The 144179-nt window shown below is 41.5% G+C and overlaps 1 protein-coding gene and 1 long non-coding RNA gene across 3 annotated transcripts; one reads left to right on the top strand and one right to left on the bottom strand.

Annotated features, from left to right (window-relative positions):
* The first annotated feature begins 27258 nt into the window (after positions 1–27258).
* Positions 27259–92691, top strand: flrt2 (fibronectin leucine rich transmembrane protein 2). 2 transcript variants are annotated; one of them, XM_033648389.2, is made up of 2 exons: positions 27259–27831; positions 84457–92691. In XM_033648389.2, exon 2 carries the CDS (start codon positions 84892–84894, stop codon positions 86872–86874), a length of 1983 nt encoding a protein of 660 aa, XP_033504280.1. In that variant the 5' UTR covers positions 27259–27831; positions 84457–84891; the 3' UTR covers positions 86875–92691. The 2 variants fall into 2 exon arrangements, with proteins under 2 accessions (XP_033504280.1, XP_033504279.1); XM_033648388.2 differs by lacking the exon at positions 27259–27831 and adding an exon at positions 81758–82348.
* Positions 42837–46549, bottom strand: LOC144466467 (uncharacterized). Its single transcript, XR_013493087.1, has 3 exons — positions 46295–46549; positions 43110–43218; positions 42837–42984 (listed from the first exon to the last, which is right to left on the bottom strand). It is a non-coding gene; the product is annotated as an uncharacterized LOC144466467 (long non-coding RNA).
* Positions 92692–144179: the final 51488 nt, after the last annotated feature.

Below are 144179 nucleotides of genomic sequence, written 5' to 3'. Positions count from 1 at the left end.
ACAACAACCACTTGGTTGTAGTTAGAAAATATCATTTTTTGGCTGAGAATACCCAGTTTGGGGGCACAATCCTCATTGGAAAAGCAGTGATGTCTCTGTTAAAAAAAAAGCCTTTTGTTGCACTATCCCCACTGGAAAAAGAGCCAAGAGTTGCTAAAACACACCTAAAATTGGGGGCTTAAAAGCTGCAGGAAATACAGCTATAAGTCACTAAAAATCCCCCATATCTAAGGCCAAATATGCGTCTAGAAATAGAGGCTAGGCTAATTGAAAACATGTGAAAATGTTTGTGGGCTTAAATGCTGCAGGAAACAGCGACCGGTCCCTAAAAACTGGGATTATAAACCCAGGTACCACAGTGACAGGCCCCTAAAAATCACACACTTTTGGGGATTAAAAGCCCAGGAAAGACAGTGACAAGTCACTTAAGTTTTGTGGGCTAAAAAGCAGTGATAAAAGGAGGCATGGGTTGCTAGAAAACACCATGTTTGGGGGCTAAAATGCTGCAGAACCAAAGGCAACAGGTCCCTAAAAATCAACCACATTTGGAGGCGAAAAAGGCTCAGGAAACATAGCAACTAGTCCCTAAAAAAACACCAATATTTGGGGGCTAAAAGCGGCAAGAAAAAGAGGCACAGGTTGCTAAAAAACACTGATGTTTGGGGGCTATAAATGCTGCAGGAACCACAGCGACACGCCCCTAAAAATCACACACATTTGTTAGGATCCAGATTTTGGGACACAGTCCCCACTTGAAAAGCAGCAATGTTATGGTAAAAAAGAATTGCTTTTCATGGCACTATCCTGGCAGCTACAAGTCGCAAAGAAACATCCATGTTTGGGGGCTAAAAAGCTGCAGGAAACACAGCGACCAATCCCTAAAAATCACCCACATTTGGGGGCTAAAAGCGTCTAGAAAAAGAGCAACAGGTTGTTAAAAAACACCCACATTCAGAAGCTAAAAAGCTGCAGGAAACACAGCGACTGGTCCCTAAAAAAATCACCTGGTTTTGTTTTTTGTTGGTCTCAAACAGTGGTCTGTAGCTTGGCAGGGGTCTTGTCTCGGTGACACAGCATCCACTGTCCCCACCACCTCCTGATGACAGCTCATATGCTACATCATTTCAGAAACATTGATATGATACATATGGCATTACACACATCTTATCTTCTTTACACTGACTTCCTGTCAAGATCAGGATTCATTTTAAGGCTCTTGTTTCACATATAGAAACGTGATCTGCACTTCCTGTTTGTGCCTTTAAAAAGCAGCTGAAGACTCACTTATTTAAACTTATTTAAACTCTGTGTTTTTAAGGTTGTTGCTTGTGCTAATTTAGTTTCACTGTTTTTAATGGTCTTATTTATTCATTCCTGTAAAGCACATTGCAGCCTTGCACTGTGAGAGATGTTTTATTAGATAAACATAATTACTTCAGTGCACTAATCCCTCAAGATGACAGAAGTAAATTATGTGCATTTAAATAATTTAACGAATAAACATATCCAGAACACCTAATAGTTTGCAGAAGGTGAAGCATTACATAACAACTGTCTTGTCATCTTTTAAAACCTGCTGATGATTCTTTCACTAAATGCTATCAGTGGGTTGTCTCTGCAGTTTCATTGAAACATTTGCTTTTTCAGCAAAACAAAGTTTTTGGTATTGTTCTCAATTTGTGTAAAATGAAAAAAAATAAACTGCAAGGTTATCACTTTTAAAAAGTCGTACAAAGATTCCCAGAAGTGTTTTCAAAGTAGTGTTAGAAAAGAGATCCAAATCAATACATTTGCATAATTGTGTTTACGATGTAAAAAAATGTACAATAATTGCTGCTTTCACAGGAGCACACGCACCCGGACCATGTAATTTACTCCTGCGTCTGCATGTGTGTGTGTGTTTATGTGTGTGTGTGTGTGTGTGTGTGTGGCAGATCAGAGGTTTGTAAATTGTTTATGCGAGTACAAAAGTGCAAAATGCTCGACACAACTTGGGACGGCGCGATTCAGTGAGTCAGTGAAGCGTGATAATAATGGCAGAAAATCAGCCAGAAGAAATGATGGGAAAGATAAAACAAGGGGCTTGAAAAGAAAAGCAAAAAGGAGCTAAAGGAGCGGCTGCAGAGCGCCTAATGCAGCCCTGCAATAAACAAAGTTACAGATCAGCTTGGCTTCATTTCATATTTCTGGAACCGCAAAAGCTGATTTCCTGTTTATCTAGATGTGAAGATAGGGGAGATTTAAGGCGTAATTTGAGTCCATATTTCATCCCACTTTAACAAGAGGTTTCTTCCTGACACACACGCACGCTCACACACACACACACACACGGTCATATGACTCATTAGTGTGTCATACTGGGTTAGGGGTTATGCTGTGTGAGCACTGAGTGTGCGAGCCAGCGTCTGTCAGCGTGTGGTGTATGGGTGGATGTTTGTCCGCATTTTTAACACTGACGTTCAAGGTTTATTGCGAGAGCATGTAGACAGAAAAACCTGCAGGGCACTCTCTCATAGTTCCCCTGATGAGCTTTGCTGTGAGTAAGATGGAGGAGAGTGATGGGAACAAAGGGGGAGAAGTTGTCAGGAGTCAAACTGAAAGGAAGTACACTGACGGTAGAAAACAAGCACTGTATTTGAAAGTATCCAGAAGAAATACTAATCAGAGCAGACGTGAACCTGTTGAAAAAGGTCAAGGCAGTGATAACAAAACACACCACTGCAGCACAGATCCTTGTCATCAATGGGGGGGTTCAATGACCAGTGGATTAGCAGAGAAAACAGACTTTATTCATCAGTCAGAGCGGCTGTACACAGCGCAACATCACTGTGTTGTTAGCCACCCACGCTGATACTTGTCCTTGCTGCCAAATCAAAAGCTTATATTAAATATCTTTAAAGTAAAACTCACAAATTACTGCCTCAAGCTTGTCTTCCTCTACACAGAAAGCTACTGAAATGATCCCAAGAACTTTCACCCATTTTCCTTGGCTGTTTTCCAGACTCACAGGATGTTGTGTCGGACATGTTCTACAGGCATAAATCCTACACATGAACCTCATTAATTAGCACTGTGCGAGGAGGTTAATATTTTTTTTAAATTGCATCCTCGGAGTTGGTGAAAGAATAATCTGCCAAGGCAAAGTCAGAGTTAATTACAGTGCGGAGGACCTCACAGAGCGGCTTTTGTTGTGTGACAGAGGTTTACGTAATCAGTCAGAAATGCAAAAGGTGAGCTTCCCTCAGGCTGAAGTCTGTGACAGCTTCAACTCTCACTGCTATCAAAATACATCGGCTTTTCCTGAGTGTGGGCCAACGGCTAAACACAAGGTGAAGTCACCCAGACTCCTGCGTGAAACATTATACAATAGCCAATAAATTTTAAACCTAAGCCTTGGCCTTAAAACCTTAAAGCATAAATGTAAAACGACCTCACTTGTCAGGAAACACCCTTTTAGCACTGGCGGGATGGAGTGGGTGGGTGGGAAGGGGTTGTTGAAGTCAATCAAATGGACTTGCCAAGGATTAGGTCTTTCCAAGGAGGACTACTTAGTGTTCATTAATAAGCGGGTCAGCCAGCGTAAAGCTGTGTGTGTTATACTGGTGTCCAGTTAGATTAATTCAGTCGTACCCAACCTTATTGGTCTGACGTATGTACCCCATCATCACTATCAGAGGGGCTCTCCTGCTCTCTGAGCACCACCCATCATGTTACAAATGTTTTTAAGGTGGATCAATTAACACTACTCAGGGAAACTTTTTTTTTTATACAATTGACCTATGGCTAAGTCCCACCCTCAAACGCGATGAGCCAATCACAGTGTGTATAGCCATTCCCATACACTCGGACATTCTCTGCCTGGACGTCCATTGAAATGCATTACAGAAAGTCAGTTTTGTTCGGTTTTATGAGCTTTTTCTGAGATTTGAAGTTTAAAAATGGTCAAACGGTGTGCATGGGGTACATGCAACTCTGACACAAGGTATCCTGAGAGGCTGGGCGACCAGGTGTATTTTTACACTTTAAACCACATCTCAACCGAGAAAAGTGTCTCCTTTGGATAAAGTTGTGTGGTAACGTTAGACCACAACATCAACTCAACGTGAATAAGATTAACAATGATGTCTACATCTGTTCTAAGGTAAGTCAACATTGTGTTTGAGGCAACATATTGTCACTTTGCTGGAAAGAAATATAAAGTTATCTTTAACATCTCTAGCTAACGTTAGCTAAAGTTAGCCTAACGTTAGCTCCTAGCTGCGTTGTTCATCATGTCACCTTGTTTGCTGGGAGTTCATTAGCCTATTTTGTTCTAGTTTTGTACTTTGGTGATCGTACATCATTGTTAGCTGTTGTCCAAAGGGCTCTAGTTAAGCTAACGTTAACTTCTGGAGCTTAGCTTCATTAACTTATCTGTAATGGCAGAGATAACAAAGGTTGGCAAACGTTATGCTGAATGATTCAGTGTAAATACTGTAGCACTAAACTAACGGAGAGACACTCTTGGTAAAGATGGTAAAAAGGCCGTTATCCTTTTCTCATATTCTGAGCCAAAAACCTTAACTTCAGTGGCACTTTAACTTGTTGTCTTTGATGGTGACGGCAACGAGATGCGGTTCACAAGCGTACACTGTGACCTGTAAATTTTGGCTTGTAATTTAAGCTTTTCATCGACCTTCTCAACAATAAAATGATGAATATATCCCTCCAATGCGTAGTTTAGGCCCTTTTGGTTACTTCTCAGTGACATCTGTTCGTTATGTCCCCAAAAATCATCAATTGCCTCCTGCGAAATGCAGTGTACTGTGACACCTGCCATAGCGCCGGTCACTGAATGTTGATAGTTTGTCCGAGTGAGTGGAGGGGGGCGTGGCTTAGCCATAGGTCAATTGAATTGTCAGTGTTTAGGTGGGTTTGGTTTATCAAGTAATTTTACCTCATTATTGTAACCATTTATCCATTAATTTTAGCTTATTGTTTTAACAGTTTATCCATTTTAGCAAAAAAAAAAAAAAAAAAAATTAAAAAAAGTTTCAATTACATTTACGTAATTATTTTTTTCTATGGTTATCCCTTACTATTAGCCAATTATTTCAACTCCTTTATGTTTAGCTACTGTAACCCATATTTAATGAGGTAAGTCTCATTGAGATCAACTATCTCTTTTACAAGGGAGTCCAAGCCAAGACAGCGGCACACAAAAAGTTAACAGCCAAACAACAAATTAAAAAACATAAAATATACACAGTAACTTAGAAATACTATAACACCTACACACAATGACAAGACCCAACCGACTCATTCATCCTTGTACTTTAAAATCAGGCAGAGACCAATTCATGTAGTTTCAAATCTTCAAACCTAGCTAACTATTTTAACTATTTATCCATCGTTTTTTATGTATTTCAGTTGTTTATCTATTACTTTTAGTCATTTTAACAGCTCATCCATTATCTTAAGCTAACTGTTTCAACAGTTTACTTTTGCCAAACTATCTACTGTTTATCCATCCTTTAAACTTTCAACTATTATCTATTACTTTTAGCTGTTGCATAAGTGTATCCATTACTATTGGCCAACTATTACTATAAGCTGTTTCAACCGTTTTATAAATTCAAGTGCAAGTCCTGTTTATGCTACAACACTTTAAGCCAGCAAGTTTAACCATTTATCCATTACTGTTAGCTAACTATTTACAGTTTACCCATTATTATTTCACTGAAAAATTTAAAAGTTTATCCATTACTGCTAGCTAACAATTTTAACTGCTATTCCATACCTTAGAGCTAGATGTTTCAACTGTTATCTATTACTTTTAGCTAACTGTTTTAAAAGAGTATCCACTAGCCTACTACTGGCCTATCTATTACTGTTAGCTAACTATTTACAGTTTATCCATTATTATTTTACTGAAATATTTTAAACGTTTATCCATTACTGCTAGCTAACAATTTTAACCGCTAATCCATACCTTTGAGCTAGATGTTTCAACTGTTATCCATTACTTTTAGCTAACTGTTTTAAAAGAGTATCCACTAGCCTACTACAAGCCTATTACTGTTAGCCAACTATTTTTTACAATTTATCAGTTACTGTTAGCTAACTATATTAACTGTTCATCCATTCCATTGAGCTCGATGTTTCAACTCTTATCTATTAGCTAACTGCTTTAAATGTGTATCCACTACTACTAGCTAACTATTTCGACCATTTATCCATTGTTTTAAGCTAACTGTTTCAACTGTTTAAATTAATTTTAGCTAACTATTTTAACTGTTTATTAATTTCTTTGAGCTCGACGTTTTAACTGTTATCTGTTACTTGTTGTAAAAGTGTATTCACTTCTACTCGCTAAGCATATGAATCATTACTATAAGCTGTTTCAGCTGTTTATCTATTACCTTTAGCTATTGTAATCATTTACCCAGTACTTTTTGCTCACTATTTCAACAGTTTATTCATTACTTTTAGCAATAACTTCTCACTTGCTAACTAGTTTTCATATAATCTCTTTGGCAACACATAACTTTGAGGTGTAACTACTCAGCCTTCTGCAGCAGGTAGCTCAGTGGTTATTATGGTAATAAATATACTAAAGGTCAGCATATCAGCAATTTATTATCCTATTAGGATGGTTATTTTCTCCTAAATACAAATATGTGGATATATCTCTTAATCAAATGATCAATTCATTTTTTTTAAATTCATTGAGCTGCCTCACAGTCTTTCCACGTACTGTACATCCTGGCAGCTGCAGAAGTACCTGTATCCCTGGTTGGGAATCACTAATCTATCCACCAACTGAGTAAACTGTATCCGACTCGTTGCCTCGCCCTCTGGGAGGATCGGCCAACAGCAAACGACATCAAATCGCTTCTTGCCGCATGTTCCATGAACTTGACACCACTGATTGGTTTATTAGACACAGCCGTCTCTTAAGACTCTAATATGGGAGTGGTGCAGTGGTACACCGCCACAGGGCAGCGTTCACTGTGTGAACAGCAACAATAAATCAGCTGCCCGCTCTTTATCTCTGCACTGCCACTGCAGTTAACAGGATTGGAGAGTGACAAATTCCATGTAGCATAATTACATCAATCTGATTACAAATTATGCTAATCCTATTACAAAAGAGTGGTAATTGAGTAAAATGGAGATACTTTGCGACAGTCATTTGACACATTTGAAGAGGTAAAGGCGCGTGGATTATGATGTTTTATGGACGCAAATATTGACAAGACTGTTATAGTTTGCACAGGACATTTTTCCATTCAAAATGCCAAAATAACATCAGTATAACACCCCTGAGCTGGAATAAGCCAGTAATGGTGGTGATGTTTCAGCAGGTAGTGGCGATGAATTTCATTGTGAGAGTGACCTTGCCCCGTTTCAGCCCAGCAGCTGCTCAGTCTGTCAGGCTTTTCTCCGTGTGCCACAACAGCAGCTGAGGAGCCATTTTGGGGCCTGATGCATTCAACAGCTGGTGGTGCCAAACCCAGGGTGGGCGTAGGAGGAGAGAAACCGGGGGGGGGGGGGGAGCGCGAGGTCGCCTGTCTATCGAGCCATGGAAACATGGGACACAGAGCATATCGGACGACAGGCACGCAGCCAAATGGCAAAACAATGTTTGCAGGAGGAGCAGGAACAGCACTTCAGCGGCTCTGCTCTTCACAGTGCTGACCTAAAATCACATTTAAGCTGCAGCTATAAGCATCCCATCACTCAAACTACTGTGTAATGTATGCCATGAGAACACCGCATGTAACTCGCCCGTGTGCTGCATGTTTTAGGAACGAGACGCTGACGCTGGCTACGGTCCACAGCCCTGTGCACTCAGGGCCAGGTATGCGTGTGTGCGTGCGGACACAAGAAGACAATGCAGCGCTTGTAGGCTTCACTTTACAACAGTGTGAAAAAAGAAAAAGTGGATGGTGTCCCATTTTTCTTACAATCCCAGGATGTGTTTACATAAAACCAACCTTAGCGGTGTCAGGTAATGGAAAACTCTCTGCCGGTTTCACTGTTTACAGACACTAGAGGATATGAGAGAGGGAATCGTTTAGCGAATGACCTTTGTCTTGAAATATCTCAAACCTCTAGCTGCACCTCATTGCAACCCGCTCACTCTGTAATGACGATACTCATCCACAGCCAGATGTTCTCTTTCCCCTGCTCTTTTCCCGGTGCTGTTTTGAGTGCTGCGGTGTGCACAGAGCGTTGGTTTGGTTAAAATGAAGCGCGCCACATGAATGTGGAGTTTACTGTAAAGTTGTTTTTCTCACATGTAAATCATCCCGCGTCTCTGAACTGACACTCGGGGAAGGATTTCACTCTGCCTTTATGTTTCGTTCAATCACACAACCTGCTGTGTGCATTTCAGAGTCCCTCCCTCCTTACACATTACCCGCTCTGTGTACTCTCTGTGCTGTGTGTGTTAAGGAGAGTCTGCAGAGATGACAAGACAGCTGAACAAATGAAGAAAGAGATAAACATTTGGACAGGACACACCAGGTGGATGGCGAGTCGTATCCAGACGGCAGCATGACGAATCAGACTGTGAGGCATTGATAAGACTTTGATGCATTTCTCATCTGTCTCAGTCCACGCAGTTGGGAATTCAGAGGAAAATTCATAGTTGATCAGACGAATTTTGAAGTGCTTTTATTTTGATAGGACTTTTTCTCAACAATCAAATGTCAAAGCATGACATGATTTTATCACAAACCTTTTTCTGTGTCATTATCTCGACCCTCACACCTCAGATAGCGCACAAGTAACATGTGCACCAGGTATTCACAATGCACAGTCATATTCAGTGCATACACATGTAGATCCAGGCATATACACTTCCACACAATCTGATTATCTGTCCTGTTGTTTTCATCTTAAATCTGTTGTCTCGTTTTCTTTTATTCAAACCTAAATTAAAAAAGCTTCATCAGCGACAGATGGTGCGAATTAGCTTCTGCTCCGTGCTTCACATAAACATCTGTTGCATTATTTATTCTTACATGGTATGTAAAAATCTGTTACACATGCCCTGATAAAACAAACAAACAAAATGATTAGATCATTTTTAACAACCATACTTGCCAAAGGAAATTGGTGCATGACAAAATAGCTGCATTGAAGTGCATCAGGGCCAGAAACATGAGCGGTCAGATGATCAGAAAGGTAAAGAAGCCGTTTAGTTTGCCTTAAAACTTCAGTTGAAAGCCTTAACTAAAATAAAGTTGAGATTCTCTGTCCAGTTCAGTGTTGCCAGGTGGGAAATGTAGGATTATCATGCCAGAGATTCAAAATTATCATATTTTGAGGGAAGTTATTGTACACCCGTTATAACCAGCCATCTGGAAAAATTAGGCTGGCTTTCCCACTCTTTCCTATATGTTTGTGGGCGATGCTGCTTACTTTTACCCCACTCCAAAGCTGTCCTCTTTGCCTCTCGTCCCTCATCACTGTCCCCTTCAGCGGCACTCATTTTCCTTGCTTCTGTTTTTCCTCTTCTTCTTCTTCTGTTTTGAATCTCATTTTCACTCGACTTCCTGACGGGTCCTAGCGTCTCGTGGGGAGGGCACAGCTGACCATTAAGCCACCCGTGCTCGTTGTTCTGAGACAAATGTCACCCGTATCTCTCGCTAAGCAAAGCGTGATTGGCTGGAAACATGTCACATGGGAACAGATGCCTTCAGGGTTCACGAAAAAACTCCGGCATACTGATTACAACCACACATTCACGAAAATGGTCAAATTATCGTACATTTGGCCTTTTTTGGGATTATTGATCGTACATCGTACAGAGGGCCATTTATCGTACAAATACAATAATTATCGTACACCTGGCAAGCTGGTCCAGCTGCTTTTTTTCCAATATTGTAGATAAGCAAACCACAGTATACCTTGAAACTAGTATGCCGTTGCAAACCTAGAGCTCCCTACATAGTGAGCAGAGAGTAGTGAATGAGTGAATGATTTCAGATAGAGTCATGGCACTCTCCGTAGACGAGGACCTGCCTAGATTATGGCTTATTCTAAGGTAATGAAATTACAATGATTCTATACACCAATGTAAATGGACTGCACGTACAGTACAGGCCAAAAGTTTGGACACACCTTCTCATTCAATGCGTTTTCTTTATTTTCATGACTATTTACATTGTAGATTCTCACTGAAGGCATCAGAACTATGAATGAACACATGTGGAGTTATGTACTTAACAAAAAAAGGTGAAATAACTGAAAACATGTTTTATATTCTAGTTTCTTCAAAATAGCCACCCTTTGCTCTGATTACTGCTTTGCACACTCTTGGCATTCTCTCCATGAGCTTCAAGAGGTAGTCACCTGAAATGGTTTTCCAACAGTCTTGAAGGAGTTCCCAGAGGTGTTTAGCACTTGTTGGCCCCTTTGCCTTCACTCTGCGGTCCAGCTCACCCCAAACCATCTGGATTGGGTTCAGGTCCGGTGACTGTGGAGGCCAGGTCATCTGCCGCAGCACTCCATCACTCTCCTTCTTGGTCAAATAGCCCTTACACAGCCTGGAGGTGTGTTTGGGGTCATTGTCCTGTTGAAAAATAAATGATCGCCCAACTAAATGCAAACCGGATGGGATGGCATGTCGCTGCAGGATGCTGTGGTAGCCATGCTGGTTCAGTGTGCCTTCAATTTTGAATAAATCCCCAACAGTGTCACCAGCAAAACACCCCCACACCATCACACCTCCTCCTCCATGCTTCACAGTGGGAACCAGGCATGTGGAATCCATCCGTTCACCTTTTCTGCGTCTCACAAAGACACGGCGGTTGGAACCAAAGATCTCAAATTTGGACTCATCAGACCAAAGCACAGATTTCCACTGGTCTAATGTCCATTCCTTGTGTTTCTTGGCCCAGACAAATCTCTTCTGCTTGTTGCCTCTCCTTAGCAGTGGTTTCCTAGCAGCTATTTGACCATGAAGGCCTGATTGGCGCAGTCTCCTCTTAACAGTTGTTCTAGAGATGGGTCTGCTGCTAGAACTCTGTGTGGCATTCATCTGGTCTCTGATCTGAGCTGCTGTTAACTTGCGATTTCTGAGGCTGGTGACTCGGATGAACTTATCCTCAGAAGCAGAGGTGACTCTTGGTCTTCCTTTCCTGGGTCGGTCCTCATGTGTGCCAGTTTCGTTGTAGCGCTTGATGGTTTTTGCGACTCCACTTGGGGACACATTTAAAGTTTTTGCAATTTTCCGGACTGACTGACCTTCGTTTCTTAAAGTAATGATGGCCACTCATTTTTCTTTAGTTAGCTGATTGGTTCTTGCCATAATATGAATTTTAACAGTTGTCCAATAGGGCTGTCGGCTGTGTATTAACCTGACTTCTGCACAACACAACTGATGGTCCCAACCCCATTGATAAAGCAAGAAATTCCACTAATTAACCCTGATAAGGCACACCTGTGAAGTGGAAACCATTTCAGGTGACTACCTCTTGAAGCTCATGGAGAGAATGCCAAGAGTGTGCAAAGCAGTAATCAGAGCAAAGGGTGGCTATTTTGAAGAAACTAGAATATAAAACATGTTTTCAGTTATTTCACCTTTTTTTGTTAAGTACATAACTCCACATGTGTTCATTCATAGTTCTGATGCCTTCAGTGAGAATCTACAATGTAAATAGTCATGAAAATAAAGAAAACGCATTGAATGAGAAGGTGTGTCCAAACTTTTGGCCTGTACTGTATATAGCGTCTTCCGACCACTCAAAGCGCTTTGACACCACATTCATCCATTCACACACACACACAGTCACACACTGGTGGCTGAGGTAACCGTACACGGTGCCACCTGCTACTCAGTAACCATTCATGCTCAGACACTGATGGAACAGCCATCAAGAGCAATTTGGGGTTCAGTATCTTGCCCAAGGAAACTTCGATATGCGGACTGGAGGAGCCGGGGATCGAACGATGACCCACTCTGCCTGCCTTGAAAACATACTTATTAATTTATATTCCATTTCTGCCAAAATATCCCCCCAAACCCTGCACACTGGAACTTTTGATTTTATCACCCTCTGCTAGCATAACTAAAAATTAAGGAAACAGGATTGTATGAAATGTTCTTTACATATTTATATAAAATAAAATCATGAATCTGCCTGAGACCTGGGCTCATCCTTGCTCAGTATATAAAGTTTCCTCTCATCAGATAAATTCACCAAACACCTCCAAATATAATCTACAAACACATCTACAAATATAAAACCAAATTTGTAATTAGCATACGAGAGGCAAACATGAGGCCGACATGTAAAATACAATTTCTTAATTCCCTGCACAATGAGTAATATTCACACATACATTATGATATACACCGAGTATGTTTCATTACAGCCCCGTTTCAAATGTAGCCTGAATTAAAAGGTAAGCCAGTAGATAAGGAGAAATAATAAGTGCAGTAGAAGCCAGTGTGAGTGAAGGTCTGCTCCACATCTCTACAATCAGTAACAGCGGCTTTTAAAGCAAATTCAGTGTGTGTACATGGTGTGTATTTTTACCCCTCAAAGCAATCACTGAGTCATAAATGCTAAAAGAAGTATTTTTCTAAATCTTCAGCTTGAACAGAATCCTCTCTGTTTTCTTCATTTGGACTGATAACACAGTGAAGGCTCAGGTTTTCCGATGGTTCACTGCGATTAGCCTGCAACACTGCCGCCATACCCTTATTTGACTCACCACACACACCTCCTCTGGAGCACCCAAGGTGTGCCAATGAATATTTCAGCAAGTCAAAATGGATATTACTCCTGAGTCAGACGTGTTGGCAGAGGCTGCAGTGCTACAGGTGGGGCATTAGTGCCAGGCATGCTCCGAGCACAGGGGTAATGTATCGAGACATTACGGGCTCGGGTCACTTGCGTTTCTTTTTCTCTCCTGATAAGAGAAGGTCGCATGTGGAAGATTTAGTTGCAGTTAAAAAGCACTTCAGAGGGATTATAGCAGCTTCTGCTCAGCCACAACAAGCACCTTTGACACCATCATTCTGTTTCATGCATTTGTTTGCTAAAGATTCCAATGAGCAGAGGTGTGGGCTCAAGTCACACATTTGATGACTTGAGACTTGACTTGGGAAAATCAAAAAACAAGACTTGGATTTTAACACCAAAGACTCATGTCTTCACTCAGAATTGAGTCTTTTGACTTGAAAATACTTGACATCCCCCTCCAAGACCAAAAAGTGTGCCATGAATCAATTAATTTCCCGAATCAACTTATGTTAATGCGTTTCATTCCCAGCAAGTCGACATTTAATTCTCCACATCCACTTTGTTTGAACCAATCTGACAGCATTCAATCAAGCTGCAGGAGAGAAACATGAACTAGCGTGATACTACTGAACACCACTTGGAAAAAATAATACCAAAGATAATTCCATTACATACAAAAAATACATAAGGAATTGCACTCTGCAAAACGTGTGGGTCAAAAAAATACAGACGACGCACAGCTTCCAACTTCTTTTAACAGTCCAGGCTAATATTAGCAGAGTTAGTGAGCTGATACTTAGTTAACGTTAGCTTAACACTTCAGTAACTACTTAACAAACTTGTTTTAATAAATAAATGCAAATTTTTAAAAAGGCATTCATGATTTTTGTAAACTAAACATTGGCATTTATTTTATTGAAGAGCGCATTATGACTTGTTTTTAACTTGACACTGTAAGTGTAAGACTTGGGACTTGACAGTCTTGACTTGTCTTGACTTGACTTGCGTACCATGAATACATCCTTAACGTACAGTTACATAATTTACATAAAGTTCTGGAGGTTAGGTTTAGGCAACGAACGTTACTGTGGTGAGGATTAAGGAAACAAACATGGTGAGGACGAACCTTAAAATGACGCAGAGTTCACTCAGAGTTCACACAGATCTGAACACATGACTCCTGGGGAAAGTCCCGGGCAAAAGTCTTCTTTTGAAAGATCTGAACTTTAGTGACTGATTCGCACCGCGATAGCTAATCAGCATTGAGATCCACATGTGTACTGTATGACACAAGATATTCACTCATATGAAGCAAGTCAACACAAAATATTCTGGTCGACAAATTCGCGCAAGTAACGTGATGCGAGAATTTGCATCGCGTTTGGTGTGAACACAACATAAGTATAAAGTAGCATGAAATGGAAATACTTGAGTACAAGTACTTCAGAATTCTCTAAATTTCAATGATTGCAGTTGCAAAGTGTTGTGTTTCTACTCAATATTTATTACTAACAACTACTTATGTATTCAACATCACAATTCATAATTTATCTGGAAATAAAAAATAATAATAACATAGTGCATACAAAAGCATCAAAATACAGCTTGTTCATAAAATAAAAATAAAATCTGCCCTTCAGGGGTCTGGACTACGCCTCCGAAAATAGAGCTCTTTTTGGCCTCGTGCCACTGAACAACTGTCTTGAAATGAACGTGGCCCTGCCTTCAATGCTGTATTCAGATCCCTTTATACATTCACCCATTCATCCACCTGCTTAGGTATGATCAGATACAGTGAGCACACCAACACTGACTTAAAGCTCGACTGCAGGTTAGTCCGATTGTTGCTCCAGCTGCTCATGTGTCATCCAGAAGGTTTCAGGCAATAGAGTGCTCACATGGCTCATGAAAAGATAAGCTCCTCTTTCAGTTCTTGTATTCCAGCTGAGACCTCTCTTTCACAATTATAAATCTGAGCACAGGAATTGCCTTTAACCAGTCACTGTACAAATACTTGTACGTAAACCACGCATGAAAGAGCTTAGTTCTTCCCCCAGCAGAATTTAATGAAAGAGGAAACGTGACACTGTGCTTTTATATAAACCCCTGAAATCAATGCAGGCTTAACAAGTGATAACAGTGGACTTGGTAAACTGTGTAGCCAGGATGTGCAAAGCACAGCGGCCGTTATTTGGACATGAGAGACACATTATCCCTGGCTGCCAGCTCTGAATTTGCAAGAGGCACTCTGACTGCAGCTACAAAGGGCCTACGAACAATACATCTTATCATCGGGTATCCATCTCCTTTCATGTCTCTCCCCAGGGACCAAACCAGTATCATAAGTAATATGCCATGCATCAACTGTGGTTCTGCCAATTTATTTTCCATAAGACTGTGTCAGTCAGCCTCAAAAGTAATAAGCCAGTGCCGCTGGTAAAGACATTTGCAAAGTAAATAAGGCCTCCTTTCTGACACCGCAGATGTGTGCCTATGACTGCTGTCGCCATGGTATCGCCTGTCAGCATCATTGTCACCGGCGTCGTCATGGCAGTGTAGGCTGATGTTAATCTTTTCTGCGTGTGTGACAGTTTGTGGTCGGGCAGAGTGGGAGCTCCAGCCAGGGTGTGGTAAACGTGTCAGTCAGCTACTGTTCAGGCAAAGGACCAGGATGAAGTCAGAAGACAGAGCACAGACAATCAAAGACAGCAGTCGGAGAAAAACTTTGATTTACAGACCTTTGGATTGGTTATTTTCCTGTTTCGCTGTACTTTCTCATTTTTAGGCTTGCTAGCGACGTGACTTGGATTGCCAGTGGCGGTTGGTTGCTTGGCTCACCACTTTGGTCTAAACTGTCCATCATAAACATAATTTTGTACAGACATTCATGGTCCCCAGAGGTTATAATCATAATGACTTTGGTGATCTCTAACAATTTTTCGTGCACCACCAGCAGGTCAACATTTTCAGTTATCCAGTAAATTATCTCAGCATCTACAGGATGGACTGAAACCAAACTTTTCACAGACGTTCATGTTCCCCAGAGGTTCAGTCTTAATGACTTTGGTGAATTTCTTCTAGCACCACCAGCAGGTCAGGATTTCCAGTTAGCCAGTAAAATATCTCAACAAGACGGATTGAAACAAATCTTTTCAGACATTTATGGTTCCCAGCAGCACCATCAGGTTAACATTTGTATTTTTAGAGAAATATCTCATCGACTGTTGGATGGATCGCCATGAAATGTGCTACAGACATTCACATTCCCCTCAGGATGAAATTTTTCCTTTCATGATCCCTCAAAGTTCCCATGAAGTCAAAATAGATGTTTGGGCTTTTTTTTATATCTCATATTTCTTGCACTGATCATCACCAGTATGCCAGTATCTGACCCAGCAGTGGCAGGAAAGTAACGTTGTAGTGTTTAAGAGCATTCAGGGCTGTGTACTAATTTTTCATCCAGTAAATTGCTTTCTTGAAGTGTTATGTCCCTCCCCCATGACTTCTGCAAGTTATTGATCAGTGCTTAGGATGCAAATGTATTTTCCCAGGAAGATGAAGTCATGACCCGCTAAAAAAGGTGAGATTCTATGTGCAGTTATTATTTTATTTTTTTTTCCAATATGGAGCAAGCAGCAGTGCTCTTGCAGCATAAGCAAGAGCAGCCATTACAGTCCCTGTCAGACACAGTCGACGGTCAGTTTAAAACAAGCATATTAATAGGAAAACGATTAAACTCGCACCATAGCAGGCTACATACCCATCAGGCAGCATTTGGTTGCTCAGGAGGAAGAGGAGGGAGCGAATGGCGCTCCTTCTGCTAGCAGCTATTACCTAATGCAAAGCACTCATGTTGTGACTACATGCTTCATGCTAAAATTACAGCGCAAGAACCAGGTCGACCTACCAACAGAGATCCATGACGGAGTCACTCCTAAAGGAGGGGTGGGCGCCAGCAGGACAATCTACAAAGCTATAAATCACCAATGTAAGCCACAGAATGAAACAAAAGATGAACTACAGCACAAACAATGCAGAAACCACTTTCATACCTGTGACAGTTGTGGATGTTTGGCGAACCAGCAGTGTGGCTTGCATTCGGCCTCAGACAGAGAACGCTTAAATGACAACTACCTGCCTTTATAGTGCCAACACATGCTGATTGGCTAGAAATCACAGAGTAATTCAGACAGCAAAGCACAACAGAAATACAATACATTTCTGTTCTGCTACAAATATTATAGATAAGCAAATGTACAGTATGATAACCGTCAACTTTCATATCATGGAATACTTTAAAACTGGTATACACAAACTGTGATTATATAGTAATCTGCATAAGACACAAAATAAGTAAAAAAAAAAAAAAAAAGAATAGTAATCATCCAGTTAAAGTGTGCAGTTTGACCCAGACAGATGTGATCACTATAGGAGGTCTCCACTGTATCTACAATAGCGAAGTCATTCCTATCAGCCTCAGCTGTACTTATCACTCATAGCAAATGTTTGCATGCTAACAAGCCGAACTAAGATGGTGAACACGGTTATCATTACACCATCCTACAACCTCCACTGGCTCCTGGTTAAACACAGGATACAAGACTCTCCTCATCACCTACAAGGCCTTTAACAGTCTAGCTCCTCCATCAGCACTCCCCCTCCTGTTGTCTCTGCTCTGCTGATGCCAGCCTCCTTCAAATATCCAGGACCAAGCGCCGAATCTGGGGTGACAGGACGTTTTCAGTCACTACTTCCTCTCTGTGGAATTCACCTCCACACCACTTAAAAATGCCCCCATATTGTCAGTATTCAAAAAGACTCTCATTACCCACCTCTTCAGACTTGCCAACTCTAGCTAAACCCCCCGCCCCCGTTGAGTCTATTCTATTTTATTCTCTATTGTCTTCCATAAAGAATAACTTTTTAAAGGCTGTCACAATAACATGTTAACTTCGATGAATAAAAGAATTAACGCTGATTAATCCCCTTCCGTGGTGCCCTTTGTCTCGGTGCATCAAGGTCACAGTGTCTTTGTCACATGATGGAGGCAGACGAGACGACGCTGTTCGGCCCTGTGAATGGAACATTTACATTTAAAAAACACCCAGATGGAACTGTTGATAGGAGCAGCGTTCTCTGCAGGTTCCGCAGTGAGAAATTTTCATACCATTGGAGAACTTCAAGTCTGCTTTAACATACAACAACTTGGTGCTCCTGGACACATCTTCAGTGATGTAACCTGGGGTCATTGGGTGTTTCGGGTCTTTCAACAATCAGACACCCTCTCCCAGGAGACCCAGCCGGGGTTGATCAAGCCCCGATTTGTGTATAGGTAGCTCTACCCCACCCATGGCTCTCCTCTCCTGATCCACAGCCACCTTGATGCCACCTCTGCTGCATCGGTGGCCAACTTAATGGCTCTTCTCCTACTGGCCCCTGTGATGCCCAGCATCTTGTAGACCCTACAGAGGGACTGGCCCACGAACCCTCTGCATCCCACCTCGATGGGCTCACACCTTGCTTGCCACCCATTGCTTCGGCATTCCTCCACCAGCTCTGTGTACTTGGCCCTCTTCCTCTCATTGGCCTCCTCGATGCTGGCCTTAACGATGTTGTGGCGACAGTTTCTGGGAACTTCAGCTGCCTCCCCAGATCAACTTTCAGCTTCCAGTCTTGTGCCATTGCTAACAGGCCAGGGGAGGTGGTCCGGGCAGCTGCTGTAGCGAAAGTGATGGTGTTTTTCACTGAGCGAAGGCGCTTACAGTAGCTGATACCACTGCAGATGGTATCCGCTGTGGCCTGAAATATCACCTCAACGCAAAGCATTTAGCAGCAAACCTGGAGGTCCGAGCTTGCACAGCATCTGATGCTAACGCTAGCAGCCAGCCTCACCAAGCCGCACTCAATCAGGCATTTAAATGCAAACTGCATCAGTCTACCTGTGACCGACTAACAAACTCCCTTACAAAATGGACAGCAGACCAGTTTGGGTGGTAGAGGACAGGGGACAATTGTGTCCAAAATCCAGCAGCTTTACTTCAGGTTTATTCATCTTTTAATCACTTTACAGCTCTAGTTTTTTTTATCCTACCTTATATAAAGCCTCTTTGAAAACTCCAAAAAGCACAATAAAAGTGATGTATTTTTATTATTATTATCCTGCTCACCATCATGTTAGCATGCCTGATGTTAGCATTCAGTTCAGCCTCACAGAGCTGTTAGCATGGCTATAGCTTCTCAGTCCACATAGTGTAACAAGACAAGAGTCCCTTGTAAAGCGTTGTTAGTGGTCAGTAGGTGTTCTGTAGGAGCAGTGTTAGTGTATGAAAGCCATTTGTCTTTTCTCCACCTTTCACTCTGGTCTGTTTCTGTCTCTGGAGTGTGGGACACATCTGGGACTGGACAGATCTGGACTGGTGTGAGAGTCTGTGTGTATTGGACAAGGGGTACCCACTGTAGTGTCGACTGGGTGCTGGAGAGAATCATGACTGTTTTCTTTTTCAGTAGCGTGCCCTGCAGGTTTACATTGTAGCCGTGCCATATGCTCTACCTAGGAAATGGGCTTTATTAATACGTTTAAGAGCACGTCAGGCTCTGGTGACTTATGGGCTATGTAAGCCAATGTGAAGGTGCATTGTCGGCAACTTTTCACAAATAAAGACGGGGTAAAATGGGGGGGAAAGGATGGAAAGAAAAACATTCTCCAAGGGCCTCAGAGGAGCAGGGGACCGGCTGGTTTCAGGCCTGTCACGGGGGAGAGGGCTGTTTTAGCTGAGCCTGTGTTCCAGGTGTTGCTTTTTAATTGGCAATTCCGCGAGCAATAAAGCATTTCACTTACTTTCGCTTGTAAAGTGCTTTCATTCCATCTCCAAATGATGTAATTACCCCGCCGTCCCAGGCGAGAGGGCGGCAGGAGAGGAGAGGCGCTGGCTCTCCGTGCAGCTCGCTCTCTCAGCAAGAAGCCTGCTGAAGGGTTTCCTGGAGTGTGTTTTCATTTAGGAATCCAAACACCATAAAGTGAGCCAGTCGTTTGCACAATAAACGTACACTTTAATTTCATTTCAAGCTCCCCCCTCGCTCTGTGTGTGTCTGATATTTATGAAAACAAAAAAATATATATGGGTCTCTTTGATGTATGAAGGGCAGCGGGGACGTTTGTTCTTTGTTCCTGGACGCAGATGGCGATTTGTCCAACAGTAACCCTTTTCACACAGACATTCAGCAGACGGCTGCAGGAGATCATTGTTTGCATGATCCTGTTTAAATAGGTCTAAAAGAAATACCATAATGTCTAGAACATTATTCTTTTAGCAGCAGACAGCTAAGGCTTCTGTCTTCCATGTCATCACGTCATTAACTTATGTACCTTACTGTGCATGTAGTGCAAACATAGCATTTCGCGATGCTGACAAGTAAGCTTGCCAATCAGCTGGAATATTCTTGGCTAACAAAGAGTAACGATATCATTTTTCAGTTGCAAATACATGCGATTAACACATTTCCCTCATTTTTTTTGGAGGGGGATAATTTGTTTATGTCGACAACAACACAGCAATGATGGTTCTGTATAAAGATAAACAATTCTATTTAGGATCAACATGGCAATGATGGTCCAAGATCAACCTTGAAGAACTATGCAGGATGAAGATGATGATGATGATGGCCCTGGATCAACAAACAAATTATCCGATATATATATATATATATATTATTATATATATATATATATATATATATATATATATATATATTTTTTTTTTTTTTTTTTTTTATTTTTTTTATTTTTTTTTTTTTTTTTGAATGGGCTTTGAAAAGGGAGGGAAAATGTGTCCAACGCAGGTCTTTGCAACTTTAAAAATTAGTGAACAATGTTCCAGCCTATTGATAAGCTTACTTGTTAGCATAGCCTTCCTAGGTAGCAAGCTAACTGACTTGTTTGATCGCAATGTTGGTCCAGGAACGTAATGTGGGATGTTGATCCAGGAGCATGTCCCACTGGGCAAAATCACATTGTGCCTTTACATTTAGATCTAAAATATAAGCTGTAATGGCTGGAGCAGTTCAGGCTTCTGTCTTCTTTGTCATCCCGTCATTACCTTACATTACTTTACCTTAAGTGTGGTTCAAACGTAGTATTTCGTAATTAGGTGCAAACATAGTATTTTGTATTTTACCATAATTACTCCAGAATTCCCTCAGGAATTTCTCTGTAATGGCCACAGGAGATAGTTGTTTGCATAATCTTGTATATATCAATCTAAAATAAAAACCATTATAGCAAACATGAAAACTTGCAACAGAGCCAGAGGAATGAATTATGAATCTATCAAAGTGCCTTTACACTCTGCTCATAAAAATGAGCATATCTCAAAAACTAGATAATATAAATTGATTCAATAACTTATGGAATGTTAAGGAATATTTTCTTTATGTTTCTGCATTTAAAAATCTTTTTGGATCAAATGTGTTTGTGTGTATTTAGTAGAATCTAATGAAAAACATGTCTGATTTTTTTTTTTTAATGGCACAATTTCAGTACTTTTATCCATATTCATGGTTTATTGACTAATGTGACCTGTTAGCTGAGGTTGTGCAGATTTTCAAGATATGAAGCATTTGAAGATACTCCAAGAAATGACATCACAATAAGCAAAAACACCAGCGTAGGCACAGGCAGATTTCTAAGCAGAGTTCAGAGGGTTGCTGCAGGAGCATATTTCTGTCCTCCTCACAGTTTGACATCGACTTCCTAGGAAGAATAATGGTTTTATACATTCCTGCTTTCATCTGTGCTGCCACACGTTGCTTGTTCACAACTTCACCAGTGCCAACGCAAATAAAACTTAACTGCTCTTCACCCTTGTAGAGGTCTTTTTTCTTTCAGCGCAGGACGAGAGGTTTACAATTACAAATATGTTAATGAAGTCAGCTAACCCGCAGAGTGATGTTATCATTTGAAATTTTATGGGAAGAGGGGATTTTAGAAAACGTGTTTTCCTGTTTACGTAGTGTGGAATTCCCTCTGAGACACAAAAAGGTCAAAACCAAAGCCAAGTGTCTGTCGGCCGAGCGTGTGGAGACGTGTAACACTAACCTGAAGTCATTTGACTAAAACGGATCTCCTGCTCCACCTGAGGATTGTGAACCCTCGAGAACAAGTTCAGCCTGTCAGCTTGTGGCTCTGAAACATAAACTCCATCTGATCAACAGCGCCCACTGATAGGTGAATTCCACCGGAGCTGTGTGACTAAATAACTCGGCGTGGATGAAACAACACAGAGAAAAGAGTTAAAGGGAAAACATTCTTTTCACATAAAGTCTACCTGGCAACGTTTTTGCATATCAGACCTCCCCAGTGCCTGTCAGTATTCCAGCAGTGGCAACATTGCCAAGAAACACAAAAACAAGCTGTTCGCTATCACTGCTGTTCCCATGGGAACAGGCCCGCAGAGGGTGTGCCCGCTCCGACACTCATCTGCAAGCCTAGTACTCCCCAGCATGCAACACAAAACAGCCTCCGCCACCCCCAGCCTCTTTCTCCGAGAGCCGGGCCCTCGCACGGAACCCTGCTATCAGTGTAAGCGATTAGCTGGCCCCGCTTGTGAAAAGTGCCACAAGGGGAAAAAGGTTCAAGATTCCTGAGATGTTGGGCCTGCAGTGCTCATTCGCACACTTCCTCTCCTTAATAAAGACCACACATTCCCAGCGGCTGGAGCAGTGCTGGGCCGATGGAGCTGCAGTTCAAAGCTAGCCGGAGCTGCAGAAGAGACGGGAGAGAAGTAAACAGCGACTGGCTAAACAATAAACAAATAAATGCCATGCCGCTTCAATCAGCCACAGTTATTGTAGTGAAGCCGCAGCATGAAAGAGAGAAAGTCATTTTAGGATGATCTTTACTTTGATCTCTGCTGGTTTTTCTTTTTTGTAATTGGCTTTTTGTCAAGTTAGCCATCAGCAGGAATTAGCACCCCTCCTCACACCTCTGCTGCTCCACCACAGGTGGCACAAACACCATATAATTAGAGTGTACCTGCAGTGGTTTTGCATCGCTTTATGGAGGCGCATGCAAATGTACCACAAAACAGGTGCTGGAGGCAGGCTACGCATTTACATATCAAGCTGCAGTTTTGAATGTATCTATACAGTCAAATGATCACATGCAGAAACTGTAAGCTGAAAGTGTTTCTGTTGCTGCTCTCACAAGATGGATTAAAGACACAAAATGTGGGATATCTAATCCTAAGGGACTGTTCTTTATTTATTACAGTAGGAAGATGGCTGCTGTGTGCATGGTCCTCCCTTCACCATTAATAACCTTTTTTTTAAAACTATAAACACTAAATGTAGGTGTTGTTGCCTGTGCAAAGAGCAAACAGCACCAACACAAACAGCTAATGTCTTAAAGTCTGGGTGAAGCAAAATCAGTGATTACTTTCTATGCACATTATATATGTCAGAAATTACAAAAGACACTGAATTGTGGCGTTAGACCTCTAAACTGATTTTCATAATTTCTGTGTCCAGGATTTTCAGGCGTGGCTAAAAGCCTGCACGCTAAGCCATGAAGCCATCCTTAACATAACTTCTCCCATACTAAATAAATATGATGTCAATACAAACATCAACTCAGGGTGTTTTTGGAAATGACCACTACTAGTGCAGGAGTGCATTCTGGCACAAACTGGCCTAATCGTAATTTTAGAGTGCTGTTAGCATGTACCGATCAGTTATCCAGAACATTGCACTCTCAGAGTAGTGGAGCGCAGATCAGAGGAAATTTGTGATTAGCTAAAACATTTGTTAATTCATGTAGAAGTGATTTTGAACAACAGCACAGCGTAAAGCATCAGATTAGATTTACGAATGCACCCTTACAGCGCAGCATGTAGCATCAGTGTCGTTTCATTCAGTGCCATTGTGTGAGTGACTTCGCTGCGTCTGACGAGCTTTCTGAGCTCTTTCAGCCTATTAATACATAAATAAACGTCTCTAATAATTGCCACAAAACTTTCGCTCTATCAGCCAGCACTTCGTTCTTCTTCTCGGAGGTCATGTATGTTGCTGTGCTACAGGCTTAGCTCCCATGGAGAGTCTGTGGCTTTGCATTGGCTCGATCTTAGTTTCAGCTCCTTCAGGAGACACACCGCAACGTCTCAGAGCACAGAATACTGTTTTTTTTCACAATTTTGAAAGCTACTTTTATACACATGGTAAATTTTTAATCATTTAAATTTGGCTGGGTGGTTAATAACACATTTTCTGTGGTGTGACAAACTCTTCACGCTTATTAATTTTTTTGTTTACCTGGACTTTAAGCAAAATGCAAATCTTCCTTACAAGTTGCAACATCATCACACAAGCTGTGTAAACAAGATTTAAGTGCATGACAGCCATCAGCCCTCACATCACATGAATGCATGTGCTTCACAATATCAGTTACTCGGCATGGCGGACGTTAGTAGATTTTAAGAACGTACCCTTTGATGTTTGAAAGTTTATTGTTAAAAAGTTGAAAACAAAATTCGGAGTCGGTTTTTCACGGCTATCATGCATCTAGGGGCTCAGAACTCAATGTTTTTCATGATCTTGTTTGTGCAAATGGTTTATTTTTGGCACAATCTTCAATGAGATGTAAAATTTAGTTATTTTTAAGAGGGAAGCCTTGATTGTGCGTAATGTGTTAATTGGCATGCCCCCTCTGTTTTGCACCACCCCCTCCCACCTCATAAATAATGAACAGTCCCTAACTATAAAAATGACATACATGTTGTGTAAAGTGTCAGTACAGTAACCTTATAACAATATGGAGCTCTGCACAAAAACACATGGCCTTAAACAGCTGAATGAAAATAGACCCTTCAAAGCATTAGTGTTCATTAGAAGTACATTTTACTGAAGAAATATTCCAAATGAGACCTTGTTGTGTTTAACAGATACATGCCCTGCAATAAATTCTACTTTCATGAAGGTTATGAGCGTCATGAGGTTTGAGAGATGGGTTGATTCAACTTCATTTTGCCGGCTGTAGTTTTTGGTGCTGTTGAATTGTGTTGCATTTTATTTTTTGTACTGTTTTTATATTGGAAACATCTCTCTCTCTCTCTCTCTCTCTCTCTCTCTCTCTCTCTCTCTCTCTCTCTCTCTCTCTCTCTCTCTCAGTGTAACACACTTCAAACATTCTGCAGAGACACCAGGCTTTTCTTTTATTTAGTTTAACAAGGCAGCAGATGCTACCTGCTCAGCCCGCTAACTAGGTAGTTTGGCTTGTGTTCAACTGAGGAGCCAGTGTTAATGGAAGCAGCTAGCCAGTAATTGAGAGTCACCCTGGCAGTGTCGTGATGCTAAAACTGTGTGAGGAGAGAAAAGCAAGCTGTATCACACAGTCTGGTTGCTGAAGCAGAGAAAGCTAACAGGAGCTAGCTAACAGGAGCTAACTAACAGCAGCAAGCTAACAGAAGCTAACTAACAGTGGCTAACTAACAGAAGCTCACTAACAGGAGCTAGCTAACAGAGGCTAACTAACAGAAGCTCACTAACAGGAGCTAACTAACAGCTAACTGGCGCTTGTGCTCTGCATGGATTAGTGACAACTGCACTGTTGTGAAAAGTAACATCATGAAATAACGAGATTTTGAAAAAGAAATTAAATAAACACTTTAGGGGCACTTGGACAGCAAAAACAACAAACAACAAAACTTTTTTTAAAAATAAAGTTTAATAAATGCAATGCATGTTTCCAAAGCTGATGAGTATTTGTTTTAAATAATTGTTGAAATCCATCCATAATGGGGCAGCCCTAATGTCTGCACTCCCTCAATTGTACGCCCTAATGAACGGCATTGTTTTGTCAGCTGCCCTTTTTAAAAAATCTGGGTCAAGTGAGTAAATAATTACAGACACTATTGACGGTAGCTTGGCTATTTAAAAACGCTGGGTTTCTGCAGGATGTCTTGTGTTGCCTGGCCACCAGGAAATTTGCCGGACATTGAAGCCAATTTGACAAAGTGGCCACACTGTGTATCTACAAGTGCCGACTTAAATAGGGAAAGAAAATAGATTTATTTGAACATCACAAACCCCACAAAATCATGTGTTTCACTATCAGGATTAGACCCATTTGGTCCAGTAACATTTTGAAAGTCCAGAAGAGCCCCATGATTAAATAATTGTTTTCCTATTCAAGTTAGCGGAGCGCTAAACTGGAAGTTAGCTGAAGAGTCTCTCGTGCACTTGCTATGTGGGCCCAATGATGCAGAAGATCCAGATGAGCTGACACCCAGAAAGTCCACTTTTTTTTTGCTTAATGCGCCACTGAGCAACCTTTGTAGGATGAGCAGGGCCCCGCCTCCAACACTTTGCCATTCTCTCTATGCATTTGTGTCGTGACTGTTCTAGTGATGTATTCTTTCTGACTAATCATACCCCTTTTCCACCAAATTAGTTCAGTTTCTTCAACCGGTTGTGTTCAGGGACCACGTTTCCAAGAGTTTTGAGCAATGCCATTGTAATCAAGGATGTGTCATCAATGGGGGGCATTGTACAATGGACAATCAAAATAAACAGTGGTAGCAAAATGGCAGATCACACTGATTACTGGTGAAATTTTGTTCTTTTATTACAGATATTTGTTTTTATCCAAAAGCAAGCATAGACCAATGATTAATGAGACCTCTGCACTCTATTTTTTTCCAATGACTTCTTGCTTTACGTCTCAATTGTTGCCTTCTCCATCCTTTCTTTCCACTCTTTAGAGTATGACACGTCCATTGATGTCGTCATGGTTCGCTCTTGTTTGGTTCCAGCTGGGAACCAACTTTACAGGTTACAAACCAAGTTATTTTTGGTTGAAATACTCCAAATGATTCGAAATTATGTGTGGGAGCCAGAACAGAGGAGTATCAGATGTTGCAGAGTTTTAACTTCTGATATCAGTTCAGCTCGCTCGAGTGGGGTTGAGCAGAGCCGCAGTCGAAGTGCAGCATTCCTTTTAGTAAAACCATATTTATTTCTTTTTAAAGTTTTTCTGTTTCATCTAATTATTTACATTTCAGTTTTATCATGATTATAAAATAATTTGCACTAAATGTGTGCTATGCAAATAAAAGCAGTGTATTCCTGTGATGTGGGTCGCCCTCTTTAGTTAGTATGAATGTGTTTTTGCTGTATAATTCATATCTCTGACCCAAGTCTGCTGAAATGTGAAAACACCACAAAAGAGGAAAAAAAATCTTTTCTCCCTGAGGAAAACACCCCGCTCTCTAAGTGAGCAATAAATCTGGCACTTAGAAGAGGTTGTCTCTCAGTGTGTGTGTGTGTGTGTCTTTGAGTGTGTAAATGTATTCAGTGTCCTCAAGTCCACAGCCTTCAGAGCTGTCAGATGTAGCCTGGCCCCGCAACATCCGTAACCCATGACCCCTGTAACTCCTGTTTTGTTCTCGGCACTCCAGGCCCCTCAGATATCCCTCCACTGGAACTCCCCCAGATGACAGACTCCGTTCCTCTACACTACCCCAGTAGCCTTTGACCTCCGCGGCACCTCTGCCTCTCTGCGCCGCTGCCCTCGCATTCCAGTAAAGGCACTGAAACCTGAGCCTGCGGTGAGCTCATCGCTGGGCCATGGAATCAAGAGTTAAATGATACCAAAAAACAGAGAGAGGAGAGAAAACGGAGAGAGAGAAGGGGGAGAGGCAGCAGTCGGTGCAGGACAGGTCTGGAACTGGTTCTCTGTGTGTGTGTGCTCGCCTGCGCTACTCTCCTCAGGGGTTAAGTTACAGCAGCAGAGAAAGCGAGGAGGAAGAGGAAGAAGAAACTGCTGGCGTCTTTGAATTCTCTCAGCTTTTGTCTGTCTCGTTTTCCTCCTCACGCTGCCTCTGAGCGGCCTGACAGACTGGTGCCTGCAGTTTCCTCTTGACACACTCTAGCGAGCCCGCTGCCCTCCATCCGCGCTTTCAAGTTAACGAGCCCCGTCGGTCTCGTCCTCGTGTCTGGGAGCTGGATGTGAGTGTAATGTGGCGAGGTCGTGCTCTCCACTCTCTCCGTGTCTCTGCTTTACTCTGACCCTTCCTTGACCACCAAGCGTCCAAACACGGTAAGTGTCGCCTCTTTAAATTGTCTGCCAAGATGTGAGTGTTCCCCTTGTGTGTCTGAGGAAAAGTGGAAGAAAAAAAAAACTTCAGGAAAAATCTTTTCCAAAGCTGCAGCCCAAATGTCACATCTCCAAATCATTGTGATTCATGTCTCATATTGTGATGAGTACCATTAAGATGCTTAATCACTGCAAACATAATTAAACCAATCAGTGTCTCTCTCAAGCTGAGTTTGGAGGACGACTGCGGTACGCCAAGAAAAAAAGGAGCTTTTTAGCCGAGAGCATCTCCAGCTGAAAGCACAGATCAACTTTTAAAAGTTTTAAGAGTGCCATTAGATAAACCTTTTATCCATGCATTATTCATAGCCACCATGTTTCTTTCTAGTTCACTGCCTGTTGTTCGCCGTGTCTCTCTCTGACCTTGTGCACTTGTCTTGTCAACCTTTGGGGTGACAAATCCCTCTGAAGCAAAGTTTTAAGCAGGGTGAGGATTTTAATGGGTGGCCTACAGGAGACGCTAAATAAAAGGTTGAGTACACATTATTTAAAAAGGAAAAAAAGAGGTGCATTCACACTCTCTCGGGAGTTGTTCTAAAAAATTCGAGGGCCAGTTTATGCTCTGAAATCTGCCACCTGCTCTTTCTTTTCCAGCAGACATCAATTTAAAATAATTGTGAGCGTTTTCCAGCAATAACTTTAAAAATGTCTGAGGTGAAACAGTAACAATTATCTCTAACATCTTCTGCAATAGTCTCATTATTTAAATGGGTATGAAGTGCTCTGTTGCTCCTCGCAGGTAAACACACCATGCTTCTGGGGAAATAATGACAACTCTATGATCAAAAGCTTTAAAAAATACCAATATAAAAAAAAACACAGCCAGGAAACGCTGCCCCGAATACACTCAATTTACAAAGCTGTTTTATTCACAGGTTTTACTTAACACGCACGCCAAGTCCCAGACCAGACTGCCAATGGACGTGATTAATGAGTAAACTCACAGAGAATAACAGCACATACCTCTCCAGCATCTACATATAACCTCTAGCATTTAATTACCTTAATAAATTCCTAATTACTCAGTATTTTCTGAAACTTTTAGCTGATATTTTTTCAGATACCTGCAAAGAACATTATTACAAAATTGTATGTGTTCCAGAATATGAAGTTGTATATTTTGTCCATGCAAAAGAATGGAAGTCAAGGGTCAGAACTACTGTGCAATAAATAATATACACCAACGTTAAAGTTTATCCTCTAGTTTTAGCTAATTAATTAAACTGTTTACCTTTTAATTAAAAGTAATTATTATAACTTTATCCATGTGACTAGTTAATAAACATGTTTACCTTCTCTTACCTAACTGTTTAAACCATTTATCCAGTACGTCAATCTATTTTAACTTCTCTTTTAGGCAGTCTCTACAGGAACATATGACTTTAATACATTACAGTTCATCAAAGATGTGGACTCGAGTCACAAATTTGATGACTTTAGACTCAAATTGAAAAAAAGACTTGCAACTTGACTTGGACTTTCACACCAATGACCCCTGACTTCACTCAGACTGAAACCTTTGACTTGTAAATACTTCCTACCTTCCCCCAAGCCCAAAGATTAAAGAGTATGTTATTTAAAAAATGTGCCACAAATCTTCTCTTAATTTCCTGAATCAACTCGCGTCAAAGTAAATCTTTGTATTTCCTTTAGACATAAAACACAGGAACAGCACGTAAGATCATCTTAAAGGAAGAATACAGAAAATGTCTTAGAAATATGCAAAAGGAAAGTTGAAGACATTTTTTCCAGTACGAGATGAGTTTGAAACAACAAGGCAGAACACACACACACACAAAATTCATTCTGTTGTGGTAGGAAAACGGAATCAGTTGGCAGACGGCTATTTTCTGGTCTTTTTGAAGGTCATAAAAACAAAAATATGACATAAACACGTTTGCTTTATTTACCTGCACTCTGAAACATCTGAAAGTCACTAACTTTTTTTGGTGAGGATGACAGTTTCATAGCATTGAAAGTAAAAAAGTGGCCTGTGGACTAAATGTTTTATAAAACTGGGTTAAAGAGAGATATTGTAAATGTGTTACCTCTCGTTAACAGACAAATGAATCAGCTACATTTTGATTTGACATTTAAAAGTGTGTGATGAGTGATGGCAACTGGCTGACACCATTTCATCACCAAGTTGAGACAAATGTGAGCAGGGTTGGATGACACATGGACAAACCAACTGTAACAGTAACAGTTGTAAATGAAACAGTATTTTGAGAGATTGAAATATTTTTGAAAGATTAAAAACAATGTTTATATTGTTATTTTTTAAGTGTTATTTTGACTAGTCAAAGGCAAAAGTAGCTGATAGATTGCTTAAAATGCTGTTTGGTTTTAAATAATAGGCAGATATTCTCTTAAATGTTCATTTTTTCTGTTTCTTGTTTGAATTAAATGTTCAAATGGTTTTGATTGGTTGATTCATTGTAATATTTTAACATTGTGCCATCCAACTCTGTGATGAGGCTGGTTGGCACAAATGCACAACAAGACTTTACTTACGAGTCACCTAATTTCAGAAAACATTTTTGTGTGTCAAAACATTTTTATTTTTAGCTGAGAACTTAGCCTTTCAATTACTGCTGGATAAAGTATTCGAATATACATAATGACAGAGAAATACGGCAGAAAGTAAAAAGTGTGCCAACCAACCCCGGTCTCCCCTCCCATGTTATGCCTGTTGGGTCTATTGTGTCTTTGTAAACAGGCTTGCACTTTCACAGGAAATGTACAGTTTCTGCTTGTTACATGCGTACATACATACTTTTTCAAAATAAATGTCGATAAAACACCTCATATGTACATTCAACAAAAGCACATGGTTAGCTTTAGAAAAAAACATCATGGTTTGGCTCAGCATTCATACGGGAAGCGAACAATGGCCTGTAAAAAACTCACCCCGACTATCTGTGTTTCATATTGCTGTGACCAACCCAGTCTCACTCCAAAGTCATCAAAATCCGGCGCTTGGTCTGAGACTTCTGACATCAGAAACCGACGAAAAAAGCTGTCCTTTCATGTCGGCATGATACACAGACAGTCAGAGTTATTGTTTTTAAAGGCACCCAATGGCATCAGGGGAAACGTGGCGGGACAACAACAAAAGATAAGGCAGTGGAAGTCTGAGTAGGATAGGTGGGAGGGGTGGTGGATGGGTCCAACAACCACCGACTTTCACCCAGGAGGCGGGTGTTTGCTTCCTGTATGAATGTAAAGCCAAAACCTGTTCTTTTTTCTTCAACAATCACGTGCATTTGTTGTTGAAGGAAAAAACGTCAATATGCAGTGTTGTGCTGACGCAGTGCTTTTATTTTGAAAGAGACTGTATGCAAACTGTACATTTTCTGTGAAAAAGTGTATTTTGAAAACCGACAATGCATGCAACAGGCTGAAGTTGACACGGCGTCCCAATATTGGCTCCATGGTTACGGCCCTGCATTGCTCCATATCAGATCCTTTGCTCACATTCCTGCCTTCAAAGTGTTACTTAAGAGAAAGTATGATAAAGTAAACAAAATCTGTTTTATATCACTGTAAACTCTTGAGACATCTGGAGACATCACAGTTGGCTCTGGAACATTGTGCTGGACATGTTTCACTTTTCTCAGATGCTTCATAGGTCAAGTGATTATTTGATTAATTATTTTGATTAAAATGACTGTCAGATTAATCAACGAAGAAAAAGTTGTTGGTTGTAATTCTAATATCTCACACCATATCACATGTTGCATTTAGCAGCCCTAACTTCCAAATAAATGTAATTTAGTGCAAATATCCTTGTTCAATGCAGTTTGGGGTAGAAGTGTAAATTATGAGCCAAACTGAGGTGACATTTCCAAAATCCTTCAAAGTTGCTGCAAATTCCATGCATCACCATTCATGCATCAATCCTGAAAAATATGCCACTAATGTGTCAGCGAGGGCGACAGCTCAACACACACCTTTTTGGGAGCGTGGGGATTCGAGTGCTGAAAGTGAGCTCTTTCACCTATAATTGCTTTAGGGGACAGGCAGGTAGTCAGAAACGGTTTTATATGGAAGTACATGAAGGAACATATTTGACAGCTGGAATGTGTTTCTGCACGGCATGGGGGAAGAAAGAGGCACAGACTTGAGCCTCTGTTTCAATCTGTCCGTTTTAAGACATAATAGCGAGAAGTAAAACCCTTATTTTGACAATGAGAATGACTCACTTTGTCCCAATGTATTAAAACTAAATTACAGCATGATGAAGTGGAATATGATAGGCATAACAAAGTGATATTTCTGTTAAATTTGTGTCTTTTAATTAACAGAGCTTACTTATTATCTGGAATTGATCAGTGCCCGGCAGGATATTGACTCAAACCTCCAACAAGCCCCAAACCTACAGTACTATAGAGTCAGCTGATCGCAGCAGCCAAAAGAAGGCATGAATCAGACGTTGTCTGACGCTGGACATGGCCCGAGGGCAGATCTGCAGCGAGGGAGCTGAAGGAGACGGCTAAAAAGAGAGCGTGAAGAGAGCACTGAGAGAGATCCGAGGGCGAGGAGGGGGAGACGCAGAGGGAGTAGACTGGTTCTCCGGCCAAGTGGGAGATCCAGTACAAGGAGAAGCTTGTTCTTACGATACCTCTGCGTTCTCGGGACTTGTAGCAGGAGGACGCAGCCTCTCCTGGATGGAAGAAAAATAGAGCCAAATACCAGAGGATAATGTGATTACAGGCAAATAGGAGAATGAAGGTTAATTGGAGTTAAGTGTCTATAAAAAACGACCCTCTATATATACATCTGCACGTCAACCTCCATTCTGCCAATGGGGCTGAATTCTTACTGCTTCCTTTTAAATAAACACAGTTCAGAAGGAATGTCGCGAGTGTGTTTTCGGAGGATAATACCTGGACATTTGGAGTCCAATCATTATCAGATTATAGTCAGGGGCTTAGACATAATTAGAATAACATGAAGACCGATGTAAAAAACATGAAGCTGCCACAGTGACCTCACTACCACACGTCTGGAGGTCGAATCCAACGCCACCTGTGATGAATCCAAGCAACGGCTATTTTCATCAAACACTCATAATCTCCCAGTCGTGACCATTGGCACCCTGTTTATGTGCGACCTGTCATTCAGAGAGACAGACGACGCTCACTGAGGTAATGCTCGGAGTACAACCTTGACCTCTAACAGCTGAACACGGGAGGAAAAATTACTTACTTTGTTGTACTTCAGCTTCCAGGAAGCCCTTTTTTTTCTATGGCAAACATTGGCATTCATGATGCTGTGGTGAGAGTGTCTCAACATCAGAGGTGACAAATGTTTTTGTTAAATGAATGTCTCCACATTTACCAGCAGCACCTGGATTGTTCTTTACAGAGCAGGATAAAAGGAAAATCACAGCTCTGATTGCTGCAGTAACAACGCTCCGCAATTCAGAACACTTAGACACAAAGACGCTCCATAAACATTCAAAACAGCCATTTAAATCTGACTCGCCTGCCAAGAAATCAGGGCTGGTTATGACTGACAATGTGGGAACACTCATTTGATTGGTACAATATTTCTGTGGGTGGGCACTAATTTCTTTTTTATATAATATCACTTCAATTCAAATGGAAATGCAGGAGCTGCAATCACGTGCCCACATGTATCCCCCCCTCACCCTTGCCATGCCCTCATTTAGACAATTGGCATGAAGACAAACATGAACACACACTTGATCTCCATGCCACATTATAAGCTCCTGGGGCAACCTAGTCTCACTCCGAAGTCATCGAAATCCGGCGACACTGACGGAAAAAGCCATACTTTCAAATTGGCATGACATACAGCTGGTAGCCGTTATTTCTTAACAGCACTGAGCAGCGTAAAGGGAAAAGTGGCAGGACAACAATGCAAGTTAAGGTGGCAGAAGACCGAGTAGGGTGGGCAGGAGGGGTGGTGGATGGGACCAACAACCACCAATGTTCACCCGGAGGGCTGGTGTTCGCTTCCCATAAGATTGTAAAGCCAAAGCCTGTTCTTTTGTCCTAAACCCAACCATGTGCCTGTGTTGGCAAAATATAACTATGTACATTTGGGGAAAGGGGAAAAAAATAAAAATACGTCAATTCACAGTGTTTTACCGAAGATCTGGTACAGATAATGTGCTTTTTACAAGTACGAGTATCATCTGGATACAATATTTGTACTCTTGATGACGGAACTTATGGTTTGGTCCCACAAACTTCAACTTTAAACTCCGCCCACACCAAGTCCAGATACAGATAATGGTGTACTCTCATCCTTATGTCAAAGGGAGGGGACATTTTTGTGCATTGACTGATGTGTGAGCGACACAGCTGCTTGACTTACTTGACTAAAGCCCTTTGCTAATCTTGGGAGTGTAGGCCATTGACGAATGTTCTCCATTTCACTCGGCTGTTGGCTGTTCGCTGTAGATTCCCTCAGCTGAGTACACTCCTAGACATTTCTGTCTGGACACCTCCAGTGGTCAAACACATCATATATCATATCAACACATTACTATGTATTGTACAGGGACCTTGGGTTTCTTGAAAGGCGCTATATAAATTAAAGTTATTATTATATCAGACTTCATAGGATGTCCAGGGGTACGACACTTTTTTAAATACGTCAAAAAAAAAAAAAAAAAGTCTCACACAAAAAGGAAACTTTTTTTTTTGACTTTAAAGAAAAACTTTAAAAATAATCATCATAATTTGAAAAGTCTGTAATATTTTGCATCACCTTGATGATAAAATGTAAATACTTGATGCCTTTTAGTGAAGTGCAGCTCTGTGAATGATTGAGGGGGCTGACTCCAGTTTTACGGCCTGCGAGTAGGACCGTTCTTGTTTGCTTTGGAACCTTCTGAAAGCAGCCAAAAAAGCAAAGGCGAATGCCAGCGGGAGCGGCTGCCAGCAGGCGTACAGCACACAACACAGAGCCCTGCTCCTTGATTTTCTGCTCCAACCACACTGAACTTTGAGGAGGCTTCATGCTGCTGACGTAGTTTGGACCCCGCCGCCCCTCACCTCCACCCTCATCTCCCCCCTTTATCTTAGATTTTATGTTCACACCTCATAAAAACTCAATTTGTCTCTAAAGTCTGATCTTCAGGGTGGAACTCCTTTGTGTCATTTACAAGCGATGTTGCATTTTGTGGTCAGGCGTCGTAAACCTATCAGGATTAGTTTTGGGGGTAATGACACCGTTGCACGTACTGTGACTCATAGAGCATTTTTCCACAATGACACCGAAGAATGGAGATGTATGCTCTCATGTTTAACAGTGGCATGCAGCACGCAACAACAGAGATGAGGAAGGTTAATATGTGCAGCCATGTTTCATGTAGCATCAGAAAGCATCTTCACAAGTACTGTACTGCAGGTACATGTATTTGACTTGAATACTTCTGAGTATTTTCGGGTATTTTCTACTTGTAGTCCACCACATTTCAGAGGGGAATGTGCTTTTTAATCAACTACATTGATGTGACAGATAAAAGGTGCTTCTCAGATTAAGATCCAGACATTTTCAGCTTGTAACCGCTCAGAAAACAGCAACGTCTCGCAGCTTCTCATCATTTTTCAGATGTTCATGAGTTATTTCAACAAAGAATGACTGATTCTTGAACTGTGTAAAATGGTTTATTTAAATAACTGTTCAGAGAGAGAAAAAATTGAATGAAATTAATACATGTGTGTGTTGGTGCTGTGTTCTAGTGCAGCCCATTAATGATCTCACAACCCTTCCAAGGAATCTTGTGATCCTTGGACTTTCAACCTGGACCCTATTTTCCCATGTTTTTGTCTTAAGTGAATAATGGGAACAACGATTTTGAAATTGGTCCAATATTCAGATCCGATACTCATCGTGGTGATAGCGTATGGTCAGCTTCGTCCACTAAAGAGCACAAATGAGCTCAGTGGAGAATTGGAGAGATGTTAAAGGCTGCACTCTGTGTTGCTGTGCATGAAGGCTTCACAAGTAAAAACACCTGTGTTGGCAACTGACGTAAAACAAAGGATCAGATTGGCTCAACAAAGCTGATCCTGATCAGTTAAAAAATGGTTTTATCATCCGCGATACTGATCTTTGACATCAGATCGGGACATTTATTTTTTTCACTGGTTACACGTGTTGGTCTGTCGGTTAGTTTTGGTAGTCTTCAGTTTACTGCATGGCACACCGCAGAGGTCTGGTGGGAGTTAAGGTTAGCTAGCAACACAGCTCATTTGGTGACTGCTGCTGGTAAACATTGTGCCCACCTTTGGTCTTCCCCCCCAGTTGTCTGAGAAACATCACCCTGCAGAGCCAGAGAGCGGCCATGTTAGACATGCATATGTGCAATAGCAGACCCTCGGTTTTATGTTGTACGGAGGGCGATTGCTAATTTCGTATTTTTTATCATTTTTGTAAAAATAACGTTAGCGATTCCCTTGCAAAGACAATTGATTGTTTAAAGCAGAAGTAGGAAAACTCTTCTACTAGCTAGTGCTCTAGCTCGCTTGCTAACACGTCTGCTTATCAGCTCCTTAATCAACGATCATTCCAGAATATAGCAGCTTTCACCACTGTTCATTTTAGGAGGACTACCGCAAGAAAACGTGTTCTTTTTCCAGATTATCAAATGGACAATGGATCAGAAATACTAGCTGAAAAGTGTTATTTCCAATTTACAATGTTTTAAGTAAGATGACGCATTGTCCTTTAATTGTCTGATCATTTAAACAAAGAACAGGCTTTCTTGCGGTGGTCCTTTTAAAATGAGCAGTGGTTGAAGTTGCTATATTCTATTACGATCAGGGAGATGTTACACAGACGCTAGCTAGTTGTAATGTTGATGACTCCCATTTCTGTGAAGTGATTGGCTGAATTAGAAACTGAAGTTTTTGACTGACGGGATGTTAGCCTCTGATTAGCCACGTCTGTAACGGTGGCTCTCCCGCTCTGCAGGTGGATGACATTGGGTCGCCCCTGTGAGTCCAAAATAAAAGCACTGCTTCAGTACAGCACTGCAAATTGATGTTTCTTTCCTTCAATAACAAAAGCATGCGGTTGGGTTTAGGAAAAAAGAACAGGATTTAAAATTTATAATCCTACATGAAGCGAAACATCGGCCTCCTGGGTAAAAGTCAGTGTTTATTGGACCTATCCACCACCCGTCCCACCCACCCTACTCGGACTTTCAGCGTCTTACGTTTTGTTGTTGTCCTGCAGAGTTTCCTCCTGATGCCACCAGACACCGTTACAGAGTAACGCCCACTGGCTGCGTATCATGCCGACGTGAATAGGATAGCTTTTTTGTCGGTGTCTGACACCAGAAGTCACTGACTAAGCGCCGGTTTCCATCGACTTTGGAATGAGACAGGGTTGCACCACCTCTAAATGGATAGCGCTTTGAAATACAGTGCTAAAGCTCACTGAGTCAATGGAGCACCGGACTAACAGGAGAGGCCTCTTGTGCTTCGGTTAGTTACCAGTTAAAGGGGGGTCGGGCCATTGGAGGTGAAATGAACCTAAATCACCAATCAATCAGTTTTAATCTAATGATGTCATCTAAAAATGATGTACCACATTACACTTTACCTGTCACAGGGGACACTTTTGTGCAGACGAGTGTTTTTTGATACTTTAGGTACTTTTTACTGCATTTTTACTTACTGTCAGAAGGATTTTGAATTATGTACTTCTAATGGAGCGGTTTGACTTTGCTGTACTGGCACTTTTATTTCAGATTTACAGTAAGTGCTGTTTCCCCTGCTGTGCGTCAGTCTCACAGCCAGATGTGATGTCACCATCATGTGTTCTGTGTTATGTTCTGAGAGTGACGTAAAGGACAATCTGAAATCTGATTTGAGCGGCTCGGCTAAGTCGTTTAAAATTTGATTTGAGTCAGATTTCCAACCACCTACGGAATGACTTCTACGTGTTTCTTGCCATCCACACTCGATAGAAGCAATCTGATTCCAATCTGGATACGCCAGAGATCAGATTTAGGCTGCCGGTCCGAACATAACCACTTTGTCTCTCTCTCCTCCTTTTTTTTATTTTTATCTTGCCTGTGTATCTGTCCTCAACCCTTCTCCTCACTCACTCCGTCCCTCACCAGCCACTGTGATATCATCCTTAAGTTTTGTTGTTGCAATACCCAAAACCATGACTGGCGATGAATCAAAGGTCTCGTCAACACAAAACAGCAGCTTCACTTCCAAACTAAACACAGCGTAGACATTATGCAACTCCCTGGACTTCCTGTTATTGCTCACCTTAAAGTTTTCCTTTATTAAACTTTCTCACAGCCTGATATCATGAAATGAAATAATCCTTTCATATGGGAACAAATGTAATCATTCGGTTTATGCTGATTCATGCTCAATAAAACATGCTAATCCAGGCTGAGGCGCCGCTGTCCGTCCTGTTGTCAGTCACACCGGCTGGTCTGAATATCTGTGTGCATGTTCTCTTTGCATTCGTCTCTGTGTAGGTCCCCTTCACCTGTCTACATAAATTGGGTTTTCCCCACCCATGTGTCGCCTCCTTCGACTTGTTTATAGTATGCCTCTCTTGTACGGATGATCTTCTCTTCTGGCACTCAACACCATTATTTTCCTATTTTGCATGTCGCTTGCTGAGTTAGCTCACGCTGTCAGCTGCCTGCTGAGTGATCCATTCGCCTCTATCTCAAAAGCTTCTCAGTAATTGCTGGGTAATTGTTTGTCCAGCAATGCGGCGTGTGAAAGCCTGGTCTCTCATTATGTCTGTTGAATTTTGTTGAAACATCACAGCGTCAAAAAAAAAAAAAGAGATCTCTGCCTCGTGGCAAGATTCTGTCACATGTTTCCAAACCTAATTATTCAAATCACCTGGACTGTATTGAGACAGAGAGGAATAATCTCTCCCAGGTGGCACACAGTTTTCACTTTACTCTAAGAAAAATAAGCTTTCTTGACTTATAACAGCCTCTGGCAAACATCCAGCTCGGCCACATTCCACTTTCACATGACCTTCTCACATACCCGGCCTGCAGCGAGAGCCGCACCGTACGTCCACGACCACACCTCCCTTTGACTGGCCTAGATAATTCAAGTCCTGCTTATCTTTGCTTCTTCTTCAGCCTCCTCCTCCTCCTCAGTGTTTACAAGTTTGACTCAACTCCAGATATGCAATTGGCTTGTAAATTTCATTTATGTGTATTTACAGTTTTGTTTTACAAGGACAGATACAGCCCCGCTCAAACGCTGGAAGCCTTTGAAATTTATCACAGTGTCGCGGTCGTGTCAGATGTTTTTCAGTCTGTCTGCAGCCAAAACAACCAGCTGAATAAAAGTTGGCATCACTGCAAACCACGCATACGTTACACTTGTTAATTAATGTGCAAAACTTAACATTTAAACAAGGCTGTGGATGACGTGTGGTTAGGTTTAGGCACAAACACCACTTGGTTATGGTGAGAAAAAGTCTTGTTTTGGCCTAAAATACATGTTTTTTCCCTGCATCCTTAGCACACTTATTCTGGCTGCATCCTAATTTGTCCACTTATTGGAGTTTTATCTTCGAAACCCTATCAGATATTTTGAAAATGAAATGATCGTTTGACAGCTATTTTTGGCAAAACAGGAGAGGAAAATCAGGATCTAAACACAAAATAACGAAATTTGTCACTTTATTCGCACAGATATGAATCCTTATCCACTGAGCTGGACTTTAAGGAAGTGATGCAAGGAAGTGATGCAACATCTCAAACTTGAGAAACTAAGATTCTCATTAAATGGCTCTTCTGATAAATTAATGAGAATCTGGAATCCACTCATGGAATATATAAACGCTAGACTATGAACCCCCACTGTATTGATAACTCCACGTGAAGTAGGTCTTATTGTCTTACATTTTCTTGTAGTCGGTAGTTGGGTAGGCCCTGTTTGGCCCTTTATTTTGTTCACTGCCTGTCCCATTTTTGTTGCCCTATCCTGGGTGGAAACACACTGATGTCTTGGTAAATAAAACGTCTTGTAGTGGTACTAATATCTCTGTATAACCTCTTCTCATGGCATTATCCCAGTGGGAAGCACAGTGATGTCTTGGTAGAAATATTCACTTTTTGTCGCCATACCCTGGCAGGAAATTCACTGATGTATTGGTAAAAATAAAATACAGTTTTTTGTTGCCCTATCCTGGGTAGAAACAGTGACCAGTTGCTAAGGAACATTAACATTTGGTGGCTGAAAGAATGCTGGAAATGCAGTAAAAACAATCGCTTTATGTGGCATTATCCCAGCTGGAAGCACAGTGATAAAAATAACCACTTTCTGTCGCCCTTATCCCGACAGAAAATGCACTGATGTACTGGTAAAAATCAACTAGTGTTTGTGACACTATCCTGGGTGGAAACTGCTATAAGTTTCTAAAACACACCCACATTTGGTGGCTGAAAAGCAGCTGGAAACTCAGCAATGACTCAGCAGTTTTTTTGTTTGTTGGTATAAACAGTGGTCTACAGCTTGGCAGGTGTCTCACCTGGGTGACATACCATCCCCTCCACCTCCTGATGACAAAGACAGCTCATATTCTGCGGCACTATAGAAATGTGGATATGCTAAGTATGAGACATGCAAATATAACGTTTGTATAAATTTACAATGCCAACAGTTTCCTCTGCTGACTGAGCTGCTGCAGCAGGGTTTAACATATATAGATGTTATGTTCAGATGGGTTTAATGTCAGGAATTAGTTGACTGGTGGATTGTTTAATTGATTAGTTGCCTAAAATATAAGCCTAATTTTTAGGGAATGCATTGTTTTTATTTTCTTGCTGGGAGTTTGACACCACTCTCATGTCTGACTGTTAAATATGAAGCTACAGCCAGCAGCTGGTTAGCTTAGCTTAGCATGAATAAATACTGGGAACAGGGGGAAATAGATCACAATGTCGTCACAATATCTGCCAACCACCAATTCTTACACTTGTGAACACATTGTATCTTGTTTGTTTGTTTGTTCTCTGCAAAAACAAAATGTGGTTTTGCAGAGGATTACATACAAACTGTTGATGTTTTGTTTCGATTTAGGTTCGGATGAAACAAAGGGGACATAATGTCTGAATTCTGGAGCTGTAGTGGTGTTGGTAGGCTGATTTTGTGTTTGGGCAGAGCCACATTAACCGTCTCCCACCTGTTTCCAGTCTCTCTGCTGAGATGAGCTAATCGGCTGCTGGATGTAGCTTCATAAAGCTGGTGTCCATCTTTTCATCGAAATCTCTGCAACAAAGCAAATGAGCAACCTTCCCAAGATTTCAAAATGAAAATCAAAATAGATGTTTAAGGTTATTTTTATCACCAATGTATTGCACTGATTGTCACACATGTATATACTATCTCTAAATGCATTACATTAACGCACATCTTTAGGACGATATGTCATAACAATGTATATTTCACATTCTTTGTATACTTTGTGTTGTGAACATCTGTTTATTCCTCTGCACATTAACCTCTCAAAACTGCACAGCATTTTTATTCACATGTATAAATTCATATTTCAGTATTTTCTTATGATAGTATTTGTATGTGACAATAAAAATCATTTGTGTATAATAATAGTAGAAGTATCACTAATAAAAATAGCAGTAGTAGTATTAGGCATCAGGCCGACCACAGCAGCAGCTCAACCACGATCCAGGCGCAACCATTTTCTGAGGGAACCTTCAAGACAGGTGCTCCCGGGGGAGAAATCGAATTAACATGCATTCATGGGACATGAATGTTTGCAAATGGAGAGAGAGAAGGAGAGAGGAGCTCAGTGTATCATAGGAAGTCCCCTGATAGACTAGGCCCATATTAAACTAACTAGGGGCTGGTTCAAAGCAAGCCTGAGCCAGCCCTAACTATAAGCTGTCGAGTTAACATGCATTAATGGGACATGAATGTTTGCAAATGGAGAGAGAGAAGGAGAGAGGAGCTCAGTGTATCATAGGAGGTCCCCTGATAGACTAGACCCATATTAAATTAACTAGGGGCCGGTTAAAAGCAAGCCTGAGCCGGCCCTAACTATAAGCTTTATCAAAGCGGAAAGTCTAAAGTGTCGTCTTAAATGTGGAGAGAGTGTCTGCCTCCCGGACCGAAGATGAAGATTGTTCCACATAAGAGGAGCCCGATAGCTGAAGCATCTGGCTCCTGATCTACTTTAGGAAACTCTAGGAACTAGGGATGCACAACAATATGGGCACGTCATTGGTATCGGCCAATATGGCTTTAAAATCGGCCAACATGTTTTTTCTTATTTTGCACAATGAATGAATACTACACACTTTGAAAAGTATTGTATTTCATGTCTCCATCTGCTGGTGGGCCGTCACGATAAATGCATGCATGTATAATACGATGTTAATTCCACTACAGAAGAGACTTGAGGATCACTAAAATGGGGAATGGGAAAAAAAGTGGATATATCTGCATCGGTTATTGGCCAAATAAGTTGTTATTTACCGGCGTATCAGATATTGGCAAATAATCCAATATTGCGCATCCCGACCAATAAACCACCGGTACCCTGCATTCATCAAGCAATAACATGAAACATTTACTGATTTCAGCTCCTCAAATATGAGGATTTGCAGCTTTTCTCTCGTCTCTATATTTGTAAATTAAATATTCGACATTGTCACCTTTTTCTCTAGACTTAATATTTTATAGATGAACTAATTTAGCCGACACATCATAAGTACATTGCTACATAATGATCTTGAAAATGATCCTTAACTGCAGCAGCAGCCCTCCGTCTGATCTCAAGTTCCTGGACCGAGTTTTTATTTACTATCTGAATAACAGAGGAGAGCTGTGAAGCTCGCTTCTAAAACAGGAAATGGAATTGGCTTTTGCAAATGTTGGTGTGTGTGTGTGTGCGTGTGTGTGTGTGTTTGCATTAAGGAGTCAGAGAGACAGAGCCATGCCGCACTTTAATATCCCCAATAACGTTGGAGAGACGGGGCATCTGTTTGAGAATCCCACATCAAACGAGACGGCATGTCAGCGGAGGGTTATGCATATATTTCCCTTGTTCTTCCCAGCCGACAGGAACAGGCAGGCGTACAGGAGAGAGCTGATGAGTGGAAGGAGAGACTGTTTTGATCAAGACTCGAAAGTGAGGACAGTAAAATCTAAACAGAGAGAATACTTGAGTAAATGCATAGATACAGTCGAAACAACCACTCGCAAATCAATTACCTTATCCAGGTTTGGGGTTGTGTCCTTGTTCTGTGGTGCTGCAGGAGGGGATGTTGTTTTCCTGAGAGGGCATCTGGAGGAGATTAGGGTCCAACCTGACACTGCAGCCCTGGTGAAACATGACTCAGGGATGAATGGGGGCTTTTAGACCAGTGTCTGTCTTCCCACACGTTGTTCTGCTATTCTTTATTTGTCCGTCACCCAATAAAACACGCACGGCGTTATCTGATACCCACATGCTTGCCGAGCAAACAAGCTTCTGCCAATCTCTTTCTGCTCCCCCACTTTTTTTAAAACAAAACAAGCCTTTAATGCAGCTTTTAACGTAAAGTGTTTTTTTTAATCATGTAAGAAAGCAAAGCCTCGGAAAAAAACGATGTCACCGGCGATGTTATTAATTTCAAATCAGCTGTCCGCGCAGACTATACATCACTGCAAGAGAATGTCATTTGTAAGGTCAGCAAATGTCTGTTTTTTCTCTCACACCCGAGCGCAGAACAGAGAGCGTGAGGGAATGTAACAGAATAACACGAGTTTCAACCCAGCTGAGACCAAATTACCTGCAAAGAGAAGTCCATATTCAGAGCCCTTGTTTTGATACAGTCTACATTGCTGCGGGTTGGACTCTTATTAGATTCGGCCTGCGTTTCCACTTGTGGCTCAGACGAGGCCCTTCGACGGCCTTTATCCAGTTACGTCTGGGCCCCGGCGCTCCCGGGAGCTCACATTTGCTCCTCCGATATGGACTAATGCATGTCACCGTTGCCACCTGCAGTTAGAACAAACAGAGCTGACCGCCACTCAGCTGGGCGACAGAGAAAGGAGGGAGCATCGGGCTGTGATACTGCATTGACTAACCCAGGTCACCCAGCTAAAGCATACATATTTCAAACAGTGTAAAGACTTCCTGTGGCTGTTTTATGCTGCAGTTAGACGTCCATATCTCTGTGAAAGCTGTTTTGTTGCCTCCATAATTGCCAGACTAGATGCTGCTGCTGTCATCAGTTGTATTTTTACTTTTTATCATGAGAAAATCTGCAAGCCGAGGTAGTGACATGTTAATGTAGAGACATATCTGCTGCTCTGTGTTGTCTGTGGCCCTAAGAATGTGTGTGTGTGTGTGTGTGTGTGTGTGTGTGTGTGTGTGTGTGTGTGTGTGTGTGATCGAGAGCGAGAGTGAGAGAGTTGTTGCTGTTTTGCATCTTGTCTTTTCCTGGTTGTTTTGCCTTTTTGTGCCGTTGTCACGAGTCTCTTTGTCTCTCTCCACCTGTTTACTTTCTCTCAGTGGTCATTTTGAGTCTATTTGTAGTTGCTTTGCACCCTTTTTGTTGTCGTTGTGAATGTTTTTGTTGCCGTATCTCCTTATAGTCGTTTGGTGTCTCTGTGGTCTTTTTGTGTCTCTTTGTAGTTGCTGTGTGCATCTTTCTGGTTGTTTTGCCCTTTTGAGTCTCTCCACAGTTGTTTTGTGTCTCTTTGTAGTCGCTCTGTGTGTCTTTTGTAGTTGATTTGAATCTCTTTGCAGTCATTCTGTGTCTATTTGTAGTCATTTTGTGTCTCTTTGTAGTCCCTGTTTGTGGTCGTTTTATCCATCTTTGAAGTCATTTTCAGTCTTTTTTAAGTTGCTTTGTGTCTCTTTGTAGTCACTGTGTGTCTTTTTGTAGCTGCTTTGAATGTCGCTGTGGTTATGTTGTGTCTCTTTTGGGTTGTTTTGTGTCTCTTTGTTGTCTTTTTGCATCTCTTTGTTGTCATTTAATGCTTCTATGTAGTCATTTGGAATCTCTTTGTTGTTGCTTTGCGTCTATTTGTGTAGTTTTGCAGCTGTTTTAAACCTGTTTGTAGTAGTTTATTGTCTCTTTGTAGTTGCTGTGTGCGTCTTTCTGGTTGTTTTGCCCTTTTTGTTTTCATAGTGAGTCTCCTTGCAGCTGTTTTGCATCTCTTTGTAGTTGAGTTGTAGTTGAGTCTCTCCAGAGTTGTTTTGTGTCTCTTTGTAGTCACTCTGTGTGTCTTTTGTAGTTGATTTGAGTCTCTCTGTGGTCATTTCTTGTCTATTTGAAATCATTTTGTGTCTCTTTGTGGTTGTTTCATCCATCTTTGTAGTCAGTTTTTTTAAGTTGCTTTGTGTCTCTTTGTAGTCACTGTGTGTCTTTTGTAGTTGCTTTGAATGTAGCTGTGGTCATGTTGTGTCCCTTTTGGGTTGTTTTGCATCTCTTTGTTGTCTTTTTGCATCTCTCTGTAGTCGTTTAATGCTTCTGTGTAGTCATTTGGAATCTCTTTGTAGTTGCTTTGCATCTCTTTGTGTAGTTTTGCAGCTGTTTTAAACCTGTTTGTAGTAGTTTTGTGTCTCTGCAGTTGCTTCAAATATCTTTGCAGTTATTTTGAGTCTCTTTGTAGTTCTTTGATGTCCTTGTCATTTTTGTGTATCTTGGCAGTCGTTGTGAGTCTATTTGCAGCTGTTTTGCATCTCTTTGTAGTATTTCATGTCTCTGTGGTCTTTTTGTGTATCTTTGCAGTCATTCCGAGTCTCTTGCTAGTTGGTAACATGTTACGTTGAATGACAGTGTGCAGGTGAAGGCCAGGGGGCCCCTGACAGTTTGGGCCCCTGGGCCTGTGCCCGCTAGACCCTTTAAGTAATCCATCTTTGGCTATACTGACAAACCCGGGTCACATAGCTTAAGGATATACATATTTCAAACACTGTAAATACTTCCTGTGGCTGTTTTATGCTGCAGTTAGACGTCCATATCTCTGTGAAAGCTGTTTTGTTGCCTCCATAATTGCCAGACACTATGCTGCTGCTGTCGTCAAATAGTGTTTTACCTTTTATTGTGAGAAAATCTGCAAGCCGAGGTAGTGACACGTTAACGTGGAGACATTTCTGCTGCTTTGCCTGCTCAGCCTTGCAAACATGAAGCTGTGGCCCTGAGGATGTGTGTGTGTGTGAACGAGACACAGAGATATTCAGGAATCTCACATTGTTTCCATTTCTTCAACCAGTCAAAAGTAAGACTATGCGTTGCCGTTCTCTGTGAGAGCGTGCCACTGTCCCCGCATGGGTTTCAATTTCAACCCCCTCAGCACATCAGCGACGCAATTGCTTCCTACTGCAATTTATTACAGGCAAATTGAAAGATTCCAAGGTGTGAGTCAGTTTGTGTTGGCTGTGAACGAGCAGGCTGGTTACTTACACTGCTTCTCTTTACTCCGGCTCGTCCCCAATCTGGGTTTGTGAGAGCTGTAGTTATTGTAACCAAGTCCTCAGGAAAGAGAAAGAGAGAGACAGAGAGAAAAAAGGAACGGCTGCTTTTCCAAAGCAAAGAGGGAGGATGGCAGTGGTCCCATTAGTTGACCCCCAGGCGAGCTCTCTGGAGGCATATAGGCTTACCAGCGTCAAAGCATAAGAATATGCACTGGGCAGCATCAAAGTGCAGCGCCGGGGTAGCCGATAGCTTGTGGTGACATTGTGCTGTGGGACAGAGCACTCTCTGCCATCATTACCGCGGATCCCTCACATCGTCTATTTATAATCAATTTTCCATTCTCCCATATGGTGTCGAGGAAAGAAAGAGACGAGGGACAAAGAGAGGCTGAACAGGGAGCTGGTGGAGCACTGCTAACACGGCGGAGAAATTATACAACAGGGACTGTTCACATAAATGGACCCAGACGTGTGAAAGTAACGGTGGTTTAGTGAGGCCATTTCTTTAAAACCAGAGCTCAGGCGAGGAATAAAAACATTCAATTCCTACTGGGTCGTACTTCACGACGGTCCCCTTTTAAATTAGCCAATAAACTGTTTAAAGCCACATCATTATTCGCGACAAAATGGCCTCATTTACAGAAACATCAGCAGTGAGTGAGTATTGTTGTGCTGTTTCCATCCTCTCTACATTTATTATCGGGGGCTCTTTACACTCTGAGTTTACACATTTTTTTCTTGCGTATTGAAAATGCACTCATGAGTGGAATTTGTTTTGATTTGGTTAAATGTCAAAGGAAGTAAACTGTCAAGGGAAGAACGCCGCCGAGACATGTTTGTATGCCCAGATGAGAAACTGAAATGTAGCTGTGTGGGAGTGCGTGTGTATTCACTCCCTTCCTGAGAGCATTCTTGATGGAGGTGATGAACCCACGTTGCAGTGACATTCTGTCTCTAAGTGTGTGTGCGTGTGTGTGTGTGTGTGTGTGTGTGTGTGTTTCTGAGTGCCTGTGGTGTTATGCTTTGTCTTTGACACACTGATATGTTAAAGAAGTGGAGTTCAGCTGGGGCTCGTGACTGTGACAGGGAAATATGACCAAACATGGAGACAATAGGGGTCAAGTGCTCTCCTTTCCCCCCTCGCGCTGCATCCTAATACCTAACTCTCATTCAGGGACACATGGATGAGGTCAGTGGCCTCGCGGTACCACTTTACACCCACATCCCCCGCGGCGACAGTAATAAGTCTGGAAGTGTAACCAGTTTGAGAATTGATGCGGGCGAAAAGGAAACGAATGGTGGGACTGACCTTTTTGTTAATCTCCCTCATTTTGCTGCTGCTTCAGGTCGACACCATCACACATACAGTCCTGAGTGGCATTACTGTGCCCTGCGAGCCTCACAGCGTTTCATTAATGATAAAGTAATGATCTGTGACATTTGCTGGTAATTTGCTCCTCTGTTTTGAGCAGCATGGAGCTTGTGCTGTTTTCTCTGATGTAAACACGGTGCGACAAGAAGGCAAAGTTCTGCTACACGAGCAGTGATGCATCCATTACAGTTACACTTACAACTGTCCCCCTGTAAACAGCAGCAGGAAGGAGCTGAAGTCACCTGGTCAAACAAACACAGCAAAAAACAATGGTTGAGGAATCAGTGATGAAACATTTCAGTGGTATTTTAAGCAATAATGCAAACATTTGCGGGTTCCAGCTACTCACAAATTGAGATCTGCTGCTTTTCTTTGTCTTTCATTAATGTGGAATTACTATTTATATGTTTCGGGCTGGTTGGACGTAACAAGCCATCTGAAGATGCTAGTTTTGGCTCTGGAAAATTGTGCTGGATATTTTTTGCTATTTTCTGACATTTTATAGACTATAGATTGCAGGACTTTGAATAGCTGAAGATAACGAAACATAATGTATTCACTTGAGAAAAAGAGTTCTGCTCATTACTTCTTAATTAACAAATTAATATCTTGTTAATTCAGAAAATGAGAATTTGAGAGGTTTTTATCTCATTAATTAGGAAAACTTAAAAAAACAAGTAAAATTTTCTGGTAATTCTAGGATAATAATCTCGTTAATTCAGAAACATGAGAACTGCAGGTTATTTTCATGTTTATTTAGAAAAACAAGAGCAGAATTTTTCATCCATGAAAATGTATTCCTATTTCTGAGATAATAATCTTGTTAACTCAGAAAAATGTGAATTTAAGAGGCTATCCGCGTGTTAATTTGGAAAAAGAAGAGGGGCATTTTTTCCATCTATGAAAACTTTTCTAAGATGATAATCTCATTGATTTAGAAAAATCTGGAATAACGAGGTTATTATCTCATTAATTCAGTAAAAACGAGAATTTGCGAGGTTATTATCTTGTTAACTTAGAAAAACTAAAGCCGAACTTTTTCATCCATGAAAACTCTTCTTATAATTCTGGGATAATAATGTCAAAATGAGATTAACGAGATTGTTAACTCATTAATTTAGAAAATACAAGAATTTACAAGAATATTATTTGTTAATTTAGAAAAACAAGAGCAGCATTTCTTGTCTATGAGAACTTACTGTTATTTCTGAGATAATCAAATTGTTAATGAGGTCGTTATCTTGTAAGTTTAAAAAAACTAACATCCATGAAAACTTTTCTCATAATTCTGCGATAATACTCTCGTTGATTCAGAATAACGAGATTAGTGAGATAGTCTCGTTAAATCAGAAAAAAAAAACATAATTTGTCTTCCATGAAAACTTTTGAGAATTCTGAGATATTTATCTTGTTAATTCATAAATATGGGGCAATTTCTTTTCTGAAGAAAATGTACATGTACTTGATGATGAAAATGTGCAAATCAATTGTTTAAAATAGACAACATAGTAAAAAAAAGTTGACGTCAAAAATCCAGACAGAAGTTGAAATGGCCGTTACAGTCTTAGTAAAACTGCTGAAAGGATTTAAAGACTCAAGTTTGGAAAAGAGATAAAAACCATCGAAGTATTTGTGATATATTGAGCTGATAGTTTCAGTTAGAGTGTAAGTCCTGAAATAAATTAATATCAGTGTAAGTGTATTAACAACTCAAACAAACAAGAAAACCTTCAAAAGTCAGGGACAGAAAAGACGTGTAGTATTGGACACGTTTGATTGACAAGTGATCTCAGGGGTATCGCAGGGTAAAAACAGAAGCTCGTCTTCAAAGCCATTACGAAAATAAAAACCACAACAAATATAAGGATTTAAAAAAAAACAAAAAAAACCTCAATCAAAACCCTTCAAACGTCTCAGTGACAGGCAGCGTCATCGACTCAAAACCACAGTCCGTCATTTAAAGCTGAGCATTACCTTGATAGCCGTTACTGCTGGAAGTTTGGAGCCCAAACTTAAATTACACTTGAAAAACAATGTGCAAATTGAATCACTAAATTGCCAGCGAGGAGCAGAAGTTTTCAAAGAATAGATGGGTTTGTAATGAAGAAAGTTGCAGCAAAGAGGGAAAACAAAACAAGAGCTTTCTAAAAAGAGTAGAATTTATTCAGGTTATAAAGAGAGAACACAGCGGCACGACATCGGCCTTGTTTTACTGAAAAACAATTAGAAAGCTTCGAGGTGACTTCATACCGCAGGACAGCTTCACCACTAATTACTCACTTATAGAGGATCATTAATATTTTTGACACCGCACTTATTATTCATGGATTAAATTTGCATTAACAAGGTAAAAAGTTGGCGGATTGAAAGGATTTTTTCCTTTGAGTCTGTCCCTCAGACATCACAGGCTTCGGTTCAAAATGCTCCAATAATGATGATCATCAGCAGTAATTTTTAGACCAACTTGTTTTTTACATTATAATTTTGATTCATTCAGAAATTCTGAGTGACTTTTCAGAGAGGAGGAAAAAAAGCATGAAATAAGCATGGACTCCATCTGCTAACACTCGTCGTGGCCGGGCTTCCTGGACTCGGAGGCCCCCCCACACTCTGCCTATACTCTAGAATTATGTGACTGGTTGATGAGTAGTTGTGTCGAGTTGGAAGGTCCTTGGCAAGAGGCCTTGGGCACCACTGGAAGACTATCAGAGTGCAGAGTCATTAGAAATCCCTCATTCTCACTGCGCTGTGTAAACGGCCCACCGGCCTCCATCTGAACGGGCCCCGAGGAAGGATCACCTCCGTCGGGCTGAAATTGGATCGTGCACAGAGGAGGGGAGCTGTGGGAGCTGAGCGAGGGGAGAGAAAAAAGTTATGTGTTCCTATTTATTGACTCGGCTGCAGAGATCACTAAACTGTTTCAAGGGAGAATAAAGTTTAGGGAGTTTTTCCCATAAGCACTGCGGGCATTTGGGGAGTGACAAGTTGCCTTCATAAAAGCCTTAAATGACTATGGAGAAGAGAAGTCCATTGGAAATGTACTTAAACCCGCATCAGGTCGACTACTTTATTTTGTTTGTTTTTTTTGCCTTACATAGTGGTATTTAATCCCAACACAGCATGTCCCTGAACACAACTGTAATGGAGCCAAACTGTTGGAATAATGTGTTTTTAAGTGTATTTTTAAAAAAACATGACCCTAAAAAAACAAGACGGGGCACCACCTGCAGCATCTGCAGAACAAATTCAACTTCATATCAGAGCCGAAGAAAATGCTCTCAGAACTTGGAAAAATTCAGCGTGCTACATTCACATTAATAGTTTAAATAGTTTGGGAAATAAAAGTTGAAATATAACATATTTTACTGATATTATATTGAACATGAATACATGAGCTCAACTGCAGCAGTTGAGTCCTAGTCTCTATATACAGACTCTACATTCAGTGAATGTAGAGTCTGTAGGCAAACCCCGGAGATCTTGCCTCCGGAAGAAGAGCGGAAGAGCCCTGGTTTCCGGTTGTAGGCTGTTTGTAGTCCGCATGATATTGACCAATCAGGTTTGAGCCGGCTGCAGTTGTTGCCAGGTTAGACGGTCCGTGCGGTGAACTAACGAGGCAGAACATAATTGGCGTCACTGCAAACTCTGAATCCATCGCAATGGTTCAGCATATTTACTTATATATAAATGGAAGTCGGAAACGGAAATTCGCCTCCTCTGCCCAAATCAAACTGGAATGCCAAAAAATCGGGGGTCTGCCCCCAGAGGCTGTATCGCCGTTTGCCGGAAGTCAGACGCCAAATACAGCCGATGGGTTCTAAGAATGCTTGAGCCCTGAATATGTGCTCTCTAGGGCTGTCGCACATAATCTTCAACTAATCGATTAGTCGTGGAAAAAAAAATCACGTTATTTTTACTTCTGCGGTGGTGTGTCTGTGTCACTCTGCAGTTACACCTCCAAAACACTTGTTGGCGGTGGAGGACTGTGTTAAGTGCTGTAAAGTTTAGCTCAAATCAAACTTTATTATATATAATTGATTCAAAACACACATTAAACACACATTAAACATGGCTTAATAGAGAAAATTTCAAACACAAATACGCAAACTGGCTTCACTATAAATCGCAGCATTCACAGACAAACACTTGTCTTTATCTGGACACATTTCCCCCACAAATACAACATGCTAACGTTATTAGCACAAGTCTACGGCATTTTACATTGTATAAATTAGCTTAGCAGCTAGTGGACTTTTCCTCTACTCATATGAAGCCAGGGACAACAGCAACATTTAACAAAGGTAACGTTACAAAATTCAGCTCCATTACAACTCACAACATTCACCAACAAAACAACTGTCTTGTAGCAGCTGTTACCACATCGTGATGGCATCTTGTTTGACACTGTTAAACACGGCTGGCAAAGAAAGTAGTGTTTTCACCTGGATGACTTTCCCACATAGATAAAACACTGTACTTTTGATTCCTACTTATTTTTACGCTCCTCCATAACTGAAAACAGCTGCATTGCCCGAGGCCAGGGAGTGTGGACCACTTCTGCGAACAATCCATTTAATTTCTCTGCTTTTATTTACTGTGACTGAAAGATAAATGTGGACACTGATACAACAAACATCTTTTGTCTAGAGTGTCCAGGGGCCAACAGAGGCACCACTGTAGGTCGGAGTAAAACCCAGGATTTCAGTTCCACCTCCCAGAAACTAGGCTCCTTTTCAAAAACGGATATTCTGGAAATGAATGTCTAATTTAATCCACCATTTACAGTAACACATGTATTGTGTCCTTACGTGACTTTAAAATACCACAATTACTGCATTTACAATCATCAAACCCGAGTCCAGGCTGCAACAACAGAACTGGAACTGGAACATGCAGACGTTGCGTGTAATTGCCTCCCACTTTCGTTTTCTTCACCAGAAGTACTGAAACTACATGTGTCGTAAAAGTGCTCAGTGCTGGCAGAAGTGAAAATAGTCCTCATTAAACACAATAATGAGCTGTGTGATTAAGTCACGAGGAGAAAAACAATGCACGTGTTGTTTAAAAATGATGGCGTGCGTTAGTGGAGGCTGCCGTACGTTTGCTTTATGTTCTGCAGGCTGTTTCTAATGGATGTCTGAAAACAATAGGATCTCGAGACTTCCGGGATTGGAGGTAAAAAGCGGCAGCAGAACAGACAGCGAAAGCTTCTGACTGTGGCAAACATATGGTAGAGCTTTCCGACTTTTCCAGCAATAATAGCATGTTGGAATAGAAAACTATTAACACCTTGCCTCCACACAGACCTATGCTCTTTGTTCAGTTACATGACATAGAGGGTGAGTAATGCAGCACTTGGCCTCGGTACTACTTGAGAGCTGGTGCTGTATTTTACACATGCTGTATATAAGTGTTTGTGCTGGATGTGTGCAGCAGTCCGAGCTCAAAAAGAAAAAAAAAAAAACAGGGCTTTATGTTGGCACGAGTGAAGGAGGCTAATTGCAGTGCGAGAGGAAGTGTGAGAGGTCTGAAGAGGAGAAGGCAAGAGAAAAAGGCAGAAAGAGAAGATAGAGAGAGGCAAGAAGCTAATGCTGTTTGTAATTAAATCCTGTCAAAAAGCCTTTTCATTCAGGTAGGCCGTGTTGAGAGATTAGCAGGGCAGTGGAAGGCTGTGCATTGCACTGTTTGCTCTGCTTCACTCTTGTAGTTTGGCAGGAGCAGCAGCCAAGGAGGTGCAAAGCTCCCCACTCCTCCCGCTTTTGCTCCTATCAACCGTTACAATCAGTGATCTCACCTTCTGTTTTTATAGCCTCTTTTCCTTTCTCCTGCATTTGCCTCTCTCGTAAATACGCAGGTATACACCGTGCACCCTCCTCTGGGATCTGCTGTATATAAAAATAACCATCAGTGTCCATCTTGTACAACAAGACTGAAGCCAATCATGTTCGGATCTTTCATGTAATCAGCAAGAGACTTTTGTTGCCTGACTTTAGCCTTTGAGGTAGCACCTCCTCTGAGGCAATGTACATACTAGGGTTGTCAGTTTCTGTTAATTTTGCTTTCGATAGCCCGGCAACCATTAACCAGTGACTGACCGGTTCATTTTAAGGAAAAATGAAAAACAAGAGGCTTGTCCTTTCAGTCTGGAGCTCTACCAACACATTTCAAAGCACTATGGGAGCGTTCTTTACTTATGAATGTGGTGCAGAAAAGGGGGAGGCATATCAAATAATTCTTTTAAGCACTGGGAAAGGACTTATGTTTTTATTTTGGCTTGGGAGAGGGGCACATGAATTTAAATGGTTGTTTTTTGCATTGTTTTACCGCAATTTTATTAAATTATGATGGAAACATCAAAATTCGAATTAAAATCCCCTGATTCGCACAAACTAAAATACGCTCACTCGAGATTTGGTTGATTCGAAAAAATGTTGATTCGCAAAACGGGGGATGGAAATAGTTTTGAATTAAGTCTGACGTAGCGTACCTCACTCCATGGTGATATCCACACTTCGGGTCGGGAAGGCAGTAATGCATTTACAAGCTGGTTGCCAACCGCCAGAAAACGTAGAAGAAGAAGAATGCGAGACTTGTTTTGTTTCCGGTTCTGCGGAAAACTCGTGTAAATTCGTTGTTTTCACCAAAGTCCGTACATTTAATGGAAACACACAGAATTTGTATTTCTTTTAATGCGCATTTCCCAATGATTCAAATCACTTTTGGATGGAAACATAGCTACTGCTGAGCTAGCGGTGCCTCTAGCTAGCTTCCACTGACCCAACTGGTGCACAGTGCATTGCATCCAAGGCTAGCTAACCAGTTGAAAATGATGGATGGACAGTGGGCACTAGGTTTCTGTATGTTGACTCTGCTAGCCGGCTGTCTGTCTCCCACCAGATCAGGGTGGTGCACAGTGCAGTAAACTGAAGTGTAACACAGTTAACCTGTTGCAGTGTATGTAGTTGTCTCACAACCCGTGAGCTTTGTGCAGCAGCATTAAAATGAAACACTAACACATGAAAGCATTTATGTAACTTGTCTTAAAGGTTCAGTGTGTAGGAGTTAGGGGGATATATTGGCAGAAATGGAATATAATATTTAACTATGTTTTCATTTGTGTAATTGCCTGAAACTAAGAATCATTGTGCTTTGTCACATTAGATTGAGCTTTATATGCAGAGGATCCTCTTCCACTGAGTCCACCATGTTGTTTCTAGTGAGCTTGATACTTTAAGGTCAATTAAACGCATGATTTCAGTGACCAGTTACGCCAATCACTACACATCATCAGGTCGAGACAAACGTGTCTTGCTGCTGTTAGCTGGCTAATGTTGCCTGGAATGCAGTGATAACCCCGCGCCAGTAAAAGCTCTGAATTGTTTGGTGAGAAAATACGACACTGAATAGCTAAAATTTGGTTTCATAATGACAGGCGGTGATTCTGAGGCGAAAGCACAGTGTGCTGAATGTGATGAAATCCTGTCAAATGAGGCGCTAAAACCATCGAAGCTCCAGAGACACTTAAACACAAAGCAGCAGGATGTGTTGAGAAGCCAAAGGAATATTTCCAAAGGGAAAGGGACGGGCTGCAGCCACAACAGAGAGGATCACAACGTTAACAGATGACAGTGGCATAACACGTATTTACAGCCCAGTTTATTTTTCTCCCTTTTGGTTTTTTTATCATTTATTTAGGGAGGAGGTCCTCTGATTTTCTGAACACCCAGAAGTGGGCCTGCAGTCAGAAAAGGTGGAGAACCCCTGTATTAGATGGTGTAATGTTAGCCGGTCGGGGGCGAGGGTTCACCGGTGTTGCTGATCAATGTCACTCAGACCTCTGTTTATCTCAGCAGGTGCTCAGATTCAAGCTCTCCTAACAAGCCAGTCCACTCTCTGTGTTTTACTCTGTGGAAACAAGAGGTGGGCCGATCGAAACCTAAAGTATTGATACCACCAAAGTCTTGTTTTGGTATTGACAACGGCACCTTGACAGAAAGCAAAAAATGGATCCAGCTAATGTCAGCTTGTGTTCTGGCCACATGTCCTCTTCTTCTTTTTGTGCGGTTGTGTGCATGTGGGCAGCGACCGCCTCGTTAGTTCAGAGAAGATTCTGAACCTTATTCACTATTACACAGTGTACCCACCTAACAAGACACCATTATACCACCGGGGCACTGCCCTACCTGCACAGACACACACCTCCACCTCTCCGCTCTGGTGTCTTTTTTTTTCGTATTTGCTCCGGGTTGAAAGATTCAGTTTCCTCTTACTAGAAATAATAACATGCGGGCTGTGTGTGTGTGAGGTGCTGCGATGAGGATCTAGAGGAGCATTCCTGATGTCAGCACTGCTTTTGTACCCCTAGGCTGTGTGTGTGTGTGTGTGTGTGTGTGTGTGTGTGAGTGTGTGTGTGTTTGTTGGTCTCTGAAACTTATGTGTTTGTCGGTCTGTCTGTGAGCACATCGGTGTGTTTGTCTGTTTTTGTGTGTCGATGTGCATCTCCCTGTGAGGTTATTAAAATCTTTGATGTTTGCATTTCTGCCTGTCTCTATACATTGATGTTTCCCTGTCTTTGTGTGTGTGTGTGTGTGTGTGTGTGTGTGTGTGTACAGCAGGAATAAAGCACCCCATTGATAAGAACAAGTTCTTCTTGTTAACGTATCAGTAGAGCTGGACTCGAGCCAGCGCTGAAGTCCCAGGGGCGTATTTCTACACAACCCCCGCTATGACACGGCAGTTACTATTCTGCAACCCCACACACACACACCAGACTCACACACACACACGCACACACACACGCACAGGGTAGATAGCCCGGGAACACAACATGTGTTAACACTCTCTTTCCAAGAGATACATTGAAGAGGACATTGAGCAATGTTTCGTCTTACATCTCTCCAGTGGCCGCCTGCTCTGCAGTCGTCTAAAATGCTTCCATGTGCGGTCTCTGCATTCCAACTACCTTTCTGAGGCATTTCAAGACTCTCCCCAAAGATACCCGATACCCAGGGGAAAGCAGATAGTCATGAGAAATACCTGCTAGCTCTTAACAGTTTTAAATAACAGGATGGGGGGATTTTTTTTGCCATCCCCTTTGGTCTTTTGTTTTTGCACATGTGCCAGCTATTGTTTTCCTCTTCTTATACACCAGGGAGATGGAGCCAAGGCTGTTTTATGACAGTCATAATCACCACCCCTGGCGGCTGCATAGGGACATCAGCTCCAATCGACTGTTGCGGGGCACACCTTGTTGTCAAATAAAAGTGTCTGGATGAAGGTCAGTGGGAGAACAAAGAGGTTCAGTGTGCAGAATAACACCTACAAAACGCTGCCGCCACCCCAGCGCGTGCATGCTCTGCCTCCCGTTTATTTGTTTAACCATCTCAGGCCACTCTGGATGCTGCTGAACCACATGATTAATCCCAACACAGGGTCGAACAAGTGGTTCAGATGCATGTGGGCAGTGCATGCTGGGCCTGAGCAGCATTTAATGTGAGAATTACATACATCAAGATGGTGTTTAATAATAAAAGACAACTCACAGCTTTCAAGGCTCATAAAGGAGTGTGTTGTTAACATCTGCTTTTGTGGGCAGATCAGGAAATGTGAGGGCGTTTGGGGATGAACACAACCACAATGATAGACAAGGGTTTAGACTGCTGCGTCTAAATTTAACGCCACCATCCTCCAAACGGTTTGAAGTGCAATCGCATAGAACATTTGCATGAAGTGATTCACTAACTTGCCCCCTCAGCGCAGGATGTAATGTGGAAATTCAAGAAACGGGATTTAAAACGCGCTTTCAGAGACAAGCTGGGACCGTTATTTTCCAGATGGCTTTGATACAGATCATAGCGGTGTCACCACCAAAGCATGCTTTCCATTATTCCGATTGTTTAAAGCTTTAGCTCTTAAAGTAAATGCAAAGTGACAAATCCAAAAGGGTTCAGACAAAGAAGGGGGGAGGTCTTACAAATGGAATTGTCCCCATGGGCAAACCACATAATATTCATATCAAACCTGATACATCTACCACTTGAATTTCTAACCATGCAATCAGGGGCTCTGCCAAGTTAGTGAATACACCCTGATCAGTCTGATGATAAGAAGGGACCAACGGGGCACTGTGGCTTTGTGAGAGACCGTGTTCCCGTCAGCTATCAGACATCTTGAGTCGGTGCAGATATTAGCTCATAGCCTGTAAACGCCTCCTGTGTGACAAAAACTCCTAAATCTTCTTTGACAGGAACAAAATAATCCCGCAAGTGGTGTAAAGTCCACTCTGCTCAGGATGTGAAGGTCTCCCCAGCGGTTTGAAGGAGGACATATTGAGTAATGATATCATGTTGAAAAATGACCTACTCAGGTGGCTTACTTGAAATTTGAAGTTCATGGTGCATTTTTTTTTATGTAATCATATTTTTATTACTCATGCTTGCGGCCTGGCTCAATGGATTGCCTGTTGGTTGGTCCATCACTCTGATCCAGACGAAAGTATCTCAGCAACTATTGGATGGATTGCCATGATATTCTGTACAGATATTCACGGTCATACCTACTTTTGGCGATCCCCTGACTTTTCCTCTATCACCATCATGACACAAACATTTGTGGCTTTGAGTGAAAGGTCTCAACTATAGGTCAACCAATTTATAGTCGTTTGGCTGATTAATCAGCACTGATAAGATGCATTACTGATGGAGCTTACCTTCGATAGTGGGTGATGGCTGTGCAGCCTCCACCAGTCACATGTATTTACAGTAAGTTTTTGCCTGGACTGCAACAGCTGCTCGAGCGAAACAGAGAAAGTCTGTAAATGCTGCCAGTTCCTGTTTCAAGCATAGATTTGAATTATACCTACATACCGGACGCCAAGATGGCGCTTATTCATTCCTATGGAGTTGGTCGCCTGGCGCATACGCCAAAAAAGCTCAGTAGTGTTTCTCCCGTTTGGCTTATAGACTTTACATTGAGTTTTAAAGTGCTTTACTTGGCTTGAGATAGCTTTACAAATATAAAACCAACATGGCTCAAAAATTCAGAACAAAAAGGGTCATAATTGAACTTGTTTGCAGTTCGAAGTGTCCTGCCAACGCTTTTACAGATGTCTCTTTTACAGTGGTGGTCACAGGGGATTGCTCTGGCCATGGACACCATCATGAGTACGATCTATGCATGGCTGGCCAACCCAGTGAAGTTTGGGAAGTCTAATGGCATCAATAACACTGGATACTGAGATTGTCCCAAAGTCTGACCATAAGGAGAAGGAGACTCTCATCCTTATTGTGGAGGGCTTGCTGCTTTATACGGGCCTTTGATTGACGTGCTCAGCCAACGTTACTTTATTTCCATCCCATATCAAGAATGTAATAAGAGGAGGTGCTCTAGGAACTACTCAGTACCAGACGATGAGTCGCAGAGCTTTGGGCGCCCACAGATGGCGACACTAAGTTTGTTCTCCATGTCTGATTCAACTCTCAACATTAATAAGTGTGTGAATTTTCCCCTCAAGTTGAAACAATTAAATTTGCGTAGCACGCGTCTAGACATGAAAAGATATAGTCCAGCGGGATTTCACATCTATTTGCATGTTTGCATTTGCTTTGTATATATAATCATGCTGTGTGAAAAACTGGCTTCATGTTTGGACTGAACGCACTGTAAACAGTAACTTTAAACCAACCTCCTCCTAAAGTCTGTATCTGAATTGAAGTGAACAGGAAATACTATAGTTTTCTTGTGTTTTAAATATGGCTGTCAATTAAACACATTAATAACGAGTTAACACAAATTCCTCTTTAACGCCACAAATTTGTTTGCAGCATGATTAACGCACGTAGCTTCTATACTTATGACCCTCGGCCCACCTGTTTGGGAAATCAGGAAGTGATGCAGCAGTAACGTTATCGATGGCAAGCAGGAACAAGTCTTCTTTTGAATGGCAAGTTCAGTTTCTAATGATTCTGTTGACAAGACCAAAGTTATTTGCATTTACTGTTGATGTGAACTGAGTTATATCAAGCTGCTTAAAAAACGGGATGTTTAGTTAACCGTGTAGGATGTGTAAGTTGGACTCCACATTGTGTTAACGCATATTTATCCACCCCCATGTTGATAGGAGTATTAAAAAACGTGAAACTATTCCTTTAAAGGGATAGTGCACCCAAAAATGAAAATTCAGCCATTATCTACTCACCCATATGCCGAGGGAGGCTCAGGTGAAGTTTTAGAGTCCTCACTTCCCTTGCAGAAATCCAAGGGGAGAGTGGGTAGCAGCACAACTCCACCTAATGGAGGCTGATGGCGCCCCAGATTCAAACATCCAAAAACACATAATTGAAACCACAAAATATCTCCATACTGCTCGTCCGTAGTGATCCAAGTGTCCTGAAGCCCCGACATAAAATGTTGTTTGGAAAAACGTCATTTAAACTCTGTTTTTAGCTTCATTGTAGCCTGTAGCTCTAACTGCCTCTCTGTACACTGTGCTCACGTGTGCAATGAGGCTAAAAACAGAGTTTAAATGACGTTTTTCCAAACAACTTTTTATGTCGGGGCTTCAGGACACTTGGATCACTACGGACGAGCAGTATGGAGATATTTTGTGGTTTCAATTATGTGTTTTTGGATGTTTGAATCTGGGGCGCCATCAGCCTCCATTAGGTGGAGTTGTGTTGCTACCCACTCTCCCCTTGGATCTCCACAAGTGATGTGAGGACTCTAAAATTTCACCAGAGCCTCCCTCAGCATATGGGTGAGTAGATAATAGCTGAATTTTCATTTTTGGGTGCACTATCCCTTTAAGGTACATTCAGAACAGATAAAAAACGTGTGATTAATTGTGACTAAATATTTCAATCGATTGACTGCCCTAGTGTTAAAACAATTCAGGATAAAAAGATATAAGATAAAAGATATATATATATATATATATATATATATATATATATGTATACACATATGTATTTATATGTATCAGTCTAGTTCTATGTCTTTGCACAAAACAGAAGATAAGAATATTAGAATATTAAACAGTTGATACATACAATATGAAATTCAGTAGAATGTATGCAGGTTGTTAGAGGTGTAATTTAACTGAGACATCTATAGGAGGCTCATAATTACACCACACTGTGTGATCAGTTGAAAGAACAGTAATTGATTTTTTCGGTGTCAGCGCCTGGAGGAGCTCAGAAATGCAAAAACATAATTTTTTCCTGGGCTTTTCTCCATGTGGGACCATTACAGGATTACAAGGACTTGTGTCAAGATTCATTAAGACAAACAAATCCTCCTCCTGTGCACACTGCTTCCACTATGCATGATGTCAACATGACAACCATGCTGTGTTGACATGACAACCTGATCCCGCCGCCTGGCAGGGCATTGTTGTTAATGTCACTTTGGTCAACATTTATCACTCCTCCTTACTTCCTCGCGAGCGTTAGTGCCAAAAACGCCGTGAGCGAGTGCTCACTCTGTCCCCGTCTTTTAGTGCTGTTATTCTGGGCAGTGGGTCTTATAAATAACTAATAAAGACCAAAGCTATGACGCATTCATCTTAATGCTAGGTGGCATCAGGGACAGGTGCGCTGGCTTATTCCTACCTTTTGTACGACAGAACAATTAATCTGCTGTGTGCCAAGTTAAGAGCAAAGAGTGGACTGTGGAAAGAGACAAATGAAAAACCAAAAGGGAAAGTCATGAATTTTACAGTGAACTCAAAGCGATGAGCACCTGACCTTGGCTACCTTTACACTTTCTTCCTCCTCTCTCTTTTTTTTGTGAGTATGTGGAGCAGTCCTCCCTGAAGGCGAGACACCTCAGGTGGAAACAGTTTTTTATGCACCGGTCAATTTTAGATTTTGGGCTATTTTGCTTCTATAACTCATCTTCTTTCAGACTAGTGGAATGAGATCATCCAAAATACACAATGAGGTGTTTATTTTGAATTGAACTGGATTGAACATACTTTATTTTAAATATCTGAAAATAGTAATAAAATAAAAATGCTATGTATGTAGCCTATAAGTAAAATTTTAACCTGTGTCTTAGTTTTAGTCTAAAAATTTGTGGAATTGAACTGTACACATCTTTAAACATCTTTTTCTAACAAAAGGTTCTTCAGTAGCACTTACATACGCCACATTTTCCTGTTTTATTTCTATCTATATCCTGAAGGTTTTTACAGAGGGGTTTGTTCATATCTCATTCACAGCCGTGTCAGGCAAGTTACTCTCAAAATGTAATATACTTCATATTACTAGTTACTTTGATTTGAAACTAATGAATGACTTTGCAATATTACTCTCTGTGTAGAGTAATAAGTTACTTTGTACACCACTTTTGCGTCACTTTGACCAAAATGAGCTCAGGAGAACTGATGTTGATTTTAAATGGATGAGGGTCATGTTGTGACCTCCTTTCCCCCGCTGCTTTCAGGCAGCCGTAGGATGCAAAAGCAGAACAGGATACGTTGTAGGTATATGAATGGAAACCCACTGGACACTGGACGCACATGATCACTGGCACCCATCTATAACGTAGCATAAAATGACATGTCAACACATAACAACCTTCGGGGATGTTTTCTGTTGGTGCACTAGTGGAAGTGGAGCGATGTGGATCAGCGTGGATGAATGAAAACTTCCGGGTGGTAGTGTGTTACGTGACATTGTAAATGTAATTATATTACCTGAAATCCTGTCGGTAATGCATTATGTTACTTTGTTTTTGCTAAAAAGTAATATATGATTGATATGAACACATTACTTTTTTAACGCATTACCCCCAGCACTGGATTTATATAACTTTTTTCCCCAAAAACATGGTGTAAATGGATTTTCTGATTTGTAGAGTGATTAAAAAAAGAGCTATCCAAAATTACCTCTGTAAAATCCTTGAAATCTATAACAAACTGATTAAGCTGTGGTAAATTTTTTACCCTAGTGTTTAGTTTTTGGTTTAAATATATAAATATATATGGGCTTTGACAATACATGCCTTTAAAGGCCTTTTTCTTCCAATGAATTTGTTCTCATGTTCCGAGCAAAAAAATCTCCACTGCAGTTGTAGTTACAGCCACCAAATTTTACAGTTTTATTCCTATCTATATTCTGTAGGTTTTTATTGAGGGGTTTGTTAATAATCTCATTCACTGCCTCATTTAGAGAACTTTTTTTAACCTAAAAACATGGCACAAATGTATTTTTTCAATGGCTATTGACAGTATTTTCTGATGTATGGAGTGATAAAAACGGACAAAATTTCTTTATTAATATGCCAACCTGATCAAGCTGAGTTAAAATTTTTACCCTAGTGCCTTATTTTTGGTCTAAAATGCATGGAATTTTACAATACACACTGTTTTCTTAAAATTAGTTTTTGCTCTTGTTCCAAGCCAAAAATCTCAACTTCAGTAGCGCTTACATACACCAAATTTTCTAATTCTATTCCTATTCATATTCTGAAGGTTTTTACAGAAGGGTTTGTTCATTTGTCATTCACAGCCTGATTTATGAACATTTTATTCCTAAAAACATGTTGAAAATTGAATTTTTTTTGGTTGTTGACACTATTTTCTGAGTGATAAAGACAGATGGACAAAATCCCCTCTGTAAAAACATTTACCTTTACTACTGGGACAAAGTGAAACAAGAATTTTAAACTTGGCTTTATCAAATGTTCAGATTTATGTTCTGGAAGTCACTGGAAATTAGTGCAAATTTAATTCGACAATGCCTCATTTGCATATTAAACATAAAATTTCAGAAAACTGTGTAAAATAAAAAAATAACTGTCTTACTGTTAGTAACCAGCTGGTGTAGTTTCAATGTGGTGTCTTCGTTAAAATTTTTACCCGCCCCACTCGGGGTGTCTTGCCTTAAAAAACAAGCGGAAAGAGTGAAGTCGTCTGTTCCCGAAATAGAATACAAACGAGGATAGGTGATGAGCGTGTGCTGGAGAGGGGAGAGCGGGGAGATATTAGCCATATGTGATTCATTTACAACAGCATGCTTCAATTAATCTGGGCAGGGTGGCAGGCGCCAGGGTTGGGCCCCATGCCACCTGAGCGAGAGAGGAAGAGTGATCTGCTGCTCGGTGAGGGATGAGCAATGAAAACAGATCCCTCCGAATCGATGCGCCTTACATTATCACTCACACCAAAAAACTCATCCCCTCCTCTCTTCCTCTCCGGCTGGCTCTCTTCCTCTGAGCCTCTTTTGTTCTCCTCCTTCACGGGACTTAAAGACGAGGCCAATAACGGCTGAACGAGGCGCTCTGATTCATCAGGCGTCCCAGAAGCACCCTGAGAAGAGCGGTAATTCTCATGTAGGCGTCCACCTAGGGACACCCTCGGGATGTTTTGCGAGACTGTTCTCAAACTGGGGCGGCGTGCTGCGGCAGTAAGTGAAAGCAGAGGGGGGAGGGGGGGGGCAAACTGGCGAGGGGCAAAAACCACAGTGACCAGATGGAACCGCAGATTGTTTAAAAGGGGCTACTGCCTCAGCAAAACCATATGGGGCAAAAATGCTATTTAGCGAAATCTCATTTATGTTTTTCACGACATGGTGAGCAGCACTGGAGGATCTTGTAAACAAAAGATAAAGCACTAACGCTGTCAACATGTGATGGGGAAATAAAAAATCCAGCAGCCTCATCTGCATGTGCATGTCTCTGGGGCATGTTGAGGAGTTTCGTTTCAACTTGTGAGCAATATTCCCAAAATAAGAGCAAATGAACGCTTGCCAGGATGTAATACCATAAAGCGTTAGGTTACAGTGGAGCTTGCCAAGGCTAATACTGTGATTGTAACCAGAATAAATAAGCTGAAAAATGTTTTGATGATGATGAATTATCCAGAGGAGAGAAATGTATATTAAGACACGGGATAAGAATATTAAATTACGACACTTGATAGGAGAAGACAAGCGACAGCATCAGCATGGCAAAGGATTAAACAGTGTAGCAGTCTGACAGTGTAATTATATTTTTAGCTGTCTGTTTTGTAAGCTGTTTCACCTGCCTTCTGATGTAATCGGGATTTATCCAAATTCCTGCCTCATGTATCAGGGGGATATTTTCGCATTGGAAGACAAGAGGAGGGCTGGAACAGATAATACAACCCCTTCAAACATCCATTACAATGTGCGCTTTCGGCCATACTGCGAGCTAAAATGTCTCTTTGCTTCCCAGGCAATTAAAACTTTCCGTGAGGAATAAAGATTGGCATGGTATTTAATCTGAAAGTGAAGACACAGGAGTATAGAGGGAAAATGAAAAGCCTCCCCGCCTCCTCCTCCGAGTATGTTTTGGTTAATCTAACTCGCTAAATTAAAGAATGATGATAATAATAATGACGATAATAATTATCTCCTCTTTACTTTACTCAGTAAATAAGCAAGAATCATAATATCTGTCTATATGAAACTACTTTATTATGCACTATATTGTAATTATCTCTAATTAGAATATAGCAATTAATAAGTGTCTCAGGTCATGTGAGTGTAAATTGTTGTGAGACGTTCTGCACTCAGCACTAATTTGAAATTGTGCAATAATAAATCAGCTGCGGGGAAAAGCTGTCAGGAAGAAAGAGGTTCAGGGGACCGTGGTGTTTTGGTGTTTCTGGGCTTAGTTAATTAGTTGGAGGGAAAAGCCCAAGATAAACACAGATTGTCATCCAAAGCTCAGGCTGAGCCTTTAAACAGCTGTCCACAGCTGGAAGGTCCTGATCAAATCAAGGTGGTCGTCACACACAACTGCATCGTGTTAAGGCAAACTTTTTGCATAGCATGTATACATGTTTATATAATTTTTTGTTCTTTGAAAAAAGTAATGATTACTTTCTTGACCCAATAGCTCTGCAAACCACAGGCAGGTTATATTTGCATGTTATTATTTTGACAGCGCTGTCGTTAACGTGAATTTAAGTACAAAAACCTCTTGTTTGCTTTTAGTCTTGGTTTTGGTTCAGAAAACATCAGGTGTGGTTAAAAATGTCTGGTTCTGGGGACACAATCCCCGCTGGAAAAGCAGCAAAGTCTTGGTAAAAAAAAAAGAAACATTTATTTTTGTGGTTCTATCTCTGCTGTAAAAACAGTGCTAGCTAGCTAAAAAAGTTTGGGGGCTGAAAAGCTACTGGAAACAGCCTTGGGTCCCTAAAAAACACTTTTTGGGGGCTAAAGAGTTGGACGAAAAACAACGACATATCTAAAAAACAACCACATTTGGGGGATAAAGACCTGCTGGAAAAACAGTGACGTGTTGCTAAAAAAAAGGTTTTGGGGACTAAGAGCTGCATTAAAAACAACGGTGGGTCCCGGTCACTTCTGGGGGGCGTAAGAGCTGCTGGAAAAACAGCCATGGATTGCTTAAAAAGACCCACATTTTGGGCTAAAAAGCTGCAGGAAACACAGAGACAGGTTGCTAAAAAAAAGGTTTTGGGGACAAAGAGCTGCATTAAAAACAATGGTGGGTCCATAAGAAACATCCACATTTGGGGGCTGTAGAGACACTGGAAATACAGCCAGGGGTCGCGAAAAAACTCCAGGAAAAGAAGTGCAGGCAAAACATTGGCAAGTTCCTAGAAAACATCCAATTTTTGAGGGGCTAAAAAGCTGCATGAAACCCAGTGACGTGTTGCTCAAAGAAGGTTCTGGGAGCTAAAGTACCACAGGAAATAAAACAGTGGGTCCATAAAGAACTGCAGGAAACACAGCATGGGTTCCCCACCGCCGAACAAATAACACACATAGAGGCTAAAAAGCCAGATGAAACACAGTGACAGGTCCCTAAAAACACATTTGCAGGCTGAAGAAAGCCTTTGGAAAGACACCTCATATTTAATGTCACTTCAGAAAGGTTGATAGGCAGCCTGTGTATGAAACGTTCAACTGCAACATATTTGTAAGTTGTTGAAACACACAATGTCAACATTCTCTTCTGCTCAGTGGGCTGTATGTCTTTTGATGGCTATATTATATTACCCATTTATCTGTTGTTGTTTTTAAACAAATTATATGCTTTTGAATTGTTTGCTTTAAGTCATCTGTTCTCTCTTATGAGCCTTCTGTTTGTTTTTTAACTGTAAATCACTGCCTCGTTTGAAAGACTCTACGAAATGAATAAATGGCTCAAAACCAACATTGAAACTTTAATTTGATTAATGCTGAAAATTCGAACAAAGCAAACGAGAGTGTAAATACTCTCCAATGTCATTAAACTGGCCAAAATGATCACAATAGCCACTTTGAAGTCATTAAAAACTTTTCATATTAAATTCTTGCATATGTTGCATATGGCTGTTCTCATAAAGAGCTTGTCACGCTGGATGTCTGGTATTACTTATAAATTTGTAATTAATAGGTTAACAAACAACTTTATAGGTCACGGTTTTCAGTGTATCCCTGTCAGATAGATTTTTGTTTCAAAGCATTTCATTGGAGGAATTTTCAGAACTGAAGAGGTGAAACTAGCAAAAGGAAAAAAATGAGGAAAGATTCGAGAAATCTGAGGAAAAATAAACAAATTTTTTTGTGGCAAAATTTGATTTTCTTTCAATTTTAATTATTTGATTGTCTGTTCACAATTTGCCCACTCAGCAGAATGAAGTGCAGATGATGATGACGATGAAGAATAACTGCACTATTTGCCTGAGGTGCTGTGAGAGCTGCTACTGTTCCAAGTTTAGATTCAAAATAATGATTGTCCGATCCCTCGCACCCAGATTTGACCTGTAACACATCATGGCAGTGTTCATCACAGATCCTCCATGATGAGCTCTGATTCAGGGTCTGGATGTTGGTTTGCTCAGTCGCTGCTTTACTGACTCATAGATCTACAGTATTTGTACAGTTCAGCCTGGGAGGCAGGAGCGGCCCTGAGCCCCCGTCCACCCACCCAGAAGACTTCCTCTTTGCTCAAGTCAGAAGGGGAAATTTAGCCCAGATGTGACTTCAAACAAAGGAAAAGCTGCAGGGATTGGAGGTGGGATCAGGCCCATCTTTCGCGTGACCCTGAGACCTGCTCCTTCCTGGCATCTGTCTATTTTTCTCCTCTTCTGCTCTTTCTCTGACGAGCTCTTCTAAGTTGCCGTCTCGCGGGTCCTTTTACTTTTACTCCTCAAAAGCTCAGCTGTTTTTCACAACTCAGTGCTGTGTCATTCTCACTTTGGTTGTGCAGTTTCCCGGCACCGTGTGTAAAATGATAAGAAAACACTGTGTAGCAGCACATTTTCACCAAATAAGGCCATTTGTAAGATTCTCAGAACGCACACACTTAAGCCCTTAAATACCACACATGAAGTAGTTCACATTTTTCTGCCTCGTGTTGTATCTTTTTCTCATAAATATCTGACCAAATGTAGACAACATGATGACACTCCACTACTCCCGGGAAAAAACACTCCAGTGAAGATTAAGCTGAGAAATGTTGAGCTATAAAACATCAGTGGTGGTTAAACAACAAGGTTTCACAGATAACACAGCACAATAAAAAAGAAAACGTTTCTTTTTAGTTTAATTACACAGGAACAAACAAGGATCTTTTTCTCATGTGAACGACATTGTTCTTTTGCCACTCTTACTTTGTCTCGACGTCATTAACCCCTAAAGCTTCACGCAGCACAACGATCTGTTCCCAAGAAACTGTCTGAAGTCAGTCACCTCGGGAAATGAAGGAAATTACTTAAATGAAGTGGAAGTAGATGTTGACTGAAAGTATAAGTGACAGCACTTGAGCTCGCCCCAGTCTGTGCCTCTAATGCCTCGATGCTATATTCCACTCACAGCATCTGATGCTGCAAAACTATAACCTGGCGACCTCTGAACGAGACCAGGAGTCTGCAGCTGTGCTAGCAGCTCTGCTGTGCTACAGGCGTGCTTGGAGCTAAATGCTAACAAATGCTACATCTTACTTTAGCGTGCTAACATTAGCTAATTAGCGCTAAACACAAAGTACAGCTGGTGCTGATGGGAATGCCTTTAATTTAGCAGGTATTTGATCATGAACCAATGTATTGGACAAATTAAATTTTCAACCAGATGGTGGCAAAGTCTCTGCACCAAATTTTGTGGTGATTTATCAGTTAAATGTTAAGATATTTTCAGTCTTTCAGCTCTTTGTGGCACCACAAAAAAGTAGCCCAGGTGCCAGAATAAAATGTTGGTGTTGTCTGAATCTGCAAACCACAAATACATTACGTATACGTATAATTTCAACTTTCTACTTTCTAAAGTAAAATAGTTCAGATTATGAGCTGACTTGAAGGTGGAGGTGGAGGGGATAGTGGATCGGGTGATACCAAGGCAAAATGGCTGCCAAGCTGCAGACCACTGTTTGAGACCAAGAGACATTTTTGGCGAGATATTGGTGGCATTTCTAGCAGCCATTTGGCCATCAAAGGCAGGTGATTTTTAGTGAGACATCGGCAGCATTTGTAGTCATAACTGTGCCACACAAAGTGGGTATTTTACAATGAGACATTGATGGCATTACCAGTCATAATTTTGCTGCCAAAAACTGGTGGTTTTTGAGCGAGACATCAGGACGTCTCCCTCCATAATTGTGCCACAAAACCTGGGTGTTTTTTAGGAAGACATTTGTGGGATTTGCAGCGGCAATTGTGCCAGCAAGACCGAGTGTTTTTAGTCAGACACTGGCAGCATTTCCTGTCATTTGTGTATGCCACACAAAGTGGGCATTTTATAGCGAGACACTGATGGCATTTCCAGTCGTAATTATGCTGCCAAAAGCTGGTGGCTTTTCTGCCAAGACATTTGCAGCATTTCCAGTGGTAATGTCACCACCAAAACCCAAGTGTTTTTAAGTAAGACATCAGGACTTTTCTAACCATAATTGTACCACAAAACTGGGTGCCTCATAGCAAGACATCTGTGGCATTTGCAGCAGCGATTGTGCCAGCAAGAGCGGATGTTTTTAGCGAGACTGATGGCATTTTCAGTCAATATTATGCAGCCAAAAGCGGGTGGTTTTTTGGCATTGGCAGCATTTCTGGTTGCAATTTTATCACCAAAAGCAGGTGATTTTGATTGAAACATCAGGACTTTTCCAGCCCTAATTCTGCCACAAAAGCTGGATGTTTTTTGACAAGATTGTTCCAGCAAGATTGGGTGTTTTTAAGTGAGATATCGGCATCATTTCCATCCGTAATTGTGTCATCAAAATGAGGTGCTTTAAGCCAAATCATGATCTTTTCCTAACCATAACCAAGTGTTTTTTATGCCTAAACATAAGCACAGGTTAACCGCAGCATTGCTGAAAAATACATAAAGTTTTGATATATGTGCTAAATAATTATGTATAGATGTTTCATATTTGCAGAAACCCAAAATTTTAAAATTTCTTCAGGTAATTCAGGTCAAGGAAAATTCAAGGGATCACTAAAATCATAAGGGTTCATCCTCTGGTTCAAATAAACACAAGAAATTTGTGCTCTAGAGAAAGGATCATCACTCAGTGAATAACCTCCTAAGCCCTGTGATAAGCTATTATGGCAAGGCCTAACTATACAGACCAGTGAGCAGTGATAACTAACACGTCTTTGGGGTCATCAGGTGGGAACCTCCTTTCACCAGTGTTTCGTCTAGTTGGTCCCACGACACCTCCAGGAGGCTAGACAGTGATCTCTGGCGTTCCAGAGACACTCCCCTAATGCCAGGTCTCACTGCTCCCCGCACCGACCCAACAACCTCCTTTACCGTACCTTACACATGGCTTTCTCAGCCCAAACAGCACTGCCACCTTCAACAAACCCAGGCTCCGTTCATGCGAGCTCCAGGTAGAGACAGTGCTGATACTACCTTTCCTAGCACATTTACCATACCCTATTTCACACGCTACATAGCATAACTCCAATATAAGCTAAAGTTAAGGGAGATAGAAAAGATTAACTCACAGAATGAGCAAACACACTCACCTTGCAGCATGGTCTCAAACAAAAGGGATTCAAATAGGCCACTCCCACACTTAAAATAACCTTCCTCTTCCTTGATATGAATGAATACTTTGGTAATCCATCCAATAATTGTCAAGACATGTCAATAAAAAAAAGTCAAAATGTAAAAATGGCGGCCTGCTTGGTGCTGGAGCAAAAGTCAGTCGATCACTAAAATTGGTCAGGGTCATCCTCTGGGGATGATTACTGTCTGTACAAAATTTAAACAACCAATTTAACCCTTTGAAACCTGAGCAAATAGGCTTTGTTTCTGTCAAAAACAAAGAACAAAGAATGACCCAAAATAAATACAGAAAATTAGTTTAAAAAAAAAAAAGGAAAAAGAAAAGAAAGTTAAAAACAAGTGAACAAACAAAGAAATGATCTGGAAAAAGAGCTTAAACATTATAATAATTCTGTAACACAATTTTAAATATATAATAATGATAATTATAAATAGAATTTTGCCCTAGCTTTTGATTTAAATAATTTTCTAATTTCTTTTTTTTTTTTTTTTTTTTGCAATTTGTGGAACATGTTTAACGAAGTTGTTCATTGGCTTTTTCCCCATATTTTTGAAAGAAATTGCACCAGTTTGCTCAGGGGGGGTAACAGTGACTTAAAAAGGGTGCTGTGAGTAAAATCAAATTTCATCATGCAACATTTTCTCACTAAAATGGTTAGAAGAATCTTTTATTATTCTGGAAAATACAGCAGTTAGTGTTGTTGAAGAATCCTCTGGCTTTTTATTTTTAATTTTTGGAATATCAGATGCTCAGCTCTGTGACTGGAATATACTGTAGTGGTGATGTATGAAAGAGACAAACTGGGGCTACACTTGATCGTGATACAATGCAGCACATGCCCTGAGCATTACAGAGTGGAGATGTAAATTAAAGTAAGGCCTTTCAAAGCACGGACTGCTCCTTTAAACTACATTATTTATCATAGCAGAAAGCTGCACATGTCAAAATGAACAAAATGGCCTCCACTTATTGAACAATTACATGTTACTGAGCAGTTGTCTGAGGTATTAAATCAGGGATGACATGGCAGCCACATGTGAGGAACAGCAGTAATCACCAATCCTCTCTTCCTGTCCTCTGCCTCCCCCTCTCTCCCCCTCACTCTGCCTCTTTCTCCCCCATCCCTCCCTCAGCAGAACTACAGGGGCTTGCTTGTTGTCAACTCAGTGTTTTTACAGCCTGGCATTAGCACAGGGCAGCATTCAGTCAGGACACTGCATTCACTCTGCCTCCCCTATAATTCACATGCTCATGTGAGAGCGCGCTGCCTTCGCTGCTGCTCGTGAAATGACCCTGATTGATCATCGCTGGCCTTTTGAACGCCTGGCAGACCATTTTACTCTTCTTCTAAAAGCAACTTTAAGCCGTACAAAGACATTTTGAATGTACATATAACACCACATGTGACTCAGGATATGGTTAATCATTGATCTGTTAACTGCTGAGAATATTTTTGACCAGTTACATGTTTGTCTGTCGGCTGATTGTGCTACTCTTCATTTTACTGTACTGTGGACCACCCAGGTTGGTTGGGAGCTAGCTAGTGGCCTGTGTTTGGGAGTAACTAGTTGGCCTACATGGGTTATGTAATTAAAGAGCAAAATAAATGTAATTATAATCCCTTCCAGTTACTGGGGGGAAAAAAATGTAATTAAATTACAGTTACTAAGCAGAGTGTTGGCGATTCCAAAGGTTTGTACAGCCAAATATATTCCTTTAGATTAAAACCCTATATGTAGAATATAACATTCATTCTTTTACTTTGCAACTTTTCATAGTGCAGGAATGCCATCTGTTGGCGTCCCAGCTGACCATCAACATCTTTCAACCTTGATATGGTTGAATTTATGTTGCGACGTCGGGTGACCAAAATATAATGCCAACGTCAACTGATGACTGATGACGCTGATGTTTTGTTGGTTTTGAGTTGTGTTGCTAAGTAAACAAAATCCAACATCTTACAAAAGTATCATGCTAACACCATCTTGACGTAGAATACCGACATTTAGTCGTGAGGTATGGAGAACAAAACCCAAAGTCTGCAAAATGTCATCATGTTAACATCTACAGAATGTGAAGTTCTCACGACATTTAGAATATTACTAGCCCAATTCTCATTCCAACAAAAATTCCACATCTGTCTAACATAAGAGTCCGACATCTATCTGACGTCATTTCGATGTCCAGTGCTAGCAGGGATATTTCCCAACAACACAGGTCAGCAAAGCCATTGTGACAAATTTGAGTGCAACACTTATGCGCTTATGATTTTGGGGGACTATTCCGCCTTTTCTAGTTTAAAACATGAAATAAAAGTAATAAAGTAATTAAAGTAGTTACATTCTTTATTACATTTAACAGAGTAATTTTTAATCTGTAACCTATTACATTTCAAAAGTAACCTTTCCAACACTGCTCAGCCATCACCTCTAGTAACGCTACCCCCGAAACATTGTGCCCACACTCCGGTCCCCACTGCTAGTGGTGCTAATGTACTTGACAATGCTAAAGGGTGCTTTTGGGGTTCAACATGGCGCTGCTTACTCACTGGGCCGACCTGTTACGAGACCAAAGGCTGGGGACAATGTTTCCGCAGCACCAGCAGTAATCGCCAATGAGCAGTGCCGTTAGCTAGCTCCCAGCTCTGCAATGTGCAAAGCAAAGCAGCCAAGGCTAATGTTAGTTAACCAGTGGAGACCAGAAGGTGGGCGGTGGGCATCATAGTTCTGCATGTTAACCCAGCTAGCTAACTATTTGTCAACAAAGCCAGCAGAAAATAAAAAGCAAGAGGTTTACATCACAAAACCCCTTTTCCATTGATAACTACTGATAGCTCTGTTAGCACCGTTAGCAGTGGCAGCCTGGCTAGTGGTGCTAGCATACTTGACAATGCAAAAGGGGGTTTTGTGGTTCAGAATGATGCTGCTGGCTCACTGGGCCGACCTGTTGAAAGACCAAAGGCTGCACAATGTTTCTGCAGTGCCAGCAGTAATCACTGAATGAGCAGAGCCGCTAGCTAGCTCCCAGCTCTGCGATGTGCAAAGCAAGGCAGCCGAGGCTAACGTTAGCTAGCCAACTGTTTGTCAACAAAGCCAACAGAATTAAAAGGCAATACTTTACATCACAAAACATTAAAATTTTGGGGTGCTGGTAGCCGAGTGCTGACAGTGCATGCTACATAACATGACGCAACGTCCTAGCCTTGGGACGTTTGTTGCATGTCATACCCATCTCTCAACCCCCATTTCCAACCTGGCTCTTCACTGTCATCCTGCCAGTAGGGCCTAAATACAAAAATAAATGATTAGACAAACAAAAATTGAAAACAATTTCACCATCTGTAAATGGATAGTGCTTTTAAATGCAGTGCTAAAGCTCACTGATGCAATGGAGGGCCAGACTAAAAGGACAGGCCTCTTTTATTTCATCTCATTTTGCATATTTTTCTTAAATATGAACTGTTTAGTTACCAGTTAATGGGTGTCAGGCTATCCAAGCAACATTAACCTGAGCTGACATCCGTACATATGACATGAGGGGGGCCTGGATGGAGCGGTGCTGAATTGAGTTTTCATGACAGTCTAGTCGATTTGTTTGACTCTAACAAGGAGGGACAGTTGGGAAGTAAATGTTGTTTAATCTAATTAGAGGGCTTCATTTGGGAGATACCATGTCCTCTTACATCATGCTGTATGTGTAAAGTGTGTGTAGTGCTGTATGTACTGAAAGCTGTATAGTATTTTTCAGAGTCTGTCAGTCATGATATGTTTGCACAGCAAGAGAGCAATAAAAAAACATCCTAAAAGTGGGAGAAGAAATGAATTTTGGTCTTGAGGGGCTCAGGAGTTGGTGCAATCCTCTGACTCCCTCGTCTCCTCTCAGCTCACTCCTTGAGTAAAATATACAGTATGTTGTTGGCTGACTTGTTTCCTCGGCTGTGAAAATGCGCTGCTCTCTTCAGGGAGCCACGCTGTGACATTAGATGCATGCAGATTGATAATCGACGGGGGTAAACATAATTACATCGCCTTAGAAATTAATGAACGCATTGATCGCCCACTCTAAACATTATCAGCATATTTTTCTTTAAGCCACTGAAATCTCAGGAGGGAAGGGCCTGATTATATCAAGGCTCTCTGCCATTTGCAATATTTCTGTGGTTTTGCCACATTTAGTTCTTTCACAGCTCCTTCCAGTACTTGCGGGGAGGTTTTTAGACGCTGATGTTGTTGGCACCTTTGAAGTGCCTTTCGGTGTCCAGATGTAAATTCATGCAGGGAGAAATGTGATAAGCTAATGATGTCTCTGGGGACAAGAATGAATATAACCAAGGGATAAACATATCTGCATATCTGAGTGGACGATATCCCTCTACCCTCCTTTAGCACTGTTTAGGGACTGAACGGGAGCAGATGGACAGAGCAGGCTTTGATGTGCTCGGGGGTCATGTGTATCTGCACTTTTATCAAGGTACACAAGCGTGCAGAGTAAATACGCCACGCCAGAGCTCTGGAAAGGTCTCTGGGAAAGGCAGAGAAGGGGAAATTCCACTTTGAGATTCCAGAGAGGGTGCAGACTGAAATATTTCTCTGCATTTGTGCAATACAGACCTTAAATATACAGTAGATATAATAGAGTACATTCTTACCAAACATAAGAGCGAGGCCACCAGAGGAAAGCACAACATAGATGTTTCACTTTTTCACTTAACCTTCTGAGACCTCAGCTTTTGTTCGGCATGCATTCTGAATTTATCGAAGCTATTTGGAATGACAGGGACCTGATGAACATAAAAACTGAGCACTATCTTTGAACAGTTTGTAGTTTTTGAAGAAAATAATATCCTCATATGGAGACAATGGGCTTATTTTCAATAGTCACAGTGTATTAAATTATAAAACGGATTATTTCAGTGCCTGAACACATCATCATAGAACAGTTTGTATGATATCCTACGTTACATCCTTAAGGTTAAGTTACATAATTAACATAAAGTGGCACAGGTTGGTTTAGGAGAAGAAACATGATAAGGAAGCCAAAAGGGTCCGTGTACTTTGCGGCCATTCGTTTTTCGTTTCAAAATAACAAATTGAAACATGGAAAACCAACCATTACCCGTTTTTTGTTTCGAAATGACCAAACAAAAAAGGAAAAAAATGATCCATCTCCTGTTTTTTATTTGATAATAAACAAAAGAAAAATGGAAAACGAATCGTTATCCATTATCCGATTTGGGAATTTAAAAAAAACCTTTGGGAAACTCCTTTCTCTATTTTTTGTTCGTTTCTTCTCTGTGACCAGTAAGTTGCATTCATGTGGTCTATAAAATGTACACACAGAGCATGTACATTTCCTATAACTACTAGAATATTGCTTTATCTGACATGACATGACAATAACTCCTCTAACTAATCTAGGTCACTCTACATGGACAGCAGCTAATGGCATATCACATTACACATGACATGTCCGCAAAAAATGATATGCCATACGTGAATTAATAAAAAGTTTTATTACCATGGACCAAACGTTCCTTTCCGTCCGCCAGTTTTCTGTGAAGGTGACGTCAATTTCAGTCAAGTCGGCAACTCCTGTTCCAAAATTATCTCCGAGTTGTTTTTCCGACATGAGCGAGCGTTCATGTGTATTTTCCCAGTCGGAAAGTCATTTTTCCGATTATTCCGACACCACATGAATGCAACTTACTGGTCACAGAGAAGAAACGAACAAAAAATAGAGAAAGGAGTTTCCCACAGGGTTTTTTTAAATTCCCAAATTAAATCGGATAACAGATAATGGATAATGGACAGCGATTCGTTTTCCATTTTTATTTTCTTTATTATCAAATAAAAAACGGGAGATGGATCATTTTTTTCCTTTTTCGTTTGGTCATTTCAAAACAAAAAACGGATAATGGTTGGTTTTCTGTGTTTCAATTTGTTATTTTGAAACGAAAAACGTATGGCAGCGAAGTACACAGACCCAAAAGGCGACTTTTACTGTAGAGTAATGGTTCTGGGGATAGCTGCAGACAGAGTTGAGACTTCAGTCATAAAATGTAAATGTAAATGTAAATAATAATTGCGCTCCTACATCCTAAATATTACAAAGACAAGAAACTTCAAAGGCACAGTTCACCCCAAAATCAAAGCAAGAAAAACTCAACAGTAATGTCTCTTTCCAGAAATCATGACCCAGTTACTCAAGATAATCCACAGACCTTGTTGTGAACTGTTTCATGTAGGTACTACTTTCTCTCTACCAAACATCACCTGCCAACTGTACCACCGCGCAGAAGGAAGTGTGCATCTACCGCTAGCTCACCTAGCACCACTGACATAGCTAACATATCCTCATACAACGGTGCATATGATATCCTATGAATTAGCACCCCACAAATGATGTTGTGTGCTTAATGTAACACTCCAAAGGACAGGCTTAGGCTAGTTAAGTGTAGGAAAAGAAACATAGTGAGGACAAACCTTAAAATGAATAAAAGTTTACTTAAATTTGACACAATTCTGAAAACCTGGGGAAAGTCCTGTGTTTTGTGACTCATCCATCGCCCCAACCTGCCTCCTATCTGGCTGCCCGGGGGCGTTTCCTTCTTTATCCCTGCTGGTACATTGGTTACATGATTGCAGCCTTCCTAAATACATGGGTCATGCACCATTTACTGGCTCGTGATTATGTGGGATATGTACGAATTTAGGTGCATTACTTTTCATAGGAAAACGTACAAACACTTTATGTGAACAGCCTGAAAAAATTCAACATATCTAAAAGTCTGTTAGTGTTTCATGTTATAACTATGTATGAATTTTCCTTGCTCCATACTAGTGTCTTAGCTTTTTACTTTTGCTGAAGTAGGTCAACTTTGTATGCCGTATATAAACTATATTAAGCAAAAATAAAGAAGTCTCAACCATTAAAGTTGATCCAACTTTACACCTTGTCAACTTTTGTGTCAGAATCAGCTGTAGACTGACTCAATGGCCTCTCATCCCGTCTTGTCAAATATCGCTGTTTTGTCAGTGGACTTTCTTGTTTACATTTGCCGTGCTAGGTGTCCTCCAGCATCTGTTGTTGACATTCCAGGACACTGTGCCAATTTCTGTCTGTCTTTTTAAAATACACTTCATCTTTAACAGGAAATGTACAGTTTCTGCTTGTTAGATGCATCCAGTGTTTTTAAAAAAAATCTCACAACGTACGTAAAATACAACATATTTACATTTATTTCCTTTTGCAACAAAAGCACATGGTTACGTTAAGAAAAAATATCATGTATTGGCTTAAACCTCACATGGGAACCAAAGAGTGGGCTCGTGGGTGAAAGTCCGAGGTTTGTTTGATCCATACATCTCCCCTCCCGTCTGCCATGTAGGGACTTTACAGCTCCTTATGTTATGTTGTTACCAGCGGTTTTTCAAACTGACGCTGTCCAGTGGTATTAATAAACTAACATCTTATCATATCGCTGCGAAAGGTGGCTTCTTGTGTCGATGTCTGACGCCAAAATCACGGACAAAATCGCAATATTTGACGACTAGGTAATAAGAACAGGCTGGCTGACTTAACATGGATTGGTGTTCTTTATCTATCACTAGATGGCCCAAACAGTGTCCACGAACAAGGACAGCAGGTCTAAGTTAAGCAGAATGAAGTATAAAATGTAATGTCCTCAAAAAAGGTCGTATTAAGAGGTTAAAATAAATCAAGCTAAATTAGAAAATCCATTCATTTTTTGATTGAATGCAATCAGGCTGTTTTTCATGTAACACCTGCTCAGTTTTTTGCTTGACAACAATGAACAAAATCAAATTAACATGCCGGATAATAGCTGGAGCGTATTTGCCTATAGGCCCTTCTATTGCCCAGTTATGTGTCTGTCATCTTATCCACATTTGCGTGCCAGAAAGAGACGTTCCATAATGCAGCGCCGACCAGGAACAGAGCGCACGACTGCAAAACATGTCCATCAAGGAGAAAATAAAAATAGGCTGTTTCCTCTAAATTCACTCAATCAATAATTCATGACGCGCACAGAAGCTTGATTTATGAAGGAATTAAATGCTGTGGACTGGGCCTCGCAGCGGCCGTCCATCTCGGGGACGTGGCAGCCGAAATTAAACATGAAAGGCAAACACTGAGAACAACCACATCATCTCGCCGAGAGTGGACGTATTAGAAGGCTTCAGTGGCACGAGCGCTGGCCGGCCTGATTGGACAGAATGACATTGGTGATTTGAGTGGGAGCCATGTAATTTGTTTGAAAGTTTTCGTGAGTTATCTATGTTGAAGTGGGTCAAAGAGCCACGTTCATACCATTTGGCAACTGAAGGTGGAGATCAAAGGCAAACATGCACCTGCTGACCTGTGAGGATCATGTGACTGCCGTGTGCCTTTCTGACCCCGGCTCTGACTATAAACATGGAAACACAGAACATGACAGCTTTAGTATTTTATAAGGTGAACTGAAATCTTAATCCTCTCCACTGTCAGTAATTTATATTTCCTGTGTAGGGGAATATAAATTATAATGACACTGTGGCTTTTCTTCATATTTTCTGTTTCAACATTATAAACCTATTTTGGACATATTTGTAGAAAGAGTGTTGAAGCTTCAGCTCTCTGAGTGCACATTTCTAATGGCAACTGTTACTGACATTTGATTTGCCAGCATTGCAAGAAGACAATAATAATGTTGACTATTAGCTGTTTGTTACCATGGCCGACAAGGCAGACACACTACAGCCACGCCAAAACACTTCCATCTCAAGAAAAGTGCTGCAGCTTCAGAAATGACTCCATTTTAAAAACACATGAAAATCTAAAACAAAGACAATGCGGAGGCCATAAAGTCCACCAAAAGTGATGTTTATTATCTTCTGGGAAAATGTTAATTAACTTGTTCCCACAAGAAATATAAATATCACCTTTCAGGACTATAGGGTCTCTGTACAAATCAATTCATTAGCAACAAACACGATGCAAAGGAAAAAGACACACAAACAAATTAAAACAAATGCAACAGGACAATGCTGTGTATTAACACAACTGAAGTCCTCCAGGCCTCTAGAGGGAGCTATATAAATCTGTTGCTCTTTTATAATATTGTTAAAGACTAAGGCCATATGTAAAACGGAATACATACCTTCTTGTGTCGCCTCCTTACTTCACTTTTCTTCCCACTACAAAAACAAACACTCCTGTCTGGTCTCTCTCTGGTTGAAAATCAAGCTATTCCACTTAGAGCTCCCCCTGGAGGCCTGGAGAACTTTTGCGTTGATGCGCCGCATTTTTCTGTTGCTTCATTTGTTTGTGAATTTTTGACTTTGCATTGTTTCTGTGTTGCAGCGTGTTTGCTGTTAATGTGTTCATTGTCATTACATTTGTTTTGAATTTTCATTTGTCTTTGAGTTGCCATCATTTCTCCTGATGGAAATGTTGCGGCATTGTGCTGTAGCACGTTTGCCCTTGTCAGCCTTCATAATCGGTGCCTTCGCAACACTCAACACTTGGGACAAACTATTTGTGCTGTTAGGTTTGTATTTCAATCGGAAAGTGGGACCTAGCATGCTAATGGAAGCTAGTAAGTCTGGCTTTGTGACGTTGGTGCCACAAATTCATGAGAACACTAGACAAGGAGGCACCTTATCTGTGTACAACCATTGAATATCGATGATAGACTAACAGATGGATGGATACCTGTATCCTACATTGTAACATTTCACTTCCGCCACTCCTCAGTGCAATTGTAGAAGATAAGTAATGGCTAGAAAAAAATTGGAGAGAGGGGTTGTGGATGTGTCAAACAAACACGGACTTTCACTCAGGAGAGCAGTCCAGTAACATAATAAAGCCAAACCATGTTCTTTTTTTCTAAACCCAACCACGTGCGCTTGGTTGTTGAAGAAAAACAAGTCAATTCATGGTGTTGTACCAACGTAGTGCTTTTATTTTGAAAGAGACTGTATGCATACTGCACATTTCCTGTGAAAACAGAAGTGTATTTTGAAAACGTGGACAGTCCATGACCAACACTGATATGTGACGAGGTCGGAGTGAGAATGTGTTGATAGAATATTTGATGTACAGTTATAGAATAATATATACATATCATTTTATTGGAGACGTTACTATTTTACAAAATAAAAAACGTGCCGTGGATGGGTTTCCCTTTTTCATGGGTAAATACAGCAAATGGCTGTTTTTAATTTAATGAGAGTTCTTCTTTGAACACAGGAATATTTTCAAGGAGCCAATCACTCATAGGGGCCCACTCTCTCTATGGGCCCCCCACTGCACTGCCTGTACTGTCTATATTTACGCCCCTGCATGTGTGTGAGTTTTCAGTAAGCTTTACCCCATTGACGAGAAAACTACAGTAGAAGAGGGCAATGGTGTCCGTGTGCGCGCGCGCGTGCGGGAGACGCGTCTCGCAGAGTGCGTGCAGCGCAGTGCTGAATCAGTACCAGAAGCAGTGTAGTCAGATGAAATGAGTTTGGCTGTGTCTAAATGCTTCAAATCACTGCAAGAAAGTCCGGGAAGTGTGCTTTTCACTCGGGGCTAATTATCCAGCTGTAATTAAAAAAAGAAGCGAGGTTAGTGGTCCTGAAAGAAAGAAAGAAATCCAACAGCAGACCTACACACACGCCAACAAGACTATAAGGCCCTGCAGGGACAGAGTGTGGCCCTCAGGATATATATCACACTGTAAATAACCCGGAGGATTAGAGAAAGGACTCTCTGTCCCGGGGTGAGTTTTTATTCAGGATGTGACTCCAGGACGAATCGGTGGATTTTGTGATTAAAATGTAAATGAGAGCTCAGACGGGTTAAAGGTAGGCCGGCTAATAACATGTAGAGATGGAGTGTGTTGAGAGACAAACTATTTTCTGCAGTGTGAGGGCAGCAGGGAGGATCTGTGGCTTAAAGCCATCACGGAGCTGCTGGAGGAGATGCATTCTTTATTCTGAGGAGGAGGAGGAGGAGGAAGAGGAGGAGGAGGAGGGACAGGAGGGAGAGAGAGAGAGAGAGAGAGAGAGAGAGAGAGAGAGAGAGAGAGAGAGAGAGACAGAGAGAGAGAGACAGAGAGAGAGAGAGAGAGAGAGAGGGAGGTGAGCAGAGCACACACGTCGCACTATCAACTGAATCCATCTAAGAAAACAACTCGCAGGGAGTCCGGCTCCGAGCTGCGAAGACACTGAAGGCAAGTTTGAGCTCCCCGGTTTAACAGCGCACCGGACGGACGGACGGAGGGACGGACGCAGCTGGCCGTCATGGCCCGTGGCGGACACTTCGGCTTGTGCGTCCTCACCGTGCGGGCAGGAAGGGGAGAGGTGGGCGCTGCGATCACCCTGCCGCCGCTTTCTTTGCGCTGCGGACGGTGTTGAGTGAAAGGCGGAGGAGCTGCGAAGGAGAAGCTGGGAGGGAAACAGACAAACAAAAAAAAAAAAGTGCGGACAGCAGTGAGAGGACAGCCACAACCGAGGGGACCCATGCAGGCAAATATGCTGTTCAGTAGACTCACCGGGTTCACGCTGCTGCTGATCGGAGCCGAGTGTTACCGAACGGACCTTTACGCACGGTCATACAGCGGGACCGCATGAAGGACGGAGGCGCAGAGAAAGGGGAAAAGTTAACGCGGTTGCGGATTTTGTAATGGATAAAGGCTCGCCAAAGGTACAGTGGATGTTTCTCGGTTATTGTAGAGAAATGTGGAGGAAACATTCAGGCCTGAGTTTCTATCAATCCACTTCTTTTTCAAATAAATGCATCATGTTTAATCTTTACCGATACTAAAATATGTTGTGCACCCTGCACGCAGAGACAAACTGCCATCAATCCACCAATTCCCACTGACTTTTTTTATGATTAATTAAATCAGTTTGCAGAATTATTTGTAGGATTATTATATGTTTCATCGAGTTAAAGATCAGAGCGCTACAAAGCGCGCAGCTCCACATTTTTCACGCAGGAGAAAACCTGACTTTTTTTCATAAGGGGGGGCTTTCACTCTCAATGCACTGCACGGTTTTCAATTCCCCCTTTGAAATAATTCATTCAGATGAACAGCGCTCACTGGGCAGGCTTTGAAGTACACCTGATCCGCCTCTTATCGCCTCTTAAATACCCTCTCCATTTTAAACTTTTAATTGCGTTTTTCTGTCGCTAAATCCAGTTCTAATCGGATTGTCCTGGCCACATATCACAGCCTTCATCTGGCGCTGAGAAACTCTGCGCCCTCAGCTGGAAATTAAATCAAAAAAAGAAAGAAAAAGTATCCCTCCTTGATCTGTCCAACGTTTATCAGGTTGTCCAGTAACTTTACGCGTCTTTTTTACGCGTCCGATTTCTCGTGTCTTTTTTTATTTATGCAGCTATAATAATAATAATCTGGATGCTGCTGCCTTCTGCTGTTGATTCTGCTGCTGTGGCAGCACATTTTTATCGCCTCATGTGGTTGCTTATACCCCCTGAAGCTTATTTGATTAAATTTAGCTCTTTCAATTTAGAAAAGTAGATCACAGATGTGTGTCAAAGGATTGTTTCTCCAGCTCTGCCACAAAAGAGGCACACAGTCAACAAACAGCGCAGCGCTGAGGATGTAAAGCAGCAGAAGGCAAAAACATGGATTTCCTTTCATTTTTTTTTTTTTTTATGTTTCCATTTTGTCCCTTTCTTTGCAGCAGTTCCCTGTCATGGCTGCCAGACGTGACAAATGTGAAATGTAGTTAAATAATTTTCTGAATGTTGTGGCTCCTCCTGCTCCTTGACACCTTAATCCACACTCATGGCCGCTCCTGTGCTTAACATTCAACCCATCCTTCCCATTATTGTGTGTCACCCAGCGTTGCCTCAGAGTGGGGCTTCATTTAAGCTGAAAGCCATTGATGACAACCGGTATCTTTCAATCATGTGTGAGAGGAAGAGGAGGGGAGATGGCTCATAAAACTTGGAATAATGGAGCTGAGGTTCGACTGTAATCCAGCGGCCTTCACTACGAGCTCCTCTGCGTGTTGAAAAACAGCCTGTATCGATCATTTATCGCAGGTGGAGAGATTAAATTATTTTCCAATCCCATTTCTGTTGACAGCTTGTGTATGTCACCGCGCTGAGAGGTGGAGCTGACGTGTAGGGTCTCTATTCCTCGACTGCCTTTTGTTTTCTAACTCCTGCTCCCCTCTCAGCCTTAAATCTGGGGCTGCTGGGGCGATGGCGTGCTCAGGCCTACAAACCAGCTCCTCCTCAGGCCACCGGCAAAACAGTCGCCTGTGTTTACTGTAAGCACTTGTGTGTTTACTCGTGTACCTCTGCCCACAATGTCCGCTCAGGCAGACGGGGAGAAAGACACTTGTGTTCAGTTCTGTTTTTTTTTTTTCCCCAGGAAATATCTGCACAAAGAGGTGCTGCCTTCTTGAGCTTTATCTCTTTTTAGCATGTTTTCCATGAAGCAGCACTGATGTTGCTCTGTGAATCTGTGTCCTTGCAGTGCTCTATTCCCTCCTTTGATAGAGCGGAAGGGATAAAAGCCTTCTTTATGTCTGTGAAACCGGATGTGCAAGAACTGTTCTGAATATTTATCAGATGCTTTTTTTTTTTTTTGGAATAGCCGGTGCATAATTTGACATCGGTGGTGAACGATATGTTTTGTAAGACAGTTGCTGTGTGTGTGTGTGTGTGCATGTTTGGGTTTCAGATAAAGAGCAAGGAAAAGAGGCCCCTTTTTCTGAGAACAGGCCACCACCACCACCCACACCCTAATCCAGCATTTCTTTGTTTTCCCACAGGTCTCTGGATCCAAATGTCACCCCCCCTGGACTCTGCCCTGGTCGGGGACCGGCAGTGTGTGACGGACAGGCGAGTGGAGCCTGCGGTGGCTCTCTACTGCGTGGCTTCAAATTGGCCCTAGCTGAGCTCTGCATGGAGCAGCGAGTGAAGAGTCCTGCTATGGTCTGATGTCTCAGCATGGATGGAGTCAGTCAGAGGACTGGCCACCACTAATGAGACCATCGCTCTTCAGCTGAGGACTAGCATTTACAGGATTACTCCCACGGTTTCCTGCTCTTTTCCCAGCTAACTGCATCATTACCAAACTCTCCTAGTTGGACTTTTTCGTGGCTCTGGTTTTTGGTGGATATATACGTCATTCTGATTTTCATATTTCTTTTATTCCCTTTTTTTTTTAATTGTTGGTTTCCCTTTTCCTGTTTTGTTTTTCCACTATGGAGTTTCTGGCTGGACCCTGGAATAAAGATTGGGCTTCATTCTTGCAGTTTTGGTTGACTGTCATCCTGAGCCTCCAGATGCAGTTCAGCCCGGGCGCCTCTTGCCCGGAGGAGTGTCGTTGTGACAAAACGTTTGTGTACTGCAATGAGCGCAGCCTGACGTCAGTGCCTCTGGGGATACAGGAGGGCTTCAAGGTCCTCTACCTACACAACAACCAGATCAACAATGCTGGCTTCCCTCTGGAACTTCACAACGTAGCCACCGTGGAGACGGTGTATCTCTACGGCAACCAGCTGGACGAGTTTCCTGTCAATCTGCCCAAAAACACCAGGGTCCTGCACCTCCAGGAGAACAATATCCAAACCATCTCCAGGGCGGCCCTGGCCCAGCTGACTAAGCTGGAGGAGCTGCACCTAGATGATAACTCCATCTCCACAGTGGGGGTGGAGGAAGGAGCCTTTAGGGAGGCTGTGAGCCTCAAACTCCTCTTCCTCACCAAGAACCACTTAAGCAGTGTTCCCATCGGCCTCCCCGAGGACCTGAAAGAGCTGCGGTTGGATGAGAACCGTATCGCTCACATTGCAGAGGAGGCCTTCCAGAATGTGACACGCCTTCAGCGCCTCCTGCTGGACGGGAACCTGCTGACGGACGAGGGCATAGCGCCTGGGACCTTCCAGGACCTGTCAAACCTCCGTGAGCTGGCCCTGGCCCGCAATTCACTCACCTTCCCCCCTCCGCTCCTCCCGAGTCAGTCGCTGGTCAAACTCAGCCTGCAGGAGAACCAGATTGACCAGATCCCTGTGGCGGCCTTCGCTGACCTCAACAGGCTGGAAAAACTGGATATCTCCAGCAACCAGCTTCAGACTCTGACGCAGGGTGTGTTTGATGGCCTGTCAAGCCTGAGGCACCTCATGGTGCGAAACAACCCGTGGCGTTGTGACTGTGCTGTGAAATGGGTGGTGGTGTGGCTCAAATCTTTGCCCCCCTTCATCAATGCCCGAGGCTTCGTGTGCCTGAGTCCAGACAAGGTGCGTGGCATGGCAATCAGAGAGCTCACGCTGGATATTATAGAGTGCCCCGTGGATGCTGACCAGCCGCCCTGGCCCACTCTCCGCTCCACACCCCCTCCCCCACCCACAACCACCCCTGTCACCACCATGATTTCCACCCTCATCACCACATCCATCCCTTACTACTTTGACTCGCCCTCCCCTCCCTTACCCCCGATCCATAACAACCCTCCTGGGCCTCTGCCTCCGTACGAGGACCCCCTTCAGATCTCCTTCCACGTGGTCAACTCCACCAGTATCGAGGTGAGCTGGGCTTCTTATTTCACCGTCACAGCCTACAAGGTCACTTGGGTCAAAAGGGGCCAAAGCCAAATAAACGAAGGGATGCGGGAGAGGACAGTGAGCGGGGACCGGCGGCACATTAGCCTCACCAACCTGGAGCCCCGGTCCGTGTATCGGATCTGTGTGCACGTGTTGGACACCCTTAACTCCTACAGACCTGGAGAGGATACTATATGCTCTGAGGCCAGGACCAAGGCTGTTGCGTCGACGAAGCCTCCCGGTAGAGAGCAAGCTCCTCAGGAGAGCATCAACTCCACGCTGCTAATGGCTGGGATCATAGGCGGGGCGGTGCTCATCGTCCTGGTGACGCTGCTCAGCCTCTTCTGCTGGCACATGCACAGGAAGAGCCGGTCGTCTTCGACCAAGTGGAAATACAACCGGGGCAGGAGAAAAGACGACTACGGTGAGGCCGGGACCAAGAAGGATAACTCCATTCTGGAGATGACTGAGACCAGTTTCCAGATAGTGGCGCTGAACAATGAGCAGCTGCTGAAGGGAGATTTTCGCATTCAGCCCATCTACACGCCCAACGGGGGCATTGGATTTAGAGACTGTCACCTCAGTAACAACAGCATAGCCTACTGCAAGAGCAGCAACGTGCCGAGTACAGAGTTCTGCCACACGTGATGCGGCGGCAAATAGTAGAGCAGCATTCACACACACATACCAGAAACACTTAATGCATAAGTACACACAGCGTTTGTGACAAAAAACATAAAGATTCTAGTGAAATATAACTGTACTATATATATTTCCAAGTTCTGTCTACGATGTAATTTATACTGTGGATAATAATGTGGGATTCTCTGCTATCTTTTTTATCTTAGAGGAAGAGATACAAGTGTTTCTTTTTTTATAACCAGCAGGGTTTTGAAAGTTGTTTTAATGGTCAGTACTGTACATGAACACGGATTTGTACAATCACGGCACCCTGGGTGTAGCTTCTGACGGACGCTGTCAGCCTTGGAAACGTTGGGGCACATTTAGAGGGCTGGGATCCTTTGCTAACCACAGAAGCAAAAACGAAAACAAAAAATGGCCTTTTTTTTTTTTTTTTTTTTGCTCTTTGAAACAAACCCTCCCCGGTTCAACAGAACAGTAGTAAAGACAACACAGCACAGGGGAAATCCAAACACTGCTGATTAGAGCACTGTGGAAATATAGCACTGGTTCACTGGTGGTTGTAAAAAAGAAGTGCACTTTCTTATTAATGGAGGCAGGAAATGAGCGGAGGTGGTGATGTAGGTGGTTGTGTAGGGCGGATGTCATGGTGCTGTTGAGAAGCCTGGGCTGAGATTTCCCCAAAGTGCCTTCACGTTAAAAGCATCTTTGTTCTGCTGGTTTGCGTTTGGAACAAAGGTGGGCTCAGTCAGGAGACACTTTTTGGGAAAACTCTGGAAAAGGGTGTGTCATTCTCAGCTTTTTTTTTTTTTAGCGAGGAGGTGCAATTTATTAAAAGGAACAAAGGGTTATTGTCCCTAATGAGGTGCATGGATGTGCTGAGACCTGCAGATCCTTGTGAGGGAAATGTGTTCTGCTTCTTTTTGGCGAGTGAGGCCACAAGGGGGCAGCTTCCCTCAGCGTCGTGTGTGGGACAGGAAGTCAGACACAGAGAGGGGAGGAAAAAAAAGCTGCATAGATCATTTTACCTCCACCATTCCCCTGGAGTCCATTACCCAGACGACATTACTCATGCTCAAACAGCATTGTTTGGAGTATTATTGCTCATCGAGCTACTTAATGATGTGGAATCATTTAAAACTAACAGTGTTTTCAGTGTTTGGTGGTTAAATGATATGGATTTTCACCACTGTGGTTGTGTGTGTGTGTGTGTGTGGAGGGTGTGATGAATTTTTGGAGACACACAACGATAATTATACACCCACTTATTTCAACCTTGTCCCGGCGTTCATTAAGGCTTTTTGATAAATTAGGAAATTACAACAATAAGATGGCGCTCCGCCCACTGTCCCCACAATGCTGTCACTGAGCAGCTCATCCCGCATCTCATCCTTCACCCCTTTGTGCACGTTTATGAGACTGTCTACTTCACTTGCTCACCTCAACAATGCGCCTGCTCACTTCACGCCATTACTTCCTGCGATGATGATCCTCAGACTATTTCCCCTCGTCTTCTCATCCCTGCGTGGGCTCAATTAAAACACTTTCCCTGCCCCTCGGCTGCGGGGCCGGGGTTGGTGGCAGCTCTTTGCATGTGAGAGGTCTTCATTGTGCACTTCTTAAGGAGACATTATTTGATTTGACAAGATTTTATTTTGAGGGGCCAAGCTTACAGCATTCCCACCCCCGCCCCCCGCCCCTCCTCCCCGCTCTCCTCCATAATCCTCGACCAAAAAAGGGAGAAAATATGTAGCCTTTATTTTCACTTGGCTGCATGGAGCTCACGGTGGGAGACGGAGTGTGTGTGTGTGTGTTAACTCTTTGTGAGGCGCACAGATTCAGCTGCACGGCGGAGAGTCGACACAAATTTTAGGTGAATGGTTTTAAGGGCTTGTACTCGAGTTATTCCAGAGTGTCGAGATTATCTCTGAGAGGATTTACCTCAGCGCTCTTCAAAAAGTAGCTGCACTTACTGTAATTCCAGCAGTCACTCCAATTGTGATCACATGGATTTTAATTTGACGTGATGACTTCCACAGACCCGGTGGTGAAAATCTGTTTGACCAAGCCGACACAAAATGAACGAATGAACGAGTGAGTGAAATCATCTGTCATGTCATGTAGTGTCATCTTATGTCTTAAAATCTTGTTTTCAGTAATACAGCTGACATGTTTTTGATTTTATTTGTCAGATTGTCTTTTTTAAAGGCAAAATCTCAATCATTAAAAAACATTTAAAGCAACAGCTCAACATTTTTGTTAAATTCTCTTCTCTGTCTTCCTTACTGGGAGTTAGATGAGAAGACTGATACCACTCTGATGTCTGTACGCTGAATATAAAGCTACTACCAGCAGCTATTAGCTTAGCTTAGCTTAGCTTAGCTTAGCTTAGCATCAAACTGGAAATGGGGGAAAACTAGCCTGGCTCTGTCTGCATGTAAAAAAACTGCTGTAAAACCAAATGTGTAACTTCTACACTTATATATTGTACATATTAAAAAAAAATAAGATTAACTATTGAGCTTTAAAGATGCTGACAGAAGGGTTTTTTTTTTTAAATTGCAAAGGCAAATTTGAACTTGAAATTGAACAACATATAAAGCAGTGGTGCCCAACTGGTTGGTCGCGGGTTCATTCTGAATGGACCGCAAATGACTTGTCAAGTGAGTTAAAAACACTTAATTTTGAAGTGCAGTGAATATCTGGCACAGAGCTTTTATTTTGAAGTGCTGTTTCCTGCTGCCCAACACAAGTAGGACGCTTAATATATGCGTGGACCTTGAGCCAGCCAATGAGACATTTGGACCGTGGGGCTGGACCAGTCGGGAACCACTGCTTCAAAATATATTTAAATATATAAATATGAATAAATACAAAGTACTTTAAACAAATACACAAAAAAATCTGATAACAGCAAAAATCATTTTGCATGTGGATCAATAACTGTCTCTCAAACTCAGACATGTCTCTGTTCAGGACATACTGTCACTCGATGACAACAGCTATTCCACCTCACCAGTTCATCTTACATTGAGATGAAATGAAAAATGCTTATTTAACCCTTTTAAATCACATCTTCAGACACATTGTGTACCTGTTTAACAGTATGTGCCACAAAATTACAAAAGTTTCTTTGTTTTCTAAAATCAAATTATGTTTTCTTGTTGGTAAACAAAATATAACGTGCGCTTATTTGAACTAGTACCAACCAATTTCATTGAAAAAAATCACCACATCCACCCATCAATGGATGTGCAACTTTTAGCTGCACAGAGCGAAGATTACGTTAGCTAGCTAGCAACAGCATGCGTCATCAACGTGTTTTCATTTCCCCAGAATATCGTGATCACAGCCGCTGGCTATTAATTATTTACTGTGAGGAAAATGCTCAAGATGATGTGCAAGACATTTGACAGTAACTAACACTACATGGAACATATGACGGGCATCGTTCATCTTTCTCTGATTGAGACTACGATCCTGATGGCGTGAAGTTGCCAGGGCATTACCATTATGACACGCCCACTTTTTAACAAGCAAAACCTTGTTTTAATTTCCAAAACAATGTGGCTGAGGTCTAATTTGTTGATTCATGAAATATTCTGTTTCACTGGGAAATACGTCACAGTACTGAAGCTAACGACACTTTTACTTCTGTTTCACTGGGACTTTAAGCGAGGTTAACTTTGCTCACTTCCTTCGCTTTAATCAGCAAGTGGCTAGCAAGATTTAGGAACTTGTCTTGGGTCTGGAAGAGTTGTAGCAGTTATCCACTGACAAATAGCCTAAACTGTACACACACACACTCTCTCTACACAAACAATCAGGCACCAAAACAAGGTCCCGAAATCTGCCTTGTGATTTGGTTCGGTAGGTGCCAGTCGTATAGGAATCGGTACCATATTGGCACTGGGTGTTGGTACTCAACCTCTGCTGTTAGTGAATTGTGTTACTTTTGGGAAGAGCCAGACCAGATGTTTCCCCCATGGATGTATGTTTGTAAGAGAACTGATAGAGAGTTTAAGGCGACTTGACCTTCTAAATTTATCAGACCAAATGGAGCAAATTCTGATAGTGACAAGTCATGTCACGGGGGTTGTGATCACCAGTGAGCTGCACTTGTGTGTCCAAAATTATAGCAACACACGACCTTCGTCCCTCCCTTGTGTCAGTTAACTTAACCCTGGCTCGCACCAAAGACAGGCTAGTGTAATGAATTAAACCTTTGCTGAACATTAGCCAACAGAAAGGTCTGAACAGATGAAATACAAAAACGGAAAACACTTCCATTTTGTACCTTTTACTTACAAAGTGAAAAATCAAATTTTCTCGAGTGACTCTGGTGAAATTGATCAGTTAGGGCTGATTCTTAGGTGCAGACTCAGTAGCAGTGTGTACATTGTGTTTCTGACTTGTGTGTTATAAATAGGGGCAACCAGCCCCTTAATATTTTTGTCCCAGCTCTCCCCTGATAATCACATTCCCCTGGCAGATAAAGTCAGCTTGTTTTCTGCAAAATAAGATTCCAAGACTTCAATACATGACGTGTTTAGATGGATTTTCTGTTTTTTTCCATGTTGGGTTCATTAACAGTACGATCTTCTGTGGTTATCAAAGCATCTCCACTTTTTATTTTAACCCTTTTCTATCTACTAATCCCCACAGCTGACCATAACCCCACACAGAAACACTTGAACATTTACATCAGATATTCTTTATTATTCTATGTTCCAGATGAAAGGCCTGTGCGATCAAACACGTGACGGTCAAACTGTTGCAACATACCCCCCCCCCCCCCGTCTGTGAATGTGTACTGGAGACAGATATTTGCCTTACCTTTTATGCAGGACTGAATGATTAGCAGAGAGAGCGAGTGAAGTGGGAGGAAGAAAAGATGAGACATAAAAAGATGGCAACAAGGGAGCTGAAAAGAAAGCACAGTTCTCCAACGTTCTGCAGCCATGGCGGCGGCGGTGGCAGCAGCAGCAACAATAACAGTATTAACAGGAAGAAGAAGAACATGAGGCATGACACACACAGTAGCTACCGAGAGACTGTTCATCCATTGTGCCAGACCTTGAGCGGTGCGTGGCTAATGATTCAAGCAGACGGGAGGAGGCTTTGGTGGTTGTTTTGCAGCGTACATTACTCTTAATTTTCTACTTGATGAAAGAACGCGGCTGCGGCGCAGTGACCAATGGAATTACACAAAGCGTATTACTAGCGTCAGATTATTACTGTTTCAGGGTGCAGAGAAGTAATTTCCCTTAAAGCTCATTGAATCATGTTGAAATAATTATGTTTAATCTGCGAGAGGTCACTTCAGACAAAACACACGTTTAAAGTCATCTTTTCTTCCTGCAGGCGAAACCTTCACTGCAAATATCTATTAGTAACATTCATTCAAGGATTTTTGCATGTACTGTATTTAGCTTCATAGCCTTTCATTCGTTCATCACACCGGGTTTTTCTGTTTATTTCCAAGCAATCTCCCAGCGGTGGTTGAGGTACAGTGTGAGCAACCATACAGAGAGGTTTAGAGAAAGAAGGCTGGAAACTTACAATGCATGTGAAACGGCTGTGCTGGGAAACGTCCCGGCTCCTCATCGAGACGCTGCAGTGTTAACGTTGGCCATCCACACCGAGTTTTCTTAGGAACCAAAGTTAAATTTCTGTTCTCATGATGAAATATTGATGTTGTTCCATGTATGTGCCTTGAGGTTGAACTTACAATGTAAAGTCCTTGAAACCTTTAAATGTTTTTGCACAAACTGTAAATACTTAAGTGAAGCTTTTTGAAAATAAAAGAGCCATTGGATTTCAGCGATCACTATCTTTTATTTTAGACATCGAAATGAGAGTTTGTATTCTGTTGTGCTTCGAAGGTCCCATACTGTAAAGTCAAATGTCTTGTTTTAAAAAGAGCAGGTGCAGGTGGTGTATAAATGGTGCCATGTCATTGTTCCAACAGCTCATAATGTTGAAGCCTAAATAGTCCAAAAGTTATCCCACTTCCTGTTTCTCCGAAAATACACACCACCTGCTATTTGTTTCAGTTAACCAGTGTCATTTGAACCATCGATTCTGGGTGTTTTAACCGATCCTTCGTGGCAGTTCCCAGCGCCATTTTAGCCACCAATCACAGGTATTTTCACCAACGCTCCACAGCGTCATCTAGCAGCCTTTCAGCCACAAATCCTGAGTGTTTTTGTTGACCCTTTGCTGTGTTTCCCAGCATTGTTTAGCCCTCAATTCCAGGTGTTTTTACCAACCCTCAGTGGCGTTTCTCAGTGGCATTGGAGCCACCAATCCTGGATGTTTTTCTCGAACCTTTTTGGCAGTTCCTAGCGTCATTTTAGCCAGTGATCCTGAGATTTTCTTACCAACCCTTCATGGTGTTTCCCAGCAGCATTTGAGCTACCAGTCCTGAGTGTTTTTACCAACCCTTTGCAGTGTTGCCCAGCATGGTTTGAGCCACCAAACCTGGATGTTTTTACCAGCCCTTTATGATGTTTTCCAGTGTCGTCTGAACCACCTGTCCTGGGTGTTTTTACAGACCCTTCAAGGTGTTTCCCAGCAGCCTTTGAGCCAGTGAACCCAGACCACCGGCCCATCCCTGCTTTTTTAACAGCCTTTGTGCTACCAAACGTGGGCATTTGAAGCCATAACATGATTTTTTCCTAACCACACATTAACCACAACGTTGTTGAGAAACGTGAAGTTTCAGTGTATCTGCTACAAAATAATATACAAATGTAACACATCTGTGGTTCACATAAACTTTTTCTCGCAATTGGGTTGTCCAGTTGCAGGGAGTGGTTTTGTTGGGGATGGAAATGAAACCTCGGAGCCATGAGCATTTGTTTCTGGTATAATGGGCTGTTGGAGAGATGGGCCGATGATGAGAAATGAGCTGAAAATGTTTGTATATGTTTCTGTAAACCACAGATTCGTTACATTTAAACATTTTTATGGAGCAGATACACTGAAACTTTACATTTGTCAATAATACTGTGGTCAATGTGTGCTTATGTTTAGACACCAAAACCACTGGATTACAGTCAGGAAAAGATCAGTTTTAAATACACACATTTGGTAGCACAAAAGTCACTGGCTCAGTGTCTGTGGATCAAACGCTGCTGGTAAACACAGCAAAGGGTCGGTAAAAACACCTGGGATCAGTGGCTCAAACACTGCTGGGAATCTGAAACAAACTGCAGGAAGTGTGTATTTTGGAGAAACGGGACTGAGTAATGGGTGTTGGTTTTTGGGACAATGGACGGTCGGAAAAATGGCTTTCAGTCCAACGGGACATTTATTTGAACTGAAGGGGGCTTCAAAATTTTAGGCCGAATTTTGGGCTGTCCTTGATATAAATACTGTGAAAGCATTAAAATACCTAATAAACAGAGAAATGCACAGTCCGTATTCAGAGACTGTGCCTTAAAGCGAGCCGTCAGGACGTCTGTGCAGTTGTGATGTCACAACTATACTCTGTAAAGGTAGAAACTGCTGCAACAGTGACATCACAGTCCGTCCTTGGCTGCAATGATGGTGCAGAAACACAGAGAGTGCTGATGTGTATGACCTGGAAATGCTGACCAATCAGAGCAGCCCGGGCTTTTTCATGAGGGGGTCTTAAAGAGACATTTGCTCAACAGGGCGTCTCACAGAGAGAGTGAATACAGGTGTGTTCAGGCAGACAGTGTGAGGAGAAAAAAGTGTTTTCTGAACATTAAAGCACATAAAAAATAAGAATGTGTGACCTTTATTGGGTGATCATACATCCTTTATTAGTTTTGTGTGTTAGATGAAGTTGTCAAGCAATCTGAGGAGAGTGTTTGTACATAGCTAAATCTATTTTGGGTCAGACACTAGTAATTCAGGATCAAAGATGTGTGCTGTACCACACCATGCCAAGTTATCCTCTTATTTCTATACAGGAAGCTTGAGACATCTTAGCGTAGTCACCGCAGCTTAGCGTTCAGCTGGGGAAAATCCAGGATACTCTCTCATTCTACTTGTATGGCACAACTAAATCCCAGAAAGGGCTCTTTCCCCAAATCCCTGTGTTCTACCAACATCCAACTTTTTTTCCTCCCCATGACCACATCCCAGTGTTGCCTCTGCAACCTCCAGCCCGCTAAAAAAACCCACATTAGCCCCGTCTTAATTCACTCTGACAATTAACCACAGCAGAAACACAAAGAGGGCGTGCCACTCTGGTATTCTGAGCGGGAAATTGGTGTTTTTCTCAAAATCCCCACATGTCAAAATGTGATTTGTTATTGCACAATCGGAGGCTTTTTGGGGGAGGCCAAGAGAACTGAGGCTTTGGCACTAAAATCATTTACTTTCCTGTTCTCCCTACTTTGTGTTGTATAATGAGCATCATGAAAGATTCAGTGTGAGCTCACCCCTGTGCATTTGTCAGGAGCGGGTTCTTTGTAACGACCCTCTGGTTTAAAACGGGGACATCCCCATGTTCCCAGGGTTCAGTGTCCCCCAGCTCTGTATTCTCTTAAATGCACTGTAGCTATGTAAAGATACAGTGGAGTGATGGTTTCCTGAGCAGAGAATGAAGTCACACTTCCTCTGTGTGTGCTGTAATTCAGCACCAGTGGATGTTAGGGCCTGTTTGCATCTCACTTGCTAGCTCATTGCTGCTGCTTTGTCATGCGCTCGTATGGTGGTTACTGCAGATATCAGACAGCATTGTTGCAGAAGTGTAGCACCTACCTTCCATTTCCCGACTGGAGCTGCTGGTTCAGCCACCTTCATGTGTGCAGACAATTCATATGCTCTGCTTTCAGATGGAGCCCCTTGAAAATAACACCTAAGAGACACTGTACATCCGTCATCATAGTGATTTACAGATATTAAAATATGTGGCTGTTGATGAAAGAATTTATTTTTCTTTCAGTTATTCTTTTTTACGTGTAATACAATATTATCAGGCCACAAAATCACAGTTATCAGTGGTTATAACCCTCATATGTATTGGTTAAAATGGGCCTGCCTCACTTACTATGTTAAAAGGTATGAGCAGCCACACTGTCAACGTGAGCAGAGCATCTAGAGAATAAGAGGCTCGCCTAGTTTTTGCACGCGACTCACATGGTTTTCAGCAAAAACAGACAGCGACATTGTACCACCTTTCACAACAGTTTCAAAGTCTAGATGTAAATATTCCTTTTAAACAGAAAACATCCTGTTTCCGTTTCAAAATAAAAGCCTTCTGACATTGTTTCTGTGGACAGAATCCCTTCATTTGTTTTAAAAAGGCTTTTCATTGTCAAATATCGTCATGATTGCAGCGGCTGCACGGCTCCAGTGCAGTACCAGCTTTTAACTGTGGAAATACAGTAATTATAGCAGTAGGCTGTTACAGTGTCTGTGTGAACACTGCATGCGTGTGAGACGCAGCAGTTCAGCAAAGTAGTCGTGATGCACTGCTCATGCGGGCAGTGTGAACCGTGCGTTAGGTTCAGAAGGTCTTCATCAGGCGATGGAATCAGCATCTACATTTATTGCCAGGCAGCAACCTCTTATGACCGTAATAATCATTAGAGGAGCAAAGGAGCAAGTCAGGTGATGTTGTATAAAGAGCGAGCAAGTCCACGTGGGGCGAGTCAGTAAAACAGGACTTTCACCTAGGAGAGCGTTTGTGTCCCACGTGAAATCAAAAGTCACTGTACACCAAAGTGAACAAAACTGTGACCCTTTAATGTTGTGTATACAAACAGCCATTTAATTAGCTGATAACGGCATCTTTACCTAATAGTAGGTTTGGCGGGCCCCTTCTATCACACCTATGAGGCTACAAGCCACTGATAACGGCCTTTTGATGGGCTGATAACATCTGAATTGGGAGCTTTTGGGTGATCAGTGCATACAAAGCTTTGCTATATGTTTGAATAACTGTTCTAATAAAACTTTTGAAAGGTCTCCTTACTGTGTCATACTAAGTGGATACCAGACTTCAGCAAAGTGAAATCAGCTGCTTGAAAACATCTGCAGTGCTGTCAAATTATAAGCAGTCAAGTGTGTGTAAACAGGAAGTGACTGTAGCATCACAGGCTGCAACATGACTTCCAAAAATGACAGTTTCAGGGTGAAAATGAAACATTACTCTGTCCTGTAAATGTAGGCATAACTCATCTTCTCACTCATAAATGAACTCATTAACAGGTATATGTTTCAGTTATGCTGACCTAGCTGACATTATTAGGTTGGTGTTGTTTTATTAAACAGTATTTTGACAGGTCCGACTTGTCACCATGTTTTATATTACCTCTGTTATTCTTCAGTGCATGTGTGTCAAATTAGCACCAAGCTAACTGTTGTCAGCTGCTCAACAGCTGTGGCTTTATCATGGCTTTTCTTTATTTTATATCATATAAAGTTACAAAATCAAATTCGTAAGTGTAAATATTAAACGTTTCAGATAATGAAGACAAAGTAATCCATGTGAGCAAAAACTTTCAGACTTTTCAAAATATTCTGTTTCCATCGTTTTTCTTTTCTTCTTTGTCTACAAACTACTGCAACTGTTTACACACAGATGTCAGTGAAACATGTAATCATGGTTTCAGATGTTGTTAACTTCTCCCTGATTTCAGATGATATTCCTGCTGCAACGTGTCAGCTTGTGTTTAGAAGGTTTTGTTAATGATTTTTCGCTGTAGAAAGAGCAGCTGTATTCTGTGACCCCGGCTGCAATGACAAAACATTCTCATTCTGACCTTGTCACATGCCACTGCAAAGTCGTGGACTTTCGATGTCAGCATATGACGTGCAAGGTACCCTGGGTGTGTTGGTTGTTGACGTTCTGGGACACCGTGTCAGCTTCAGGCTGGTACATGGCTTGTGTCTTTTCAAAATACACTTCTGTTTTCACAGGGAATGTACAGTTTGCATACATTCTCTTTCAAATTAAAAGCACTACGTTGGTACAACACAGCAAGTTGACAAAATGCATGTGGTTACGTTTAGCCAACACACACACACGGCCTTGGCTTTACATTCATATGGGAAGCAAACAGCCTCCCAGGATAAAGTCGATGATTGTTGGACTCATCCACCACCCCTCCTATCTACCCTACAACAACAACGTTGTTGTCTGGCCGCGTTTTCACCTGATGCCATCAGGTGCCATTTCACACTGACGGCACCCGGCTGAGTATCATGCCAACATGAAAGGTCGGCTTTTTTTGTCAGTGTTGGGCGCCTGTATTTGACAACTTATAATAATACAATAACATATCGTAGTATATACTAGTAAAACACTCTCAGGGGCCATTTCTTTCTGCTTTATGAGACTTTTACTTTTGATATTTCAAGTACAGTTAGCTCATCATGGCTGGATTACTGAACAGGCCTACTGGTCATAGACCTGGGGCCCCTGCTGGCCCTTACTTGCAAAATGTCATTCAAATGAACATGTACCGACCAGGAGAGAATTAAAATGACCAAAAAGCAACACAAGATGACCAAAAAAAATATATCTCAAAGAGACACAAAACTACAACAAAAAGACACAAAACAACCACAAGGAACACAAAACCATGAAAAGATGCGTAGCGACTACAAAGAGAGTCTGAGTGACTTGTTTCCATGTCTTTGCACATCTGTGCCCAGGGGCCTGTTGTCTCATAATCTGCACATGTTCCTAATACCTTCATATGTAATTTATAACAAGGCTAGGTTTGGTGCAGTCAGCACTAAGTTAACAATGAAGAAGAGTATTGTCGCAGCGTTTTCTGGCACAGTTTGTGTCCCAACATTTGTGAATGCTGATTGATTTAAAAGAAACTGGTGGTTTGTCATATTCCATATGGTGGAAATTAATGAAATGTGGATTTTTGCCTTTGAATTGTTCGCCGAGCAGGTGTTAGCTCTGTTTAGCAGTTTTTTAATCTCTCCCTGCCAAAAAAACATTTAATTTTCTGCTTAGTACGAGCTCTCTAACAGCTTCACTTTGTGATCCTCGTTTAAGCATCTTCTAATCAGCCATTAAAGGACGCAATCTAAAGCAATCGTATTTCAGGTGTTACAAACATCGACATCTGGTAGACTTACCATTGAACAGGCTGCTTTAAAGCGCCACTCTTGTTATTCCCATCTTTCATTGCCCTCGGTAGCCTTTAATTAAAGGCTGAATGCAGGTGAGGCCTTTGCCTCTTTCACAGTACTTCAGGCTAATGCGTGTCAGGATGGGTCACTGGATTTCTGCCCATTTCCTGCCAACAGTGAATGCCATGAACATTAAATAAAGAACAGACTAAATCAATTTAGGATCACCTTGATGTACTTTGAAATTATATGAAAAAAGTGAATAAATTGAAAATTGGTTGGAACAGGCAGCACAGTTTGCATTTATCCCTGTGTGATGGTGAAAGAGAAAACTGCCTTTCAAGTTCTGTTTTCTTTTTTCTTGAGCAATACTGTTTCCTGAAAGTACTTACTCTGTTTGATGCCGGTCTTTTAAACTTGACTTTGTGAGATGAAAGAGACCAAAAACACAGCACAGACTATAGGAATCCCTCCGACAGCATTTAAACATTGAACACAGGGGATATTTTCGGCAATCATCAATCAGGGGACTGTTTGGAGATGCAAATTAAATTTGTCCACCCAAATTTAGATTACCGAGCTGAAGATTACCATGTGAGGGTAAAATGCAAACACAATTCTCGCCTGTTTTTCTGCTTCAGCAGCAAAGAAAATGTGCTTTGTGCCATCGAGATAGCCAAGATGTTTTCTCGAGCAAAATGAGTACTTTGAATACTGCCTGACAAGTCTGCAGGGAGACTCACTTTCAAAACAAGAAAACCGCAGCACTTTCTTTAAAAATGTACACAATATACACAGTTCTCTCTTACAACTTATGAGAAGTGAGTCGCCAGCTGCACACACTCCTAATGGGTGACAAAATGAGTCTTTACACTGAAAACTGCTGTCGAACTGCCTGCAATCCTCTCAGGCCTGGGAGGCATTTAAAGGTGTCGACACAAAGAGAGCAACCCCTGCTGTACACGCAATGATGCAACATACCAACAGGATCCTGCAACAAATACTACACTGTTGTGAGGTTTGCAATGGTCAGTTTGTGTTGACATTATGGCCTAAAGGCATTGATTCAAATATTTGGTCCCTTCTGCAGCTCTAGTTTGTTGGCTTCCTGCATTAGATTTGTTATACTCTAATACTGGAAATGTCCTGAACTCTCATTTATAAACAATGGGCTTTGTGGTTACAAACATGTCTGGAAATGTCCTGAACTATACTGAAATAACACCAACTTTTGTTGCTAGAAACACAGCTGGAAATGCCTTGAACTGTCATTAAAAAACACGCTTTTGTGGCTACAGACACTGATGGCAATGCCCTGAACTCTTGTGAAAAAACACACGCTTTTGAGACTACAAACATGGCTAGAAATGTCCCGAACAGTCGTTAATAAACACCTGCTCTTGTCGCAACAAACACAACTGGAAATGTTCCAAACTGTCATTAATAAACACCCACTGTTGTTGCTAGTAACGCAGCTGGGAATGTCCTGAACTGTTGTTAAAAAAAGCACCCGCTTTTGTCACTAAAAACACGACTGGAGATGTCCTGAACTCTCATTTATAAACAATGGGTTTTGTGGTTACAAACATATCTGGAAACGTCCTGAACTATACTGAAATAACGCCAACCTTTGTTGCTAGAAACACAGCTGGAAATGCCTTGAACTGTCGTTAAAAAACACACGCTTTTATGGCTATAGACACTGATGGCAATGCCCTGAACTCTTGTGAAAAAATACACACTTCTGTGGCTACAAACATGGCTAGAAGGGTCCCGACAGTCGTTAATAAACACCTGCTCTTGTCAGGACAAACACAGCTGGAAATTTCCTGAACTCATTCAAAAACACCCGCTTTTGTTACTAAAATCTAGGCGAGCAATGTCCTGAAATGTATCGTACCCATTTTTGTGGCCACAAACACGGCTGGAAATGTCCTGATCTGTTTGGCAGCCATCTCACCTCGCCATTTACCATCTTCTCCTCCTGATGAGAAACTGAGCTCTTATAAACATGTAATTTGAACTATGTCGTACACATGAAATATACAAACGTAACAGATGTGTGGTTTGCAGAATGTATGGATGAACAAGGTTTACTATCAACTATGACCTAGAAAACAACCATACAATTGAATTTACTCCTCTCCGGCTTCACAGTGGTATTTCTCTACAGTGTTGTCTTGGATTACATAAGAATGTATATCTTCACTGAGTCTGTTGCTTCTATTTTAATTGATTGACAAACGACACTGTGTCAGTGTTAAATGGAGACTGTGAAGGAGCATGCATGTAACATTCTGTCAACATATGCTCAGGATTTGTGTGTTAAGAAGTGAGTGAGTGTGTGAATGAAGATGCAGCGTTCCCATCACACCCCCCTTCCCACAGTAAACAACACACTGAGTTAAAAGAACTGTGAGGAGGTGAGATAGAGGGGAGTGCCGCAGTGCTGGAAGAAGCTTTTACTGAGGGAAAATAAGACTGTTACCACAAAAATGTAAAAATACTCCAGCATTCAAAATCCCTGGAGGAATATTATCAGCTAAAGTAAAAGTGTTGTTTTATAGAAAAATAAATTGGTATCTGTTGTCGGATTGTTTGCCATCTTACTTGAGGTGGTGCTAATTATAACTGCTTTATATACAGTGTTTTAAATGTAAAATCTGCATTTGGTGGAGCAGAATTATAAATAAGCACAAAATGGAAATATCCAAGCATATGCTTTAGAATACAGAGGACAACAAGTGTCACGGAAAAAGTAATAAAGCATAATAAACTAATTGTACAACAAAAAAAGCATAACAAAAATTGTTTACAAATTATTTTTTTATTTTATAACTAATAGCTAAATTACTTTTTTAATTTAAAATGACTAATTTCATTGCATGATATTTTAATGGGCAATAAAAAGAGAACTTACAAAAATAATTTACAAATTAAACAAATTGAATCCATCAACAAACATTTCATTTAAAAACTACAATAATGAATTCATGAATAAATACTGGAATTTAAAAATCTATTTGAAAAACAGTTTTTAAAGAGAAATAAATAACTGGGCATGCAAATTGAATTAAAAATGCAGATTTACAGAAGAATTCAGGACAATTTCTAGGGATGAGCGACACAATTATCTGTATCAGTGTCTGTTTAACCAAATGAATTATCTGTATTTGTACCTGTACTCAGTTTGGGCAGCATTTGGACTGGAAGTGGGTGGGGTTTAAACTGGAAGTGGGTGTGGCCTAATCTGTTATTTTAAGACTGATGTTGATTTGGGTTGATCTGAAGTTGTATTTATTATCTATTAAGAAAACATTCACAGGACAATGTCAGAATTAAGCTTCAGGTCCTTTATGATCAAAAGACGAAACATAGTTACCTGAATGAGGATTTTTCTTCATCACGAGTACAGACGTTGACACATTTTGCACATATAATTCTCATATTTGTATAAAGTACATGATCTGTACTGGATACTTGTTTAATCTGAGCATACTGTTCAATCCTAGCAGTCTCCTTTCCTATTTTCATTTCCACTTCCCCGTTGCGTTTTCTTTCCTGTTACCCATTCAGTTTGCTCAGGGTTTTATTTATTTATTTATTTTTGCACCGTCAAATTCATTGTTTTCAATGAAGAAGCATGGCAGGCGCACTCAAACACTGGAGCAATGCCATCTCGGTGCATACACATTCCTCAGCACCAATTTTTTCAGGGTGTGAAGGCTGCCTCGAGATAAACTGAGCGCAACTTTGGGAACACAGCGGCGTGCACCGCATGCTTTGGGTCGAGGAACAACCAATCACAGCCGACAGATATCTTTCCCTTCCTTCGTAAATATCAGTCTGTAGTAGTCTACCCAGAGCTTTACATCTGTCCCACAGACGATAGGCCTACACACTAAACAGGTCCTGGAAGAAGATCAGCTCTGCACTCAGGATTTCAGGTAAACAGGCTATGATACGGTGCTTGTTATGGTTGCTTAGCAACCTCACATGCAAGCTTTTGAAAACTGGCTCAAAAAAGGCAAAAAGTAACGTCTGACCTCGCGTTTTCCAGGCGGTTAAAGACACGCCATTTTACTGCCCCTTAGTCATTTTCTACTTTCAGCCTCTCCATTTAGCCTTTTGGTGACACTGGTGATCCTCCCTATCAGAACTGCACTTAAATCTGAAGTAAGTGGGGTTTTTTTTTTTCTTTCTTTTTTGCTAAATAATGAGCTGAAGGACGCTGCAAAGCTCCAAAAAGCAGAGGAGAGCTGCAGATTCAGGTGATAATTCTCTGGAGTTTGTCACTACGAGTGACCCCTTTCACATTGTTACTGCACGTTGCTATTATGAAAATATTAGTTATAGCCACTTTAAGAACAGCGCTTAATTTAATGTACCTAATTTCATTTCAGTGGAGTGTGGCGTGTTGGCTTGAACACCACACAATAAAAACACTGTGGTTCACAGGAAATACAGTGGTTCTCTGAGGCTGCTTTCACACTCTGCTTGGTTCGGGTCAGTCAAACTCAAGTTTGTTTGCCATCTAAGTGTGGTTCGTTTGGGCAGGTGTGAACACAGCAAAACAACCAGACCGAGACCTTCTTGAAGAGGTGGTGTCGGTCCGGTTACAAAGGAACTCTGGTGCGGTTGGTTTGTGGTGAGAATGTGTTCCGACCTGGATGTGAAGCAACTGCAGTCACATGACACATTGTTTATGTTGGTTAAACATGAGCATGTTACAGTCCTGGAGCATTATTAATGTGCACCTCCTCCTGTACTGCCTTAATATACACATTCAGCACATCCAATGCATCAAAACATTGTTTTCTAGTTGGAGCCGCGCCTCGTTTTCAAACTGTATGGTTTGACTAAAATGAACAATGACAGCAATATAGTCCACGATGAGCAGCGCTAAAATCAACCTGTGTAGTTGTCCCTCCATTGTGACATTACAAAATGTCACATTTATCTTGCAAGTGTACTCTTCTTCAACGTTTGCTTTACTTCCTGGATTTTTCCCACATGGAAATTCTGACCAATCAAGAGCAGCTTTCTCACACAAGGCATTTGATTTGGTCCGCTTGTAAATGCTGCCGTGAGAACACGAACCAACTCTAGGCAATTATACAACTTTGGAACAACATGAGTCCCTGATTCAGACCAAAGGAGAAAACTCTAGGTCTGAGAGCAGCCTTAAAAACTATGCTCATCCATACGGTCAGCTTTAAAAATGAATCCCCTCATCATAAACGTCCCTAGTTCATGACATGCTTGGTGCTCTGAGCGAAGTCAGAGACATCACAGATTCCCTTGTCTGTTTTTAAAATGCTGCCTTAATAGGTCTTAATTATCTGCATCCATAGCTGAGTGGCACTGTGACTGAGCAGACTCCGTTCATTAGTTGCATGAAGCATCAAGTTGTCCAAGCACTTCCACTCATTCTCCAAGCTAACAATGTATATGTCTCCGCTGTCTCCGGCACATTTTTCTTTGGTATAAAATTCATCTTTAGTTGTTTCGACACAAAGCTACACAGAGTGAAACTTGTGCATATTTGTATGCTAATTGGTGATTTCTCAGTCTAGCATATGCAGCAGTGTTGGGTGCTTTAGAGAGGCTGTTACCATGGGAAAGGTGATTTCTCCAAACACATCAGTATAGAGAAATAATTGGTACGGATCTAAACAATGCTTCCTCTTTGTCTGGCTTCCTTGATTGAAAGTAATTGTGCTTTCACCAACAGCGACTTGAATTTTAAAAAATATACAATTTTAATGTCGGAGAAGGGCGAGCTGGGGATGATGTTTATTCATGCACCGCACGTAACAGCAGCCTCCACGTTTGCAATAAATTCATGGCTCTGGCTGCGAGTTGTTTTTCTTGATGAAAAAGTCATTCATGGCTACACTAAATATGAACCCAGCGCTTTCAATAATTAAAACACCACCTGTCAGGGAAACTTAGAGCAAATCCCCCAGTATCTGGCCAGATTCAAGTTTAACTTTCTCCCCTGGACCACATGGAGCATGCTCAGGCCTCCATATGTCGGGCCAGTGGGTCAGCGGAGTCACAATTCCAGGTGGGACGCAGCAGCTGTGACCTCAGAGCGAGACTCACCGTCTGGTGGCGCCCGTAATGAATGAAGACGGTGATGAATAGTGAAGGCAAAAGGCTCAAGGCTTTCTGGAGGTGACCAGAAGGAAACTCGGAAAATAGTTTCTCTTTTTTTATTTTATGTTGTACAAGTTCAGACGGTGCAAGGCCTCAGCTCGGAGAGATTTACTGACATCGCTAAAGCTCTGCAGTGATTCGAAAAATAAAAAGGTGGATAACTCAAACGGATAATCAGGTTCCTGCTCCTTTTTATAAAAGAGAAAAATCTGAATATTTCCAGTGTTTAATATTGTGATTTCTTTTTTTCAAATAAGCTTGTAAAAACATCTGGAATGTAAAAGCATGGCAACCTCTAACAAAGATAGAAAGAGGACAGGAATAATTCTACATGTGAAAATAAATTCAGACCCGTATGTTCCCAATAGAGATGCAATAATTGGGATGTCACTCGAATCTCCAACAATAAGGCATTATGGGATGTGTTTACGACAGTGACAATGACTTGTCAGTCAGACTGAATGACTTGCTCACTTAAGGTCAAGCTCTCCAAACATGAGTTATGAGGAACCTTGATATCAGACAATGAAGTCTGCACAGTAAAAATGTCAACTTAAATTCTCTGGCATAAAATATTGCAGGTGGTTTTGTTTTAGCAATAAACATTTTCAGCATTTAAAGAGAGAATCAAAGTGGTATCATCATACTAAGCTGTCTTTTGGTGGTGTTGTTGAATGCAAGAAAAGCAACTTTATCGATGCTGTAAAATTTAGGTACTATTTATGTTAAATCAAATAATATTTTACTATTAACTCACTGTAACTACATTGTTTTGTCAGTTCCAAGTCAAACTTGCGACAGAAATGGAAATCAGGCCTTGTTAGAAGTTGTTTACCAAAGTAGTCGCCATTGTGCATTTCTGCAATCCACAAATATGTTAAATTTGTACATTACTATGCTCTTTGTTGCGCAGTGCTGGCCAGAAACTCAATGATGTTTTGGTAAAAAAACAACCGCTTTTTGTTGTGCTACTGCAGCCAGAAACTCAGCAATGTTTGGGTAGAAAAGAATAACTGTTTTTTGTTGTACTACTGAAAAAAAACCATAAACAAACCTTTTTGTTGTACTACAGCAAAAAAATACTGCTTTTTGTTGTGCTATTGCAGCCAGAAACTAAGTGATGTTTTGGCAAAAACCAACCGCTCTTCATTGTGCAATGCTGGCCAGAAACTCAATGATGTTTTGGTAATAAAAAATGCTCTTTGTCATACTGTTCCGGCCAGAAACTTAGCAATGTTTAAGGGAAAAAAAACTGCTCTTCACTGTGCCACAGCAAAAAAAAAAAACCCAATCGCTCTTCATTGTATTATCTCACCAGAAAACACGGTGATGTCGTCCATTTTGTAGCAAAAATGTCTAAAATGACATACCCAAATTTAAAATGACTGTAGCTTCTGAACCGCTCTGACTACATGCATGCATGAGGTCTTGCCAGAAAGAAAACTCTCTGAAGTTTCTTGTGAAAGTGTCAGAAACACTCTAGGTGATACAGAGACACAGTAATGGGCCTCTGAAGTCAGTAAAAAGTTGAAGATTTTGCCTAAAATAAAATAAAAAATGTTTTTCAGGATGAATAACTGTCTGTGGCTTCATCTGAGCAGGTAAATGACACTATGGGGCAGTAGGCACACTATCAATGAACATTTGTTACAAATTTGAAGAAGACTGCTCAAAGTATGACCATTCTACAGTGTTTTTTCCATGAAAAGATCCAGACGGAGCTCCAAATGACAAGTCGGTCACTCGGCTTCAAAACAGTACTATCAGTGATCAAACAACACTCAGCCAGCTTCAAACATTGTACCTTATTGAAATCAGGCGTGATTGTGATAGCTGATGTTGTTTATGACACAGAAACACCATAAAATATCACCAAATAAAGCCATATGAAACGTGAAAGTTATGATCCCACTTTCTAGACGGTATATCTCAGCCAAAAACAGTGGTACGAGTGAGACTCTTACCTTTTATAAAACAGCTACATGTTCACTGACGGCTCCACATAAGATCGCGAGTAATCCTTTAACTTTTCCCGTCGAAAAACGGCATGACATGACTTGTCACCGCTCATTGCGATTTTGGACTTTGTGTGTTTAGGCTGCTCTGGTGCGAAATCCATAATAAATTTTTGAAAAGTCGAGAGCTTCCTGAATCCGGCAATACCAAACATCACATGGTTTGATGACGTAGTGCGCCTGGGAGATACCATTTAACAGAGGAGGGGGGGAGCGAAGACGTCGGCGTCCAGGCGGAGTTAGAGAGGTTAAAAACAACCGTTTTTTCGACATGTTTCTGTGGAAAAACAACAGCTTTTTCATCATGTTATCTCAACAGAAAACATAACACAGTCTCAGTAAAAAACATTTTCATTGCACTATTCCTGGTGGAAAAACAACAACAGGTCACTAAAACATGTCCACGTTTGCTGCCCTTAAAGCAGCTAGAAACACTGGTGACTGGGCTGTTTGTAAAGCATACGATCTGGGTTTCTTTCATTAAATGAACACTCGAAAAATCAAAGTTGTGATGTGTATGTATGTAAAATTATATGACATGTTAAATAATGAGTAAAACTTCTAAGTAGGGCAAAAACATATAAAGTTTAATCGTCTATTGTTAAATGTAAATGAAATGTGTTGCCAAGAAGTCTTGAGTTTTTCATTTTTTACAGTGCGTTGAGGTGATCTATGTTGAGGAATGCTGTTGGCTCAAGTTTCAACTTTGCTCCATTGTTTTATCTCTTGTGCCTTGAGTTCACATAATGATATGGGAAATCCTGTAGCTGTAATATAAGACCAGCGTGAGGGCTGTGAAGTCTCCTTGAGTCATGGACTCTTGTTCTCAGCTGCATTCTTTGGGCAGAAGTCATAAATACCCTGAGTGAGAGTAAAGTCTGTGGTACTGCAGGCTCCCAACGAGACTTTAATGAGCCAAACATTTTCTGCCAGTTGTGATGGAAAGACTGCAAAGTGTTGTTTGTTGCCTGGTAAACATCTGCAGCTGATGTAACGCTGGCAAACAGCTTTAGATGTGCACTCATTTACAGTCAGGCGGAAATTAGAAATCATTTTTTGGTAAGACATCAGCATATATATCCTCGGTAATTGTTTGAATCTGCTGCAAATTGCTCCAAAAGAAGGAATTTTATTTATTTTTCTGCCTTTATGGGGCTCTGAATACTCTGGAGACTGGCAATGAGGCACTCACTGAATTGGTGCAATATTGTTAAAGAGCACTGAAACTGGTTTGTTCAACCCAGAATCAAAGATACATATTTTTCCTCCTCCCTGTTTTGCTGTTTATCAGTTTAGATTGTTTTGGTGTGAGTTGCTGAGTGTTGGAGATATCGGCTGTAGAGATGTCTGCCTTCTCTCTAAAATGATAGCACTACATGGCACTCAGCTTGTGGTGCTCTAAGTGCCAAAAAATACATTTCAAACAACTCAACAGTGATGTCTCTTCCCAGAAATCATGACACAGTAACCGAAAATAATCCGCAGACCTTGCTGTGAGCAGTTTGTTTGAAGGAACTAGGCCTGTCACGATAACAAATTTTGCTGGGCGATTAATTGCGTCTGTTTTTAGACCATTTTTTAAACTTATATAATGATAATAAATTCATAATGATGATGTACTCCCTTTTAAAGAGAAATAAACATTTATTTAACAAGAATATTTAGGAATGCAAAAAAGAAAATTTAAATATCCGAAATAACACGTAAAAATATCAAAATAAATACAAAAAATAGACTGTCAGTCTCTCACTCTCAGATGTGCAGTTAAGTTGGTCGTATTCGCTCTTTTTGTTGAGATGGTTTTAGAACACTCAACTCTCTGTTTTCTTCTCTGCCTCGTCTCCCTCTCACGAAGATCGCACTGTGTGTGTGTGTGTAGCCCATAGCCCCGCCTCCCCCACAGAGACAGAGACACTTGATGACAAGAGCTTTCCCTCCGTTCATTACGCTAATGAACCAACTCACCAGGCTGCCACACGATGCACGGCAGTGACCGCTCTTGTTGTCCAGTCTCTTTGGTGGAGAGAGACGAGGAAAACAAACACGCATGAATATGGCAATTAATCGCGTCCGGAAAAGTTACCGTCTCCCTTTTAATTTACCGTGCAATTAACCGACTTATTGCATATCGCGACAGGCCTAGTAGGAACGATTTTTTATTCTACCGAACTACACTTGCTAAAGTATCACAGCAGAGAAGCCAGCACGCATAGCTAGCTAGCGTTACAGCTCAGTCCATGGAGTTCTCCAGGAATGAGCTCTAAAACCCAGAAATGAGTTAGCATCAATTCACTCCTGGTTCCCTCGTATCAAAGTCAGTGGGTTTTTGGCTAGATGCCCGAAATAAGGTCCATGGTTAGCACAAGTTTAAAGACTTTCACGTTTTATTCTACGACATTAAATGTGTGGGATCATTTTGAGAAGGTGAAGGACGAACCCAAGGTGATATGTAAACTCATCTTCATTGGTCGACTACAAACATGACGTATCATCTGAAACATGGAAGTAGCTACATGCCCATTAGCCCACAGCGTCATTAACAGGCGGCTCGCTCAGTGTGTGACGTGCACTTGTAGATAAAATATAGGCCTATATTAATGAAGGTTCATTAGTACGGTTTTGTGTTTCTCTGTAATGTAGCACAGTGTTAACAATGTTACTGATACTATTCTTTCTCACACCTTCAACTCAAACCACCAAAATATATCATTTAATCATTACATTAATATCAGAAACATGCAGGAGACTCGTCCACTCATGTACTGTGATGATGACTATTGGTCACCTAGAAACATTCTTCGTCGGTGGCAGCCCTACCGCAAGTACATACGCAAAGATAGATGAGCAAATCCATTCACAAACTTCATCCACAAATATCACAAAGACGTCCACAAGCACAAATAAACACACAAAATAAATCCACAAATCCACACACTGAAACACATCCACGTGAAACACAGGACACTGGTGTGTCTGCTGTGGTTTTGAATGTGAGAACAATTTGTTTCTCCATAGGCCATGATTTAATACCTCTATTAAAAACATGAAAATTGTGTTGCATTTTCAATTTAGTCAGTAGACAGTTTCATAGTTCATAATCATTCAATACTGCACCATGTGGCATATTATTTTTTTGCTTTACACAAATTGCACTGCAGAGTGAGAGTTATTTTTGCATGTTAAAGATTAGCTTTGTTCATTTATTGTCATGTAATTGTTGTTCTTCTTGCTCCTGGCGTTTGCAGTAGTTTCTAATAATGAGCGCTGAACTTTTATTTTATTTTAACAGAACCCAGGCGAGCAGAAATATGTGTGTGTGTGTGTGTGAGAGAGAGAGAGAGAGAGAGCTACAGTTAAGTGTTGTTATCACAGGAAAATTCATCATTTTAATCTTTTACTTCTGTCCTTGGCTGCGAGAAATAAACAGGAAATGTTCTGCTGTTTCCATTACTCTCCAGCGACACGCTGACAACACAGAAGATGTTGTCGAGACTATTTTTTGACTTGTTGAAAATCCAGGCGCCTGTTTCGTTCTCTTGAACTCTCATTTCCAGTTTCATGTCTTCTCGCTGAACCTGTTCGACTTCCCTCTTAGAAGGAACAACTCCTCGCAGCCCCAAACAAACATTTCAGTCCAAATTTGGGAGCTCATTAGAGTCTCACACATCCGCCGAGAGCACGGAAAAGTGAGACATTATGAATTGATTTATCTGGACCATAAAAGCAGAGTGCATTAGCATGAGAGAAGATGAACGTCGCATTTGAGATCAGCAGAGGGGTGAGAGTGGTGTTGAATTAAACAGACATGTTTAACAACCTGTTAACAACTCTCACTATCCTGCTCGCCCTCCTTTTCTTTTCCTCTCATTTTAAGTAGCTGAGACAAAAACCAGTCGCGGCCTGAACGGGGGCGAGATCCCACGAGAAAGCTTGGAGAAAAGGGGCCGCCGTGGAGAGGTGGTGACAGTTCACACAGCGAGACTGTAGAAGAGTCCACCCGAGACAAAAAGCAGAAGCCCTTTGTCTCACAGCTGGGGAAAGTGTGGCTCAAAGCTGTTTAAATGTTATGGCGGGTAGGAATGGTTCTTATGGGCCCCGGGTCCGGAGTGCACATTACATGTTAATGACTTGGAACACAGACAGCAGAGCAGAGGCTCAAACTGCCAATTAAGCATATGCTGCAGACGCCACTGGTGTTCAGACACAACCATCTGATAGCGCTCAAGCTTGGCCTGCAGATCTGAATCTCTCCATGGGACGTGGAGGCACTCCAATGGTGAGTCATTAGCCACAGACATCCCTAAAAACCACTGAGGAATAGAAGCAGCTGCTGATTGGATATCATTCATTCAGCTCCGTCGATGCTTTGTTCTTTTCGCCGGGCTCGCCGCTGCCTCTCTGTTTCTCACTCATCTGTTTAGTCTAACACTTGGTGATGATGTTGTTTGTCTGTAAACAAGTAAACAAACTGTAACCCGACGCTTTAGCACTTCAATTATTTTGTGAAAATGCCGTGCCTCTGAGGAAAGGCTTGTTATTAAAGTGACATCAGGTCGGAAAAAGTGTCATAACTGAAGTGGAAGGAATCCCATGGTTATTAAAATGCGTTTATGCTTTTTATAAGCGCTGTGCTGTATTTACAGGAGAGCTGTGATTGGGCCAAAAAATCAGGTCCAACCCAACATGAGCGCGCATAGTTTCTGTCCAAGCCCAACCCGGGAAAGCCCTCGGGGACAGCACCGCGGTTTGAAGCCAAATTGCGGCCAAACATGAAAATACAACTTCCAGGTCCATCCCATGATGCCATGGAGCCAGAAACTTTTTCCGATAGATTTAAATTGTAAAACAGACACAGTGGATACATTTTTTTTTTTTTTTTTTTTTACATCACAACCTGGTATGAAATGACTCGTTTCACTCTCAGCATTTAATCCATTCAGTCTGATAACATTTCCAGAGTCTAGAAGAGCTGCAAAGTTAAATCATTTTCATCCCCATTCAAGTTAGCAAAGTGCTAAGCCGGAAGTTAGCCACTCTTCCACCAAGTTTGCAGTGTGCTTGCTCTGTGGGCCATGCAATGCGCGAGATCCAGGTAATTGCATACCATGGATTTTTTGGCTTCATGTGCCACTCAGCAACATTCATAGAAATGAGCAGGGCCCCACCTCCTGCCAGTGTGATGCATGCACTGGAGTTTGTGTACGGTATGTGAGCTAGTGTTTTGTTTTGTTTTTTTCAGTTTAAATCTAATTCTTCACAACAGGTGTGAGTAAAACAATCTGTGCAAGTGAATTACATACTAAGTCAATGTGAAGATGTGATTGGCCCTAATATAGAATAGAAATAAAAATTATAATTCAGGCCGTGCAGCGTGATGGCTGCAAAGCAAATGACATAAAATAGGCAAATTAAGCAGCATGAATGAAGAAAGTAGCACAATTTTGCACCATTCACTTATTCGCAAGACTTGGAAAATCTTAACTTTAGCAACCAATTCACGCTGCGATAGCCAGTAAACATTGAGGTCCTCTGGAGACATATGAGGCCGAGGATGTACCAGTTGAAGTCCATTCATCTAGTCAGTGATTTCATGTGCGTATGGCGCATCAACACGAAATATTCTGGTGTTCAAACTTGCACAAGTGACTTCACAAAAATCTGCATCACATTTGGTGTGAACACAGCATAATGGGTCAACGTATCCTCATACAGTGGTTCATATAACTTACTGATTAGTGCCACGAGTAGCGTTGTCATGTTATGTACATGATGTAAAATTATGTATTTCAGGTACAGTCATCAAGGTTAAGTTAGGTTTAGAAAAAGAAGCATGGTTTGGCATCATAATGTTACCATAAAGTTATGTACTTAACAAAATGTACATTATGTAAAGTTACATAGGTTAGTTTAAAGGGATAGTGCACCCTAAAATTAATTAATTCAGCCATTATCTACTCACCCATATGCCGAGGGAGGCTCAGGTGAAGTTTTAGAGTCCTCACAGCACTTGCGGAGATCCGAGGGGAGAGGGGGTAGCAACACAACTCCACCTAATGCAGGCTGATGGCGCCCCAGATTAAAACATCCAAAAACACATAATTGAAACCACAAAATATCTCCATACTGCTCGTCCGTAGTGATCCAAGTGTCCTGAAGCCCCGACATAAAAAGTGGATAAACGTCATTTGAACTCTGTTTTTAGCCTCATTGTAGCCTGTAGCTCTAACTGCCTCTCTGCACCGAGCTCACGTGTGCGCGCTTGCACACGAGACCAGCGAAAGCACGTGAACACACATGAAGACTGTGCCCATGTCTCACGCAAGCGCACACACGTGAGCAGTGCACAGAGAGGCAGTTAGAGCTACAGGCTTCAATGAAGCTAAAAACAGAGTTCAGGTGACATTTTTCCGAACAACTTTTTATGTCGGGGCTTCAGGACACTTGGATCACTACGGACGAGCAGTATGGAGATATTTTGTGGTTTCAATTATGTGTTTTTGGACATTTGAATCTGGGGCGCCGTCAGCCTGCATTAGGTGGAGTTGTGCTGCTACCCCCTCTCCCCTTGGATCTCCGCAAGTGTTGTGAGGACTCTAAAACTTCACCTGATCCTCCCTCGGCATATGGGTGAGTAGATAATGGCTGAATTTTCATTTTTGGGTGCACTATCCCTTTAAGGAAAATAATCACGGTTGGTTGTTGGCACGTTATCTGCTGCTAAACATAAAGTTACGTAGGTCAAGGGTAGTTATGTAGGTTCAGCTTAAGTAAAGAGACATGGTTGGATATTATTATGTTACATACTTAATGTAAAGTTGTGTACTTAATGTGACATACAAAATGCAAAGTTATGTAGGTTAGATTCAGGAAAACGCACTTAACATAACGTACATTACGAAAAATTACCTAGGTTAGGTTTAGGAACACAATCATGGTTGAGTTTGAGCACATAATGTGCGTAACATAAAGTTACGTAGGTTAAGTTTAGGAAAACAGTGATGGTTGGAAATCATGATGTTGCATACTTGACATACAGTTATACAGCAGGATGTCCAGGCTCTAATATGCAGTGTTGGAGGGGGCAGTCAGTATCCAGGGGGAGGCTTGTGCCACCCTTGACCCCCCCTTCTTGCTCTGTCCCTGTTTCCAGTATCGACTCACAGTGGATGTAATTAAGCTTTTTTTGATGAATGAAAAAACTCAAAGTGAAAAGAAATCTCTACGTATTGATCTGAATTAAGACCAAGGATAAAACAAAACAATTGATTGCATAATTCACCCACTTCTGGTCAATATTAAGTGGAGGCACTTTTTGGCAGCAGTAGCTTTGTCTCAGCTTGCATGTCTGCAGGTTTTTCCCCCTATTTTCTTTGCCAAACTGTTGAAGCTGTGTGAACAGTGCGTCTCATGTCCAGCCACAAATCCTGGATCTGATTGAGGTCTGGTCTTGGCTTCTTCAGGACAGCAACTTTGTTGTTTTCAAACTGTTCCTGTGTGGCTTTGGCTTTTTTGTTTTTCCTCTCAGAAGTTCTCGCAGCCATGATTTCTCTGTTTTCTGCTCAATTCAATTGATCTTTTCTTTCACAAGCCGTCCAGGGCCTTTCTGCAGAGAAGTATCTCCACAGCGTGAAGCTGCAGAGAGGGAAAGCTCTTAGCTGCAGTTCAGGGGTGCCACTTCAATGAGATCACTACATGTAACCTCAGAAAAATAAATCATAACATACTGGAATATTTACTTGCACCTGAGACAAAGCGTTGCTTCTACTGAAAATGTTAAACATGAAATTGTGCTGTAATATTTAGCAAAAATCTAATTTCTAAAACATCAGGAGAAAAAAAACATGTTCAACAAAAAGAAGATGAAGTTCTGGACAAAAAACTAAATATACAGAAGTCACAGCGACCAGTGGGAAGAGAGGGAGCAGCAGAGCTGAGCAGATGGAGGTGGTGTTGATACGGATGTAATATCCAGGCAAATGCTGCCGAACGTACACTGAAATGTCTCAACAAAAAACCCCAAAAAGTTTTAGTGCAGTATGTCTTGATTCTCCCAACCCACTGGTGTGAAAAAAATGTTGGCACTGTGCGTTTCTGCAAACCATGGATGTGTTACATTTGTACATTGTTATGTCCCAGCCAACATTTGTATGGGGGTAGTAAATAGACTGAAATATGGGCCCTAAATTGGATTCTCCAGGTGTTCCACATTGGCCCCATACCATGTACCCACATAGTTGGGTGTGCCCATGTTGCCCCATGTGGGTTATCTGGGGCTACCTGGGTACAAAATGGGCACCTTATCTGGTGCCCACTTGGGTAAACCCACCCATGTAGGCAAATGTCATGGGGCCAACATGAAAGCTGTGGACAATCTAATATGGGGCCCACTTTCATTAATGTGTGACTACTATCGCAAAGCTATCTCCAGAACGTGGAGATAGGTCTGGAATCACAATGCTACCATTCTGCTATGGTGCTATCTGCTTGCTTTTGTTTTGATCAACCAATCACTGGTGTTAAACCAGGACACAGTCATGGTGCCCTTGCAAAACAATGTGAGGAGGAACCCTCATAGTGACTGTGCTAACTGTTAGCATCACACAACTCATGTTATCAACGGGTTTGATGACCAGTCGATACCATTTTGAAGGGGGTGTGAGATTTTTGGGGCTGTGTAATGGCTCAGAGTTGTGTGTGGTGCTTCTGCTGTGTTAGATCGTGCTAACTGGCCAGACTCTCCTGGACAGCAACAGAAAGTTCGCTAATCTGGCGAGGACTCAGGACAGTCTAGGATCAGACCCCTGGCACAAAAATGGATCACATTGAGGTGTCATTTGACTGGATATGTTTTAAAAGATGTGGTAAATCATATCCGACTGGCCGTATCAGAAAACAGATCAACATTGTAAATGAGAGAGAGAGAGTCCTGTAAAGCTGAAGACACACTGTGCAGCTCATCAACAGACAGCCACACAAAGTCATTACTACTTTTACCGAAAGATCTGAACCTCCTCTACCTCAGCATCAGCTTAAAATCATGTGAGGACGGCCCCTAATTAAAGTTGGTTTCTCACCTGAAGAGCCGATCTCCAGAGCAATGACTCAACAGGCAATATAATTTTGGGGTTGTGGGTCATTTAGCTTTCTCGTCCTCAACAATGAGTCTGTCCTCATTCATTCATTATCACACACGAGACACAGCAACAGCTACAGAGTTCTCTTTACACATCCATGGTGAGGAGAGGAGTCGAGCTGCTATAGGAGCAGAGAAGAAGAGCTGCAATGGGAGCTGGTCTGTACAAGCAAAGAGCGAGTGGGAAAAAATGCATTTAATTGAGGGGGCAGCGAGGCGGGAAATAGGACAGTGGCATAATGACAGGAGCGTATTTTTTCTACATGCTGCGTTCGCCATTGTTGTGTTTAGGCCTTAAAGGAAAATTTCGGTTTATTTCAACCTGTCTCCTATCGTCCTAAATTTGTTTCAAGTGACTAGTGACATAGAAATAATAGTGAACGGGCAACCTTCAAGTGCAAAGTTAGTCCACTAAACAAGCTTTTTTCCACAAAGACCGCCTCATATCGTTAGGATAAATGTCAGAGAACATATAGAAAACGACATGTAAGTGCGTTGTCTTACCTTACCGGTGTGCTGCCATGTTTGTTTACCATTTAGCTCTGCTTTCCAAAGCGCAGCGGATATATCGCGAGAACAAGCAGCGATCTCATACCGTGCAGTCTGGGTTTTCCAAGGTGCATTCACAAGTTGTTTTATTTATTCGACTGAAAGAGCACAGCAGGTGTTGCTTATTGCAAAATCTCAAACTTCATCAACATTTTCATGGTTGTTAACTCGGAGGTTGTTGTTTCCTGTAGCGAAGGGGATTTTGAAAATGGGTACAAGCAGATGGAGGGAGAATGCCACACAAATGAGTCAGCTAGTGGCAGGTTTATAGCCACAGTGTGTATCTGGTAAGTCAGACTAATGTATAGTTATGTTTAGACACAAAAACCACTTGGTTATGGTTCTAACCATAAACCATGTGAAAAAAAATAATCACTTTTTGTGGCACTGTACTAAAAAACACCCACGTTTGTACTGAGCTAGATTCTACAGATGGTCACATTTGATGAACACTCACCGGAACTTCCCGCCCACTATTCATTTGCGTGACTGTAATAACATATTGTGTTCATTAATGAATTGCTTTATGTTTGTCTCTATGAAATCAGGTTTTAGTCATATATATAAGCCTGTATTTATTGCATGTTTATTTCCGCCACTACAACCTTGTAAATCCCATCTGCACTGTGTTTATGCATCCCATCAAAGGAGGCTCATTTTTCCCGCAAAATTGGCATTTGCAAATAGCGTGACCTGTAAATCCAGTGGAATAAATAATCATCCTCTGTAAACATGCCTCCTATTATTCATTCAGTCCTCAAGGTCTGCTCGATAAATACCGCACATGTGTTTGGGGCAGAGTGTCACATATACATCTGAAAGAAAAGAAAGCTGCAGTAAATCTGTCCCTCAGTGAGCTATCATCAGTCCGTGCTATATGACGGTGCGTCTCTGCCCCCAACAGTCGTTAATGCCGAGCATCTCACCGTGTAGCTCCATCAGGATGCCTCAGACCTTTAGGTGGCCTCCCTTACTGGTGCCCTTCTCCAACAGACACTTAATTTGTGAGGAAGGCCTCCACCAGGCAGATTTACAGCTGCGCTGCGTTACTGTCATTATTCTGATTGACCTTTCTGTTCTCTCTCAGAGATATTCATTGTTTCGGGAATCCTCTTGCATCCTTTCTCTGACTGGTACTTTTTGGTAACCCTGTTGTGGATTTGTTTGGAATACTCATCACTGAGTAGTTTTATAAGAGCTATAAAGTATACCTAGAAGATTTTGAAAGCGAGTGGAGAGCAACACTGACACAACCAAGGAGTCCTTGTCAAGTTAAAAAAAATTAATACAAAAATTAAAATAGTTACGGTACTAAAACTCACCAGTGGTGTAGATAAGACCCTAGGCCCATGTAGAAATGTTCTTAAAAATGTCTGGGGAAGTAGTTTGAGGATTAGAAACAGTTGACTGATCTGTCTGACAGGGTTATCTGGCAGCAGGCTCTGGCCAAAATGGCACTGTGGCACCGTAGCACCACTCCTCCGCATCAGAAGTCCGCAAGTCAACGGGTAACCTGTAATAAAGACAGCTGGCAGTCACTGGTCCACTGTGCTATTACCTGCTACACCCAAGTCGAGGTGGGAGATACTCAAGCAATCGGGCAGAGGTCTCAACTTTGCTGGGCAGCTATGATGCCTCATAGTGCCGTGGCCGCTGGTCGCTCCTCTGCGCCAACTTCTCTGAACACTTCCTCTGCTACCCTTTCTATTACATGGCTTTAGGGTTATATCGCAGCCTGTTTGTTTGGCATGGGAAATCCTGTTTCCAAAAATACCTGGACATGTGGACAATAGTCTCCGCATGATGTTGACCAATCACGTTTGAGCCGGCTGCAGTTGTTGCCAGGTTAAACGGTCCGTGCGGTGAACTAACGAGGCAGAACATAATTGGCGTCACTGCAAACTCTGAATCCATCGCAATGGTTCAGCATATTTACTTATATATAAACGGAAGTCGGAAATGGAAATTCGCCTCCTCCGCCCAAATCAAACCAGAATGCCAAAAAATCGGGGATCTGCCCCCAGAGGCTGTATCGCCATCTGCCAGAAGTCAGACGCCGAATACAGCTGATGGGTTCCGAGAATGTGTGGACGATGGCTGACTTAGTAGTTGTTGGACCCTCTAGGTTTTTGGTGTATTTAACCAAAGAAACATTCTAATATCTTGACCATACACAGGCAATCACATTTAACTTCTTACTTTAAAAAAAAATATTCAAGAATTCTTGCAATCCATTACTTGGATTTTTTTTTTTTTTTAATATTTGTACTACAGGCTGATATCAGTGTCATAACATTGCAAAAAAGTAATGCTGGATTGCATACATTGTTTCCTTTGAACTCCTTTTGTGCTCTCAGGTAATTTGAATCCATCATGGGAATGGCGGACCCCGCCACTAACAACAAAGACTATTATATAGAAATGTAATAAATAATTAAAATACATCAAATTACTGAAATAATTGCAACCATAAGTAGTAGAAATATTTATTTTCAATACAGTCATAAAGATTAAAACTTTATCCATCCATCCATTTTCAACCATTTATCCAAAGTTGGGAAAAAGTATTCCAGACATCTGTCTACCTGGCAACGCTTTCCAGCTCCTCCTGGGGGACCCCAAGGTGTTCCCAGGCCAGTTAAGATATATAATCCCTCCAGTGTGTTCTGGGTCTGCCCAGGGCCTCCTACCAGTTGGACGTGCCTGAAGGATCCTGATCAGATGTCCGAACCACCTCCACTGGCCCCTTTTGACACAAAGGAGCAGCGGCTCTACTCCGAGCTCCCTCCAGATGTCCAAGCTCCTTACCCTGTCTCTAAGGCTGAGCCCAGACATCCTTTGGAGAAAAATAATTTCTTGTATCTGCATTCTCATTCACTTGGTCACTACCTAGAGCTCATGACCATAGGTGAGGGTTGGGACGTAGATGGACCAGTACATCGAAAGCTTTGCCTTTCAGCTCAGCTCCTTCTTCACCAGTCCAGCGCAGCGCCCACATAACTGCAGATGCTGCACTGATCCATCTCATGCTTCATTCTACCCACACTCATGAACAAGACCCCAAGATACTTGAACTCCTTTGCTCGGGGCAGAAACTCACTCCCAACCCGGAGGAGGCAATCCACCATTTTCCAGCAGAGAGCCATGGCCTCATGGGATATGGGGATTAAAACTTTAACTGATATGAATTAAATAGATTTGTTTTTACTTCGACATTTAACAGTATTTTTTTCTGTCAAAAAATCATAATACCTCCAGATGGAACTCTTCTGAAGAGATGAACATCATTTGTCAGTTTGGTGTTTTGATGATGTTGGACAGCGCCGTCTGGCACGTCGTTCCCACATAGGTGTTTAATTGGGTTTAGCTCGGGTGACTGCGGAGGCCATAGCATATGATGCACCTCATTTTGTACTCATTAAACCATTCAGTGACCCCTTCTGCCCTGTATGGAAGCATCTGCATTCATTAACTACAGTAAAGAATATGTTAGCTGAGATGTTAATCAAAAGAATTTCTGCTCACCAGAAGAAAAACATACCTGACTGAACTTCAGTGGTGGATATAAGCAAGCAGCGATCCCGTTCTCCGAGGCTGCTCGGGATCTTTGTCGTACATGGCTCAGACCAGGACCTCATATTGTGCTATTGTTGAAAGTTCATTTTCTCTCTGATATGCAAGCAGCAAAATCAACAGTGACAATTCAATTTTCCACGTTCCACGACTGTTGAGCCACTCCTGAGCCCAAACCACACACATCTGCTGATAAGCGTCTCCACACACCGAGGAAAGTTGGTGCCAAAAGCAGTTTGCACAGCATCTCTTTGACCTTGGCATGATTGCCTGTGAGGCACTTTAATTTAATCAGCTTCCCCAAGCTTGAAGCTGTGCTCATTGTTAAGGGGAGCAGGACCGGAGAGCGCTATTCACACATGTACACACACACACACACACACACACACACACCCACACACACACACACGGGCACATGAAGGCATCCTCCTCCTCGTCGTGCTGAGGCAAGGTTAGCGACAGACCAAATCTCCAGGGACCTGGGCCTCACGTCCACACAAAGGCCAACAGACAGAGCAGTTTGCCAGGCATCTCCATCAAACAGGCCCGTCTCTAATTATGTCATCAATCAGGGACGAGATGACGGGCAGGTACTCAATTAATGGCCATTGGAATGCAGCGCGGGGTCTTCGGGCACTGTGCCATCTCTGTCATCTTAGGCAGGCAACAGGACATACACATCAATGCACTTTGAAAATGCACGAGGCCGGGGCTCGGACAAACACATGCAGCCATTGTACCAGACCCAAAGAATGTTACGGCTGCATTCTTCCTGCATCGCTGCTGAACTCATCCACTTCTGAGAGAACCTGTAAATGCACATTGTGAAGATTATTATGCCGTATCGGCGAGTTACAACAGAGGCACCTGTCTTCTTTTGTTGTCATGGTTTCAATTTTACTGATGTAGTTATGTCTGCTTGTCCTCCCGTTCTCAAACTAGGAGGGATAGAAAAACAATGCATTTATGGTATTTGAAACTGGCCTAATGTAGAAGCAAGGCTAATTTAAAAAAAAAAAAAAAAAAAAGGTTCAACTTTGACCATGAGAGTTGTTCACTGGTACTGATAAGGTATTAGCACAATAAAATGATGCAGGACTGAGTCCGAAAATGTGGAAATGAGTTAGCATTTTACCACTTTTGGTTCCCTCCTCTCAAAATCAATGTTTTTTTGTTTTGTTTGTTTGTTTTTGGTTAGATGCCTGAAATAAGGTCTGTGGTTCCCCCAAACTCAAAAGACTTTTAGGTTTTGTTCTACAACTTAAAATACGCCAGTAAATACCCAACTCATACATTTTGAAGCTTTCATGTGTCTTAAAAAAGGCGGTTGCTAACAAGCGGACTGAATCATGACTTTACAGCCTCATGGTAGTGGCGTGGTTGAAGTCATGCAACTGTGATGTCGTTTTTTTGTAGACCAAAACGAAAGCCTTCTTGTATTTCATGTCATTTCTTCAAAAGTTAAGGGGTCAGTTACTGGCTGTCGGCTTATCTGTTTCTACGCTGGTCATGAAGGTCATGTTTACATTTATTGCAGGTAGAAGTATCATGGAACACTGTCATGAATGAATCATTTTTATTTTGGTTACATACATCTGGAAGAACAAAGATTATCTCACACAAATTTTCTCACAGTCTGTAACCAAGAAAAGGAACAGGCTTATTTTTGCCTATCCTATTTTTACGAAAGGAAAAACCCAGAATATCAACATTACCAAATAAAATAAATTAATTAATAATTTAATACATTATACTCTATATTACAAAGTATTTTACAATTAGATCATTTTACATTATAATCCATAATTATTTTACATCTTAAGGCTTTTTTAAAACGCAACAGAGAGCTACACAATTTCAAATCAGCACTGAGTCCATTCCATAACTTAAGTCCCAAAACTGTAACACATCTGTATTTCACATTGGTTCTCACTTTACATGTTTCATAAATAAACAACCCTCTTAAATTATAATTACCTTCTCTTAATCTAAAGAAATTCTGAATACAGACAGGAAGGTTTCTGTTGAAAACTCGAAAAAGTATTTCCAATGTTTTTAGATGCACAATGTCTGGAAATTTGAAGGCGTAAGATGCTATAAACAATTGATTAGTGGATTCCTAATAACCAGCTTTATGTTTTATTCTGAGGGCTCTTTTCTAAAGTGTAATTATAGGATCTATTTTTACAAATTTGGCATTACAAGTGAACAATACAATATTTCTTATTTAACAACTCCCTTGTTTTATAAAGAACAGCAACAGATTTAGATATTTTCCGTTTAATATGTTCGATATGTGGCTTCCAACATAGTTTATGATCTATAATCTCTCCCAAAAATTTTGTTTCATATACTCTTTCAATTTCAACACCATTTAAGTTCAGTTTTATTTCACAATTAGCCCTAACACCACCGAACACCATAAATTTTGTTTTATTTTCATTTAATGATAACTTGTTTACGGCAAACCATGTTTTCAACTTTTTATTGTATGAATTGAATAACTATTTCATGTCGTCTCCTGAACAAAATAAATTTGAATCATCAGCAAATGTTACAAATTTCAACATATTATTCAAAGTGCTTGACCATGTCCATACTTTCTGTTTGTGTCTCAATGCACAAAGCTCAAAAATAACAATAAATGTACTATTTGTGTCTCATTTTCTTACAAACCCAAACATAACTGTATTGAAATAGGGTAATTTATCAATAATTATCACCGTGTTTGCCTGGTAGATCAGCTGTAGGATCATAGAAGGGAGCATAAAAGTCCGCTATTTACACTCAGCATTTAAGTCACCTTCAGTTTCCGCTTGCTTTTTTTTCCCGCTTTAACTTCCAGGTCAGGGTCACGTGATTTACAAACAAAAACATATTTATGATCATGAATTTAACAAAGACAACACAATAAAAACTCCAGCTCAAAAAGCATCCCAAAATGACAACAAACACAATCCACTACTACAGCATAAGAAAACAACCCAACTATCACAAGGCATCTCACCTATGACTTCCGGTGTTGTCATGACAACGTGCAAACAATGGGCCTCATTCACCGATATCTTCTTAAGAATCTTCTTAGATTCTTTCTTAAGCTGTTCTTAAGAAGGTTCTTAAGAAAACTCAACGTCAGATTCATCAACGTGTTCTTAAACCGCAGAATTGTTAGCAGATGTGTTCTTAAGTTGATGAATCCCATCTCCTCGTAAACTGAGAGCGCGTGCCAGGTGAGCCTAATTAACATAGGATTAGCATAGGTAACCACCCATCAATGCCCATAAAAAGGCATGAGACTGCAGGGCCGTGAGCAGACACAGATGTCATACAGAGGAACAGCAGAACAGCAAAATGCCCAAAGCAAATAGTAAATCAATTGGAGCGCAGCACGTAAAGAGAAAAAAAAAACATAGTTCAGAGGTGGAGGTACTGCTGCAGGAAATCAGCTGCAGGAATAAAATTATATTTAGTAGTCTTCAAGCAGGTTACTCTAACACTAACAAAAAGGAATCATGGGAGGCTGTCACACATGCAGTGAACGCAGTATCTGGAGAAGGACGCACAACAGAGGAGGTGAAAAAGAAATGGTTTGATCTCAAATGCGACACCAATAAACAAATTCCGACAAGAGATGCAGCGGACTGGAGGGGGACCAGCAGACACCCAAAACCTGTCTGAGTTGGACCAGCACATCGGGACCGTCATCAGGGAGACGGCACTCTCAGGTAGGCTATGGGAAAAATCTAAATCACTAGAATGTTTTTTTGTTTTTTTTAATTAATAGTTTAATTTCCCCACCCTACTTTTTAGGAGTACCATTGACTGAGTGTCTGGATACAGACCTGGGCCCCGAGGCAACGCTTTCATCCCCTCCCTGTGCAGCTGCTACTCCAGAGGAATCGGAAGGTAATTTTTTTTTTTCTGAAATAATACCTTTATTGAAAACATGTGTCCTAAAGGCAGGAGTTTACCATAGTATGTGTAGGATCAAAATACATATTGGACTGAGGGTTGCAACAATATGGCTTGAGTTATTATTTATTCACAGATGAAGTCCCGCAGACCCAGCCTGCAACAGAACCAGAACCCTCCTGCAGCAGTACCTCCACACGTACTCGGCCCCGTGCCTCTCTACACCTGATCTCGGAAGCGGTGTTGGACAATCAAGAAAGGATAGGTGACACACTCGATAAGATTGCCTCAACACTTGCAACCATGTCCAGTACACTTAAAGAAATTAATGAGAATTTAAAAAAAATAAAGATGTGCACTGAAACCGGTCTGTCCTCACTTTAAAAAAAAAAAATCAGACTGTTAGATTCAAATTGTAATATTAATGCAACTTTATTCACAAACAATTAATTGCGCCCGAACTTGGACAGCGAGCCTGCAGTCTGGTCCCATCATTGCGTCAGGACACACATCCTCCTCAACAATTTATATGCCATTGTTTTTGCAGGCCTTGGATGGAGAAATGCCACATATAAATAGGGTGGGATTACTAATTGATGGCATGGTTTCCAATTTACTTGATTAATGCTAAACTGTTGGAACATTTAATTTATTTTAAAATAAAAAATGCTCTGTAAATTACCAGAAAATAAAATAAATAAAAATTATGACAGAAATATCACTGTAATATTGTATTTTAATTAACTGTACAAAAGAAGACAACACAACGAATGTGCCAACATGTCAGCACTGAAATGTGTGTAAGAGTACTCCTGAGTGTTCGTAGGGTTTGTCCTCACCTAAGAACAAATCCTGGATAAGAAAACATTCATGAATGCCACAATCTTTGTAAAAACTTTGTAAGTAGGACTTGAGAACGAATTTGTTCTTGAGAACGGTTCGTGAATGAGGCCCGGCAGTGTATCTAGAAAATCCTTATACTTTACCAGTCCTACTTTCTGTGCAATGCGTAGTTAGATGTGTTACAGTATCTACTTGCTGTCCAAGAGAATTAATACTTGTGTTCCTGGCATAATGTGTTTGATAACCAATCATATTCCTACCTAAAATTGACCTCTACACTGGATAAATTATTTATCACAGACCTTTACTTAACCCGCAATGCTCTTTTTAATGAGAAAAATATGATTTGTCCTAAAACAAGAAAAATATGTCATAAAAATGTCATAGAAAACATTGAATCAAACTTTCTCATACACGTAGACAATTTGTTACAACACTAATTTTATGGTTTAAAACAAAGTATAAGTAAACTGTTTGTATTCTTTGAAAACTCTTTGCTCATTTTCATCTTTTGCAAGAAAAACCTTGTAATTTTTAGCAGAAAATGAGTTCATGCCACAAGTAAAAAAAGAAAACACATACTGCTCCTTTTTATTGTTGCCAGGCAACCACCCCATCACCTCCTTACCCTAACCTTCAGGTGATCAATCTACTGTTCATTTTCCAGAGTAATCAGTGTGTAGCTCCTGACATGTTGAGGCAGAGGGTACTGTGTGTAGCTCTGGTTGAGGGTGAGAGGCTGTCAGCAGATAAACAGAGATCTGTGTGGGTACATGAGACCCTAAAAAAGAGGCTGGATCATGGGGAGTACCACCAGTTGGTCCAGGAGCTTCTCCTCCATGATGGACGTTTACAGGCATATCTTAGGATGACTCGGGGGCAGTTTGACAACCTGCTGTCTATCGTCGGGCCGTATAGCTCTGGGTATCCAGCAACCGCTACCACCAGTTTCTCCTCCATTGTTTACCAACTGTAAACTTGTTGTCGTGTGTGTGGCTGGCTGAGCAGGGCGTTCACTACGAGGCACACCTGGTGCTTATCAGTAATCACTCCTGCCATAAAAGCCTGGTCAAGACACCACTCCTGTGCCAGATTATCCTGTTGCAGTCGGTAACTATGGGTCCCTGATGATTCCCTTGTTTACCGGAGCTTCTTGTGACTTACACAAGAAAAGAAAAATGGTGCTAAACCCGAAAGAGTTCTTTGGGTTTTTGTTATTTAGAGTATGGACTGACCTGAGTTTTTTCCCTGTGTATAGTTTTCCAGTGTGCCTTGCCTGCAGCCTCCAGTGCTACTGTTTTTCTGGCACTGTTGCCAACTCCTCAGTAAGAAAAGTAGCTATTGGCTGTCCTAAAAGTCGCTAGAACTCGCTAAATGACGTCATCACCTAATTTGCATAATTGTCCATATGCATGTAATTGTAATGGACGCTGTAGGAGAGAGGAATAACATCATGGGAGAGACAAAAACTGAGTAAAAAAACACCCTGAATATGTTTAGAACTACAAATGAACCTTTTTTCAGTGATTTATATTAGACAAAGAAAATTTTACATTTACATCCCGCCCTGACTGTAAACCAGGTCGGGATCAGAGCGATAGATCAGCCAGCGGCGGTTCCGCGCATGTGCGATTCACTTGCAGTCTGGACGTGGAGGGGTTAACGTCTCCTGCTCTGACTGCTGCTGGGAGGGAGGACTGGGCCGTCTGTGAGTGCTTTGGGGCGAGAGAGGAGCTCACGGCAGCATCCGCTGCCCGTTGAGAAGACTAAGAATGATATGTGCTCTCACAACAGAGTCTCCAGAAGTCTTCAATAACATCAGAAAAAGTCGCTAGATTTGTCGCTAGTCACTTATTTGAAAAAGAGTCGCTAGAGGGGTCTGAAAAGTTGCTAAATATAGCGACAAAGTCGCTAAGTTGGCAACACTGTTTTCTGGTGCTCAGCCTCTGTGGATCTCCTTGTCAATTGACCTATGGCTAGGCCACGCCCCCCTCCACTCACTCGGACAAACTATCAACATTCAGTGACCGGCGCTATGGCAGGTGTCACAGTACACGGCATTTCGCAGGAGGCAATTGATGATTTTTGGGGACATAACGATCAGATGTCACTGAGAAGTAACCAAAAGGGCCTAAACTACGCATTGGAGGGATATATTCATCATTTTATTGTTGAGAAGGTCGATGAAAAGCTTAAATTACAAGCCAAAATTTACAGGTCACAGTGTACGCTTGTGAACCGCATCTCGTTGCCGTCACCATCAAAGACAACAAGTTAAAGTGCCACTGAAGTTAAGGTTTTTGGCTCAGAATATGAGAAAAGGATAACGGCCTTTTTACCATCTTTACCAAGAGTGTCTCTCCGTTAGTTTGGTGCTACAGTATTTACACTGAATCATTCAGCATAACGTTTGCCAACCTTTGTTATCTCTGCCATTACAGATAAGTTAATGAAGCTAAGCTCCAGAAGTTAACGTTAGCTTAACTAGAGCCCTTTGGACAACAGCTAACAATGATGTACGATCACCAAAGTACAAAACTAGAACAAAATAGGCTAATGAACTCCCAGCAAACAAGGTGACATGATGAACAACGCAGCTAGGAGCTAACGTTAGGCTAACTTTAGCTAACGTTAGCTAGAGATGTTAAAGATAACTTTGTATTTCTTTCCAGCAAAGTGACAATATGTTGCCTCAAACACAATGTTGACTTACCTTAGAACAGATGTAGACATCATTGTTAATCTTATTCACGCTGAGTTGATGTTGTGGTCTAACGTTACCACACAACTTTATCCAAAGGAGACACTTTTCTCGGTTGAGATGTGGTTTAAAGGGTAAAAAATACACCTGGTCGCCCAGCCTCTCAGGATACCTTGTGTCAGAGTTGCATGTACCCCATGCACACCGTTTGACCATTTTTAAACTTCAAATCTCAGAAAAAGCTCATAAAACCGAACAAAACTGACTTTCTGTAATGCATTTCAATGGACGTCCAGGCAGAGAATGTCCGAGTGCATGGGAATGGCTATACGCCATATACGCAATATGTGATTGGCTCATCGCGTTTGAGGGCGGGACCTAGCCATAAGTCAATTTGCCACCTCACCTCCAACGCCGGTCAGCCCTCAGCCACCACCTCCAGCCTCTTGCCTTTTTTTTCTTAGAGACATTATTCTTTCAATAAACACCCCAGGAACTGTCCTTGCCTGTGTCTCTGCTTTTTTGGGATCCAAACACTAAAACTTAAAACTTGACATTCAGAGTACTAAGGTAAAAACACCAGGCGCGTAGAGTGCAGAAACACGAGGCACATAGCAATGCAAAAACAACAAGCTTCATTCTCATTCATGCATGAAAGAGACTTTAAAAAGTAAAATTAAGTAAATTGAGTATCACTGGCGTAGAGGAAACACTGATTTCTAATATGAAACTGCTTTATTCAGTGTTTTCACCAGTTTTAATCAGCTGGTCTGTTTGTTTTGGAAAGGAAGATACCTCTGAGGATAATTCAGCTCCTGGTAAAAACCTGCTGAACAGTGAGCACTGATGAAATTCTAACCAGGAGAAGTTCAGCTGGTTGTTACCTGCAGTCTTCACCTCTAGATTCCACTTAATCCCCGAGATGTTACACACTTACCCTTTAAATAACATGAGGAGCAACAGACCTTAAATACTTCTGCATTGCCATCGGAAGACGTGAAGTCATTTCATTCAGTTCCAGTTTATTTTAAACCAATCATAGAAGGGCAGTAATCATTTCACTCACAAATGGAATATGATATTGAACCTTACATCTAATCATTGCATTTAATCAAGGATGCAGACACATATAGAATCCACATAATTTGTTTACTGAGATGCAGAGCCGCCATCAGGGCATCTATTTCTTCCCATCAGAGCCATTAGAAGCAGCTCAAATGGACTTTGATCAGTGATTTGGTTACAAAATGAATCGCACTGGAATTAATGATGTTCGATTACTGTGCTAGCCCACTTGTGAGATGCTAACTGTGCTCATTAGCCCCTGAACTGGGCAGGCGTGAAATGGGCGCCCACAGTGTGTCAATGCTCGCCCCTGTCTCAATGTGCAGTGCACAGCATTATCAGCTGCTGTTTGGACAGAGCCAGCTGATAAATAGGAGGGCAGGAATGCACTTAAACTGATTCATTTGATTAGTATTGGATGTATTTTTTTTTTCTTGGTGGAGACAGCCTGTGCCTCTCTGCGAGGGGGTTGAGTCCATGTGGTTGTGTGTGTGTGTGTGTGTGTGTGTGTGTGTGTGTGTGTGTGTGTTGGCTGACAGATGTTCTTTCAGTCAAACCATGAAAATACCTCCCCAACAAGTGAATTAAGGTGAAGCCGATACTGATGCCCACACCAACAGATTCTTTATACCAGCCGGAATCGATAGTTTCCTGCAGTTGAGAGACATCCTGGGAACACCAGGCTGGACATTCATTTTTGCCTCTGCAGTTTCATACGTAATCTAGTATTTGAATTAAGATGAGGCCGTATGGATCCCACAGAGCTGCTATAAAATCAGAGGGGAAATCAGGACAACTGACCGCTTGCTACACCCAGCTCTGCTTGGTTGTTTTTCCTACATCGGTCAAACTTTAATTTTCCCATGACGCATTTGCAGCAGTGGGTAAACTCACTGCTGATTCATGGACAAAAAAAAATCGTCCAGCACACACAAAGATGTTTTGTACTGGCGGTGGTATTGGACTCAATGCCAGTCGAACATTATGCCTGATTCAGAACCTCCCACTAATCTGTGGAGATGTCATCCCAGAAGGTGACGCACACTGGAATATGAGTATTTTCCCTGTGTATTACAGAGGGAATGACTGCATTTTTAAAACATCTAATTGAACAGCACCACAGGTTGTTTGCAGTTTTGTATCCTCAAAATAAGTCCAGCATAAAAAACTTGAGAGCATTATTAAGTTTAGTTTAGTTTATTTGGACGGGACAGCGCAAAATTAATGAACACAGGGCATGAGGCAGATACGAGTACCTGGAACATGATACAGCATAAAAATTGCCGGATTTAGCACGAGGCTAATTTCCATCCGTAGTCCCCAACACATAGAAGACAATATAAAAACAAACCTTTAACACACTTAGACACCATAAAAGAAGCAGCAAATACATTCAATAGACATAGCAGCATTCATTCAGAAAATAAGAAGAGCGAAAGAAACAAAAAACGAAAGAAATATAAAAGACACTCCATAGCAGCAGTACATTCAAAATACAATAGGTCAGTGGTTACATGACTGGTTGGCTTTTAGCCATTTTTTTAGCATGCGGGTGGGAATTTCTCTTAGGTACTCTGGGAGGCAGTTATAGGTTTGGCTACCTTTTACAGAGAGCACATTTTGACCAAATGTGGTCAGTCTGTGTTGTACTTTGCAGTCACCTCTGGTGTCTGACCTTGTTACAAGCCTGGTCGATTGTTTTTCATGGATGAATTCCTGTACAGGAGGGGGCGCTAGGCCATTTAAACACTTAAAAACAAAACAAGCACTCTTCAGGACTTTGAAGTTTTCAAAGTTTAAGAAGTTGTATTGATCCAAAATGTTGCAGTGATGGTATGACAATGGTTTTCTGGCAAAAATCTTTATGGCTTTGCAAAAGAGTTGTTCAATGGGTTTTAAAATTGTGGCGCCTGCAAATGACCAGTTTGTGAAACAGTATTCAATGTGAGAAAATATCATGCAATGGAGATAGGTTTTTGCAGCGTCGACTGTTAAGAAGGGCCTGATTTCTTTAAAATTTGCTAAATTAAAATTCACTGTGCTTTTCACTTTTTTATGTGTTTTTTGAAGGTTAGGTTAGTCTAAAATGACTCCCAGGTACTTGAAATGAGAGACTAATTCAAGTCCCCCCCCCAACATGTCACGATTAGTGTTGGGCAGTAACGCATCACAGTAATAATATTACTTTTTTCAGTCATCAGTGTGACAAATAACTAATAACATTTCAGTAATAAAATTACAGTTACCCCAAAACCAAACAGGTCATTACAACGGTACTTTTGTTATCGCATAAATACTGACTTAAAGTGCAACCTCACAGCAGCGGACTCATATTTGTAATGGTTGCACTGGGCAGGCTCGTCATGAAGCAGCAAGCTAGTTTAGAAGACAGAAACGTTTACCTTAGCTTCTGGAAATATTCACATTACATTGATTTTGTCAGGAGGAACACTGTTACTGCCGGTAGTCGCACTAAAACTCTTTGCACTGTGAAATATACATCCTCAAACCTTTGTTCTGAAAAACCTACTATGAGCGACAGCACAACATGGAGCTCCAGGAAATACACCGAGCCAAAAGTGAGACCCCCCTCGGCGACAGAGTTCGGCTGTAGTCCTACACCGGCTTAACAACCAAATCTGGATTTTACAGGTGGGTAGCTACGGGCAAGAACTAATGATGCCTGTGACTGGTTATGCTGTGCATGAAATGTTGCTCCACAAATGACTGTCTTCCAGGCACAACCTTGATTGTTGACGTTCTGGGACGCCGTGTCAAGTTCAGTCTGTTACATGCATTGTCTGTTTTCAAAATATACTTCTGTCTTTACAGGAAATGTACAGTTTGCATACAGTCTCTTTCAAAATAAAAGCACCAAGTCAGTACAACACTGCTAATTGACATTTTTCCTTCATCAACAAACACACGCAGTTAAGTTTTGCCAACATGCACAAAGTTGGGTCTGGAAAAAGAAGAGGGTTTGGCTTTACAGTCTTACAGGAAGTAAACACCGGCCTCTCGGGTGAGAGTCACCTCTCCTGCCTGCCCTACTGGGACTTCCACTACCTTCACTTTAGTTGTTGTCCAGATGCTGACATGAAAGGACGGCTTCTTTCGTTAGTGTCTGGCGCTGCCCAAGTGCCCGTATTTGACGATTTCAGAGTGAGACCAGGTTGACATCCATGGTTTGCAGCTTATGTTAGCAGACAAACACACTGTTTAATCCATTCATAAGACTTTTACTCGAGACAAACCACCTCCAGCTGTAACAAAAGCCTCATGCACAACTGCTTCATTGTGTAAAGGTCTGCAGTGCCTATAGTTACTGTGCTATGATTGGACAGTTGCTGTTTGACGGAGGGTTCATGAAGTCGATGAATATTTCTGACCTTTAAAACACATTTCAGTAAAAGAAGTAGGGAGCTGTACCTGTGATTCCCTGTAAGTTATTAAATCACCAGGTTATTGAGGCAGTAGTCGGCAGTGCCAGAGAATTGTTCACACAGGATCCAGCACATTCTCCTCATAACTACGTCTCAAGCTCCGAATGAAGCGGGGCTGAGAACAACAACACACACATTTGTTCACAGAAATCGCTATGAAACCCTTTTATCTTCAGCCCTCTTGAAATCCAGTCGACAGATAATAACATACTTCAGTTTCAAGGGTTTAACAAGTGGAAGCCTCGTTCTCTCTGCTTCTCCTTTCCTGTGCTGATAACGCTGGAAAACAATGTAAAACAAAAAAAAAGCATGCAAGTGAAGAATTCAAGTCATGCAGAGACGGAGGCTGACTGACGAGTGCTCTGACACATCCCACTCTGCTCTCGGGGCTTTTCATTCATCCTCTCATATATCCGTGTTACCACAAAACTTCCTGATCCTCCTCATTTTTCATTTTGGTCCTGTGTCAGTCAACGTGTGATGACTTACGACCACTCTGACTGCAGAGGACGACGTGTCGACGGTTGAGTTAACCTTTAATTACAGCCGTATAGTACATCCTGTTGAAAGGCAGCGGTGGACTTTAATAACTTCTGCATTAAAGGATAGCGAGGAATTCATGACACACACTTACAGGGGCATCAGTGGGGATTCAGAGGAACATGACCTGATTGTCTCCGTACTCAGGTGATACCTTTTGGTAATTCAGAATGTTGTTATGAATGTGCTCCACAGCTGAGGACTGCCTGATAATATCACACTGTATCCAGAGTTCAGTTTCATTGCCTGACTTGGCGAGCGCAGGCTGAATTTAAGGTTCAGAGGTCCTCTCCTCTCAGGATGACGGATCACCTGCCGCTGTGCTGAACTAGCAGTAAACTATTGATGTGTACCATTGACTGGTATTGATCTGAGTGTCTCACTTCAGGCGCACAGTGTCCTCTGGAATAATTATCATGCTGGGTGAGAGTGGTTAGTTCAGGTATCAGAGATATACGGCTCAGAGATAGGTGAAAGATATAAATTACCTATAAGGTGCAAAATTTAAAATTCAATTAATAATTAGAAGCAATGAGTGTGTCAACACGTTCTCATTCCAAGTCGTCATTGCAGCGTTTGTCAGTTGCCTTTCATGTCTACATGTTGCTAACTAGGTATTCATACTGCATCTGCTGTTGACGTTCCGGGATGCCACAACTAATGCCAGGACGTCAACAAGAGCGCATTGTTGGCTTTAGGCAAAAAAAAGCAGGCAATTAAGTTAAGGTAACCAAACCATGTGGCAACTAACACAGGACATCAACAAGAGCACATGTGGTTAGGTTTAGGCAACAAAAGCACGTGGTTGGGTTTAGGCAACAAAAGCACGCGGTTGGGTTTAGGCAACAAAAGCACATGGTTAGGTTTAGGCAACAAAAGCACGTGGTTGGGTTTAGGCAACAAAAGCACGCGGTTGGGTTTAGGCAACAAAAGCACATAGTTAGGTTTAGGCAACAAAAGCACGCGGTTGGGTTTAGGCAACAAAAGCAAGCGGTTGGGTTTAGGCAACAAAAGCACGCGGTTGGGTTTAGGCAACAAAAGCACGCGGTTGGGTTTAGGCAACAAAAGCACGCGGTTAGGTTTAGGCAACAAAAGCACGCGGTTGGGTTTAGGCAACAAAAGCACGCGGTTAGGTTTAGGCAACAAAAGCACGTGGTTAGGTTTAGGCAACAAAAGCACATGGTTAGGTTTAGGCAACAAAAGCACGTGGTTAGGTTTAGGCAACAAAAGCACGTGGTTAGGTTTAGGCAACAAAAGCACGCGGTTAGGGTTAGGCAACAAAAGCACCAGGCTTTACGCTTTGCAGTTTGTGAGACCCATCTATCGGCCCACCCTATAGGGACTATGGAGTCAGGTGTCTGATGCTGAAATCACTGAAAAAACAGCAGTATTTGACAACTTTGGACTGAGAACGGGCTGTTAGTGTCTGTGTCTATTAAGAGTTTGTTGGAAGAATTCCAAATTGTAAACAAGGAAACTGAAAAAGAAGGAAAGGTTGTGACGTTGGTTACAGCATTCAGTTTTTCACTGGAGCCAGCATTTGGTGCCGATCCCAATGTTCTGTATTGACGGACAGAATCATGATCTGTTTGGAGACCACTGACAAGGAAAACGAACGTGCACATTTAGACACAAAATGTCCATCAACAAAATGTACTGTGTATGTTTTTTTTTTATTTGGTGGAGGTATTTTTTGGGTGATAGTGGGACTCGTCATGCTCGCCCCATTGACTTTAATAGAAGTGTCTCCAAACTGGCTCCAGTGCAAAATCTGCACTCTGTCAGTGTCTTTATGACCTTTCCATCTTTTACAGTTTCCTTCACTGTCTGCACTCTGGTAAAGCTACAGACTGTGTTGGGTACTTCTTACAATTGACTGTCTACATTGTATTTTACACCTTTTCTCTGTAGTGATGTAGTAAATTTTCTAAGACCTAAATCTCAGCATGTAGTGTCAGGATCTTTTCAATGGCAAAACCTCAGTTCATAATTCTGGAGCACTTAATTAGCACTTAATTAAAGGAAGGTACACTCAGAAAGGTCAAACAGATAAGTTTGTGTTTCTGTTCAAACATGCAGACAGTGTTAGTACACTCTATTACGAAAGAAAAAAGTGTTGATATTAGACGATCATACAAACCCCTGAATTACGCTCAGTGAGAATGTTGTGGCGAATAAACCATGATCAAGGTTAAACAACTAAAACAGTTGGGTGCAGACCACTACACTCAAATATATGTGTTTTGGTTTCTCCTTCTGACAAACCAGCTGCAGTGTGACGTTCTGAAATGATGGCCTCGGGGCGCGAGCTCCACTCCAACACACAGTACTTCATCAGTTACTCTAAACAGCTGTCACTGTTAGTTATACTTTGAATCATGGCACCATAAGTTATATAAATGAGACAGTGAACCTTTAACGTGACAGATATTTGTTTCTCAGATGTGGTAACTCTTGACTCAGCTGTTGAAATGTAGGTGGTATGTTTAAAGTTTGATCAGTTACATTTCCTCAGCTGTCATTATTCTAAAAGACCTCGTTTCAGTCTGAATAAAAAGCATATAACTATCACAGTATCTGCTCAATATAAGTGAAAATTACTGGCCAGCTTGAATCATTACTGCATAAGATGCTAAGTGGCAGTAAATCAATAACCAATCATTACCGCCTTATGCTACAGATTACTATTTTTGTGTTCCCTCGAGTAAAATAGAGCGTTATCTGCACCAAGTGGTAGAAATCCATTAATTACTACTCTTAACTCTTTAATGTAAAGAATTCAGGGTTTGCTGGAGTGTGACTGCGATGAATCAGCCCATCAGGAATCCTGGATCTCCAGCAGCAGGAATGTTACGGTGGAGCCTAATGAAGGCTGACTGGGTGAAAGAGCAGAATGGCGCCAGGGAGCTCGCCTGGCCTCATCCCCTCCAGGGAATCACAAAAGACCTGCAAGTAGAGGAGATCATGGCCCTGCCAATCCCTGATACCCTTTGAAAAGGACAGACATTGTCTGGCCTGGGCTCTGATGCCTGAAAATAAGCATTCCTCTGGGCAATTTGAGCTGTTGAGGGTGCCAGGGAGGGAGAAGGGATCTGGTGATGCAAGGTAACTGGCAGATTGAGGAGACGCTTTCACAGCTGGTTTTGTTTGAGTGTGTGGATTCAGGAGAATGTTTTATGGATGTGAATTCACCAAGCTGCCTCAGAAATGTAAAAAATGAATAATTCTTATAAACACTGCACATATAAGGCTTCTCAGTGAAAAAACATGACATTACTTTTATATTTAATCAACATCCATCACGTGCCTGTATCAATTATTTTCTCTAATTTAGAAACCCGCAGCCATATACAGGCTGCTTTTCACTCCCCCTATGCCAGTCCCTGTTGACTGTGTTGCTTCTTAAATTATGTATTGTATTGCTGTGTTTTCTTAAACTATTTAATGATTACTGAGGCTGCTTTCAGTAACCCTAAATGTTGTGATGTCATTGCTGCAGATGTCCTCGGATATTTAGGCCCCGATCACACAAAAAGCATTTTGCATTAATTTATTCACTGTATTTATTCCCCAGTAATCAGTGTGTTCCTGACATGTTGAGGCAGAGGGTACTGTGTGTAGCTCTGGTTGAGGGTGAGAGGCTGTCAGCAGATAAACAGAGATCTGTGTGGATACATGAGACCCTAAAAAAGAGGCTGGATCATGGGGAGTACCACCAGTTGGTCCAGGAGCTTCTTCTACATGATGGACGTTTACAGGCATATTTTAGGACGACTCAGGGGCAGCTTTTTCTGTCTATCGCCGGACCTAGCATGACAAAAATGAATACTAACTTCTAGGGATGAGCGAGTACACCATTATCTGTATCTGTATTTGAAATGGCCTGGAAGTGGGCGGAGTTTAATCTTCACAAGAAGTTGATATTTTAAGCATGAAATTGATCAGAAGTTGCAATATTTATTGGAAGACTATTTATACTTTTTTTTTAGAAGGTTATTTTTATTAAAAAGTAATAGATTAAACACAGCTACTCAAATGAGGATTTCCATCATCAGAGGTACAGATATTGACACATTTTACTCGTATAGTGGTCGAATTACCAGATACTCGTTTAATCATTCTCAGAACCTATCGGCTGTATTCGGCATCTGACTTCCGGCAGACGGCGATACAGCCTCTGGGGGCAGACCCATGATTTTTTGGCATTCTGGTTTGATTTGGGTGGAGGAGGCGAATTTCTGTTTCCGACTTCTGTTTATATATATCAGTAAATATGCTGAACCATTGCGATGGATTCAGAGTTTGCAGTGACGCCAATTATGTTCCGCCTCGTTAGTTCACCGCACGGACCATTTAACCTGGCAACAACTGCAGCCGGCTCAAACGTGATTGGTCAATATCACGCGGACTACAAACAGCCTACAACTGGAAACCAGGGCTCTTCTGCTCTTCTTCCGGAGGCAAGAACTCCGGGGTTTGCCTACAGACTCTACATTCACTGAATGTAGAGTCTGTATAGACTACAACCCAACTGGTCCTGCCGGGCGCCTGAGCACCACCAGTTTCTCCTCCATTGTTTAACAACTGTGAACTTGTTGTCGAGAGCACCACAGAAGGCTCACCTCTCAAATCATCTGATTGGACAATGGGAAAAAAGTGAAGATGACGTGAGGCGTTTTTCTGCTCTGAGTTGAAGTCTGACATGTAGTCTGTCAGATAGCTGGATGGATGTTTCACCTTTTCTGCTTTACTCATTGGTAGTTGTGTGTAGGTGGGAGCGTTGGTGTCACTGGCAGTAGGAGGAGGGCTGTGTGTGTGTGTATATGTTACCTGGGAAGATGGGTGGTGTTAATGAATGCAGCCCAGCATTGTGAAATATATCAATATGGTTGTTTTTTAAAGCTATTTGTCTTTGTGTTGAGATGTACTCAGACAGTAGATGACACCTATGTGATGGTGAGGGGTTGTTTCTGTCTGTCCAGTTCAGTAAAATCAGTAAAAGGAGGAATCTTGACATATTCCTGATTCTGTAATTTGATAGAAGAAATTGAAAAAGGGAAAGTCACTGAAGCGTTGTATAATTATTGCTTAATGTCAGACGTGACAGTTATCACAGATAACATGACACGTCACATAATGAAACCGGTCATTTGAAGGCAGATTTTTTCTTTTAGTTGTGACACCTTGTTGCATTTCCACAGCGACATGGAACATGACCAAACAGGCCAGCTGGAGGAAGTATAACTACATAGCAAGTGCGGTTCGATGATTGCCATAATCACAGAGAACGTGTTTCAATCAGTGAGAGTAGCTTGACCAAAACAGTTAGCAGGTTAGAACAGCTGGCACATCTCTGAGTGTAGCAGCTGAAAGTACTTGCATAGAAAAGATAAAACCACTGTCGACGCCATCCATATATCAATCACTCCTCTGAGAGCTTTCACATGCAATCATGAGCCGCGGATGAGCTGAGATGTCAGAGGAAATTGTCCAGGCCAAAGGAAAATGGAAACACTCATCACACACATCAAAAAAATGTGAAATGATTTTATCGAGTGTGTCAGGAATATATTTAACACAATGTCCGCTGTTTGCGTGTTATCTCTTTTGCCTATTTTGTAAAGGGACACTGAGCACCATCAATCAGAATAAAGATATAGGTTTATGAGTTTACCGCTCCTTCTTTCTCCCTTTTCCCTCTCCCTGCCATATTGGGCCATAGATCTACAAGGCCTGACACTTCGATGAGCCCATTCCAAGGGAGTGATATTGCACCATAGATTTTAACAACGTGACAGAAACACCAATACAGTGCTGAACAAAGAGGCATTAAGGCAAAGATAAACCTCTGTGAAAAGCACATAAATCTGCAGGGGCCTGGTTTAAGATGGAGCCCAGAGGGGTGATGGCCACCCTTAATCAATAAGAGCCTCATCAAGAAAGGTTTCCACAACGCCGATGAAACTTACACCAAGACTGGGAGGAAGGGTCGGCTTTGAGAGTACACTTTGCTTTGATGCACCTAATTAGTGACCAATTGTGCAGTCATAATTTCGCAGTATTCTCAGAACCAACACGAGCAGGATGAGAGTTTTTAAACTTTATGAAGTCTTTTTTTGGAGTAGGTAATTTTATTATGCCTTCATGCTGGCAGCAGCCGTGGCTAGAGGCGTTATGTTCTTGAGTTGTCCTTCATCTGTACTTCCGTCCATCCATTCCATTCTTGTGAATGCCATATATGAAGACCGCCTTGAGGGAATTTCTACAAATTTGGCACAAATGTCCACTTGGACTCAACAATAAACTGATTCCATTTTGGTCAGAGGTCAAAGGTCGAAGTCAGTGAGACGTGGTCTGTCACTCTCATGAACGTAATATCTAAGAACGCCTTGAGGACATTTCTACAAATTTGGCATCAACGTTCATTTGGACTAAACAATGAACTGATTAGATTCTGATAGTCATAAGTCACTGTGACCTTATTTGTCTCATTCTTGTGAACGTGATATCTCAAGAACACCTTGAGAAAAATGTGCCAAATTTGGCACAAACATCCACGTGAAATCAACAATAATCTGATACCATTTTGGTCAAAGGTCCAGACCAATGTGACCTGGTTTGTCACTCTCATGAACATAATATCTCAAGAACGCCTAGAGGGAATTTTTTCAAATTTGGCACAAACGTCCATTTAGACCTAACAATAAACTGATTCCATTTTGTTCAGAGGTTAAATTTAGACACAAGGATGACCTCTTTAGAATTTGGTAGTAAAAGGTCAAGGTTGCCATGATCTTATGTCCATCCCATTTTCATAAATGCAATACTTCAAGATTGCCTTGAGGGAATTTCTTAAGGTTTGGCACAAATGCCCACTAAAACTCAAGAATGAAGTGATTAGATTTTGGTTCTCAAAGGTCAAGGTCACTGTAACTTTGTTTGTCACATTCTCCTGAAAGTGATATCACAAAAACACCTTGAGAGAAATATGCCAAATTTGGCACAAATCTCCACCGGGACCCAAGGATGACCTGATTTAGATTTTGGTGGTCAAAGGTCAAGGTTGCCATGACCTTGGGTCAGTCCCATTTTCATGATTGTGATATTTCAAGAATGCCTTGAGGGAATTTCTTAAGATTTTGTGAAAACATCCACTTTAACTCAAAGTGATTAAGTTAGGGTGGTCAAAGGTCAAGGTGACTGTGACCACATGTCTGTCCTGCTCTTGTGAACACCATGAGAGAATTTCTTCAAATTCTGCACAAATAGCCACCTGAATTCAAGGATGAATTGAAAAGATTTTGGTGGACATAGGTCAAAGGTCACTGTGACGTTTTATGTCTCATTCTGGTAGACATGATATCAAAACATGCTTTTGGCCATACCTCAAGAATTCAAATGCTTATTATGACGAAATTTCACACAAATGTGTGACAGTTTACATCCAAAGGGTCAAAAGTCAATTCACTGTGACATCATAACGCTCTGTATAAAACACTTTTCTGGACATTATTCAATGTCATATCTCAGGAACAGAAGAGAAGACATTTGGTCAGACACTGAATTGGTGACTCTAATCTTGAAACTGTGCTATTGTGTTGTAGATGTGTGTGAAGTGTCCATGTTTTAGAATTTATAGCTTCTTTGCAGTAACATCCATATTTGAAGCATTTTCTACTGTCCTGGCTACATGTGAGTCTGGATAGACATGGATGTAAACTGTAACAGCATCTTCACTGGAGGCAGTAATACGGGTTCATCTTGTGTGGTATTTGTTTGACCCTGCGATGTGATGGAGCTTCTGTTCAAGGTGAAACTGAAGAGCTGAGAAATATAACATATGGTCATGAGCAAGAAACTGCAACTGTGTTTGTGAGTCTTCTGCAGACTTCCTACGGCACGTCAAAGGGTTGTCAACAAGATTTCACTCAATAGACAGGTGATAAGTATTCAGCTAACCACTTGAAACAGTAGAAAGGTCATCTCAAGTGCTAATCCGCAGACTCCATTAGTGGCTGGCCAATAAGCTGAAAGTTCACTATGAGTTCACTGTGAGGAGACCTGAGATCGGCTCCTGCTTTCTGCCTTTGCACTCAGTGTAACATCTACAGTGTGACTGGAATTTGTTGGACCAATTTGTTGTATTAGGGGTGCGACTGGCATTTTTCCTAATCCTACAAAGTCTTGGTAATTTGAAGATATAAAGTCAGTGAAGAAGCAAAGAATCCTGCACACTGACAATCACTTACTTTACTTAATTGCAATGTTTCAGTTTGTAGATCTTCATCAACCCCACATTAGTATGGTTGTCACAGCAAGGGTCGTCCTGATCTGATTGTTTTACTCTGGACAGTTGGATCAATATTGTTCAGGATTCCTCTGTCGACACAGTCACCTTTCATTAAGACTTTGTAGTTTGCAAGAACTTTTTTGCCTCGCTAGCAATGCATCTCTAGAGGTGGCAATTTCGGTTGGTCAGTTCGCCACTTTGGTCCAGACTAAAATGTCTCAACAACTATTTGATGAAGTGCCACTCATGGTCTTAGGGAATGCATCTTAGTTTGGTGATCCCTTGATGTTTCCTTAATCTCTATTATGAAGTTTAACTTTTGGGGTTTAGTGGAATGTCTCAACAACTATCGGATGGATTAAAATGAAATTATGTACGGACTACTGTAGTGCCCGTTCAAATCCGATTGCTTGGACTCTGGTATTGCCGCATGAAGCACGTATTAAACAACTTTGACACTTCCTTGTGTCCTGAGCGAAACACCTGCCATGCCTTGGCTGCGTCCTCTAATGCAAGAGTATACGCATCATTTGCTAACAGCTAGCTATTCGGGATCAGGCTACTTCCAGAAACAAAAGTGTTCATTCTGAAACGAACACAGACTGACTCCCATGAGATTGTTGTCAGTGCCGTCTGTGAAAGCAAGTCAGTGGTGTTTTAATACAACATTATGTAACTTACATATGTGCGTACTTATGTTACTCACATGATTTATTTGCATCACATTACGTACTTATTTAACCCAGAAAAAGAGAAAAAAATTCCAACCTTTTTGAGCGTGAATAGTCTCGCCACCAGACAATCAGAGATCTCCGGCTTCCGATAGTCTGGGGACACTCCTTTCTAAAGTGTGTTTAACACACCGACGAAAACGGCCGGCAACAAAGCAACGCCTCTTGCATTTTTGAAAAGGACACGCCCTCCCGGAAATGTGCGCTCCCCCTTTTCTCGTCTGCAAGGACACAAACACATAGAGAGCTTGAAGATGGATGCCGTTTAATCAAACGTGCTCAGTCCACAAGATTGTGGAAATGAAAGACTTACAGCGACTTTGTTTAAAACTTTTAACGCAGTTGGACTATGTTTACAAGCACAAGAGTTCAGCGAGCCACTGAAGGACCGCCCTGCGGATTTACTGTTGGTTCTGCAACGCAGGGAGTTTTTTTTAAACTCTGAAATTGTATCCGCCCATCTAAACACAAAACCAGGGAGAAAGTCATCAGTCTTTAGTTAAGCAAAGCATCTAAAGACTGACTTGTGAGTCTAGAGTGTGAATGGTTGTCTGTCTCTATGTGTCAGCCCTGTGATAGTGACCAGTGACCTGTCCAGGGTGTTCCCCACCTCGCGTCCAGTGTCAGCTGGAATAGGCTCCAGCCCAAAATATATTTTCTTTGCATTGCTGTTTTGCACAAAAGGCAGGATATAAATACATAACGTTTTTTGTCCAATACTTTGTTTCAAATGTGTCCAAATACCTGCAAAGCTAATGACATTCCCATCAGACTCAACTGTATGTTGGGTTTAGTGCTAATTAGCAACATCACATCACATTACCTGTGCTAAACATCAGCATGTTAGCAGCCAGGTCATAAAATACATATTGGTATCAGACTGCCTAAGGACAAATGTGAATATGCCTTCAGACAGCATCCTTTCGACTGCACCAGGCTCTGTTGTATGAAGTTAAACCAACAGAGTCTTGACTTCACTTTCAAAGGTTTGTTTTCAGAAGGAACGAGCGGTGAAGTTATGCTCTTGTTATTATCTGGAATGAATTCAGGTTGTTCTAAATATCCCTGTTTCTGTTTTGCGAGCTCGCTGCAGTCATTACCGAACTTTAAAAGTAGGTTTTATTTATTTAACACAGGTTTGTTTGTGTGAGCATATTTTTGGAATGTTCCTGGGTTCAGATCAACACGAAAATACGAGGAAAACATGACAGAGTGCGAATTACCACTGATCTCTGTAGGAAAGTCTGCATTCGCTTGCTCCCACTCACTGAATTACACAGACTCTCTCTGAGAGTGTTTAAGGCGTTTGTGCCTCGTGGTCAATTGTCATGTTATATTAAACGTGTGAAAGAAGAATCATGTGAGAGAATCATTTGAAGGAGGCCTTTGAAGACTCCTTCAGATACGCCTTTGAAGGCGCATCGATCAGAAAGGCGGGTAAAAGGCAAGGAGATCACTGATCAACTTCTGTAAGCTTGGAAATAAATATATAAGCCATGTAATTATCCATTACAGTAATCACGCAGTAATTACACACCTTCTTCAGCAGCTCTTTATAGTAATGTTTCCTTCAGCTGGCTCAGCTCTGCAGTGTGTATCCTAGGGTATATATTAAGGTATTTTTTGACTGTGTTCTTTTCTAAATGTGTCTGTACTTATCAAAAGAAGGCTGATTAAGCTGGAAGAGAACAAACAGTGATATTCAGTAGTCATTGTTCTTGAATCCTTCCTCCAGCACAAATGTTGATACAGTAAAGTAAAATGTGTGTGGGATTTTCTTTTCTTTTCTTCTTTAGTTTGTGACAAATGTCTTTATAAATACAAGGACTTGAGCTAATTGTCAGTCAATGCATAAACAACAGCTGACTTAAAATTTAACTAAGCATGCTTTCACCATGACGAACCTGTCTGGCTTTGGTTTAGTCGATATGGGTTGGAAAGCTGCTGGTTGAACTCTGTTCGTGTGAACACAAAATAGACTAAAGGCAACAATTTGTCTCTTTTTTTCTCATCCTGGACCAAATGAACTGAACTAAAGGGGCGAGGCATAGATATATAATAAATAGATACCGGGCGCCAAGATGGCACCTATTCATTCTAGTGGAGTTGCTTGCTTGGCACATACACCAAAGAAAGTTTCTAGCTCCCAGGATGCGCCCCAATGAATATGCAGCACATTCTCATTCCAAAGTCATCAAATATCACCACTGTGTCAGTGTTTCAGCCTCAGACACCGACGCCAAAAGCCACCTTTTGCTGTGTCATGACACGCCGCTGGT

Source organism: Epinephelus lanceolatus, chromosome 13 (genome assembly GCF_041903045.1).
Source record: "Epinephelus lanceolatus isolate andai-2023 chromosome 13, ASM4190304v1, whole genome shotgun sequence".
Taxonomy (NCBI): domain Eukaryota; kingdom Metazoa; phylum Chordata; class Actinopteri; order Perciformes; family Serranidae; genus Epinephelus; species Epinephelus lanceolatus.
Note: the sequence above shows the minus strand (reverse complement) of the source record. Positions and strands in the feature narration are given on the sequence as shown.

Coding starts and splice junctions, on each gene's coding strand:
- flrt2 (XM_033648389.2), top strand. CDS start 84,892: ATGGAGTTTCTGGCTGGACCCTGGAATAAAGATTGGGCTTCATTCTTG.